This window comes from Lontra canadensis, unplaced genomic scaffold (genome assembly GCF_010015895.1).
Source record: "Lontra canadensis isolate GAN:19392208 unplaced genomic scaffold, GSC_riverotter_1.0 scaffold24, whole genome shotgun sequence".
Lineage (NCBI taxonomy): Eukaryota > Metazoa > Chordata > Mammalia > Carnivora > Mustelidae > Lontra > Lontra canadensis.
In genome coordinates, this window is record NW_022631018.1 from 10,122,915 (window position 1) to 10,250,985 (window position 128,071).

Here is a 128,071-nt window from a genome sequence, read left to right on the forward strand (position 1 = left end):
AAATAATTAGATAAACAGCAAAGTAAATCCAGAGCAAGCAAAAGGAAGGAAATGAAGCTTAGAATAGAAATCAATAAAATGAAATACAGGAAAATGAAACAGAAAATACAGAAAAATCAACAAAACCAGGTTAGTTTTTTCTTTCTTTCTTTCTTTCTAAGAGAGAGAGAAAGAATGAGCAGGGAGAGGGGCAGAGGAAGAAGCAGACTCCCCCCAAGCACGGAGCCTGATGTGGCGCTCTATCCCAGGACCCTGAGACCATGATCTGGGCCAAAGTGAGACACTCACCCGATAGCCAAAGTGAGACACTTAACCAAGTGAGCCACCCAGGCACCCCAACCAAGTTAGTCTTTTGAGAAAATCAACAATATCAAACTTTTAGCTAGACTGACTATTGGATATTCCTGCGCCAAAAGATGAATTTAGACTGTTACTTCAACTGTATACAAAAACTAACCAAAAATGGATCACAGACCTAAATGTAAGAACAAAACTTGTAGAAAAGAACACAGGAGACTTTGGATTAATCTAAGATTTTTTGGATATGACCAAAAAAAAGTACAATTCAAAAAAAAAAATTGATAAATCAGACTTTATCAAAACTAAAATCTTTTGTACTTCAAATGACACCATTAAGAACATAGACAAGCCACACACAGGGAGAAAAATATTTGCAGAACACATATATAATAAAGGATTTGTATCTAGAACATATTCAGGACCCTTACAACTCAATAATAAGACAACCCAACCAAAACTGGACAGATTTTAATACACATTTCACCAAATTATGTGAATATGCACATGAAAACAACATCATCAACATCATCAGCCACTAGGAAATAGAAATTAATACTACAGTGAGATACAACTAAACACATACTAGAACAGCTGTAGTTTAAATTTCACACAATTGGTGAAATTGTATAAGAACCAGAGACTTCATACATTGCTGGGGAATGTAAAACAATACAGTCACTTTAAAGAACAGTTTGGCAGTTCCTTAAAAACATAAATTTATCGGGGCGCCTGGGTGGCTGAGTGGGTTGGGCCTCTGGCTTTGGCTCGGGTCGTGATCCCAGGGTCCTGAGATCGAACCCCACGTCGGGGTCTCTGCTCGGCGGGGAGCCTGCTTCCCCCTCTCTCTCTGCCTGCCTCTCTGCCTACTTGTGATCTCTATCTGTCAAATAAATAAATTTTAAAAATATTAAAAAAAAACCACATAAATTTATCGTTAAGACCCAGCAATTCCACTCCTCAGGACCTACCCAAGAGAAATGAAAACATGTATCTAGTCATAGATTTGTACACAAAAATTTGTTGGCAGCAGTACTGGACAAAGGGCCAAAAAACTGAAAACAATCCAAATGTCCATCATTTTGTCAGTGTATAACAACACACACTATGATCTCTGTGAGAGAACACTATTCAGCAACATAAAGAACAGAATACTGATATACAATGTGATATGGATGAAACTCATATCATTATGCTAAAGGAAAGAAACCGAACAAAAAAACAACATAATGTGTGAGTCCATGTATTTGAAACATCCCACAGAGGCAAATCTATAGACAGAAAACAGGTAGTTACCCAGAGATGGGGGTAGGAAGGGGGTTGCCAACAACCAGACACAGAGAAACTTGTTGAGGTGATAGAAATGTGACAGTTGCACACCTCTATAAATTTACTGAAAGCCACTGAATGGTACATTTACAATTGGTAAATCTTAAAGTATGTCAATAAAACTGTAAAAACATACATACATATATACATACATAACCAGCAAAGAATACACATCGAAATGCATAGATGAAAAAAATTAGGCAATATACTGATAATTTTTTAAGATGAGTAATGAGTAATGGAGGCTCAGTATAGTACTCCTTCTACTCTTATGTATGTTAAAAAAAATCAAATCAGGGGCGCCTGGGTGGCTCAGTGAGTTAAAGCCTCTGCCTTCGGCTCAGGTCATGATCCCAGGGTTTTGGGATCAAGCCCCACGTCGGGCTCTCTGCTCAGCAAGGAGCCTGCTTCCCTTTCTCTGTCTCTCTGCCTGCCTCTCTGCCTACTTGTGATCTCTGCCAAATAAATAAATTAAATCTTAAAAAAAAAAAAAATCAAATCAAGTGGCTAGGTAGCTGTTTGCATATGATATCTATCATCAATGTTTCCCCCAAAACAAAGAAGCACACAAACAAAAAAAACCCAAAACCTATTTAACCTATGATACTGTAGCATACCCTCTGACCCAGCTACTTAACAAACTCCCCTCCATACCTTCATCCACAATGAGAACTAGAAAGCTAGGAGTCACCCACCCAGACTTCTCTGAAGCTAAGGATAGTCCTGTGACCCAGTTCTGGTAAGATATAAGAAGGACTACCTCTAGATAGAATTTCTAGGAAACCTTTTCAAAACCGCATTCATTCATTCATTTATTCACTTATCAGCCCTTTTCCTTTCACATCCCAAACCAGGAACCTAAGGCTTTGATGACATCAGTGAGTTCTGTTCCAACCCTTCCTATCTTCCTCACTCAACTTCTTGTTATATGAGACAAATAAGCCCCTTTCTTATTTAAGCTAATATGGTAAGCTTTTTTGTTCCTTGCTTGCAGCCAAATAACCCTCAAGGATCCTATTTTCTTATCTGTATTTAGAGGCTGACTACTACTATTGTGATATTACCACATCAGTGTCTCTCTCCTGCCCAGCACACTACTTAAGGTATTTCTGCCATATTTTCTAAGATTAACTTGACTTCCCTTAAAGTGCCCAATGTCTTCTTTCTTTTCTTCTATCTCTCGTTTCACAAAGCCTAGAAAGTCTCATTCAGCAGCAGTTACAATCAGGAATTCCCAGGTCCAAAAGAAACAGAATGAACAGGTAACCTACATTTCACTTGTTCAAAGTCAGGGGACACCTGGGTGGCACACTCAGTTAAGCATCTGACTCTTGGTTTGAGCTCAGGTCATGATCTCAGGGTCGTCAGATCAAGCCCCACATCAGGCTCCACACTCCTATGCACAGTCTGCTTAGGACTGTCTCTCCCTCTCCCTCTGTCTCTCCCACCCACCCTGTATGCATGCGTGCACTCTCTCTCAAATAAAGAAAAAAATCAATAAAAATAAGTAAATAAATAAATTGTTTGAAGTCCAACATCTGACTTCTATATGCCTAGACTGATTTTTTTTTTAGCCCTTGGCATGTGTTAATTTGCATGACTGCCTTTCACAATTTCTATTAAAGCCACATCCTTCTTGCTTAATAATGCTGCCCCTTTTTTAAAGATTTATTTGAGAGAGAGCACATGCATGTGTGTGAGCGAGAGTAGGAGGAGGGTCAGAGAGAGAGAGAGAGAATATCTCAAGCAGATTCTCCACTGAGCACAGAGCCCAATGAGCCCACTAAGCTCAATCTTAAAACTCAGAGATCATGATCTGAGCTGAAATCAAGAGTCAGATGCTGAACCAAGTGAGCCACCCAGGTGCTCCTAATGCTGCCCTTTTCTGTAAGCCTAGACCGCTTACCACATAGATAGAGCTGTAAACCAAGAGTAGCAAAGAGCAAATACTGTATCGACTTGATCTGGCCTTTTATCCTAAAGATCTGCAGTATGTCATAAGCAGAGCCATCTTCATCATCTCAGCCTGGTTTACACAGTAATGAATAATTAAGTGATGAAGTCAATTACTAGAAATATTAATGGTACTACTAACTTTTCTATTACTATTTGTATTTCTATTAGTGTAAAGTCATAAGTTTATACTATCTTTCAAAAGATCAACTTTCTTCAGTAAGTTAATGTAGGTCATAAAAAATAATTTCCTTTTGTAGATCCACTGGCATCAGGAAAATTAAAAATCCCAATACTCACATACTAGTCATATACTTCATACGTTCTACCAATTACAGTTATACAGATGAGTAGATGTTTATAGAAAGGAAGAAACAAGTATGGCACAATCACCTAGGTTTTTTCTGGAAGTCTAAAGGCAATAGGAAAATTGTGGTCATTAAAGACACTGATATCAACTAACAACCTGCACAACCTCAATACAAAATAAATTAGAAAATTATTATTTAAAACAGTAAAGCATTCTGGGGCACCTGGGTGGCTGAGTTGGTTAAGTATTCAACTCCTGATTTCAGCTCAGGTCATGATCTCAGGGTCAGGAGTTGGAGCCCTGAGTCAGGCTCCAAGCTGGGTGCGGGGTGGGCTTGTGGGATTCTCTCTCTCTCCCTCTGCTCCCCCCAACCCTGCTGGTACTCTCTCTTTAAATAAATAAATAAATCTTAAAAATAAAATAATATAAAGTGATAAAGAACTCAAAATGAAAACATTATATGTCAAGAAACAGTAAACACTAATATCCAATGATTCTCGTCACGTGATTTGTACTAACCTACCTCTCTAAAATACACAATGACTATTTTTGCTCTATCTCTCACACAAATTAGTACAATTATAACAAAATGAATATGAACTTATAGTGGTTTCTATCCCAAAAAGTCTACCACTGAAAGATACCTCAAAAAGTGAAGGCAACAACTAGAATTTCATGATACTTAAATTTTTTTCTAATGTACCTCAATTCTGATGGAGTCAACAAGATAATCTCTAAGCCTTTTGCATCATTTTTTAAAATCTATGAATCAAAAATCTTATATATTTCTACAGTAAAAACAGAAGATATGTCAAAGACATCGCTGTTTACAACTAACTTCTGCTTATTTTAGTGAATAATGAAATTCAACAGTAAATGCCATTTTCTGTTAAAAAACTTGAATTCCACCTTACTATAAATTAGAAAACAAAAATATTTAATGAAGTACAAAATATTTCAGAAAGACTACCACACCTTGAAAAAATCTTCAAGTTGTTTACTGTTGTAAAGAGCGGGAATATTGGCAGAGAACTGTAGCAAATCTTCAGCACACTGTCTTCTCTCTTCAATAACTGTTTCATCAAATCGTCCTAGAATCAAATAAAAACCAAGACTTAAGGAAGGAAGGAAGGTTTATGAGAGTTTACGTTCACAGCTCAGAAAGAAGCAGCAGGCCTATCGCTGCTTTACTACACAGTCCTCTAGAGTCAAGTCTGTACTATCGGAATCAGCGTACTCTCCCCCAAAATAGACAATAGTGTTTCCAATACAAGAGACAGAGGGGTGAACCGATAAATCAATGGCACAGGCCTACTTGAAGGCCTGTCCATGTAAGAAACTTAACATTTAAGAAGCTGGTCTGAAACTCAAGCTGAAAAGAGATTTCTAAAGAACTCCAATGGTTTTCCACAGTAATTTAATACTGTAATTACTCATATAATTTTCCCTTTCCCACTCTTTTTGATTTATAAAGGAGCTGAAGAGAGGAAATTATGAGAACATCTGTATATTGGTGGGGTCAAAAACCTCAGCTTGAAGCAAAAAAGCTTTGAAGCCAAACTCTATGTGTGCTGCTGTCAGCGTACATGACAGCATGCCTGTGAGTAAAAAGACAGCCCGCACAGCACCGGTGAGCTCTGATTTACAAGGTGATTGAAAGGTGGTTTTCACAGAATTTTTTTTAGTGCTATATACAATTTGAATGCTGATAAGACATTTTAAAATATGATCATTTTGTTCTCCTGTTAGATCAGATTCCTGGTTGGCATTGTCACATGCCACGTAATGCTGACTGCAATCCAGGCTTCAAAAGAGGAGCATCATCATCCCATGAACACTTTAAGCGGCTTTGCAAAATGTTAACAGAAAACTGAGGCACAAAGAGATTCCGAGTTATATAACCCAAGACAAGAATGTGAAGCTGAACCACGAAACACTTTCAGCTCAATGTGTCTTGTGCTTATGGTGAAGTATTTACTTCATAAAATTAAAAGAAATGGTTTTAGAGTTAGACCTGGTATAAATCCTAGCTCTATCATTCACTAGCTATGAAACCTTAGATAATTTCTTCATTTGTAAAATGGAGAAAATGAACAATATACTTAAGACTCCCAGTTCTATGATAGGCACATAGTTAGCACTTAATAAATTAATCACGATGCCTTTGAAAGTTCAAGTGTCATTACAGTGTCTAACATACAGAGCATACTAATTAACTCATACCTAACTGTAAGAATGAATGGTTTAAAAAAAAAAAAAGTCTTAATTGTGGAACATTCTACCTTAGAAAATAGCCATCTTTCATTAATAAAAAGTCTTAAGAGTGGTCCATAAACAACCTACTCAGCTAAATGGATGGTTCCAGAGACAACAGTCCTACCAAATTTCATGCATGTGTCCATAGGTACCTTTTTCTAGGGAATGAGCGTGGAACTTTTATCAGCATCATCAAAGTGCCCAGAGCCCAGTAAAGGTTAACAGGCCAGAGGCAGTCAATTAGAGGAAACCTAACATTCAGGACAGTGCCGCATTGATGCTATATAACAAGCTGCCAGTTGCTAGCCCAGGGTCTGTTTTCACCTTTTTCCCTAGTAAAATAATCCCCAATTTCTAACTATGGACATGGTAACCCAGAGGGAAAAAACAAAACAAAACAAAACACTACATTCCCAGCTTGCCTTACAGTTACATGTGGATATGGACTATATTCTTGCCAAAAACATATAAACAAAAGTTGTATTGTAGCTTCCTAAAAATCTCTTTAAGAAATAGCCTTTTCTGCTTTCTTCTTGGCCCCTTCCAGGAAGGACTGTGACATGGGAGGTTAAAAGTGACAGAGCAACAAGACGGGAGCCTGGATTCCTGATCACTGTGGAAGTGCCCTGCCTGGAGCTACCTTCAGATCTCACACCATGAGAAAGAAATCGACTTTTATTTGGTTTTAAGGTTTATCACAAGAAACCAAATCTAATACCATTAGGCTAGTTGGCGTTTCTGTGTTCTGTTCTTCTATTATTTCCCAGGTCATATATAACAATTCAATTTAACTCAATTCTCCCAATGATAATCTAAAATGATGTGCTAGCTTACCTATCAATAATATTATCTGGAAACAAACTTCCAAGCGCTTGTAGAGCAAATTTTCTGGACAACAATCTAAGTTACTCAGTCTTGGGAAAAATCCACTAGCCAAACAGGTTAAAATGACAACTAATGTCCATTATTCCTTTTCCTGTCTAAATAAGAAATTAAGTATATACTGGTACTTATGATTATAGTCCAATATGTTTATCCTTTAAACACAATTTAATTCCAGTGCCTATGAATTAGTATTAATAATTTTGTGAACATATGTAACCTCAGAACAAAAATCCAGAAAATGCACAAAAAAATCATACTGTGTTTCAACCCACAAAACCACCTGATACTATCTTCAAATGCATTAACTACTTGTCGAGAAATTTTAATGGAAAACTAATATTTAATAACACCCTAAAAAGTCTCATTTAGTAGCTAAAACAAATACATATTAATTTGAGAGCTTCAATCCTAAATGTAATCAGTGATTCACCCCACTTCCCTATTAAGCTAGACTAAAATGCTTAAGCAATGAGTACATCAACTTCTAAAGAGAATAAAACACATCTTTATGCATTTCCATTCTACTAAACTTGGACAAGTGGAGAGGAATTAAAATATTTTTCAGAATGGAGCAAATACAATCAAAAATAAAGGCTTTTGCAGTAAAAGTTTCAATTACACTGAATCCTATCATCAGAACAAACAGATGAAAGAACATGCTCACTTCTTTGTTCCTAAGATATTTCAGAATAACAACAAAAAAAATGGGATTTGTAGCATAAACGAAACAGAAGCAGATGAATTTTAATCCAATAGCTACTAGCCTTAAAGGAGTAAACAAAGCCATCTAATTTTAAATTAAAAAAAAAAATAGTAGCAAGATTCAACAGTCATCCTAATTGTAGTCAACACCCTAGTAGCCACTATTTCTCCAGTTGCTAGGCCTTTAGTAGCACCTAAACCTCACTCGAAAGCAGCAACAATGAGAAATCCTAAACAGGAACTTCTTTATCACTACTTTAAGTTTCCATTCACAGGGTCAATGTTTATTTTCCCATGAACAGAGTAAAAATTATAGCTGACTTACAAAAGAAAATGCAAAACATTTTTCATAAGAAGATTTATTGTGTAGTATTACATAGTATATACTATATTATTTGTATGTGTATATATTATATATAAGCCAGCCCCCACCCTCAGTGACCCAGCAACGCTTTATTAAAAGCTAGGGGAGGGGCGCCTGGGTGGCTCAGTGGGTTAAGCCTCTCTGCCTTCAGCTCAGGCAGGTCATGACATTCTCAGGTCCTGGGATTGAGCCCCACATCGGGCTCTGTGCTCAGCGTAGAGCCTGCTTCCCCCTCTCTCTCTGCCTGCCTCTCTGCCTACTTGTGATCGCTCTGTCAAATAAATAAATAAAAATTAAAAAAAAAAAAAAGCTAGGGGAGAAAAAATTCAAGCATTCTAATTAAGCTGGTAACTCACTCAAAATAAAGGCTCTCTCTCTGATTTATTAAGCCGCCTTTGGGACATTCTTTTCTTTTCTTTTCTTTTCTTTTTTAATGTAGAATACCACCCAGATACCAGAGCTTACAACTTTTTTAAAATGCAAATGTCAATGATCAAAAACTGGCTACATGGAACAAAAAGTTGCCCTTGACCAGTAAGAAACTAGCTAGAAAAGCCTGATGTTGATTCTTAACTGAAGCAAAAATTCATTCAGAGTAAAAACAAAGAGAGGCCGAGGTTTCCGGGTGTGAATTCTTCCCAGTCAACAGCACCAAGAACATCCCTCTAAATTAACAAGTTGGATTTATTGCTCCTTGCAACCAGGCAAAATGTATACTACTGGGCACCCTGGAGCATTTCACTAAGAGGGTGTGAGAATGGACTCACGGGATCTGGGCTTGTGTTAGGTACTTTTGGGAAAGGTTTAAAGAAATGGGGGCTTTGCCCTGGTTCAGATGCTGTTAGGAAGGGGAGATAATTCTATGGGTTCTACAAATTCTATCTAATTCCATGATGCTACAATTTTAATAAATCTTATTATGAGGCAAGATGAATGAAGAGAGGCTAAGGCTCTGATTTACATGAAGAAGCAGCAGTCACTCACAGCTGCTGAGATGAAGATATGCTTGATCATTTTTGTGACTTCAACAACATTCATGTTTTTGTGCTCAGACAGGATTCCAGAGTGGTCTTGTTTTTGTCTTGATCCAAGGACACAGAGTGGCCTTGTCTAATGCTCCTGTTCTGTGCAACTGCTTACCTTCAACAGGAGAACAACACAGCATAGACATGAATGCAAGGCCAAACTCCAAGAAATGCCAAGGTCAAAAGAAAAGGTATGCAAGGCCAGTTCTTTCTTAGCTATCAGGAACTGCTTTTCTCTTTCTCATAGGAAAGCAAAGTCTGATTACAGATCTAACAAAACAAACAAAACAATGATCTAATCCTGAGAAAGCGGACAAAAGGTGGACAAAACTGTCTTATACGTTTAAAAATGTCATTGTCATTAAAGACAAAAAAAAAAATGTGCAAGGAATACTCAAGATTAACCTAGAGGCATGATCCTAGATCCAAAAACAAACAAACAAACCTAAAAAGGATATTTTTAGAACAACTGAGGAAATATGAACATAGACTGCACATTTTATATTATTGTATCAAGGTTAAATTTCTTGAGTGTGATATGGATTATATGAATTATATGTGATATGGATTATAGGGAAAATACAAAGCGCAGGGGTGAAATGTCACAGTATCTGCAACTTATTCTCAAATGGTTCAGAAAGAAAAAGAGAGATACATAGAAAGTCATAAAAAATTCAGCAAATTGTTAATAATCAATGAACTTGGGCCAAAGGTATAAAAGTATTTACCACATTACTCTTCTGTGTTTTTTTCCTGTAAACTTATAAATTTTGCACATTAAAAAAAAAAAAAACTGGGAAAAAATAAGTTAGGTGCTCTACTGGTAAGATATAAAACTGAAGGGGAAAACAATGAACTCAGCCTAAAGAAAACAGAGAAAACCTCCTAGGAGAGGAGACCTCTGAAAAGTCTGCAAGGCTAACAAGAAAGTTCACAGCAGAGCAGGGCAATGCTGAATTCGGAGACACGAGAATATGGTATGTTAGCGGTAACCGAGCAACAGAATGTAGCGGACAGCCCTGGGTATGTGTCAAGCACTGAGCTAGACACACTAGAGTTGTAATCCATAGAACAGGAAGGTATTTTCCCTATCTTACCAATAGGAAAATAGACTCAGATGTTCATTCGTACAAGATCACATTGCTAGTAAATAAATCAAGGATAGAGGATTTGGGCCTAAAGCCGCAGGATTCCAAAAGGCATGTTCTTTTCACTATACCGCTAGACTAGTAACTACATTTTTGCTGATTTTGTCAACTACAATAGGATTCGCTTTTGCTGCTGAGGTTCCCATACTAAAAACGTGAGAGCAGTTAAAAAAGATAGATGCTTAACCAGCAAGTCCCTCCACACAAGGACAGCTGCAGCCTGCAGGGTTCACTGCAGTTATCAAGTATTACAAATGGACTGTACCACTTACTAAGAGAGATAAACTGCTTACTTATCAAGATTAATAAGAAACTTTCACTCCATAATACATAAGGATGTGGAGCAAAGTTGAAGATAATCCATTAGCAAGAGCAGTAATAGCTACAAATCTCAACCAATTTAGAAACCACTCCTTTTCACCCAGTGACAACCTTCCTGTTTAAGAAGCTGGGCTGCGTATCTCTCCATATTAAAGTTAAAGATATATGGAAGCAATTAAGCTCCACAGTACAGACGGTATAAAATAAAAAGTGAAACCATCCCTCCTCCTACATCCTAAGAAGGTACATATATTATTCAAATGTGTGTAGGTATATCTTCACATAATAACATATGTCTGTTCAAACACAGATGTGAGCTTACTAAACATAGTGCTGTAAAACAGTTGTTTTCATGTCTTAAAAATGTAGCTTGGATATCTTACCACACCAGTATATTTCAAAGAGCTAAAGAATTCTATTAATTGGGTAAATTATGGCATATCTGTGCAATCACATAATGAGAAAATTCAGTTTCTGTTCCATTTTCCTCTACTGAAAATGCTGCAAAGAATACCCATGCGTTATGTACATATCTGTGCACACATTTGTGTGTGCATATTTATATGTCGGGCATGGTCCTACATGCTGATGATATAGCCATCGGTAAGAATAAAGCAGTCTCTACTCACACAGTTGTGTTAAGGACTCAGAGAGAAAGGGAGAGAAAAAGTTAAGTATGAGGGAGGTCTCTTATTTTTAGAATATAAAAGAACCCTTTTTGGTGTGCATTTAGAAGGATGATTCTTAAAATTCCTCAGATTGGGGACACCTAGGTGGCTCAGTTCATTAAGCGTCTGCCTTCGACTCAGGTTATGATTTCAGGGTCCTAGGACTGAGTCCCACATCGGGCTCCCCACTCAGCGGAGGTATGCGTCTCACCCTCCCTCTGCTTCTCCCCCCTGCCTCACACATACACTCTCTAATAAAGAAAATCTTAAAACAAAACAAAACAAAAACTGGGGCGCCTGGGTGGCTTAGTGGGTTAAAGCCTCTGCCTTTGGCTCAGGTCATGATCTCACGGTCCTAGGATCCAGCCCATTGTCGGACTCTCTGCTCAGCAGGGAGCCTGCTTCCCCGCCTCTCTCTGCCTGCCTCTCTCCTACTTGTGATCTCTGTCTGTCAAACAAATAAATAAAATCTTAAAATTTAAAAAAAAAAACCAGCTCCTTAGATTGGTGAATTTTAATTATTTGCATCTTCATAATTAAAACAGAATGTCAGGATGCCTGGGTGGCTCAGTTGGTTAAGCCACTGCCTGTGGCTCAGGTCATGATCCCAGGGTCCTAGGATCGAGTCCCACATCAGGCTCCTTGCTCGGCAGGGAGCCTGCTTCTCTCTCTGCCTCTGCCTGTTTGTGCGCGCTCTCTCTGACAAATAAATAAAATCTTTAATAAATAAATAAATAAAATAAAATAGAATGTCACTGGGATTAATATCCCAAAGAGATAAAGAAATCATACAACTCAATACCAAAAAAACACAAACAATCCAATTAAAACGTGGGTAGAGAATCTGAATAAGCGTATTTCCAAGGAAGACATACAGATGGCCAACAGACACATGAAAAGATGCTCAACATCACTATCAGGGAATTGCAAACCAAAACCACAATGAGATATCACCCCGCACCTGTCAAAATGGGTAGGCTCAAAAAGATAAGAAATACCAAGTGTTGGTGAGGACTTGAGACAAGGGAATCCTCCTGCAACTTCTGGTGCAAATGTAAACCGGTGCAGTGACTGTGGAAAAGAGAATGCGGGTTCTCCAAAACATCAAAAACAGAACTACCATAAGATCCAGAAATTCCACTTCTCGGTATTAATCTGAAGAAAATGAAACAACTAATTCAAACAGATATATGCATCCCTATGTTTATTTCAATATTATTTACAATAGCCAAGATATGGAAGCCACCTAAGTGTCTATCAATAGATGAATTGATAAAGACATGGTATATATACATATACACATACACACACACAATGGTATATCATTCAGCCATAAAAAAGAATGAAAATTGGTCATTTGTGACAACACAGATGGACCTAGAGAGTATTATGGTAAGTGAAATAAGTCAGAGAAAGACAAACACAGTACAATCTCACTTATATATGGAATTTAAAACACAAAACAAATGAACAGACAAAACAGAAACAGATTCATAAATACAGAGATCAAAATGGTGGTTGCCAGAGGGGAGGGAGGTTGGGGTGAAGGAGATAAAGAGGTACAAATGTCCAGTTATGAAGTAAGTAAGTCACAGGGATGTGAAGTATAACATAGAGAATACAGTCAATAATATTGTAATAAGTTTGTATGGTGACAGATGGTAACTAGCTTCATTGTATTGATTTCATAATCTACGTAAATGTTTAATCACTATGTTGTATGCCTGAAACTCCTATCATATTATATGTCAACTACACTTCAATTTTTTAAAAAAATCTTAAAAAAAAAAAGTAGAATGCCAAAAAACTTAAAAACTTGACAGTAAGGATGTCACATCCTTAAAGCACTTCCCTTTCAGAAAGTCTAGATCATGATGCTCACTTCAGCTAAGTTTCTCAGAAGACAGAGGCTGAATCATCATACCCACAGTACCTATTTTTAAAATGTTTCTTGAATTAAGCATGCCTATAAAATTTCCAGATGATTATGGCTGGGCTGGTATTAACCAAAGACGACTCTATTAATAGCAGCAGAATCATGATCAGAAAAGGTATGTAGTTCAATGGCAAAAAACAAGTACAACTTTAATCAGAAAAAGTATCAAAGAAAAAAGTAAAGAACCATAGATACTGGGTAATAACAATGAACAGAAGGCACCAGAAATTTGACTAAGATGGAATGTCTGAGTTCAAAGGCCACAGGAGGTAAAGATTTACAAGTGTTTGTGGATCCCTTAATGTTTCATAGGGGAACAAAATGAAGTGATGGTATCTTCAAAACTAATGGTTCTATTGCTACTGACCTGTTGTCCACATCCCTCAACTGCTTCTCACCTAAGGAAATACAAATACTTTCCTTTGTAATTATGAACCAAAGAAACCTCTTGACATTGCGTATATTTCAAGACATCATTATATATCATAAATTGTTAATATTAAGTATTTGTTAAAATTAAAGAATTATAGCAACAAGCTTTTGATGGCCACTTCATTCTGTCATAAATGCCACTGATATTACTATACTATTATGTGTCTGTTTCTTGTCCCCAGATCTCAAGGCGTTGTGAAACATGCCAAATATCCTAAGAAAGGTGTAAAGCTCACAGAGTACAGCCTGAAGAAATCACTGTTCCACATAAACTACAAGCCAGTGGAGGATGGATAATTTCAAATCATCCAAAAATCTTCCTCAATCAAAGAGAGCATCAGTAGGGTTCAGTCCACAGACTAAATCCACATAGTAATTTGAACAAGGAAAGCTCAATATAAAGACTATTAAACAACTCTTAACTTATTAATTCTAAAGAATAACCCCAGGGTAAAAGAAAGTACCAAGGAAGGAACAATCTAGAAGGGGGAACCCCTCCCCAAAAGTTGGGATTGGGATCTTTATGGAGAACTGTTTGTAGCCACTGAATGGGGAGAAGTTAGCTGGGTTCCCTAGGCCAGAGCTGGTCCACGGTTGCCAGGAAAGCAAGAAAGACCCCTCCAGAGTTCACATAGGACAAGACTGGCAAGCGAGCAACAAGAGAGAATCACAGTGCTGGGAGCCCACTCACAAGCAAGGTAACACAGGACTGGGGTACACAACTTTCTGGGGTAAAGGCAGGCCAAAGCTGGCAGAGAGGTATGCAGAAGCAAAGAGGGCATCAGGAGCCTGCTCACCTGTAGAGCAACGAGGTCTGGTATCTACAGTGTCCCCAGAGCACAGGAAACAACCTTCAGGGAGTCAGAGAGTCAGAAGCCCACTCTCCACTAGGTCTGGGGTGCCTTGGTGCACACAGTCAAGAGGCTACCAAACTAGCAGGGGATGTAAACTTGTCAGTGGACTACATTTATGTGTGTAGCTGAGGCAGAGGCCTCTGGCAAAAATGTAGTAGAACCAAAAAGAAAAACAAAATCCATAGCACACTGGAAGGTGGGAGAGAAGCCCCTTACCCTCCTCCAGTGCCTCTCCATCAGCCTCTACTCTGAATAGCATACTCACCGTAAAGGAAAAATATTTAAAGAGTCCAACCCATTAATGCATAACAGAAAATGAAAGAAGAAACTTGAAACTAAGAGGCACTAAATGGATAACTGGTATCATTTCTTAGAATTATCAATGTAAAAGCCCCAAGAATTCCAGGCCTATCCTAAAAGGCAGGAATTTCCCCAGAGTCAATGAGAAATATAGCTAGTATTAGAACATACTCTATAAAGCCATTTTACAAAAATCAACATGGCACAGAAATAGGTATTACTATAAGAATAAATACCATAAAAGAAAAACTTTAAATTAGTGGCAATGCATAAAAAGTTAATGCATAATGAAGATGGTATCAATTTCACTGGGAAAAACATTTATTATTTAATAAATACCTCAGAACAGATGTCTAACCATCTGAAAGACACAAAATGAAGTATCATCTAACATCTCATTCAAATATAAATTCCACGTGGATTTTTTTTCCCACATGGATATTAAAAAGAATTTTTTAAGCTCCAAAAATCATCTTACAAGCAAATGGAGGAATTGGGGAACATTTCTAATCAAGACCAGAAACCCAAAATCTTAGAGGGTGGAGGGGGCAGGAGGAGAACTGAACATACAAAAATTTGTTTGCCAAAAGCTATTACAAACAATTCTAAAATACGTCTCTGTAGTGTGTAGTGTATATAAAAGGATACATCACATACTGATGTATGTATGCAGATGTGTATGCAGATAGAAGAATGTATAATGTACACAATGTACAGAAATGCGTTGTGTTTCCTAACACTAGCTCCTGAAAGAATGTTAGAAACAACTTGTAATGAGCCTACCTGCAGCCCAGATAGTGGTCTCTGTGGCAGCCAGGGTCCAGCCAGAAAATGGAACCCACGTATGAAGAATTGTTAACTGTTTGCATAGGACTAACTGCTCAGAGGTGAGAACAGAGACCTCTAAAAATACCCTATGGCTGAGGGAGAGAAACAGAGGCAATAGTTGGAAGAGGCACCTCCCTCCCAAGACTGCAGTTTACATCTCACTGGAGATACTGTGGCTCCAGCGAACGGAAAATGAGAAGCGAGCACGGTTACCCCAGGGAGAGCTGTTCTATAGTAGGTAGGGCCAAAGCTGACAGACGAGAACCTGAAGGCCGGGACTGACAAGCAGGAAGCTCTCTGCCATGGTGCCAGCACGCCAAGTGTGAGAGGCAGGGAGCTGCAGACAGAACTGGCAACACAGTCTGCTAAAGGGCCATGTACCCCCAAACACCACTGGAGGTACAGAGCAACAGCAGCAGGGTACTAGGAAGCTCCGTGCCTCAGTCTGCTGTTAAATTTTGTGAAGCCATGAATCTAACAGCTGTCATAACATAGCCAGAGCCACCACCCCAAAATATCTGTATCTGGCCTGGCTGGGTGCCTCAAATCATAACCACTTTACCTTATAAGAAAGGTATCAGAAAAAATGCACAAGGGGCGCTTGGGTGGCTCAGTGGGTTAAGCCTCTGCCTTCGGCTCAGGTCATGATCTCAGGGTCCTGGGATCGAGCCCCGCATCAGGCTCTCTGCTCAGCAGGGATCCTGCTTCCCCCTCTCTCTCTGCCTGCCTCTCTCCCTACTTGTGATCTCTCTATCAAATAAATAAACAAAATCTTAAAAAAAAAAAATGGGGAGTTAGGAGAAGGGAGTTGGGAGAAATTGGAAGGGGAGGTGAACAATGAGAGACTATGGACTCTGAAAAACAATCTGAAGGGTTTGAAGAGGTAGGGGGGTGGGAGGTTGGGGCAACCAGGTGGTGGGTATTAGAGAGGGCACGGATTTCGTGGAGCACTGGGTGTGGTACAAAAACAATGAATACTGTTATGCTGAAAATAAATTTTAAAAAATGATTAAAAAAAAGAAAATGGGAAAGAAACCTCAAAAAAAATTAAAATTAAAAAAATATACACCAAGTATAAGCTTTTAAAAATCCCTAAATTTCAGAACTATAAGAATAACTCAATATTATCTCTTTTTATGCTCCTACATGGTTTTGGGGGTTTTTTATTTTGCTTGACTGGCTGGCATTGAAGTTGGTGTGCAGTTGTTTCACAGGAGGGAAGAGTAAATGCATGCAGAGCTAACGAGCCTACACCAGGAACATGAAGAAACAACTTCAAGGGCTTGCTGCCTGACCTGAGCCATCTTAATAAGGGTTTCTGACATCATCGTACAGTATTTCAGGGTTCACTATATACACACAATTAGCCAATCATCACTGTTTAAAATCACAATTTCAAAATAATCACTTACCAAACACTATTCCTTTGGCAAATGGAGGAAACAATTCTGAATGTCGGAATAAGTTTTTGTGAATTTGCCATAGTTCTTTGTGTAGTTTCTTAAAGTCACTGTATCTCTTCCATACGATTATCTAAAGAAAAAGAAAAATCAAATGTGTCTCTCACAGTGAAACTATGTAGGCTCAGATATCTGAACAACAAAAAGTCTTTTCAGGAAAGTGCCCAAAATTGTCATGCAAAGGCAAACAAATATATGTTCTAACCAATCTGGTTAACTGGCTGAGATTAAATAACAGTATTTGATTTATAAAGCAGCAACTCTTTCTCTAGCTTTTCTGCTTTGATTTTTAAATTTCATTTTACACAAGTAGCGTTTTCTTGGAAAAATATTCAACCTGGTACAAAGAGGGTCTGTACCACCTAAAATGTCACTTAACCTCTTCAAAAATCAATTACTATTAGCCAGGAAATGAGCTAGATGTCAAAATACATATACTCTCTCAAAAATAGCATGTTTATAAACACAAAATAGACAACTTTTTTTTTTTATTTTTTTGAGAGAAAAAGAAAGAGTGCACGCACAAGCCCAGGGGTCGGGGGCACACAGAGGGAGGGAGAGGAAGAAAGAGAATCTCAAGCAAGCTCCACGCTCAGCACAGAGCCCAAAGCAGAGCTCAATCTCACAACCCTGAGACCATGACCCAACCTGAAATCAAGAGAATCTGAGGCTTAACCGACTGAGCCATCAAGACACCCCTAATATAGACAATTTTTGGAAAAGATTTATTTATTTAATGAGAGAGAGAGATCATACATGTGGGTTGGGAGTTGCAGGAAGAGGAAGAGAGAGGATGTCAGGCAAACCATGCTGAGCACAGAGCCCAACACGGGATCTGATCTCACAATCCTGAGATCACGACCTGGGCCGAAATCAGGAGTGGGATGCTTAATCCGCTGAGCTACCCAGGTGCCCCTAAACAATTTTTAAACATAAAGTACCTACACAGCCTAAAAGGATAAACTAAGTAACAATGAAGAAGACATGGCTGTGTAGCAAGTAATTAACCTTAACTTTTACATTTCATAAATCTTATTTCACAAACCTCAGTTTAAAGTAGTAATAAGGATTTCCGAAGGCAAGATGAATCCTGAACAGAATACCATTAAAACTAGTATATTTCAAAACACAAAATCAGTCATCTGGATTACATATCACATAAAAGTTTACCTCCATTAATCTGAATTACTGTTTAACCTTATTCAGATTAAATTAGGAAAAGAAAACTTTATAAAGAAAACAGATTTGACATGGCTTTGATATCATTGATTTTCACTGATTCAGTCTCCACTAAATAGGATATAACTGAGTTTTAAATTCCATTACCTAGTATATTAGGGTCTTTGCTTCTTAAAAAAAACAAAAACAAAAAACCTAATTACCTCACACTTCTAACAAACACAACAGAACATAATGCTAATAATAAGCAAATATTAGGCCAAGCAAGTAATCAAGTGAGATTTAAGAGACTCGTGTCAAAAAATTTATTCTCTGGATATAGGAAATTCTTCACTAAACTTTATCATATACTACCAAAAATTCTACCATGATGAGCTTCTTATTTTTACTATAGTTATAATCCTAGAAAACAAGTCAGATGTTTATGAATTATGTTTATGTTTATGAATTAATTTAAACTGCCTCCTTCCAAGGCTTCCTTTTATTCATTCACTCAACAACAAAAATAGTCACCAAAACAAGTATTTTCATGTCCCTACTCTGTGCCAGGCTCTGTGTTAGCACAGAGGATGAAGAAACAAGAAACACAGACCCAGTCTAAGTGGGCAGGACAAGCCAACACAGTAACTGTGTCACAAGACGGTGTGACAAATGTGGACAAGGGAAGCCCAAGAGTGTTAAGAAAGGAGCACCTACGGAAGGTGTTATCTTAAGTAAGTCTACTGAAGGCAAGTAGTGATCAGATCAACAAAAATAGAGAGAGAGAAGGGACTGGGGATGAAGTTTTTAAAAGGAGAGTGAGATGCCAAATATAATCACTAGAATTTGGGCTTTTGCAACTGGATAAATAGTGGTGCCATTCTCTAAGGTGAAGAAAAGGAGACTGGGAACTTTTAAGGTAAGAACAAAGTTCAACTTTAGACATATTTGGCACAGGTTTGGGGTTCAAGAGAGCGAGCTAAGCAAGATGTATTCATTTGGTAACTACCAGCAGAAAGGTGGCAATCACTCGGGAAGGCTTTTCTCAGCATTTATAACAAGATGGGGAGTCTAAGGACAAATTAATGGGGAACCCTAACATTGAGAAATCAGCCAGAAGTAAGGAAGAGGAAACCAAGTGCAAAGTAGGTGTTTAAAAAGCTTGGTTGTGCCATGAGACAGACCACTTGGATGGAAGAAAAGATTTTATTTTAAAATATAAGTGAAAAAAATAAAATAAAATAAAATGTAAGTGAATGAGGCAAAAGGTAATAGTAAAGAACCAACAGTTCCAGTAAAAGAGCAAGAGGAACCAATAACTAGGAGAGCCAAACCAATACCTAAAAAGTAAATGGTCTCAGGACAGTGAGATTACAAGTGATTTTAATTTTCATATTTTTTGCTTCTCTATAATTTCTAATTTTGATGCATGAAAATAATTCTGTCACGGGGAAAAAAAAGTGCTATTTTTATATTTTTAAAATAGATCAAATTGTGGTGGTACCATGCTGCCACAGGCTTAAGGAAGAAATGGGTGATGAGCTTGCGAAAGTAACCTTACATAAATGCCATCCTTAAAGCCATTATGTACTAGAAACGAGAGCTATGCAAAAGACTAGTCCGTGGAAACAAATCTGCAGATAAAATTTCTATTCTAGTTAGGGTCATTTTTAAGTAAGGGCAGAGTTAACTTAAGGGGCAAAACTTAATAACTTAATCACAATAATGATAATAACAACATGGTCTATAAACTAGCATACAGTCTTTCAGAGTAAGAATTAGAGCCTCCAAGGTGAGACTCCTTTTCATCACGCCTAATTTATTCATTCACATCCTCCTTCTCAACACTGGAACTATAGAACCAAAATAACCAAGAGCAAATATAAACCCTCAAGAAATGCAGAAAACCAACACATCACAAAATGTCACCACCTACTGTCTCCTTTTCTTCATATTCCTTTTAACCGTGGACAATTCTAGAAATCTTCAAAATGGAAAAGTGAGCAAAAGCACATTTCCATTACGTTAGCAGTATTGATGTTTATAAATGGACTACACAAAGTCCCAAAAAATGCATGCAAAAATTATTTTCTCTAGTAATTCCTTCCTACTAGAAAAAAAAAAAAACTGTGTAACAACTACTGTTCTATGAACCAACTCCTACAAATATTTCTTAAACTCATTAAAGTTACTTTGCATAAAATTCCTCAATTAAATATTAATTCAGTGATTGTCAGATATATACTATGAATTTAATAAAAGCTTAACTTTCATTAAATACATTCCCTTAAATAATTTTTACACAAAATAAATGTTTACCTTTCAGATAATTTCACTTAATGATAGCAAAAACCTGTAGATCCTATAAACTAAACCACTCAGTTTGTCCTCTCACACAGTATTTTAAAGTTGCCGGATCATCTTTTCTTGCAACCAGCATCACTACCATATTTGCTTTCAGATTTTCTTTCTCCCCTTTCCAAGAGCCTTTTCTTTCCCTTGACACATTTTAAATGTTTTCAAATGGTTTTTATCAAACTATTTCATTTATGAAATGACTTAACAGATTTCTGACGTGATACATAGAAAGTTCTATTTCAGTTCTTCTTCTCCCAAATTTCACCAGTGAAATCTACTACCTATAGAGAAACAGAGGTATGGGTTACGTTTTGAAAAAGGTACGAGAGGAAGGGCACAATATTTCTAGTTCTTTCTTTAACCTTCTGCAGGTGTTCATGCTTTAGAGAAACTACTGAACCAGAGGCCACATTAACAGTTGCTGTCCCTCTCAGAGTTTCCCATGCTGTTCTATTTTTTTTTTTTTAAGATTTTATTTATTTACTTGACAGAGAGAGAGAGAGAGAGAGACAGCACAAGCAGGGGGAGCAGCAGAGGAAGAGAGAGAAGCAGGCTCTCCACTGAGCAGGGAGCCCTATATGGGGCATGATCCCAGGACCCTGAGATCATGACCTGAGCCGAAGTCAGATGCTGAACCGAATGAGCCAACCAGGTGCCCCACCCCATGCTGCTCTTAATAAATAAAAATTTAGAGGGAATTTTTGAAGGGTAAAATTTTGTAAAAGAAATCTATCCTGGATAATTTTAAATTATTTCCTCCATGTGAATAGTTCAGCACTCTTAGAAAGAAAACACGCTACCTGGCAGGATGTGCCAAGGTGTGTGAACACATCTCTAAGAGAAAACCAACAATACATCTCCAGTTTTATAAGGATAGCATATTATTAGCCCTATATTTAGTTAGATTTACAGGACATCTTCTAATCCTCAATAGCTCTTGGAAAGCCTGACTAAATTCTAAAGCAGTACCTACATGAGTCCCTTAATAGGAGAGAAAGTGAAAGGAAAGGAAATGGAAACAAACTCTAGGTAGCAAATTTCTCTCCTAAATGAGAATTCCAACATTTGAAATACATGAGAAGCCAGAATGTTACAATTTCAAGGTTATTTTATATTTCAAGAAGCTGGCAAGACAGAAGACATTTTTAAAAATTTTTATACCATTTCTAACAAAGAACCATGCAATCATCTAACTAAAGGACACTTACAAGAGTTTTCTGATGAATGGCTCACCAACAGTTGTTATTATAAAAGAGTTTTCCCCAAAAAAGGATTAAGGAAATGGCAGAGAGTATGTTCATGGATAAGTTGGTTCAGGATTCTCCCTGGAAAATGGGAACATCAAGCTACAGACTACAGCATAGCAATCAGACAATGTATTCAAAGGAAACACAACCCATCTTTCATTTTAAGAGTTGTAAAATTTCAAAAGCAGAACAGCCTGTACTGACTATTAATTCAACATAATTAGAAGAACTCTAAAGAAAGTCCATACTAGCCAACTGACACTTAAGTAGAGAGAGTACTTAATACAATGGTGCAAATTACTTTCATTTCCATTTTGGAAGGATACAGATATAGAAATACATATATCTTTTTCTTCCCAAATAACTGTATTACAATATCGTCTTCCTGGTTATTGAGAGGGGAAAGTGAGATATCTTAAAACCCCTAAGAAAAACAATATGAAATCTTTTAAAATTGTGTTTTATTGAACTCAAAACAAATACTGGATCGAGTATAGCAAGAAATGCTAATGTATAAAAGTTCAAATATTGTCTAAACCTGATGCTATACACTCAAACCAACCAGTACCAAACAATCCATTTAAATGTACGAATCAAGTCAGGTTTGTTAAGTAAGGAGTAGTGGGGCTTGTTAGAAAATATATACTCCATCTAAAGACATTAAAATTCAAATGGGGGGAAAAAAACTGTTGCAGAATTAAGACTGCCAATTTATAATGTCTTTTTTAAACACTTTAGTAAGAAAAAAAAATCCCCAACATATGTCCTTCTAACACGGTGTAAATGAACAGGGACCAAAATGAAAGTAAATCAAAAACATTAAGCAAGCTATCGTTGTAGCTACCCTTACTGGATAAGGATTCCTAAAGGTATATAACAAACACAAAGTAATTACAAATAAAGAATTCCATAGTTTCAAGCAAAAACACACAAGCTGGTATAATTTTAGAGAGAAAGAGTTGTAGCAAAACAACTACAAATTTAAAAAAGAAACACTATACCCAATATCTATACCCAAAGCAGTTTTCCAAGGTGTCAACATGTCAACTCAATATAAAAGTGAAGGTATGCAGGGCCCCATAATTTATTATGATCTTTAAAATTAATATTAGTTACCAAATGCCCTTTCCTTTTTATTAAAGTTACCATGATTTTGAAATAGATAAGAGCTCTTAATACTAAAATCCTACGAATGTTAGTTATCAGAAACACTATCACATTATTAAATAACACTATAATTCCTTAAATCCTTCCTTGTATAACTTAACACCTATTAAGCTTAACCGGTACTTAACAGATCTGAAAAAGCAACTTCAGCTGCTGTTTTGTGAGCTAAAGATAATCTCCAGGCAAACACATAAATATGAAGACAGACATGCCAACAATTCTGTTTCCTCAACAAAGCATTTAATTAAATTTTTGTCAAATATATAAAATAAAATTTTCATATGTATAAGTGTGTTACCTCCTGGACATCCTCTGGATTTCTTCGTGAAACAACCTAAAACAAAACATACACAGAAATATCTCATCATTACCAAAATTTAAGATTCCACATTTGTATAATTAATTTCAACAGTATCTGACTGAGAAATGGATTTGTTTAAAGGAAAATAAATACTGTATTATATCACTTACAAAGAGTTCAGCTATATAATAACTTCACCAACTGAAACACATGCTAAAAAATTAAGGAAAAGGCAGCTAAAAAAAGAGCTCACACACTAAAGTTCGTGCATTACATTCCTAAGAGAACGCTCTGGCTTCCCTCTTACCTGTCACAATTCTAACAAGCTTGTCTACCCCCTTCCCAGGCTACATGTAAGGTAGAAGAAAAAAAGCAGCTATACCCGAAGTATGCAAGGGATGATTCCATATTATTTCTTACAACTGTACATAAATCTGCAATTCACTCAATAAAAATTCCAATTTAAAAAAAAGCAGCCACAATGCTCAGACACACCAACAACCAACCAAGCCACCCAGGCGCCCCAGAAATAACCGATTTGATTATGATTTGTCATTTACAGGCTCAATGGCTCCCGGAGTTCAATGTGCTGCTGCTACAATGGTGAGTAAGACAAAGCCCCTCCAATCGCACCTTCATGGACCTCACAGTCTAGTGATACGTGTAAGGGGGTAGCGGTTGAGGTGAGGAAGAAATGCAAAGTGGAGGAGGAGGGCTTTATTTCCCAAACTTATTTTAGTATCTCCAAGAACACCAATGTGCTAAGTAATGCGTCAGGAAGCACTTCATACTAGACCTTTCCCTGACACTGGATGCTCACTGTCCAGACCACACTGTCATCCCGAACCCATCAAGAAAGGGGCGCCCAGGGCACCTGGGTGGCTCAGTTGGTTGAGGACTGCCTTCAGCTCAGGTCATGATCCCGGAGTCCCAGGATCGAGTCCTGCATCGGGCTGCCAGCTCGATGGGGAGTCTGCTTCTCCCGCTGACCTTCTCCCCTCTCATGCTCTTTTTCACTGTCTCTCTCTCAAATAAATAAATAAAATCTTGGAAAAAAAACCCAGCTGAGTGATTTAAGACTTTTAATGTTTTCATGATAATAAATTATTCACAGTATAGAAAATACGGAAAACCAAAGTTTAAGTATTTTTTTTAAAGATTTTATTTATTTATTTGACAGACAGAGATCACAAGTAGACGGAGAGGCAGATAGAGAGAGAGAGAGGAGGAAGCAGGCTCCCTGCTGAGCAGAGAGCCCGATGCGGGACTCGGTCCCAGGACCCTGAGATCATGACCTGAGCCGAAGGCAGCGGCTTAACCCACTGAGCCACCCAGGCGCCCCAAAGTTTAAGTATTCTTAAACTACCTAAGCAAAGGTCTTTAAGTTTCCAAGAACTTCTCTTCACCCTCAAATACTTCTCATGTAAAGGACAGAGGATTTTACTCAGGTGGAGTTCAGAAAATTAAATCAAAACCTACTTGCCAAGTATTAACTATCCCTTTCCCCAAGAGCATAAGCAAATCTTAGTGAAAACCATGCCTGGAAAGTATAGGACTACACTTTCCTGACTCTCCTCTTTCCTCCTTGGTTCTTTTGCTTCTCTTCTGCAGGTTCCTCTTCCCCCTTCTATCTCGCAACAATCTGTGAGCATTCCAAGAATCAGTCCTAGACTCAGTTTCTTAGTCTCCTTTTCAGGATTAAGAAAGAAAGTCTATACTGGTGCTAGTACTGTTCAAGGTACTGTGCTAGGCATGGAAGAGAAAAAAGCCTGACTTTGTACATTTATATTTACAAAGCATTTTATTAATGATTCATTTTATCCCCTCAACAACCTATGAGCTAGGCAAGAGTGGTTATTATAAGTCTCCCTTTTACCAATGAGGAAACAAGAGCCAGAGACTTGCATAAGGTCACATGACTCTTCCCCTTTCGATTTGTAATTAGAACTTCGATTTCTTTTTTTTTTTTTTTAAGATTTTTATTTATTTATTTGACAGAGAGAGAGAGATCACAAGTAGAGAGGCAGGCAGAGAGAAAGGGGGAAGCAGGCTCCCCGCTGTGCAGAGAGTCCAATGTGGGGCTCGATCCCAGGATCCTGAATTCATGACCTGAACCAAAGGTAGAGGGTTTAACCCACTGAGCCCCCCAGGCACCCCTAGAACTTGGATTTCTGACTCCTGGCCCAGTGCTCTTTCCAATATACTGTACTGTATCCCTCAAATTATCTGTAATATTTTCAGAAATAATTAAGTTTACTTACTTGCACAAACCCTGCCACCCTCAGGTTTTATTTATTCTTTGACTTACTCATTCAAGAAACAGGTGTGCCTACTCCAATTCTAGATACTGAACTGTAACAGAGAATACACTGGATCGGATTTCTACATCACTATATTATAAAAATATAATCACTTGGCAAATACATTAGCAAGTTCAATCACTTGGCACCCCTCTATAAGAGATTCATTATTCCCAATTATATAATCTTATTTAAATAGTTAAGAACGTGTCCCCTGAGATGGAAATAAAAAAAACACAAGGGTTAGTTAGGATAACACACATTGAGCCCAAATGTCCAACTCTTTCTAACTATGTAATTCTCTTCAGCAGGAATATAAATTGGTGAAAAATAAGAATATCAATCAGAAATCTGAAGAATAGGATCATAATGAAAATGAACAAATTGAGCCCTCAGACCCAGATTTTGATAACTCATAAAGCTTTATTAGCAATTATTTCAACAAGTAACATCAACTCTAGGAAAAAAAAAAAAAAACTAAACTAAATTCTCTCTGATATAGGTTGCTGGCTAGCACTTAGTAACATTTTTTCGGGGTGAATTTCAGTATTTTGTCATAAAACTCATCCAATAAATGCCAGGAAAAAAAAAATGGAACTTAAAGCAGTGCTTTCTTTTGTTTAAATTTCATAAATTTCCACTTATAAGCATTACCTATCACCTATACATGTATAGTATAGCCTCTTGGTATAAAGAATTGTATCACCAGGTCATCTTCAAAATTACTACCCTAAAGCAGTGCTTCACAAACCATGCAGTACGGAATATCAATATTCTTTAAAATCAGTGCTCTCAAAGGAAGGGCTTAATGATCAATTCAGTAGAGATATTTTTTAGAGCAGAATTTCTCAAAGTTTTAATACACTATCATGCATAGCATATCTTCAAAAGGAAAATATGTAATATCTATCCAGTCAACTTTTTATTTTTATCATATGTTATCTATTATTACTTTATTTATCTAATGCAACACCCACTAAATTTGGAATACAGCTGGGTAATGCTGCTGCAATGTTAACATCTGCCCCTGTTAATGCCAACAGCAAATTCTGAATTTACTTAAAACAAATAAGGGCTTACAGTGAAGGTCACTATCTCTTACTGTGCAAAGAAATTAAGTCCTCTACTTCATTTAATCACCACAACAATCCTGCCTGGTAGGATGAGATAACCAAGCCCAAGAGCATAAAGTCACATACTAATAGTACTCATATCATTCAGTTACAGGCGAGACTAGATCTCAGAACTCCATGATTTAAAACAAAGTACTCCTGGGCGCCTGAATGGCTCAGTTGGTTAAGCAACTGCCTTCGGCTGAGGTCATGATCCTGGAGTCCCAAGATCCAGCCCTGCATCAGCCTCCCAGCTCCATGGGGAGTCTGCTTCTCCCTCTGATATTTTCCTCTCTCTCTCTCTCTCTCTCTCTCAAATAAATAAATAAAATATTTAAAAAATAAATAAAACAAAATACCCCTTCCAGGACACAACTAAATCAGCCCTTCTAAAGATTAAAATTCCAAGTATGCAAGTAATATTCCTGTTGCCTGTTAGGTAAACCCATTTTGTCTTTTTTTTTATAATTTTTTTTAAAGATTTAATTTATTTATTTGACAGACAAAGATCACAAGTAGGCAGAGAGGCAGGCAAAGAGAGAGGGGAAGAAGCATGCTCCCTGCTGAGCAGAGAGCCCTATGTGGGACTTGATCCCAGGACCCTGGGATCATGACCTGAGCCGAAGGCAGCGGCTTAACCAACTGAGCCACCCAGGTGCCCACCCATTTTGTCTTTTACAGAGAAATTTAAATTGACCAAAAATAGCAGCTGAAGAAGTGCTTTGGCAGAAGAGAAGAAGCTAAGAAGAAAGAGGTCTGATTACAGGCTCTGGTACTAGCCATGAACTGCTTTTTTGCCAGTTCAATAATAAACCAAAGAGAAAGCAACCTTAAAATGAGTCCGCTTTCCTATCTTTAAAACAAAGACCTGAAGGGGACACCTGGTGGCTCAGTCAGTTAAGTGTCTGCCTTTGGCCCAGGTCTGGATCCCAGGGTCCTGGGACAGAGTCCCGCATCAGGCTCCTCGCTCAGCAGAGATCTGCTTCTCCCTCACCCTGCAGCTCTCCCGGCCTGTGCTTGCTTTCTCTCCCTCTCTGAAAAATAAATAAATAAAATCTTAAAAAAAAAAAAAAAAAAGAAGACCTGAAGTTAGGGCTTGGGCTAGCTCAGGCCCACAATAATCAACAGATCAGGGGGCACCTGGGTGGCTCAGCAGGATAGGCCTCTGCCTTCGGCTCAGGTCATGATCTCAGGGTTCTGGGTTCGAGCCCTGTATCAGGCTCTCTGCACAGCGGGGAGCCTGCTTCCCCCTCTCTCTCTGCCTGCCTCTCTGCCTACTTGTGATCTCTGTCGAATAAATAAATAAAAATCTTTAAAAAAATAATGATAATCAACAGATCATAATAGTCATTAGGTCCTGTAGATCATTTTCAGTTTTATCTTAGTATTACCAACTTTCCTTAAAAATCAAGTCTAAGGGGTGCCTGGGTGGCTCAGTGGGTTAAAGCCTCTGCCTTCAGCTCGGTTCATGATCCCGGGGTCCTGGGATCGAGCCCCGCGTTGGGCTTTCTGCTCAGCAGGGAGCTTGCCTCCCTTCCTCTCTCTCTGACTGTCTCTCTGCCTACTTGTGATCTCTGCCTGACAAATAAATAAATAAAATTTAAAAAAAAAAATCAAGTCTAAAATACTCATTTATCTAATTACCATCATAATTATGATTTGAAATCACCCTCTTAACTCAGATTCACACAAAACAACTGTCTTCTTCAGAAGATTGAAAGATAACTCCTGGAAAACCAGTGAACATTTCCCATTGTGGTGATGTACACAACTGTGATGGTGCACACAATTCTGACTTTCACACATTTGACTTTCATAAAATCTACACTTTCATACAAACATATTTACATCTTTAAACTGCATTTCATGCAAACACACGCACGCACACATGCACGCGCACACACATACACACACACCCCCTCTGATAAGAATAATAGGTGCCTCAAAGTGCCCAGTTCCCGTAGGCAAGTGTCCTCCTAGCAAACTCAACCTCCCTCCTACCCCATCACCTGCATCTCAGTTCCTTTCCCTCTTTTCCCTGCAGAGCTGCAGGGGTCACTGGTTGGCAAGAATATTTGGATTGGTTAGTCAACCGCCAGCCAGGTAGTCTGGACCCAAGAGACAGCACCTGCACACACCATAATTAGATATTTTACAACACTGTTTAGCTCTCTGGAATGAAAGAATTTCCACATAAGACAGATATATCAATGGAAAAATTTTGACATTCCACTTTCTAACAAGTTTTTATAAAAGTAGTATGTTGAAAGGAATGATTGCTTTCTACATCATTAAAATCCCAAAATCTAAAGAGAGAATAAAGAAACTATAACAGCAAGCTACCTTTGGATATTCAGTAAATGTTAAGTTGTACTTCTCACTTCAAATTTACCAACTGTAATGGCACTACTCTAAGGTAAACTGTTTTCCAATCTAATTTCAAGGAAAATCAAAATCATTACTGTTAAAAGTTTGCAGTTTAACACAAAATCTTACTATCTGAACATGTAAGTTGTCAACACACAAAATGAAAACAGAATTGGCTTGAATTTTTTAAAACCTGCTTACTAGGGGCACCTGGGTGGCTCATTCGATTAAGCATCCAACTCTTTGATTTCAGCTCTGGTCATGTCTTCAGGATAATAACATAGAGCCCCACCTAGGGCTCCACTCTCGGTGCAGAGTCCGCTTGAGATTCTCTTTCTCCCTCGCCTGCCACCCCTACCCCTGTTCACATCCTCTCTAAATAAATAAATAAATAAATAAGATCTTAAAAAAAAAAAAAAAAGCCTACTTACTAACATTTTCGCATACAGCAGGATCCCTGCTGAGCAGAGAGACCAATGCGGGGCCCGATCCCAGGATCCTGTGATCATGACCCGAGCCGAAGGCAGAGGCTTTAACCCACTGAGCCACCCAGGCGCCCCGTGAATATCATACTGAAGAGAAAAAGACTGAATGCTTTCCTCTTAAGATCAGAACAAGACAAAGATGTTCACTTTCATCACTCTTGTTCAAGACAGTGTGGTATGAAACAAAACACAGAATCCAGAAACAGATCCACACACCTACTACTGATTGATTTTTGACAGATGCAAAAACAATTAAATAAAAAAAGGGCTAGCCTCTTAAATAAAGTGTTTTGTTGCAATTAAACATCCATATGCATGTTCTACCTAAACCTCACACCTTATACAAAAATAAACTCAAAATGGATCACAGAGCTAAATGTTATATGCAAAACACTAAAGCTTCTCAAATGAAACACTGGGGGGAAATTCTGTGACCTGGGGTTAGTAAGGAATTTTTAGATATAACACTAAAAGCACACTTCATATAAGAAAAAAGAGACTTCACCAAAATTGAAACTTTTTGCTTTGTGAAAGACAGTTAAAATAATGAAAAGATATGCTATACACTAGGAGAAAACAGATACAATCACATATCTGACCAAAAACCTTACATCCAGAACAAATATAAAATCCCCAAATTCAACAGAAAACAATCCAATAAAAAATGGGAAAAGACGATCTCAAAAGGTTAAACACTGGATGATTCTATTCATACAACGTTCTCAGAAAGACAGAGTGGTAGAGAGCGGATCAGTGGTCATCAAGGGGCTTAGAGGCAGGGAGGAGAGTGTGTAAAGGGACAGCATGAGGGAGTGTTTGGGGATGATGGAATTGTTGTTTCCTGATGATGATGGTAGATATTTGAGTCTATTGTGTAAAAATCCACAGAAATATATAACAAGTCACATACTGATTTAAAAAGGAACACTTAAAAAGAAAAATGTTGCCTCTTTCCAGCCTTCTCTCAAATCCCTGCTATCCTCCAGCTCCGTGCTAGGCACCATGAATACAAAGTTAAAAAGGCAGTCTGCCCTCAAAGAAGGAAGCAAACAAGTACATTATGATAAAGGCTTTAACAGAGGAATATATAATACACATGGAGTTCCACAACTAAGAAAGGCTTCCTGGGAAACACAGGGCAGGAGCTGACACTTCAGATGAGTATTGATACCAACGCAGAGACAAGCATTCCAGGGACGCCTGGATGGCTCAGTTGGTTAAGCATCTGTCTTCAGTTGGTTAAGCTCTGGGATCAAGTCCCACATCAGGCTCCCTGATCAGCAGGGAGTCTGCTTCTCCCTCTCCCTCTGCCATTCCCCTTGCTTGTAGTCACTCTCTCTCTCTCAAATAAGTGAATGAAAATGTTTTATTAAAAAAAGTGGACTTACGTATTCTCACAGCTTGAAAAAACACCCAAATTGCTTTAAGTATGCACCAGACTTGCACACTGAAAATTAGAAAACACTGCTTTTTAAAGAGCTAAAAAATGGAAGATCCATGTTCATGGATCAGAAGATTCAAAATTGCTAAGATATCAATGTTGCTAAGACATCTTCTTCTGTAGAAGCTGATCTGTATTCGCAACACAACACCAATCAAAATACGGGTAGGCATGTCTTCAGAATCTGTCAAACTGATTCTAAACTTTATACAAAAATGCAAACAATCTAGAACAGTCAAAACAATTTGGAGAAAGAGAACCTAATTTCCAGATGTTAGTGTAAAGCTACAGTAAACAAGGTTGTGTGTCATCAAGAAAAAAGAAAGCAAATGTCTATACAAAGACTTCTATACAAATGTTCATGATAACTGTATTCATAAGAGCCAAAATCAGAAAAAATCCAAATGCTCATCAACAGAATGGATTAACTGTAGTATAACCATACAATGAAATACTGGTCAACAATAAAAGAGAATAAAAACACACAACAACATAGATGAATTTCAAGTAATCATGCTGAGTTAAAAAGCCAGACCAAAAAGAAAAACAAAATGCATACTGTATGATTCCTTTTATATCAAATTCTAGAAAATACAACCTAATCTATAGTGACAGAAAACTGATCAGTGATTGCCTAGGGATAGAGTAGGGAGAGGGAATTGAATGCAAAGGAGCATAAGGGAACTTCTGCAGTGAGGACTATGGCAGTGGTTACACAACTATACACATCTGTCACAACTCATCAAAATGCTCACTTAAAATTGATGAGCTTAGCTGTAAAGTATGCCTCAATATAAACAAAATGTAGTCACAAGGCAACACTGCCATTTAAAAATTAAAGCGTATCTTTTTCTTTCCAAATTCATGGAAAGAATACAGGCCAAGAATTACCATTCACTTAATGTTGTTGAGAAATCTGTATTACAGGAAGAGTTTTGTAAATGCAGCATGATGAAACAACCAGAAACATCACTAATGGCTTTTACATCTGTGTCTTCTTTAAAGAATCAAAGGAAATCTATAAAAGAATTTTCTAATTCTTAACAGAAATACCTACTCCAGATAAAAAAAATTCAGAAACAACACAGAATTAACTAAGAAATCTGTTAGCAAGCCTGAAATCAGCCATAAGGTAATCCAAGCCTGCTAGGTTCCAGAGAAATGCAAAGGTTTTAAAAGATGAGGGCTCTTATGCTACCTAAAATTTAACAGTGGTATTTCCCATGATTCTACTTCTACTTCTGCATAAAGAATGCTGTAAGGTCCAAGAATATAGGGACTATTCCTTATGACTAGAAGTAATCACTAGTAAGAAACATTAAGAAGACATCCCTAATCTTTACCTCATGAAGTTCTCTCAAGGGAGCACTACTTACTTGGTTAATTCTCCTGAGGAAAGATGTTTTTCTCCTTAAGTTTCAAAAAATAATAAATATTTCACTTGTTTTATAATGTCAATTATAGTTATTTTTTAATAGTATATCTCCATGTGGACCCTCAGCCTTAAAATTGAAAAAACAAACTCTGTAACAAAAACAAAAAAATGAGGAAGCCGCCATTTACAAGGAGAAAAAAGACAACGTAAGCAATTTCCCAGTTCAAATAACCACAGCAGTATGTAGCATGCATATTTTACAGATTTGGTTACTTCTAAGGCAACGTGCTACTTCATATTCTAATTTACATGGTCATAACTGTTGTCATAAAAATTAGTTCACAGCTTAAGAAAAGATATTTGAGACGTAAATTAGGTTAACCTTTCCTTCTATGAAGTAAGACTAAACTAATAATCATACTCAGTCTTGGGGCGCCTGGGTGGCTCAGTGGGTTAAAGCCTCTGCCTTCGGCTCAGGTCATGATCTCAGGGTCCTGGGATCGAGCCCCACATCGGGCTCTCTGCTCAGCAGGGAGCCTGCTTCCCCCTCTCTCTCTGCCTGCCTCTCTGCCTACTTGTGATCTCTGTCTGTCAAATAAAAAATAAAAAATAAAAATAAAATAAAATAAAAATCATACTCAGTGTTTCCTATTCAATCAAGATCCACACACATGCACACCTTCAGGCCTTTATGGGCTCTATTCTTCCCATTCACTCTTCTACCTACGATGCCCTTTTTATCCCACTTGTCTGGCTTGGCCATCTATTCCCTGATCCCACGAGCCAGATCTCTCTCTCGTTATTCTGAAATCCCATAGCTCTTTTCTGTAGTCTCTCACAACATTTAACATTTTCCATCTTGTACCTCGCTTTTTTTTTTTTTTAAGATTTTATTTATTTATTTGAGAGAGAGAGACAGAGAGCATGAGAGGGGAGGTCAGAGGGAGAAGCAGTCTCTCCGTGGAGCCGGGAGCCCAATGGGGGATTCGATCTCCAGACTCCAGGATCATGACCTGATTCAAAGGCAATCGCCTAACCAACTGAGCCACCCAGGCATCCCTTGTACTACACTTCTTTAAGCCCAGTTAACTCTCTTCTACTGTGAACATCCTTGAATGAAAGGTACATGCTTTCTTCAGCCTTGTATTCCTCATAGTACTTAGTGCCTGGAACTAAACATTTATTGGGAATGCTGCCTAGAGTGGGGAGGAAAACATTCAACAATATTTTTTTCAACGCTGTGTGCCATACATTGCCATAGGTGATATAAGAGGAAATAAATACCAATGATAGAGACCTACTATAAATCTACTAAGAGACAAAGACATGTAAACAGATAAATATAGTATAATTGTGGTGTTATCATAAGGAATAAATACGGTGCTGTGAAGGGAACACTATATATGTTGAAAACTGTTCTAATTCCATAAAGAATGTAGGAAACTAAGTCTAGATTTTGAAGGGCCCAATAAGTAGAAAGGTTTCAAGAGTGGTATAATAAGGGTGCCGTAATTTTAATCTGAAAAATTTTCTTAATCTGAAACTAACACGCCCACCTATGTAATAACCTTATTTGCATAGCGGGAGGAGTAACAAATTTCACTCAATTCTCAGTACAACCCTCTGAGAGAACCAGGCTTGGTCTTATCTTTAAATAAATTTGCTCCTCCCATCTTCTCACATTTGTCTGAACTGTGGGCCATTTCCATAAACCATGTACCACTTTCATGCCCCAAACTCTGTTTATCTAACTTTTAAGGTTCTTCTCAAATCCTACTTCCTGAGCGCTCCAACACACAGGAATATACCATCCTCCAAATGTACGTTGAACTATTACTACTATCTGTATCTCTTTTTTAACAACTAATGACAATGATAAAGTTAATTCTTTTTTTTTTTTTTTTTTTAAGATTTTATTTATTTATTTGACAGACAGAGATCACAAGTAGACAGAGAGGCAGGCAGAGAGAGAGAGAGGGAAGCAGGCTCCCCGCCGAGCAGAGAGCCCGATGCGGGACCCGATCCCAGGACCCTGAGATCATGACCTGAGCCGAAGGCAGCGGCTTAACCCACTGAGCCACCCAGGCGCCCGATAAAGTTAATTCTTAACTTTTTATATAACTTGGAGTTATGTAGTACTGGTCTCAAATCCCACATGTGCACCTGCCTTATGATGTAAAGTTGGTCAAGTTATGAAACTTACTTGAACCTCAGTTTCTTCATCATTAAAACTGGGATTCTGGGGGTGCCTGGGTGGCTCAGTGGGTTAATCCTCTGCCTTCAGCTCAGATCATGATCTCAGGGTCCTGGGATTGAGCCCCACATCAGGCTCTCTGCTCAGCAGGGAGCCTGCTTCCCCCCCCTCCCGCCCCCGCCTTCCTCTCTGCCTGCTTGTGATCTCTGTCTGTCAAATAAATAAGTAAAAATCTTAAAATAAATAAATAAAATAAAATAAAATAAAAGTAGGATTCCATTGGATAATATGTAAAACATGCCTAACATACACACACATTCATATATACATACATACGTTACAAACATTCAGACTTATTTTTGTTATTCTTTTCCAAGAAGGGAGATGCAAATTCTTTTTAAAACTCAAGGCAAAAGCAATAAAACATGAACAAAGTAGGTACTAAAAATTGGTTAGTTGATGTAAAGGAGCCTCACACCTTTTAAAAAGGCCCTCAAACAACTCACACAATACACTCCCAGTAGAATTTCTCCTATGTCTCTTACCACTGCCAATCATGAAACTCTCGGGCAAAATGACACAGCCTGACACAGAGGGCCTAGGCTGGTGACCCTAACAGTGACATCCTTCTCAAGAGTCTGTCTGCCTCACTGCAAATCTGACACTGTATGAAAGGTCAAGGGAAGAAATATCTTTTATTACATAAATCAAATAATACATAAATTAGTTTTCCAATCTACACTATCCCGGGGAAGCAAGCAAAACCACTTCTGCTGATTTCAGCCTCAGAAAGAAAGTACTATTGGGCCAGGGTCTGAGTCATCCATTTAAAACCATCAACGCCTGCCCCACCCTGGAAAGAAGACACTACGCAACCCTCTATAGCAGAGTCTCGAGCACCCAATACTCTCAGTCCCTACCCCAGTCTTCCAGAAGTCCCCACCGCCGACGCAAGTCCAGGCACTGGGCGCACCCACTCCCACCTCAGGCTCTACCCAGGGTCAGGTACCCCCAAACCAGGGTCCATACTCTAGTCCCTCATGCCCCAACTCAGGGTTCTACGCCCATCCGACACTGGCACTCACCCGGGCGGTGACCTTATACACCGTGTAGCCCCGTGGATGTCGCTGAGGCTCGGTGACAGTGTAGAACCGGGCCAGGTCGGCACCTCGCTCCCGAGGAGAGGTCATCCTCCCGCCGCCTCTGCCGCCGCCGCTGGCTGGGGACCATCAGGGCAACCCGGCGCCACCGCGGTCCGGGCTCCCCAAACAGCGGCGAAGCGGAGAGGGGGCGGTGGCTCCACGGCGGCTGGTCGCCGCCCGGCTCTGCTTCCGGGTCGGCAGAGAAGCTTCCGGGTCAGGCCGCTTCCGGCGTCCTGTGGGAGGGAAGACTCCACGCTAAAAGCTGACCCCCCAGCTCGGCTTGCGCCTGGCAATGGGACAAGGATCAAGTGGTCGCACCGCCGCTGTCGTCACTGCGGAAGCTGAGACTTCTCCACTAAATCTCTGTGCGTTAGCTCCGACGCCTTCTAGATGTTATGAGCGCTGTTAGAGCCGTACACACAGGTGAGACCGTGGCGCTCCACACCCTCCCCCAGCCCCGCCCCGCCCGTGTACAAACTTAGATGGAGCCCTGAAGGGATGGAGGGATTGCCCAGCCTAGCATCTTCTTTCCTTCTTCGCTCACGGCCTATCATTTTAAATACCCACAGCACCATCTGAACTGCGACAGACATAACCCTTCCTTCTAAAACAAATCCGTCCACCTGCGCACTTGTCTTTCAACCTCCACAACAGCCCTCAACCCTGTATCAATCTTAAAATTCATCCCCTCGGATTCTAAAAGCTGGAAATTGCGTCTAACTGGGGGAAAAACAAACAAACAAACTGGAAATTGCGTCTAACCACACGATCTCTGAAAGCTACTATGAAGAGAGAGTTTCCCGTTCAGTTGGTTGCTATCCAGTGTTTGGCAATGCCTTTACCTTTCTTGATCAGGATTTTCTCATTCCTCTTAACATTCGTTCCAAGTCTTTGCTAATCTCCTCAGTTCTCAGTTCCTCCGAGTGTTTTTCCCGCCTTTCTTGGAGGGGAAGGAGGAAGGAGCCTTTAGTACAAACACTTTAATCTCACATTTCTATTCTGTTAAGAGATGTGAACATATCCCTTCCTCACTTTTTAAGACTAATCACTCTGCCCGTGTGCTGAAACCCATCCCCTTTTGCAGACCTAAAGGCATTGTTCCATCAGTGACATCTAAACTCTGCTTTCAGTACCTTTAATCTCTTCCTCACCACTGACTCCTTCTTCCCAACCTGCATATGCCTCAATCTATCGATCACTCATTTATTAAACCTGAATTCACATACTTTGTGCCAGACATTATGCTAATTAAGCACTGGACTTACAGAGTCCCTGCCGTCAAGTCCTATCTAGTAGGAAAAAACATAATTAAAACATATTGTTGTAAGTACCATGACAAATGAATTTATGGAGTGCTGTAGGCTACATTATATTCAGAATGGAGGGTTTTCTCATAGAGGGGAAACTATGGTTGAATCTTGAAAGAGAAATAGGAATTACTAGGCTGAGATAAGGGTAAAGGACATCACATTTGCATTTTTTCCTCCTCCTTTCTTTCTCCTTCCCCTCATTGTCAAGATTGTCTAAGTTGTTTTTAAAATAATCTGCCTCGGGGGCCTTGGATGACTCAATTGGTTAAGCATTTAACCTCAGCTCAGGTCATGATCTCAGGGTTCTAGGATCAAGCCCTGCATCAGGTTCTGTACTCAGCGGGGAGTCTGCTCGTCCCTCTCCCTTTGCTCCATCCCCTGCTTATGCTCTCTCTTTCAAATAAATATATGAGAAATGTTTTTTAAAGATAAATAATCTGCATCAGTATTCACACATTTATACATTTTATGAAAATCACACATCCATTACCGTACTAACTTCAATCTGCCTTCACTACTATACTCCTACTATGAAACTACTTTGAAAAAAATTTCTAATGACCAATATTTTCAGAATTCGAACATTTCTGGCCATTTCCACCTTTTCAAAACTCTTATGTCCTTAGTATATGAGTCAGCAATCTCCTTGCTTTTTCTTTTACGCTCTGAATCATTCACTCCTTTTTAGTCTCCTTTGCTGATTTCGCCTCCTTTTAGGAAGATTTAGTGTTCCTTCTGTTTGGGATTTTGCCTTTGATCTTTGTTCTTTATTCTCATTGACTTAGAAATCTATATCCATAGGCATATCTCTCTTCTAGGATTTGACGTGTATTACCTACCTCTTTACCTGTATGTCCAGTTACCCTTGAAAACAGAACAGATTAAAATCCAAACTTTTAGTTTTTGCATAAGCCTCTTCCTATCACAATGACTGATTTTATTCTCCACTTAGTTACATTAGCGAAGTATTTGGGAATCATGCTTAGTAACTCTCTCTCCCACTTTTTCCGATTTTGATTCAGCAAATGCCTCTGGTTAAAGCTAAAAGAATGGAACAAGATATCCCATGAGCACTACTCATAAGACTTAACAAGACAGTACCAAAAAAAGAGACAAAACTTAATAATAAAGAGTTCAATTAATCAAGAAGGTATAACAATTTTAAATGTGCATGTGCCTAATAACAACTTAAAAATGTAAAAAACAAAAACCATTGTTCTGTCTGTTCTACAGTAATTAATAAAACAAGTAGACAAATAAATTAGTAAGGATGTAGAAGACCTGAAAAGCTCTATCAACCAACGCCACCTGATCGGTATTTATAGAACACCCCACTCAATAGTGGCAGAACATATTTGTTTCAAGTGCACAAAAGACATTCACAAAATCAGAACATAAGCTGGGCTATAAAATAAATGTTGCAAATGTTAAAGAGCACTATAAATCATATATGCTCTTTGGCCTCTGGAAATTAAATAAAAGTTAATAACAGAAATTACCTGTAAAATTAATGAATTCTTAGAAAGTAAATAACATAATTCTAAAAACCCAAGGGTTAAAACCCATGAAAACAGACCTTTAAAAATATTTGGAATTGAATGAAAATTGGAATATAACATACCAGAAATTTGTGGGACACAGCTAAAACAGTGCTTAGAGGTAAATTTATAGCTTTTAAAGGCCTGTAGTAGAAAAGAAGAAAGGTCATGAATCAATGATCTAAGCTTCCACCTTAAGAAATTTTAAAAAGATGGTTAATGTAACCCCAAAAATAGCATAAGGAAGAAAAAAAATAGAGAAAAAGAACTGTAAAATAGAAAAGAGAAAAGCAATGGAGAACAATCAAAAAACCAAAATCTGATTCTTCAGGGAAAAAGTCTAGAAAATTTATAAACTTCTAGCCAAAGTGCTCAGGAAAAAAGAAAAATGGGTATCTCAGTCGGTTAGGCATCTGCCTTCAGCTTAGGTGATGATTCCCAGGGTGGCATCTAGCCGCACATCAGACTCTCTGCTCAGCGGGGAGCCTGCTTCTCCCTCTCCCTCTTTCCGCAGCTCCCCCTGCTTGTGCGCTCTATCTCTTTCTCTGTCAAATAAGTAAAAATCTTTTAAAAAGAGAAAAGAAAAAACAAATTATAGGTATCAAGAATAAAAAATATATCATAGCATATCCTGTTGTCATTAAAAGGAAAATGATTTCCTTGAACATCTGTATACTAATAAATTTGATGACTTATGTGAAATGAATAAATCTGTTAAAAGACACAAACTACTAAAGTTCATTAAAAAATAAAAAGAGAACTTAACTAGCTGTATCTCTGTCAAAGAACTTGAATTCTTCATTGAATTCTTCAAAACAAAGAAAACTCCAAGCCAGTGGTGAATTCTACTAAGTATTTAAGGAAAAGAGAATATCAGTTCTACCAAAACTCATCCAAAAGTAGAATAGGAAACATTTACCACTTATTTTGTGAAGTCAGCTTTAGCCTGAAACAAAAGCATTTCAAAAAAAAATACTATAGGGGCACCTGGGAGGCTCAGTCGGTTAAGAGTCTGCCTTCAGCTCAGGTAATGATCCCATGGCCCTGGGATCAAGTCCTGCATCAGGCTCCTTGCTTGGCAGGGAGCTTGCTTCTCCCTCTGCCTGCCATTCCCCCTGCTGTGTTCTCTCTCTGACAAATGGATAAATAAAATCTTAAAAAGAAAAAAATTAAGGTATATAGTTTCAAAATGAAGAAATAAATCTGCCTTCATTTACACAGGTCATGATCACTTACATAGAAGATCCTGAGGAATCAACCAAAAAACTAGTAGAACTGAGTAAATTTAACAAAATCACAGGATTCAAAATAAATATAGAAAAAGTCATTTATTTCTCTATTGTAGCAACAAAAATGGAAAACTAGAATTAAAAGCAAAACCTGTGGAGTGCCTGTGAGGGGGGGAACTTAGTCGTTAAAGCATCTGCTTTCGGCTCGGGTCATGGTCCCAGGGTCCTGGTATTGAGCCCCGCATCTGGCTCTCTGCTCAGCAGGGAGCCTGCTTCCTCCTCTCTCTCTGCCTGCCTCTCTCTCTGCTTGTGATCTCTGTCTGTCAAATAAATAAATAAAACCTTTTAAAAAAAAATCATACAGAGGGGCACCTGGGTGGCTCAGTAGATTAAGCCTCTGCCTTCGGCTCAGGTCATGATCTTGGGGTCCTGGGATCAAGCCCCACATTGGGCTCTATGCTCAGCAGAGAGCCTGCTTCCCCCTTTCTCTCTGACTGCCTCTCTGTCTACTTGTGGTCTCTGTCTCTCTCTCTCTCTCCGCCAAATAAATAAATAAAATCTTTTAAAAAAAAGATATACAGAGGACAAATAAGCACATTTGTACTTCATTCTTCTTTAAGGAAATAGCTATTAAAACTACAATGAAGGAGGGATTCCTGGGTGGCTAGTTGGTTAAGCGGCTGCCTTTGGCTCAGATCATGGTCCCAGGGTCCTGGGATTGGTCCCACATTGGGCTCCTTGTTCGACAGGGAGCCTGCTTCTCTCTCTCCCTGCCTGGCACTCTGCCCACTTGTGCTCTTTCTCTGTCAAATAAGTAAATAAAATCTTTTTTTAAAAAAACACACAATGAGGGAAGTGGTGGAGTAAGGAACTCCAAAAGTCGTCTGTTCAATATAAGCAATGAAAAAAGCTAGCAAAAACATTCAGAATCAACTCTTTTGGAACTCTGAAAGCTAACCAAAAGCTTGCAGCAACCCATGGAGCACTTAGCCAAGAAAAACAGCTAAATCTCTAGGAACAGCAAGCTCTCTAAATTTTTTTTTTTTTTTTTTTTTTGTCTATTAAAGTAATCTCTACACCCAGTGTGGGGCTCAAACTCAACAACAAACAACCTAGGTGCCCCAGGCTTCCTAACATTTTAACTTAACCTAGTCCCATCCCCTACTTTTCAACTCAGGGGCATTCTGGAAAATAATAGCCTACTTTCCTAGTACCAGTACCAGGAGCAAAAGAGGCCTGATTCTCACGGAACCATAATTACTTCTTTTGACCCATGTAGTGGCTTCCTGGAGGATGGGCTCAAAAGGCTTGTCTTTATCTCAGTTAATTTGGCCCAGTGTTAAAGCCACTATCCAGGGGGTATTTGTCAAAACATTTACAGACCAGTGTTTTAGTCAGTTGTCACTAGGCAGTTGATAGCAGTTGAGCAAATAATAGACTGCCCAAGAAGTTTGAGAGGAAAGGCTGGAGAATGAGGTTTGAGGAATAGAGCCTTGAAAAGCTCTAGGGGATCTAGAAAATCATGCACATAACTGGGACTGTGCACATGCCCTAGGGAGGCCCTAAAGTCTCATTTCTGGCTGACCTTGCAAAAGCAAAAAAAGAAGGCTAAGACAGAATTGTAAATTGCCTGACTATTGAGGCTGTACCCCAACATAGAAACAGCCCACTGCAAAGACTGGGAGATTTTTTTTTTTCCCAGGCATTTAAGAAAATCTCTGTTAAATCATTAGCTGACCACTAAGCTAATAGAACAGAGACTTCAGTGGCCACACACAACAAATAAACTTAGTACAGTAACTAAACAAACTTAGTACAGTACAAACTATAAACAAACTATACAAACTATAAACTTAGTACAGTAACTAAACAAACAACAACTATAAATTGTAACAGTGAACTCGAGAGAGAAGAGAATCTGATTTCCAGAGTGGTAACATTATAATATTCAAAATGTCCAGTTTTCAACAAAAAATTATAAGGTAACCTAGGGGTGCCTAGCTAGCTCAGGTGGTGAAGTATGCAATTCTTGATCTCAGGATTAGAGGCTCAAGCCCCACACTGGGTGTAGAGATTACTTAAAAATAAAATCTTAAAAATTATAAGGCATCCTAAAAAGAAAGTATGGCCTACACACAGAAGAAAAAAAACAATAAAAATAAAACCATGTCTATGAGGAAGCGCAAGTGTTCTTTGCTAGACAAAGATTTAAATCAGCTATTTTAGGAGCACCTGGATGGCTCATTCAATTAAGCAACTGCCTTTGGCTCAGCTCATGATCCCGGAGTCCTGGGATCAAGCCCCATCACATCAGGCTCCAGTTCCACATTGGGCTCCCTGCTCAGCGGGAATCCTGTTTCTCCATCCCCCTCTGCCCCTTTCCACTCCGCTCATGCTCTCTCTCTCTCTTTCTCTCTCTCTCAAATAAATAAAATCTTTAATAAATCAGCTATTTTAAATATGTTCAATTTGCTAAAGAAAACTTTGTCGAAACTGACCACAGCCAAACCAAAACTGATCGAGAAGAAACAGAAAGTCTGAATAGACCTATAATAAGTAATGATACTGAATCAATATTTTAAAAACTTCAACAAAATAAAAACCCAGGATCAGATGGCTTCACTGGTGAATTCTACCAATGTTTAAAAAAGAATTAAATCTTTCTTAAATTCATTCAAAAAGTAGAAGATGGATGAATACTTACTCATTTTATGAGACCAGTATTATCTGAATATTAAAGCGAAAGCACAAGAAAGAAAAACTGCAGAGCAATATCTCTTATGAACATATACAAACATATTCAACTAAGCGCTAGCAAAGCAAATCCCACAGCATATTAAAAATATTAAATACCATGACCAAATGGGATAAATCCCCAAAATACAAGGTAGGTTTAACATGAAAATAAGTCAATGTGATGGACCATAATAGTGGAACAAAGGGGGAAAATACATCATTATGTCAATACATGGAGAAAAGTATTTGACAAAATCCAACACCCTTTCATGGTAAAAGCACAAAACAAACTCAAAATAGAAGGTAAATTTCTCAACCTGACAAAGGGCATTGATGGAAAATTCATAGCTAACATATTTGTAGTGAAAGACTGAGAACTTTCTTACTAAGGTCAGTAACAAGACAAAAAAGTATACTCTTTCCACATCTGTTCAACATTGTACTGGAATTTCTAACCAGTGCAGTTAGACAGGATAAGAAACTAAAAGCACCCAGATTGTAAAGACAGAAGTAAAGCTCTTTATTTGTAGGAGACATGATCTCATATTTAGAAAATTCCAAAGAATACACACCAAAAAAAACTTATTAGATCTAATAAACAAGTTCAGCAAAATTGCAGTATATAAGATCAACATACAAAACTCAATTTTATTTCTAGACAGTAGTGCTGAATAATCTGAAAATGAGATTAAGAAAAAAATTCTCTATATAACATTAAAAATAAAACATTTGGAGACAAATTTAACCAAGGAAATACAAGGCTTTTACACTTACAACTCTAGAACATTGCTGAGAGAAACTTAGGAAGACCTAAATAAAAAGAAAGTCGTCCCAGGTTCATGGATTGGAATATTGTTAATATGGCAGTACTCCCCAAACTAATCTATAGATTCAATGTAATCACTACTAAAATGGTAACTGCTTTTTTTCCAGAAATAGACAAGCTGATCCTAAAATTCATGTGAAATGCAAAAAGCCTTTGAGTAGCCAAAACAATCTTAAAAAAAAAAAAAAAAACTTGAGGAGGATGCCTAGGTGGCTCAGTCATTGGGCGTCTGCCTTCAGCTCGGGTCATGATTACAGGGTCCTGGTATTGAGCCCCACATTGGGCTCCCTGCTTGGCTCTCTGTCAAATAAATAAATATGATCTTAAAAAAAAAAAAGTGGAAGGACTCACACTTCCTGATTTCAAAACTTACTACAAACCTATAGTTATCAAGGCAGTGGCATAAAGATAAACACATAAATGGCATAAAGAGCCAAGAATTCAGAAATACACCAGTATTGAGGCACCTGGGTGCTCAGTGGGTTAACGCCTCTGCCTTCAGCTCAGGTCATCATCTCAGGGTACTGGGATCGAGCCCCGCATCGGGGCTCTCTGCTTGGCAGGGAGCCTGCTTCCTCCTCTCTCTCTGCCTGCCTCTCTTCCTACTTGTGATCTCTGTCAAATAAATAAATAAAATCCTTAAAAAAAAAAAAAAAGAAAGAAATACACCAGTACATTACAGTCAAATGATTTTCAAAAGATTCTAAAACCATTCAGTGGCTTGGGAGGTGGAGGGGGGATGGGGTAGTGGCAAATAGTCCTTCCAACAAGTGGTGTTGGAAAAGTGATAGCCACATGAAAAAGAATTAATCTGGACTCCTACCTAACATTATATACCAAAATTAACTCAAAATGTATCAAAGAGTTAAATGTAAGAACTGAAACTGTAAAACTCTTGGAAGGACACATAGGTGTATACCTTCGTGACATTGGATTAGGAAATGGTTTCTTAGCTATGACACTAAAGCACAAGCAACCAAACTAAAAATAAATAAATTTTATCAAAATTAGATGTTTTGTACATCAAAGGACACTATGAAGAAAACCCCACAGAGTACCCACAGAATGGGAGGAATTATATGCAAATCATCTATCTGAGAGGGTCTAGTATCCAGAATAATCCAACTCAATAATAAAAAACAAATAACCCCATTTAAAAGTAAACAGAGGATCTGAATACGTATTTCTCCAGATTAGATCTACAAATCACCAATAAGCATATGAAATGATGCATCATTAGTCATTAGGGAATGCATATCAAAACCACAATCAGATAAAACTTCACACCCACTAGAAGGTGATACGAACTGAATTTCCCCCCCCCCCAAATCCATATGTTGAAGTTATAACTACATTTGGAGGAAGGGCCTAAAAATATGGCAATTAAGGTCAAGTGAGATCATGGGTGGATCCTAATTTAATATGACTCATGTTTTTATATGAGGAGATTAAGACCACACAGAGGAGGGGCGCCTTGGTGGTACAGTCAGTTGAGTATCCCACTCTTGGTTTCAGCTCAGGTCGTGATCTCAGGGTCATGGGATTTAGTGCCATGTCAGGCTCTGCACTCAGATAGAGTCTACTTGGGACTTTCAGCCATAAAAAGGAATGAAGTACTGATACTACAATATGGATGGACCTTAAAAACATTACACAATGTCAAAGAAGCCAGACAGATCTAAATATTGCATGATTTCATTTATATAAAGTGTCCAGAATAGAAAAATCTATGAAGACAGGAAATTAGTGTTAACAGGAGATAGAGGGAGAAAAGGGATGAGGAAGCTGGGAGGTATGGGTTTTCTTTTAGGGGTGTTGGAAATGTCCTGGAATCAGTGGTGTTGATTACACAACCTTGCAAATAGTCTAAAAACCACCAAATTACATACGTTAAGTGGGTAAAATGGTGAATTTTATGTTATATGAATTTTATCTTAATTCTTTTAAAAAACTACATTGAGGTATTACCTTACAACTAAAACAATGGCTAAAATTCTTAAGACTGATGCTTCCCAGTGTTGTCAGTGCAGGAGCAATTGAAACTTTCATAGATTGCCAGTGGAATTCAAAATGATACAGAGAAGTTGGAAAACAATTTGGCAGTTTCTTATAAAGTTAAACATACACTTACTATACATATCCCAGCAATCTCACCCCTAGGTATTTTTTTTTAAAGATTGTATTTATTTATTTGAGAGAAAGACAGTGAGAGAGAGCATGAGCTAGGAGAAGGTCAGAGATAGAAGCAGACTCCCCATGGAGCTGGGAGCCCGATGCGGGACTCGGGTCTCCAGGATCATGACCTGAGCCGAAGGCAGTCATCCAACCAACTGAGCCACCCAGGCGTCCATACATATATCCATATGAAGACCTATTATATTTATAGCAGCTTTATTTATATTAGCCCCCAAATGGAAACAACCCAAATGTCCACCTAACAGATGGTTGTCCCAGAATAACTTAAGGTAAAAATACTGATTGATAATAGGTGTTTCATTCCTGGATATATACCCAAGAAAAGTGAGTGGGTATATCCAGTAAAAAAACAAACAAAAAAACCCAAAAAAAACAAAAAACAAACACACACAGAAGTTAAGTTTGTAGATTATTCAGAAGGTCCCAAAATTTGTCAGAACCCAAGTGTTGATTATCGTTAAAAAGAGTAAGTTAAATGTGGTATAAAGTCATAGTATGAAATTTATAAAGTAATTAGAAAGAATGAACTCCTGCTACATGTGTCAACAAGGACAAATGTACACACATAATATTGAGCAAAACAAACCGGACATAAGAGTACATACCCTATGATTCCATTCATATAAAACCCAAGAACAACTAAAACTATGCTATGGTGACGGAAGTCAGAATAGTGGCTATTCACAGAGGGTGAAGTTGGGGGGATGAAAGATAATGAGTATTCCTGAGAAGCACATGAAAGACTCTTCTGGGACACTGGAAATTTCATGATCTGGTTAGCAGTTACATAAGTGTTTACATGAAAACATTTATCAAGCTGAATATTTAAGCGTTAAGTACTTTGTGTGTATGTTGTGCCCAGTTAGTAAGTTTCTTTAATCTTCAAAGAAATAAAAACTACCCTGGTTTTCCTACCTCCCTCCAATTCATCCTTCGTAGTCCCATTAAAATTATCCATTTTAAAAGAATATTTCATTATGTCATTCATCTATAAAACCTCAGTGCATCTTATTTTTTTTTTAAGATTTTATTTATTTGTCAGAGAGAGAGAGTACACACAAGCAGGCAGAGAGGCAGGCAGAGAGAGAGGAGGAAGCAGGCTCCCTGCCGAGCAAGGAGCCTGATGCGGGACTCGATCCCAGAACCCCAGGATCATGACCTGAGCCGAAGGCAGCGGCTTAACCAACTGAGCCACCCAGGCGTCCCCTCAGTGCATCTTATTACCATGATTTTTCTGTCATGATTTTTGGATCCATCATGTCCGGTCCCTGCTCACCTGTTGTCTCATTTCTCTGGGTTTCAGCCAAACCCTTTGCAATTTCATACCTCCAGATCTTCCAACCAGCTCTTTCTGTTTGAAACTCCCACCTCCTACTACCTCCAACCAACCTTCAGGAATCAGCTCAAACGAGGACTAATTTCTCCCTGAAGCCCTCTTTCAAAGCCCCCATTTCCTTTTCAAGGAGAATTAGGTGCTCTTTCCTCTCTGCTACCACATCTCTATTCCCCATCTCTACTACCACACCTATTACAGAGTAGTGATATGTCGTTTAGGCTAATTTAAGGCTGGCATGTTTTTATTCCACTACGCTGTGAGCTCCGTAAAGGCAGCAGCTCTTCTTCTTTCGTATTTGTGTCTTGAGTATCTATTGCAGTGCCTGAAAGATTAAGAGGTATTTGCTAAATGCATGAACTCCAAAGCTCTAAAGATTTTTTTCCCTGCCTAGCCAATTAAAATATGTTAAGTTTCAATTATTTGGTTTTCTTCTTTGCCAGAGTCATAAACAAATAACTACTGATCTGAGCTTCTGAGTGGATGAAAGAACAAATAAATTTATCCATATTAAGCTCCGTCAAAAGCAAAGAAACTTGAGGATTTGGTACTTTTACTTCCCTGTCACAGAATTTTCTTCAATTTTGAGGAGATTTTTCAAAATATTGTAATAACTCAAAGATTCCCTTAAATCTTTTTTTGACATCCATGATCTCAGATTTCCCAGTCTTTTTTTTTTTTTTTTAAAGATTATTTATTTATTTATTTGTCAGAGAGAGAGAGAGAGAGAGAGCGAGCACAGGCAGACAGAATGGCAGGCAGAGGCAGAGGGAGAAGCAGGCTCCCCGCCAAGCAAGGAGCCTGATCTGGGACTCGATCCCAGGACGCTGGGATCATGACCTGAGCTGAAGGCAGCTGCTTAACCAACTGAGCCACCCAGGCGTCCCTCAGATTTCCCAGTCTTAAGGTAACTGCTTATGAACTAAAAATGCATTAAAGAAAGTTAATACCTACCTTACACTCTGATGTTAGCCTTCACGAAAGACTCCTCTTAACCAAATGTCTGGTTTTGCCATGGGCGGAGTCAAAATACTTGGTAAAGGCATCACCGAATAGCCATTGATTTGTTCATTGTTTAGACAAACAAAAAACATGGTTCATCTCCCCAAATAGGTATCAAACAACCACAGAATGCATTTTTACTCTTTCCTATGTGCAGCCTTCTCATGCTCTCCTCTAACGCTCCATTGCTCAGTCCCTTCATTTTCCTCTGTGTCCAGGGATCCCCAGCTGAGGTCTGCTCTTACTCCTTAATACCTTCCCAGAAAGACAATTCTAGGGGCTCTAAAACCAACTAAACCAGGCATCAAGATCAGTTGTCAGAGACAAGCTCGATTCCATAACATCCACAAATATCTGCACTATAGGGACTCACAAATCTATAAAACCCCCATTCGGAACTGAGAAATGGGAATAAGAAAGGGTTTGGGGTAGAGAGGAGAGAAAGGCTAACCTGAATTTCATATCCTGACTACCAAATTCCTATAACTGTACCTCTGTTTTAAAATCCTGGACATCAAGAGTCTTTAATTTCATCAGCTGGTACATTAGGAAAGAAACAAGTTCTAGCAAGGGCTGGGTCTGTAATGTTTTCATCAAAGACTATTGCAGAACATACACTCAGGGAGGATTCCATCAGCTTTCCAGACTAATTTTCTTATTATAAGACCATTATTTAAATCTTCCCTATTTCAATTAAATCTTAAGTTTACCACCACTCTACCACCACTCTAACAGTAGGTTGGAAAAATAAGAAACAGTATGAAAAAAAAGAAAGGAAACATTCCACAACCATAAAGAACTAAGAAACCACTGCACCAGACTACAAGGTTCTGCAGGGGAAAGAACTCTATCACCATGACAACCTGGGATATTTTTATTGAGAGAGCTGATAGGCTATACAGAAACATTTTTTCAGAATTTGGAGGTTGAGAATGATGTATAAGAACATGTGTGGGAGTTGAAAGACCTTTCAAATTTAGATTTTTATCATTTTTTTAGTTTTTCCTTGCAAATCCACATGTTGACAATTCTTGTTTTTTAAGGGCAAATAGGTAAAAGTCCTTTTTATAACCCATATTTATATATAAATGTTATATACCTGTATGTATATGTAACTTCACTAGTTAGGAAGTTTTCGTTAACGAAGGATACAAACTTTCTTAACAAGCAGGAGAAATTTACATCAATTAATACCTCAAAATAGATTATTTTACATTAGCATACCCATCCTCGGCTTAAAAATCTGAAGTATCAGGTGGATATTTCTCTTTTTTTTTAGGGATTTATTTATTTATTTGAGAGGGGGGAGTGCACCCATGTATGCAGACAACCTGGGGAATGGGGAGAGAAAGAGAGAAACCTCAAGCAGACTCTTGCTGAGCACAGAGCCTGACTCAGGGCTCAATCCCAGGACCCAGGGATCATGATCTGAACTAAAATCAAGAGTTGGATGGGCCATCCGGGTGTCCCTCAGATGGATATTTCTATTACATTTTAAATCACACTATGTACTTTTCATTTGACTTTATAACATTTTTATCTTCGACTTTATAACATTTTTATCTTCTATTTTTAATTTCCTTCATACTATTTCCCAAAAGGTCTGTATAAAGTTCCATTATATGTGTATTATTTACTCAGTATATGCTAGTTTACTTAACCAAGTTTGTTAGTTCAAGTTTATTTTGCCTACAAAGTTGATGTAAAAGGAAAAAAAAAATTTCTATCTCTCTTATAACAGATACTTCACAGCTACCATTTTATTTAAGCTTCACAATATTTCATAGGCATTATTATCCCCATTTCAGAAGGGAAATAACTGTTATCAAGGAGATAATATATTTGGTCATTCCACAGCTGGGAGGTGTCAGGGTCTGTGTTAAAACCCAGATCTATTTGACTCTTTGAGAGTCTTCCCATTTCCTATGTATTTACTGAGGCACAGACTTTGCACTTATAAACACATTGTTTCTGGACCATGATGCAATATATAATGCAATATATTTGTATATCTAGCTAAGATACCTTCCAGGTTCTTGCACTGAAGACATCCTCTGCTCCAAAGACATAAAATATAAAAAGAGAAATTAAGAAACAAACAAAAAACCATGATCATGCTCAGAACCAATATAAACCTCTCTGAGGCCCAGAACACCAAAGCTGAAGGCTGCTGGCCTCCCAACCTGAAATTTTGTCCTAGTGGGAACAGGGATCAAAAGTCCTCACAAGGAAGGGAAGAGATAGTTTCAGGTTCATTGCTAAAACTAGGGGCCTCTTTAACCATGAAAAAGGTTGAAAAAGGCTGCAGGGACTGCTTCCAGAGCCATTGCTTAGAGAGGCAGGAGAAAGGTGCCACAGAGCCACATCTAAGACTTGGGCCAAGCTGTCCACTAGTTCAGCGACTGGATCTGCAATATCTCTTAGCAGCATAGCCAGACAAGACTAAGCCAGCAATAAAAGACCTGATTCTAGTCTGGAAGTCTCTTGGGGGGAAATGGAGGCAACTAAGAGTTAACAAAGGGCAAGAAAGGAAAAACAAATTTCCTAATCAGGTTATCTGCATGTCAAAAGTCCAAAACACGCGAAGAAATTCATATTCAGAAGAGTAATCAATGAGATTAAGAGAAAGGAGATAAATTCATTCCAGATGAAATGGACATATGAGAATGATCTGAAAATGAGTTTTAAATAAGCATGTTCAGTATTCTCTGAGAAAGTTAAAAGAAAAAAATACAAAGAATTATAAAAGCAAGGAGAAATCAAAAAGATTGATGTGGAAAAGCATGTACTAGAAATCCTGGAAATAACAAAATATAGTCATTGAAATAAATACCCAACAGACAAAATACATTCTTGAGTGGTCTCAGTTGAAGAAAAAATTTAGTAAATTAATAGAACTGAGGATTCACCCAGATTTCAGCATAGAGAGAAATGATGAAAAGAAGAAGAGAAGGAGGCAGACAGGAGGAGTGGTTAAGTGTAGTCGGAAGACAAAAGAATTAAAGAGGGTTTATTAGTGATCTATAGGAATTCCAGAAAAAGATAATAGAGGAAATTCACAGAGGTAATGGGGTCAGCATTTCTGAATCAAACAAAGAAATTAATATTCAGAATGAAAAGTACAGAGAGAACACCAATCAGAAAAAAAAAAAAAAATTCCATATATAGAAAGTAGATCTTTTTAGGGGAACCTGGGTGGCTCAGTTGGTTAAGCCACTGCCTTTGGCTCAGGTTGTGATCCCAGAGTGCTTGGATCAAGTCCGGGATCCAGTCCCACATCAGGCTCCCAGCTCCGCAGGGAGTCTGCTTCTCTCTCTGACCTTCTCCCCTCTCATACTCTCAAATAAATAAATAAAATCTTTTTTTTAAAAAGTAGATCTTTTTAAAAAGCTTTTTAATTTAAATTCTATTTAATTAACAAATACTATATTATTAGTTTCAGAGGTAGAATTTAGTGGTTCATCAGTTGGGTACAACACCCAGTGCTCATTACTTCCAGTGCCCTCTATAATCCCCATGGGGATGTTGATTCTCCCTGTCCTCTGGAAACTAGTTGAAGGCCTTCTCTAGATGCGTCAAAGTAAAATGGATCTGTTTCAGTCTGTTCTAGACTTTTCTTCCGTCTCCTGGCTCTGCCTTGTTGGCTGATTGAATCTGGATGTCCCGGAACAGACACTGAAATGGTCACTTTCCTGCCCAAGGATTTGAAAAACAATTTTCAAATAATTCTAAGTCTCTCTGCTATTCAAAATGTGTACTTGTAGTATTTTCTCTTCTGCCACATTTCTATAGCTCTAGTCATCTCCATTTCTAGCTGCACAATCCTTCATCACTTCAGGAGCTTCACTGTACCTCTGTTGTACTCTGAAAAGTGCCTCCACCAGTGGCTTACTCCTTGGGAGAGACACTCTATGACTTCATGCCACTGATTCTCTCCGTTCTTTCTGCTCCAAATTCAGCCTTGGCAGTTTCAGTGGCAGAGAGAAGCAGTCTTTTTTTTTTTTTTTAAAGATTTTATTTATTTATTTGACAGAGACACAGCGAGAGAGGGAACACAAGCAGGGGGAGTGGAAGAGGGAGAAGCAGGCTTCCTGCCGAGCAGGAAGCAGGATGTGGGGCTCCATGCCCTGAGCCAAAGGCAGAAGCCTAAGGACTGAGCCACCCAGGTGCCCCAAGAGAGAGGCAGTCTTACCCACTTTAGTTTTGGGTAGGAAGAACAAGATCAAGAGTAAATACAGAAACACAAAAACTCACCAGTCTGGATATTAAAGAGTTGTGCCCTTTCCCACAGAGAATGCTTGAGAGTTCCCATATCATAGAAATGTGGGATTTCAAGCACTTCCAGTATCTTTTAAACATCAGTCCCTGTGGATGAGGTTTATTAACTCACAATTTTTGCCGTATTTGCTATTCTGATCCCAGCCCACTCAATTCAAGATCCTGAGCTCTTAAGCAGTCCCCTGAGTAGCAAATGAATATCTATCTATATGCTTGTCCGAAAAATTTGGTTTGTCTTTAGTAGAGACCTTGGACCCTGAGTTTTTCTTGACTATCCTTCTTCACTGCCTCAGTCCCTGGTTATCTGTGCAATTATGATGAGATCGTATTTTGAAACATCAATCAGTGTCTACCCATATCTTGTTATCATTAAACTATTTCAAGGAAGAAATCACCTGCTCATTAGAGACTGACCTTAATTGTGTGAATTTTGATTCTTAAAACATTTCTGATTAGCTTCTATAAGAATAATATATTATTTTAAGTGCATCACAATTAAAGTATTTCTAATTCTTCTTTTTCCAGGTAATTTTAGGAATTAAATTTATAGAAGTGCTGGGGCGACTGGCTGGCTCAATTGGTGGAGCATGAAACTCTTGATCTTGGGGTTGTGGGTTTGAGCCCCACATTGAATGTAGAAGATTACTTAAAAATAAAATCTTTTAAAAAATTTATAGAAGTGCTAATATATCATTATAAGCCACTCAGAACACAGCTCCTTTAATAAAACCAACTTCATAATTTAACTTATTAATGTCTTCCATAAGTAGGATATCTCATACATAATGAGAGATAAAGCTTTCCATGAATAACAGACACATAGACACACAGACATATGAGCTTATGGCTTTGATTCTACAATTTCAACCATGGGACAAGAGTCATCACGGAAGCACAAAAACTCACTAGTCCAGATACCAAAGAGCTCTTCTTCCCAGTGGGCACAGAATTCTTGAGTTCATAATATACAAACAGAAAGAAAATAGAAATAGATCTCTCACTCAAGAGAAAACAGATCTCTAGAAATCACTAATCCTTTTACAAAGATCACCAAATGGTCAGACCATATTACCAAGTTGCTGATTACTGCTGCCACTAGAGGAACATAATCTATTGTCAATATACAAACCAAAATACAAAACTGGTGGAGAACAAAATTAAAATTAGGAAAACAGAGATTTAAAAAAATTCTCTTGAGGGGCGCCTGGGTGGCTCAGTGGGTTAAAGCCTCTGCCTTCTGCTCAGGTCACGATCCCAGGGTCCTGGAATCGAATCCCGTGTCGGGCTCTCTGCTCAGCAGGGAGCCTGCTTCCTCCTCTCTCTCTGCCTACCTCTCTGCCTACTTGTGATCTCTGTCTGTCAAATAAATAAAATAAAATCTTTAAAAAAAAAATTCTGTTGAGGGGTGCCTGGGTGACTCAGTTGGTTGAGCGTCCATCATCTCCTGATCTCAGCTTGGGTCTTCTTTCTTTTTTTTAAGATTTTATTTATTTGAGAGTGAGTGAGAGAGAGCGAGATCACGAGCAGGGGGTAGGGGCAAAGGGAGAAGCAGAATCCCCACTGAGCAGGGAGCTCAGCACAGGACTTGATGCCAGGACCCCAGGATCATGACCTGAGCTGAAGCCAGACACTCAACCAACTGAGCCACCTAGGCGTCAGCTTGGGTCTTGATCTCAGGGTTGTGAGTTAGAGCCCCATGTTGGGCTCTGCACTGGGCACAGATCCTACTTAAAAAAAAATAATAATAATTAATAAAAAAAATTCTGTTATGCTTCAGATTCACCTCTGGAAGCAAGAAAACAAATGCCTGGACTTGACAATCCATGAGGCACACCTCTTTGGTCATAAGTTCATCTGATTCTGTCAGATGAATACATTGGGCATCTTGATGAGAACTGCAAAACTGTTACAGGATAATTCTAAAAAGAAAAAAGAAAAAGTAAAGTCATACAAAATGATTTTATTTAACTTTTTGAATAAGGGATCCAGAGAGATGTTGCAGTCTGTTCCAGAAGAATCCAAAAAGCAGATGCTTTACAAATCAATAACATTGACCTTCCAAATGGATGCAAAACTGGATTTTCTACAGAGGAGGAGAGCTCTCCCCCCATTGAGAATAATTTACTCACATGTTTATAGATAATAATCATTTGAATTATCATCACTTCTTAACAAGTTAACATTAATCACTACAGAATTCAAAAATAGTCATTCAAGATAAAGGTGAGTATCTTTTAGGATCAAACAATCCTCCAAACAAATCCTCCAGCAATGTAACACCCATTAATCTCTTAATTATTTCAAAGTGCTACATTTCTCTTTACACATCACAAACCAGAGGATATAGGATGTACTAGAGGGGGAAGTTTCTGTTCATTCACAGATCTGCTCTAATTCTGGTCCTGTGTTAACCATTCGTTCAAAAATATCTTATCTACAATCTATTGTATACTTAGCACAGCACTAGGTAGGGTAGATTTTGAAAATAATGAGTCATCATCCTTGCTCATAAGATACTTACAATCTTATTACAGAGCTAAGACCTATGAGATACCAATCAATACATTTAATAAACCAGAAATTAGGGCTATATTGAATAGAAATACATCTGCCCAGCACTATTCATTTTTTATGTAGTTGTGAATTTTGCCTATCTACTAAAATGTACATGTAACTCCAAATCAATACTTGCAAGTGCTGGGTTTTTTTGTTGTTTTTGTTTTTGTTGTTTTGTTGTTTTGGGGGGGTTTTTTTTGAGAGAGAGAGAGAGAGAGAATCTTAAGCAGTCTCCACACTCAGCATGGAGGCCCACCGGGGGCTCAATTTTACAAACTGAGATTGTGACCTGAGCCCAAATCAAGAGTCTGATGCTTAAGGGACTGAGCCAACGCAGAGTGGTGAAAAATTGTTGTCCAACCTGCATGTTCCCAGGTAAGGTTGAAGGAAACAAAGCTTGCCTTCTTGTTTCAGCTCTCACACTATAAAAAGTGTTCTCTTCACAGTCTATTTTAGTACCATGTTTTTCACATTTTTGTGCTTTTTGTTGATTCTGCTATCTAAAATGGCCCCCCAAGGGTGCCTGGGTGGCTCATTCTTTAAGCCTCTCTGCCTTGGACTCAGGTCATGATCCCAGGGTACTGGGATGAGCCCAGCATTGGGCTCTCTGCTCAGCCGGAAACCTGCTTCCCCCTCTCCCTTTCCCACTCCCCCTGCTTGTGTTCCCTCTCTGGTAGTGTCTCTCTCTCTCTCTCTCTGTCAAATAAATAGATAAAATCCTTAAAAATAATAACAATAAATTGGCCCCCAAGTGCAGTTCCGAAGTGCTGCCTGTTGTCGCTGAGCACGGGACGTCTGTGATGTGCCTTGCAGAGAAAATGCATGGGTTAGATAAGCTTCACTCATGCCTGAGTTATAGTGCAGCGTTATGTTATGTACCGATTAGGTGACTAAAATGTGACCAGAGGCTCAGGGGAACCCCCATATTTCCACCTGAGGCAATGGTTCAGTATTTGCTAATTCTGTATTGGCAGTAACTTTAGAGAACATAACTACCGCAAATGATGGCAATCAACTCTATACTGAGCGAAAATGTTTTTCAAATGCATTAGATTTCCTCATTAACATAGAACTATAAACGCCTTCCTGATAAATTACTCCACTGCTCTCCCAAAGAGGCTGCAAAAGCAGTGATTCCGCCTCCCAGTACCCTTTCCCCATTTCCCCAGTTGATTCCTCCTTCTTTAGTTTCCTAAGCGGAAGTCTCCGCGTAAATAATGCTTTCCAATAATCTAGAGTTCTATACTAAATTTGAGAAAAGACACACACACACAGACACTTAAAAGTGACCCCTGGGGATGTGCTCCCACAAAATTAAGTGCAAAAATCCCTGGTACCACAGTTCTACGGTAACACAGAGAAGGGTATTTCTCCACCTCGGGCATCCGCCTTTCGAGTCTCCCAAGATCATCATAAACATACGTTAAAACATATATATATTTTTTTTCTTCTTTGCTCTCACGCAACCACCCCATACCCTCCCGCAGGCCTTCACAAAGCTGTTCAGCCCTTAGGTTAGCTCTTGTTCCTTTAAGACAGAGGTCGGCTGTTTGCCCTATTCTGAAATGGCTGCGCAGGTTTCCCCACCCTCTGCGCATGCTACTTGAATCCAACTCGGGATTGAAGCAATTCGGAGGCTTTCGCGGCGCAAGATGGGGACTTGGCGGCGGGCGAGGCTGAACCTCCCAGCATGCCTTGCAGCCGGCCCGGACTCCCGACGTCTAGTGATGGGGAAGCCCTGGTGCTTTCGGCCGCCCGATCGGGTGTAGAGGTTGAGGTTGAGCCCCGGGCACGGGAATTGGACGCCCGCAGAGGGGAAGATGGAAGCGTGGCGCTGTGTGAGGAGGGGCTACGGCCGCTGTGTGGTGGGGAGAGGCCGGTCAGTAGGGCTGGGAGGGAGGAGCGGAGGCGGGCGGCCCGGGTTAACCCGGGGCGGGGCGGGCTGGGGGAGGAAGGAGGAGGAAGAGGGTCCGGGCGGCGGTGCCGCCGGGACGAGCCTCCGGAGACCCCGAGGGATAGGTAAACCCGACGCGCAGCCGGCGGGGCGCTCGGCGGACGGGGGCCGGGCCGGGCCGGGTTCGGGGCGGTCGATCGCCGGCAGAGCTCGTGCCTTTCCGTCCCGGCTGGGCCTTGGAGCCTCGGCCCACTTCCCCTGCACTGCCTCGACCCAGCCTGAGCCCCCGGGTCGCGGGCCTTCTGCCAGGCCTCAGCACCCGCCGGGATCCGAGCGTCTGCGGGGAGGGTAGGTCCCCGGGCGGCCTGACCCCGAGGGCGGCGCGCGCGTCGCACTCACACCCGGGGGTTTGTTGTTTGTGGTGTCAGTGTGTCTCACACTTCATTTGTATACCAGCCTTTACGGTTTATTACCAGATTCTCCTTCCACACCTGTGTGTACTACATTTTTTTCTTGAAATTGACTTTTCTTTTTTTTTTTTTTTTAAAGCATTTCAATAATGCTGCCTGTATTAGCGTCGCCCTAAGCAGTATCCACGGAATCTTGGGTTTGACGTACTCATTATGGGCTTTTTCTAATAAATACTTAGATGTGAAAAGTCAAAAAGTTTTATTGTGTACCATGCGAAATGGACTGGTGTACCTCACCTGGGAAACACAACACTGTATTAATTATTATATAAGTCATGGGGATCTGGTTTTAATCTCCTACAGTCGGGGGCTTGATCACAATTCAGCTCAGCAGTGTTTTCCTGAGTACCAGCTGTGTGCCAGGCACTGTGCTAGGCACTTAAGGAGAGACCAGAATTAAAATGAATAAGAAGGCTCTGGTCTTGAAGGAGCTCATCATCTTGAGAAAAAGACATCTATATAAGTTACTGTGAATATAGACAATAAGTTTTGTGGCACGAGTATTGTATTTCAATATCATGGCCTGTTAGAATAGAAAAAGTGTGGAGCGAGCACCTAAATCTCTATGCCTTTCAGAGTTGTCACAAAGCAGAATAGTCTGCCCATGTCATGCTTTTTAAAGATTTACAGTTAAGTTGAATTTAGAGAACAATTTGAGAATGCATAAACAAAAATATATCATAAAAATTAAAATGCCTTTAAAATGAATATATAAAAGTCAAATAACGGTAAATACAGTTTAAGCAAAATTTCTTCATTGGTAAAAGTGGACATTATTAACACTGTCTTGGAATTGTACCTTTAATAAGTTCTAGGAAAGGACAGAAGTCCTCTGAATCCAAGATTTTGCCAGAATAGTATGGTAAGAAGATGGTGCTTAAGGTGCATTGTTTCTTAAGAGAGCCCGAGAGCAACACATTTATTCAAGTTAGTGGTAACACTACTTTGGATATATTTTGGATGATCAGTAAATTGGTGCTGTTGGGTTTGAAGTACTGGTGAATTATTAATAAGTAATCGCTATCCCATTTCATTTCCTTCAAGGAGAAGCATGCCTTTAAAAAAAAATGAAGGTCGAAAAAATAAATTACCCACCTACTGATTAGCAAGAGAGGTCATTTTGTGAAGTTGGGATAGGTTTTTGTTTTCTTAGCTCTGCAGATATTTGGAAAATGGAATCTTGCTATAAAAAGCTGTTCAGAAGCATGTTTCTGTCTACTCCAAACCCAAGTTGCAGGAGAGATGCACTTTCCTTGTACTCAGCTTAAGTGTTCTACATTGAATCAAGTATTACATTTGCTGTGGATTTTATTTATCCATACAGTTATTAGATACTAGAAAGCTACTCTGAAAACCATTCTGATGGTTGGTTAATCTCTCAGGTGAACTGACGACTTTTTGAAGCGTGTTTGGTATTTTGGGAGGCTGGTAGATTCTGTTAAGTATTTTGAATGCCATTCATAGGTGCTGAGGGAGAGTTTTGAGATGTTGCTACTAATAATTAAATCATAGCTGCCCCCCCCATCCTTCATGATTTAGAAGTCAGATTTTAAATATTAGACATTATCTTCCCTTGAGGAAACACATTTGGATTTTGGGTGCTATAGCGTGAACAAATAGTGGTGCCTCAAGGAGTGTATTTATTTCTTTTAGATACCCCATGTTACCCCATCACCAGAAGAGTCTGGCCAGAGATTGGACGACACCGTGGGAAAATCTGCAAAGGTGTTGCTGGAACAGGCATATTTCTAGTTGTATGAGGTGGCCTGGACATTATTCTCGTGCTCCTTACCCCTACTTCAGTAGTAGGCATTTTTCACTAAATTGGAGACCACCTTGTTTATTTGAGTCTAGAACTCCGTTTCAGTACTGGAACTGGAGACCTGACAACCTGAGCCAGACCTCTTTGATTCATCTCTCTAATTACATCATGAACTCTGAGGGAGATGAGCCTTCATCAAAACGAAGAAAACACCAAGGTAAAGGTGACATTTATCTTGGTGCAGAAATAGAAGCCATAGAATTATTAAAACTTTACTTTCTAATAATCCTTAAAACCTCCTCCAGATTTTGTAGGGGTTTAGTATTTATTTTCAGCCAGTAGTTTTCTGTTAGGAAAAAGGCAATGATTTTTTAAAATTAAGTCTTTATTTATATCTATTTTTATCTTTTATTATGTATTTCTGGCAGTAAATATAGAAGAAACTATATAGAGAGAGAATAAGACTGGGAAGGAATATAGGACTAAACTAAAACATTAATTTAAGAATAATAAATCCATTGTTTTTAAAACAGAGGTCCTTAGACTTCTTAGAAATTGGTATATGTTTTTGGGAGTCCACATATCTATTTTAAAAAATTAAATTTAAGCGTTTTTTAAATTTATTTTTTTTGACAGTTTTATTTGTAAGTAATCACACCCAACATGGGACTCTAACAACCCCAAGGTCAAGAATTACATGCTCTTGGGGCACCTGGGTGGCTCAGTGGGTTAAGCCTCTGCCTTTGGCTCAGGTCATGATCTCAGGGTCCTGGGATCGAGTCCCGCATCGGGCTCTCTGCTCAGCAGAGAACTTGCTTCCTCCTCTATCTCTCTCTCTGCCTGCCTCTGTGCCTACTTGTGATCTCTCTCTGTGAAATAAATAAATAAAATCTTTAAAAAAAAAAAAAAAAGAATTACATGCTCTACCAACTGAGCCAGCCAGTTTAATGCTAACTTTTTTGTGTAAGACAAAAAGATATTCTTAAATAGACACAATCATAAATGAAAGATATTTTCTTACAGAATAAGATTTTAGCTTATTCAGTATATTTCTCATAATGGGTTCTATTGCTATAATCTTGAGACACTATGGGAAGTTTTATCTTTTATTTATTTATTTTTTTAAGATTTTATTTATTTATTTGACAGAAAGAGAGAGATCACAAGTAGGCAGAGAGGCAGGCAGAGAGAGAGGAGGAAGCAGGCTCCCCGCTGAGCAGGAAGCCCAATGTGGCTGGATCCCAGGACCCTGAGATCATGACCTGAGCCGAAGGCAGAGGCTTAACCCACTGAGCCACCCAGGTGTCCCAAGTTTTATCTTTTAATAAGGGAACAACTTTTTAATCAACTTTAAGAAATAATTGTTTTCTAAACATGTTGATCATTTCTAGTTTTGTCATATTCTTTTCACTCCAAACAATTCACGAGACTCCTTTTATGCTGCCAGCCCTGCTCCTCCCCCAAAGTGTATATGAATCATCTTGGTAGAATTTTGAGTTGTCGTTCTTACTGAGCTACGGTTTTCAGTGAAGATAATTCCTCTGAAGGTATTTGGAAATAGACTGTGTAGGTGTTCATGTGTAGGGAGCTCACGTAAGTTTGTCAAAGGAAAATGCTCAACGTGAGTCTCACTTGGAGGTCAGAGCTAGGTTAGCTCGAAGATTACTTAGGTCTCTTTTTTTTTTTTTTTAAAGATTTTATTTATTTATTTGACAGACAGAGATCACAAGTAGGCAGAGAGGCAGGCAGAGAGAGAGGAGGAAGCAGGCTTCCCGCTGAGCAGAGCCCAATGCGGGGCTCGATCCCAGGACACTGGGATCATGACCTGAGCTGAAGGCAGAGGCTTTAACCCACTGAGCCACCCAGGCGCCCCTACTTAGGTCTCTTTTAAGTAGAAATTCTGCTACACATTTGAGTAGAAATTTTAAGCACCGAAAGTGAAAATCTATTTGTATAATACTTGAGCACAACATGTGTTCATCAACAGATGTTCATTTGAATGAATGAAAGGTGTTAGAGACATTACAATTAGGTTCCTAGGGACAATCAACTCTATAACCTATAAATCTAGGGCTGTATGAAGTCGTGAGATTACTGTTCCTTCCGTAGTCGTTGTTCATCAGGTCCATGCACTACTCTCTGGTTTAGCCTTTGGTACATCTGCTGTGCTGTCAGGTGGAGCTGTGGCATGCTGACAAAAGCCCGGGCTCTGGAACCACTCCCTGCTCTCATTCTGCTCCACCACTAATGGTGTGAACTTGGCCAGGTCATGGGACCTCTCTGCTCCTTGGTTTCCTAGTGTGAAATAATGCCTACTTTGAAAGCCTGTTGAGGATGAAATGAGACCTGTCGAAGTGCCTAATACACTGTCGGCTTCATAGTAGGTACTCAGAAAATCGTGATGGTGTTGTTTTCCCTTTAACACTTGGGGAATTACAATTTACATACTGATAAACTTTGATTGCGACCTGACTCTTTATATGTCCGTTCTTCCTAGGTATTGTGAATAAGGAAAATGCTCTTCGTTAAGCCATATTTGTGACTTCCGATAATTCACTAACACTTGTCCATCAAGAGAACAGCCTTCTAACTTGCCTGTCACTTTAAAGTGGCATTTGAAGGATTTGTGTGACACAATTATGACTTTTTAATTAGGCACCCTAAAAACCTGATCAGGCCTATTGCTTACTTTCTTTGATTCATCTGTCTTCTCTGCTGTGATCACCTTGTTCCTCCTGACATGGAAGGTATATAAGCTTTTGTAGTGTGAATTTATGTTGTGAAGTATATGAAGGCCAAAGACTGTCATCTCTATCAGTCGTCTTCAGATTGTCTTCCATGGAACCCTAGCATTCAAACACATATGTGTATGTTTATTAAAAACAAATGTGGTCAGGAGAAAATATGTATTTACCCCCATCATCCCAGCCCCAGTGTACCAGGATCTGATGGTCATGACATGTTTCAAAATGTAACTGCAGAAAGAGTTGGCTTACAAACACTTGTCAGGACAATACAATCTCAATGCATTTTTGTGCCCTTCCATACACATATTTCACAAGAAAATATGCACAACTTTTCTGGACCTTCATCTTTCATACTTTAATGTGGTGGTGACACCAGGGTAGGGCTGTAACTGTGATGGTCGCTTGCATTGTGTTTGCATGACTAGAGCCCTTTGCATCTCGTATACGTATAAAGACTATGATTTGGGGCTAAAACCATCAGAGACAGTCCCCAGTTTATGAATGAATTGTGTTCTGGGTAATACAGTTCTTGAGAATCAGTTGCTGACCATCTGTTTCCGTTTTCCCCATGGAAACTGTTACAAATCTCCAGGTAGTCCTACGGAGTCAGTGCAGTTAGCTGTAGTTCCGGGCCTTTTCAGTAGGATTCTCCATATTCAGTGAAGGATGCAGAAGGGGATAGTTTCCATCCCTTTCCTGGGTATAGGACAAGCTCCAGGCTAAGTTCTTTAATCCCGGATGGCTTTGGTTTGGTTTAGTTTTCTTTCCGTCCATCTTTTTTTCTTAACCCTTCTCCTCAGGCTCTTAGTACCTTCATGGTATCGTAAGTCTCCAGCACCCCTGATCCACCCAGACCTCAGTATTCATAAAAATAATCTTCCTCTTCTAGCCTCTGGTCAAAATGTCTATTTCTTCCATGCAGCTGCTTTCAGCATTTAGATATTGAGAAAATCAATCTTATTAAACTCATTTACCAGAGGGTATTATAAAATTTCACTTTTGGTCTTTTTTCCCCGTATGTATAGAATTATTTTTCCTCAATTTAATTTTTAATTGGTAGAATCTTAGGCACTGTAATCCAGTAAAGTGAAAACCTGCATGCAGGAAAAGGGAGATATTCTAGGGCTGAGGTTTTTCCTGCTTGAAAACCGATCTCCAAATCTGTTTTCCCAAGTTCTTCTCATGTCTTGTTTTCCCCTTCTGTTGAGCTCCTAGAATCTCTAAAAGTTCCACATGTTTCTTCATGCCTTCCATGGCAGTGAGAGTATCCTCCTTCATGGTGGGGTGAGGAAGATAAGATCAAAGGGGCGTGTGTGTGTGTGTGTGTGTGTGTGTGTGTTTGTAGGTCATTTCTAAGTCGAGGACTGCCTGTAATTGCAAAATCTCATGCTTTTTGATTCTCTTTTTTCATCACTGGGCCCAAGTACATGTGTCTTTGCAGAATGTAAACCATTTCTGGATGCTGCATGCTGGGTTCTTCGACCAGCCCTTGTCATTGACTAGCGTCCTACAACTACGTTATCTTCAACATTTGCTTTGGTGTGCGTTAAAAAGATTTCTTCTGTTCATTTTGTCTGCATTGTTCCACTAAATACACTTCCATATATTGCCGTCATACATCCTTCAGTCATGTCTAAACCGGAATTCTGAGATGAGTTATTTCTAGAGCTTAATCATTTGATAATCTTATCTTACTAATAGGAAATAAACTACGGTGTGAAATCATCTTATTGAAAACCCAACTGTGACATACAAATACAGTTGACCCTTGAACAAGAGTCGAACCGCGTGGCTCTCTGCGTAGGCAGAGAGGCAGGCAGAGAGACAGGGGGAAGCAGGCTCCCTGTTGAGCAGAGAGCCAGATGCTGGGCTCGATCCCGGGACCCTGAGACCATGACCTGAGCCAAAGGCACAGGCTTAACCCATTGAGCCACCCAGGCACCCCTTTCTTTATGATTTTAATAAATTTATAAATAAATTTATAATAATATAAATATAATAAACATAATTTACAATATAAATATAATAAAGTAAATTTATAATTTATAAATAAATTCATAAATAAAAAGAAAATAATATTTTCTTCAGCTTACTTTATTGTAAAATACAGTATAAAATACATATAACATACAAGTTATGTGTTAATCGACTCTTTGTTATTGGTAAGGCTTCCAGTCAACAATAGACTATTAGTAGTTAAGTTTTGAAGGCGTCAAAAGTTTTATGTGGATTTTCAACTGCACAGTGCCCTTAACCCTCCCCTCCACCCCCGCATTGTTCAATGGTCAACTGTACGTTATCATGGTTATGAAGTTGCTGAGCATGTCTGGCAGAGCCACTTCTTAACCGTAAGTAAGTGAGAAGCTATATTGTCTTAACTTTATTAACACTCTCTCAATCTCCAAAATGACCTGCTAACTCCTTTTAATCTTGTTTTATACCTGTTGGTCAGTCATTGTATCATTTTACTGCCTTCGTAATTAATTTGATGACAGCTTCCAGTTTCATAGCGCTATGTTGCCATTTCCTAGGGGAAAACATTCTGTTCATTGCCTGTGGGAATTTTTAAAAGGCAAGAAAAACCTCATGCCGGAAAGTATTTGGTCATTTTTCATTAATTCTTTATATTTTGTTCAATATATTTTAACAGGCACAATACAACGACATTGGGAATATATATGTAACCATAATAAAGACAAGACGAAGATCCTAGGAGACAAAAATGTTGACCCCAAATGTGAAGACAGTGATGACAAGTTTGACTTTTCAGTGATGTCCTATAATATACTTTCACAAGATTTATTGGAAGACAATTCACATCTCTATAGACACTGCCGGCGGCCAGTTTTACACTGGAGTTTTAGGTTCCCCAATATCCTGAAAGAAATTAAACACTTTGATGCAGATGTAAGTGCAGAATATCATCAAAATTCTTCGCATAAGAAAAGTTCATTTGTGAACTAAATGGGTTTTACCCCTTTTGTCTGTGGGTTAAGAAGGGAAGATGGTTTTAAATATAGTGATGGGACAGTTTTTAACAATGTATCGTGACTTCCAAAGCATCATTTGCGAATGGTTGTTGGTGTAAATAATCATTAAATTTTCAAAAAAGATCCAAAAATTTCTGCTTGCCAGTCAGTTTTGAAAACAGAGACTGGCAGTGTATTAAATATTCAGTAAGTACTTCCATTGATTTAAAATGTAAGTCATTCCTCTAAAAATCTAGATACATTCAAAGAAATCACCTTGAGAAAGGACTAGAAGGATTTAGTACTAAAGAACTTTGTAATTCAGGAAAAAGAATTCCAACATGTAAATTTAAAATACTTCTTTTGGGAAATACCAGTTTTGGATGGTAAGAGAGAGAGTTCCATGTAATTAAAGGCCAGGTTTTGGGGGACTGATCAAATTTGGAATATCAATTTGATAGTTTCAAGAAAAAAGACTTAAGTCTTTTTATTTCAACTTTCATTAGGTTTTTAGAATTTTAGCAGCCTATTTTTAAAGATGAAAGCATCAGAAAATTCATATTTGCTCTCTGTTTTAATTCAAGCCATTTTTTCCTTCCAAGGTACTATGTTTGCAAGAAGTTCAAGAAGATCATTATGGAGCAGAGATCAGGCCAAGTTTGGAATCTTTGGGTACAATGTAACTTTATTTTAGCCAGATTTACTTTGAAAGATTTGTGTGTTGTTAAACTATAACATGCTAACAATGATGTATAGTGTATTTAGGCAAAGAAAAAAGTCTTAATTTTGAAAAAACTTAGTACCCATTTCAAAAGGTCAGGAAAAGATTGAGGTATTTTTTTTTTAATTTTATTTTTTATAAACATATAAGATTGAGGTATTTTAAGTGGGAATTTTGGGGTTGATATATAATTTATTTATTTATTTATTTTTAAGATTTATTTCTTTTGGGGGTGAGGGGCAGAGGGAGAGAGACTCTTATGCAGGTTCCGTGCTGAGCCTGCTATGGGGCTTGATCCCACAAGCCTGAGATCACGACATGAGCCAAAACCAAGAGTCAGATGCTGACTGACTACCACCCAGGCACCTCTTGATAGATAATTTTAATTCAAACAGAAAAGTATGTAAGAATCTCTTAATTAGATTCCTTTCCAGGAGTTGCTGTACCCACCACTAGACCCCCAAGTTTCCGAGTTCCTTATCAGGGACCATTGTGTCTGGTTCATCATTATAACATCAGTGTCTACCAGTAACAAACGAGTAGAAGCTAAAAACCTGTTTGATGACTGAACACTTCGAGAAACAGTTCATCTATTTAAGAAATGCTGCCTACTTTGCATTCATTCTTCGCAAATATTTTTTGAACGCCTGCTGTATCCTGTGTACTGTTCTAGGCTGCGGTGATCTAGCAGTGAGCCACATAGATAAGTCTCTGTCCTTCCAGACTATGGAAATAGCAAAGCAGAGACCCTGGGATAGAAGTGCCTTAAGGCAGGTGGTGAAATGTGTGGGGAGTTGAGCAAGAAGGGAAGAGGCAGAGGCAGAAAGGTCAGAGATGGGCTGTCGGGGGGCTGGGCAGTGTAGATGATTATAAGGCCTTACTGTCTTTGTCACAACTTTGACTGGGATGGGAATGAGACCATGATCATGCACGTTTTAGCCTATTTAAGACTGGAGTCAGCGAGGAAAGAGACCGAGTCTTAGGACCTAGACCCTATCTCAAACTTAACATCCTGCATTATTAATGCTTGGGAGAAGACACTTTGATAAATATTGTTCAGAGGTATTAGGAGAGTTATGTTTTGCCATATATGCTTATATGGCAGACCCTGTGTTAAATTTCTTTCTTCCTTGTAGGTTATCACTGTGAATACAAGATGCGGACAGGAAGGAAACCTGATGGCTGTGCCATATGCTTCAAACATTCCAAGTTTTCACTCTTATCGGTGAACCCAGTGGAATTCTACCGCCGTGATGTTCCTCTGTTGGATAGAGACAATGTTGGATTAGTGTTACTTTTGCAGCCCAAAATTCCGAGTGCTGCCTCTCCTGTGATCTGTGTAGCTAACACACATCTGTTGTATAACCCAAGGCGAGGTGATATTAAGCTGACCCAATTGGCAATGCTTCTGGCAGAGATTTCCAGTGTCGCCCATCAGAAAGATGGCAGCTTCTGCCCTATCGTTATGTGTGGTGACTTTAATTCTGTTCCTGGTTCTCCGCTCTATAGTTTTATAAAGGAAGGAAAATTGAATTATGAAGGACTTGCCATTGGCAAGGTAAGTGCTTGCTTCGTCATCATTAGGAGGCGGACTTAGTCCCTCTGTTCATCGTAGTGCGAGGATAGTCCTCACTGGCTGTTTGAAAACCTTGGGTTCCCAGTACCCTTGCTTTACCAAGCTATGATGATGTTCCCCAACTACTAATAAGTAATGATGCTCAGTTGGTTGAATTTCATCTTTTCCATCTGTTTATGGCAGCATTCTGCTTAGAGGAGTTGGCAGGTAGCAAAAAATCCAAAGTGGGGGAGAAGCAGAAAAATAAAAGCATTGATAGACATTAATACTTTGTAAATAAGGAACTACTCATAAGGGGGCGTGTAACAGAATTTTGAATGCTGGATGTGGGCAATATAGTTGGCAAAATAGTCATTTAGTATTTCTTTATTTACATTTTCCTTTTCATAATGCTAAATATTTTAATTTCTTAGCTGACTATATCCCATGTTTTATCTTCATTGTGCTTTTTTTTTTTTTAAAGATTTTATTTATTTATTTGACAGAGATCACAAGTAGACAGAGAGGCAGGCAGTGAGAGAGAGAGGGAAGCAGGCTCCCTGCTGAGCAGAGAGCCCTGTGCGGGACTCGATCCCCGGACCCTGAGATCATGACCTGAGCCGAAGGCAGCAGCTTAACCCACTGAGCCACCCAGGCGCCCCTTCATTGTGCTTTCTGTTGCTTACTTCACATCATTCAGTCTTCAGGATTTTAACCAAAATAAACTCTCCACCACTGAGGTTTGAGTGATAGTTCTAAAATTTTTTAAGAGTTGATCTCCCTTAGTATTTTAAATAATAGTTATATAAAATATGTAAGATTTTACATTAATATAATTGCAAGAAAGGAAGGGCAGTATTAGTACAAAGTTATAGACCATATAGATGTCCCAATTAGAGTGACAGGAAAGGAAAATATTGCCATTTTTATGTCAGTAGTAACTGCTTTCTGAATTGTATTTGAACAAGATTTCATAAGCACAAATAATCACTTACTATGATGAATAATGGGTAGTGCCATTCTTGGATTTCCTCTTATTTAAGACATAAACTTTTCAATACAGAAACTATTTAAAATCTATTCACTTAAGATACCTGTTGAAATTTTGTTTAGGTATCTGGCCAGGAACAGTCTTCACGGGGACAAAGAATTTTATCTATTCCCATTTGGCCCCCAAACCTAGGTATCTCACAGAACTGTGTGTATGAGGTACAGCAGTTACCAAAAGTAGAAAAGACAGGTAAGTGTTCGTAGTACATTTTGGCAGTCTCCTTGATAATAGTGTTCCCTTTGAAGACATAAAACTAAATTTTTCAAGGGATAACATCTCAGGGATGAATTATAAAAAACATAATACTTACTTGCTTAGTCCTTTTCTTAATGAACTCTAAATTTACCATTCTTAAGTTGACCTTCCAAAATTATCTGCATGAATTACTTGCATGTTGCTTTGGATATGTTTGCATTTCAGTTTTGCTAATTATGGAGGCCATCAAAACATAAAGGTTCCCTGATGGAACATTTAACTAGGCATCTATCTAAACTAAACATGTCTTGAATATCATTCCTAGAGTAAGAGGACTATTCTATGGAAAACTAGAACAAAACAATATATTGAAAGTTTAATATATTTCTCTTTGTTCCAATAGACAGTGATCTGACACAGACAGAGCTGGACAAAACAGAGGTCCTAGTGACAGCTGAAAAGTGAGTTCTGGAAAATAACAGTAGACATTCACTGACTTAAGTTGGATAAAAAATTTATTTCTCAAAAACCACTTGGATAAAAAATGAGAAGGATGTTTTCCCATGCTGGTGAAGAATGCTGGCTCCTCAGTCAAGCTGGCTCCTCAGTCAAACAGACCTGAGTTCCTAACTATGCTACATTTTGGATGTGTGATTCTGAGCAAGAAGCTTAACATTTCTGAGATTCAGTTTCCTTGTCTTTACTTCGGGTACTTGGGAGGACTGCATGAGACAAAGCATGAAAAGCTTGGTGTTCGGTTCATAGTAAGGGCTTAAGCAGTGTTATTTATAGCAAAGAGCCTGTCCGTGGACCTGGACTAGCTAGTACTGTGAAATACATTGCTATTACATATATTTTTTTAAAGATTTTATTTATTTATTTGACAGATAGAGATCACAGGTAGGCAGAGAGGCAGGCAGATAGAGGGGGAAGCAGGCTCCCTGCTGAGCAGAGCGCCCAGTGTGGGGCTTGATCCCAGGACCCTGGGATCATGACCTGAGCCGAAGGCAGAGGCTTAACCCACTGAGCCATCCGGGCACCCCTGCTATTACATATTTAAACAAAGGTCAGGATCACAGAAAAATACCTTTCAGATTTCAAGAGGATGCTTAGCCTCCTTTGACTTACTACGTCTCAAAATAATCTGCAGGAGAATTGATCCAAAAAAGAATATGCCAGTATAAATATTTATATTTAAATTATATAGTTTACATAAGTATTTATAACTCTTGAACTACAGGGAAAAGTTACCAAAGGTGGAAGGGTGAAGATGCCTGGATTCCTTATTATTAGTAAAGAAGCATGAATATTTGGGGCTATGGTTGAAAAATAGATGTATGTGAATACAGCAGGATAGAGATTTAAATCTTGTCTCTGGGAGATTCTTAAAATGTTTTGATTTTATATTGTGGCTCTTTTATTAATTTTAATTTTTGTTTTAACATTTGCATTTAGGGACCAATTAGAATCCTCTCTTATTCATTTTATCTGCTTCTCCGTCTTGTTTTTATTTTGTATACTATGTGTTGAGAAAATATTATCTCATGTAAAAACCTAGTAAGATAGGAAGCAACAGTTTTTGGATTTTTTAAAAAAGAATATTTAAAACTTCATGATTAAACCTTTCAAATACAGTAGAAACTTCCCTAAGATTTTTAAAGATTTTATTTATTTATTTGACAGACAGAGATCACAAGTAGGCAGAGAGGCAGGCAGAGAGAGAGGAGGAAGCAGGCTCCCTGCTGAGCAGAGAGCCTGATGCCGGGCTCGATCCCAGGATCCAGAAATCATGACCCGAGCTGAAAGGCAGATGCTTAACTGAGCCACCCAGGCGCCCTCCCTGAGTAAGATTAATAAAAAGACAAATCTAACAAATACTTGGTTTTGACTAATTCTAAAATCTTTTTATAACAAAATGAGGTATAAGATACCTTTAAGTATCTGTATATACATGTAGTGTGCTTATATGCAGAGCTTATTATCTATAAACCAAAAAATTGATAGTAAGAGAACAGTTTGAGAAAAACCTACTTTACATTTAATAAGATTGTAAATATAAATCCTTAGACATAAAACATTGCTAAAACTGGAAAGTAAGGTTATTTGGAAAGAATAACCTTTGTTCTTTGACATTGAGCTCTTTAAAAACTCTCTTTATATGTGTATATTAAGTACCTAAGATAGTGCCTGAAACTTAGTAGGTATTAGTTAAATGTTGAATTTTAAAAAGTTAAAAAAAATTTTTTTCACAATATAAAAGATCTTTAAACTTTTAAGATGTATTTATCGGAAATGATTTTTAAATTCTTCATTACAGCACATGTATTTGTAACGTGACATAAATAGAAACCATTATAGAAGCTGTTTAGGATGCAGTACAAAATTATCTGATATGTCATAGCAAGAATAATCATAGAAAAATATGGCCTGTCTGACATCAAAAGTCTGATGGGTTTTATGTGACACTCATAAAGACCACTTTTTTTCTTAAAAATACAACAAATAACTTATAAATTGTTATAGAGTGCATATTTATTAGGAAATGCAGGCTCTCAAATTTTTTTTTTTTTAAGATTTTATTTATTTATTTGACAGAGGTCACAAGTAGGCAGGGAGACAGTCAGAGAGAGAGGAGGAAGCAGGCTCTCTGCAGAGCAGAGAGCCCAATGCGGGGCTCGATCCCAGAACCTTGGGATCACGACCTGAGCCGAAGGCAGAGGCTTTAACCCACTGAGCTACCCAGGCGCCCAATAATTGAGTTTTTACCCCACGTATCACAGCCTTGATAATGGGTTTTGGGTATCACCACATGAATGAACAGAATGCCAAATTGTGGTGTGGTCTGTCTAAATAACGCTTGTCTGAATGTCTGGCTTTGTCTGGAAATTAAATGAGAAAGTGCTTTAAACAGGAAGGATTCTAAAAATCAAGAAAAACTTGATGGATGCTAAGCAATTTTTCTTTTCAATTTAGATTATCTTCAAATTTACAGCACCATTTCAGCTTGTCATCTGTTTATTCACATTATTTTCCTGACACTGGAATTCCAGAAGTGACCACTTGTCATTCCCGAAGTGCCATAACTGTGGATTATATTTTCTATTCTGCTGAAAAGGAAGATGTTGCCAGGCAGCCAGGTAAAGAATACACGTAATCTTACACTGTGCTTGAGAAGAGAGTAAGTCCAACCCCAGGGCTGAGTTTGAGAAAGTTAGCTAAACGTCTAGGTGATGTTCTAAATTTAAAAGTTAAAAAGATTTTTTTGGTAATGTATTTGAGTAAATCAGTTAATCACTTGTAAAACATGGAAGCATGAAGGACCTCAAAGCAAATTATCGCCTAAGAATTATATCCTTAGCTCCCCCTTCCAGTGCCAGTCAGCTTCCGAGTTACGGGTCTCTCATAATTGCCCTTTAGTTTTGCTTGCCGTAAATTTACTGGGTTTCTTTTTTATGTGTGTGACAGCAACATCAGGTAGTTTTGTACTTAAATTTTACTAACGCATACTGCCTTCATGGGAGGACCTTGTTGTATTGCCAGCAATGGACAGTTTTGTCATGTTGACTCTGGATCTTTCTGGAAAGAGAAGTCCATTATATGAATATGTGGTTTCAAAAAGCAGAGGTGATAAGACAGTTTTCCTTGTACGATTCAGTGAAAGTAAGGTTTTAAATATTAACCAAAGGATTTAATGTGGAGAACAGAATTTAGTTTAAAATGACTGGAAGTCAGAGAATATCATTCAGAAAACTTCACAAGTCCAAAATGTGGGCAGCTGTTCTGTCTTTTCTGATTTCCCTCCCCCCCCCCTTTTTTTGGTGCTACTTTTCTTTTCTCCTTTTTTCTTCTGCTTGTTTTCTCCTTCCTACTGAGGATAACCTTGTTAGTAATACTCTGGATGGCTTACTCCTCCCCAACTAAGATCAAGTCTATGAAATAGGCTTGCTGCTTTGAATTTGTAGTCAGGGTCTGGGAGTTGTCATGCTCTAAGTGTTCACTAGGTGGCAGGAGTGTGCCATGGACCGGCATATTATATGGTGCGGTTAACAGCAGGTCCTCTGACTCTACTGTGGGCACTGACTCTGGAACCCGTGCATACTAATTTAATCTCCAGGCACCCTGTAAACTTCCTACTCAGCTGTGGCTGGGTCTGTCTGGTTTATACAGCTATGGGATAGTTGATTAATTTCTTATGTAGTCATCAATCTCACATTACTTTTTTAAGATTTATTTCTTTTAGAGAGAGAGCGAGAGAGCATGTGTGTGAGCATGGGGGGAGGGGGAGTGGCAGAGAGAGAGATCCTAACCAGACTCTGCATTGAGCTTGGATCCCGTCGTGGAGCTGAATCCACAATCCTGAGACCACCATCTGAGCCCAAACCAAGAGTCGGAGGCTTAACTGACCAGACTGTCCAGACGCCCCTCAAATTACTTCATTTTTTAATTTTTATTATTTTTTAAGGATTTTATTCGGGACAGAGAGCATGCACAAGTTGGGGCAGAGGGAGAGGAATAGGGGCAAGCAAGCTCCCCGCTGAGAGTGGAGCCCCAGTGGGGGTTTCATTCTCAGCCCTGAGATCATGACCTAAGCCGAAGTCAGATGCTTAACTGAACTGAGCCACCCAGGTGCCCTTCAAATTACCTTTAACGTACTTATGTGTTGCACTGATATTTTCTTCTAAAGATTATTTGCAGAACTCAAAACAAATTTGAACCAGGAAAAAAAAACCCAAACATCTGAAATTGCTCTGCCTAAGAACTATAATTAGCTTATAACTCAATATGACATGTAATCATATTCTAAAAGCTGTTTCCCATTAGATTATAGAAGGTTCTGAAGAAGGACTTGTATGATTAATTTACAATACTTGTTGACACAGTTTCTCTAAACATGTGTTTCCTTAATGTAGGAGCTGAGGTTGCTCTGGTTGGTGGCTTGAAACTTCTGGCCAGACTATCACTCCTTACGGAACAAGACTTATGGACTGTTAATGGACTTCCAAATGAAAATAATTCTTCAGATCATCTACCTTTATTGGCTAAATTCAGACTTGAGCTGTGACTCTTCTTTGATTGTGTGTGTATATATACACACACACACACACACACACACACTTTCCGATTTATATTCTTTTTCAAAAAATGTAAAATATTTCTTGAGAGTTTGCATGTTTATTTTTATGCTGTGGAGTTTCTGAAGAGGTCGTGTTAACTGCTTGAAGCAGATACCAGAAGAAACAAGTTTACAACAATTTTCTTTGTAATACCGAAAAAATATTTTCCTGACAAGTGAGATCTAAACGTTTACTCCTTATTGTAAAAGAGTTGTAAATATTTTTTATTCTAAATCCCAGTAAAGTTGACAGTGATTTTTAAACATAGTGCATCCTCTTTAGTTAGTAAAGAATTTCATTTGATGTTTTTGGCAAGCTTTATGGTGGATCCAAAGTATCTTTGAGTTCGTGCAAACCACAACTCATTTCCCTTCCAGAAGGCCTGATTTCATTGTGAGGACCATCTGTTTGTTGGTCCTAATTAGTTCATCTCAGAAATCGCTCACAAGTGTCCAACCAACCATTTTAGTTTGGTTTTGAGGGGGCTTGATAATGCTTCTTAGAATTGTACAGATTGCTTAATCCGTCTTACTCCTCTCCTGAGCTGTGGACGATGTCTGCATTTTGTTGGGAGATGGAGGTCACTGTAACTAAGAGTTGAAGTGCTTTACAGACGCCCTCTTTCCATCCTGTGACAGGCAGACCATTCCAGCACGCCTGAGAGAGGCAGAGAATGGGTTAGAATGCCTTTGTTTGCCTAGCAGTTTGTGGGGGGGTTTTGTTTTTTTGTTTGTTTGTCTTTTTCTCTTCAGTTTCAAGAAGAGATCCCCGGGTCGGAGGAGAAACTTTATTTTTCTGAACCAGTTCTGTGGAAATTTATTTTATTAGGAAACTTGTCTTTAGAACAAAGTGGCAGCTATAAGATTCTTTTGGTTTCGCTCAGATATTTAGGAAGCCCATAGAACTAGTGGGGAGATACCAACTTGGAGACCTAATACTCCTAACTAGTAATTTTAACTGTCTTAGTGGTTTTGTTTCTAAGATGTTACTTTGTTTTCTTTCCTAATGAGGCAGCAGCATGATGTGGTGCTGACATTTTTTGGTAAAGTGGTCAAGAGCAAGCCTAGTGAGTCCCACAGTTGGCGCTCTGTGTTTGGTTCAAACATTTTAAAACAAAAAAGTTAACGTGTCCTCTTTTTTAGACATAAGGATCAGAAAATGATGCACATTTTTACTAAGTAGTAATTTTATATTCAATTATACTGAATTATAGAAGTTTTTACAACGGGTGTTCTTCATAGAATGCCTTTTCTGAAATTAGAAAGTAGTATTTACTCCGGGTCCTGGACTTTAAAGGTTTTTGTACTAAAGTATATTTACTACAGTTATTTTTTGAGAAAAGAAATCAAATGACTACCTGAACAAGGCGTGTAGGTTATGAGGATTTACCTATGAAAAATGATAATAAGCAAGTATTTTTAAATGTTTAATTTCTCACATTTTTGGGTTTTTACTTACAGTATTAATTGTAGTTCTAAGACTTTCCACGTTTTCTAGTAACAGTTTGCAGAATATTGTGTGCTCTAATTAACAGATATTGTCCTCATCAAATAATAGTATAATTAATCCCTTTTACTACTGGGGGAAGAAAAATGAAAATGCATTAATTACTGCTTTGTGTTATGTGAGTTTATTAACAGATCACTTTGTGTATAGGTCATTGTTGCTAAACTAGCATCTCTGAAAACCTCTGTGAAAATTTAATTTTTTATGTCCTGATCAATATATTAATTTTAGGCCCTTTTCATGTGCTTCACTTTGTAGAATAAATCCATAAAAATGCTTTCCACTTGAGCATATAGGATGTAGTATTTTGTGAACTGGAGGCCAAAGGGTCAGTGCAACCTTCTCACAGGTTTTTGAAGCTCTGCTAAAATGAACTGTCCACTTGTCTTTACTTTTTTTGGTCAGAATTGGTAACTCTGTTGGAGCCTTGTATTTACCTGCCAAAAAGCATTTAAATCTGGTTAATTGCTGAAGCCAAATCACCCCCAGGTGGAAGTGCTGTACTGGCCAAGTTTTAAAATGGAGAGAGATACTGTGGAGTAAGAAATGTTGGTTTTACGATAGCTTTTGATATCAAGATAATATGCATGTTTGAAATCTTGTCTTTTTTTTTTTTTTTTGGAATTTAGCAACTGTCGGCTTTTAACCCTTTGCTTTCCTAAAAAACCAAGTTAGAGACCCAGAGAGTTCAAGGGTTTGGGGAAACAGAGAAGTCATTTGCACTTCGTCTCTATGAATCACCTAATAAATTATTACTCTAGTGCATCTGTGCCTGGAGGTTTTGTGATAGGTGTGCTAAGTGTGTCCACTGGACTGTTGTCCCTTCTAAACTATTTCATTACCCTAAAGCCTGTATTACTTAGAGTGATGCTAACATGTAAGTGAATTCAGATGTGGCAAAACAGAATAGTGTTGAATACAGAGTCTGAAAATTGTGGAAGAAGATAAGGGTGAGGGAGTGATAAATGAGTTTACTAGGACAAGGATGTAGTAAAAGGACAAGAAAAAAATAAATCACACCCTCTTACATACATTTTGGGAAGAAAAACAATCCTTAAGTTTCCAGGATGGTTTTATTAAAGTCCCATGCTGTGTATAAACATATAAGTGATGAGAAAAACATTAACTTGAAACATGCACTTATCTGGCATTCTCTAAAATACCATTATACAACTTTCCCTTTACTTAGAAAAATACCCACCAAAACAATCACAGTTTTCCTTAAAGATTTAAAAAAAAATGTATTGGCCAGAACAAAGTCCAAGAGAATAAACAAGATTCTGAATTGTGTGTCAAAAAAACTGTACAAGGTTGTACATAAAACTATAGCTTACAAAAGCCTTGGGTGTAGTAAGAATACAGAATTAAGATTTCCAAAGTTCTATTTACCAATATCTATTAATAAAATCCTTATGAAATAATTGACTTAGAAAAAGTGAAATGCTCATGATTTCAAAGTGTATAGAAAATACTAAATATCACTTTCTGAAATAAAGTGTACTCAAAACAGCACATGGAGTCTGAAATCAAGATTTCTGTCATCCATTTAAACTTTGCATATATCACAATGGCTTAAGTGTAAAATTTCTCTAGCACTAATAACTTTAAAAACTAGATTCAAATCATCTCATAGTTTTATATTTTATTTTTTGAATAATAGCCAGTTTTAAAATTAATTTTGGGGGGAATAAATCATGTCATGGTTTTTTGGTTTTGTTTCTGCCTAAATATCATCTTAATCAAATTCCTGCGCTAGAATGGAAGAGTTCAGTACCTTTCTCAGATCTTTTAGAAATCAACATAATTCCACAGGCAATAAAGCTAGAATGAAAACTAAGAGCATTTTAAATTACTTTTCATGTTTCTGTGACTAACCCTTGCTCTGGGGGACTGAATCTTACCATCGAGAAGGGAGTGGAAAAAGAAAATCAGGTTAGTAACTGAATCACCAAACCAGCGGTTGTTTTAAGGCTTGTACGTCAGCGTCTTAGAATAGTTTGTGTTCCTATTCTTTACCCTTTTTTTGTGGGAAAAAAAGGGGCTCTGCAGCTAATGACATTCTGTATTTTGGATGGGACAGTACTTAAGTAAAACTTGGAAAATCCTAGTCTAAGCTCTTAGAAAGATCACCGTGGTATAAATGGTGAACTATTAGCAATAATAAAATTTCAGATTGGCAAACATAAGATACACATATCTTATTTTTCACAGAGAGAGCTAAGTCAGTATTGTTTTAGAACAACTCAAATATTTCAGTAGACGTGGTCATGAGGCTGCAAATGAGTTTGCCTTATGAAGAGATACAAAGATAGCTCATCTTAACTCAAACTGATACTATTTTTTTTTCAAACTGATACTATTCTTAGAGTGATTTTAGTTCAGAATTTTTAACTTCTCTCTTTTAATGTAATTGAAATGTCCACTTACTGGTCCTTTTCCCGTAAAGGATGCTAAACTTCCTCCTTTTTCAAGAAAATAATCACTTTCCATTAATGCCACTGAGTTTTAGCGTAAAGGGAGCGCACGTGCACGTGGCTGAGGGATGAGGTCACCTTCAGTGGTTTTACTGGTACAGAATCTCAGTGAGCAGATTATTTTTCTACTCCCGTTTCTAAAATCGCCTTCAGGCAAAGAAAGCCAGAGAGGAAGTCCTGGCAACTGAAATAACACTTGTGTTGACTAGCAGACTTCACGTACATCTGCGAGTTGGCCTCCTGTGTTGGCATGGCCGCCGAGCTACAACAGATGAAACAGAAGCACACTCTTGATGGTGACAACATACACACCTGCCGGGTAGAGCTCCTCCACGGCCTGCAGTCCGAAGTTAACACAGACACACTGTCCTTCACAGACTCCATCACGCTCGAAGGTAGAACCCTCTACCTGAAGATTTTTCCATTTAAAAGAATTTTCTGCTTCTCTTAATTCATCGCATTTTCCAATACCAGTTCCTAAGTCATGAAGTGGTACTTCAAAGAGAGGGACTGGAAAGGGATCACACCGTGCCACCTTTGGTCTTAATATAAGACATCAGGACCCCTCCCTGACAACAGTGAGTCCTCGGAACCAATGCCTGACTCAGAGTCTAAAACGCGGGTGGGACGTGAACAGAAAGGTTATCTGGTTCTCAAGACTGCCGATTCACTCCTGGTCTCTGCCTCTCTGAGTGTGTGGTTGCCGGAGGTCCTTGCAATACTGCTAAATGTGTGTCACAGTGCCGTGACCTCTTGTGCTTTTTTTGCTGGAGTTTGCAAAGTTTAAATGTTAGTGACAGAACACAGACTACCTTCGGATCGTGCTTTTTGTTTTGAAAGAACAAAAACCACTGTCAGTGAATGCTTTAAGAAAGATTAAGAAAGAAGTAACTCCAAGGTCCTGAAAAGAGTTTCCCGTATTGCCAGAAGAATTTCAGTGCTTTTTAGTAAAACACTTGGTATAATACCTTAATCCCATTGTATGTGTGCACCAGGAAAAAATTCCAAACTTTCTGGAGATCCCCATTGGAAGTACTGGGGAAATAATACAAATAGAATATAAAAAAACAAAACACCATTAAGTTTGCATATCTGATGTCAAGATGCTGAGGTAATATTGACTCCTTAAAAAAAAAAATCCCACCATTTTTTGCCTCTGTTATTGCTGAAAAAAGACATTAATACTGGCTGAGTTACCTTACTATATCAAAAGTGGGAGAGAGGGTTTCAGGAACATTTACTACTGGTGAGGAGGCATCATGTCCAAAAGCAAGTAAATAAAAGTAGGTCAATGGGAAGATAGAAAACTACAGTTACATATGACCCTTTCTATCTGTAATGAGGGGGACAGTCCAACCCCAGTGGGGTTTCTTCAGCCTTTTCATGGTGGCCCCTTGGTGACTTTCAACGTTAATTGTTACCACCCACTCCGAATCCATGTCCAAGTGAATCCTTAAAAATAAAATCCACAGGTTCTCAATAAATAGTTGCAGTTCCTCCTGAAGATGCTGGGGTAAAGTGCAGAGAGAAGCACCACGGAAGCCCTCTTGCTGGCTGATATGGCTTGCCTAAATTCGGATTTGGTAGCCCACCTCATTCAGCGTGCTGAGGTCAGCCACCTTCTCAGGCAGTGCGGGCCTACGGGTCAAAGGCAGGTGGGGGAGAGGGAGGGGATGGAGAAAGATCACTTAGTATTTGATTCGGACAACTTGACTTTGTTCTTGACTTTGTTCTCCCGACCCTTCAGGTGCTTGCCCCCAGCCCGCCCCGCTGTACTCCACCCCTCCCCAGATTGGTTCCCAGCTTGACCTCGTGTTCTCAAGTCCACTCTGATGGGATGTAGAGAACATTTTCACAGGCTTTTCAAGGTAGAGCTGAAAAAAACCTGATAGGTTGCCAGATGAGTCTGTCCAGCTTGAAGCCTGCCTTCGGTCACACTCTAACTTCTGAAACCCAGTATCTGTGAACCTTGCAAGGATCTAAAAACAAATCACATGTAGTCCAGTAGAACTAAAAACCTCAGCCAGACTCTCCTTGAAACCTGGGCTTCCTGATGCTTACGCCCTGGGGGAAACCCAGCAACTACAAGACCTCTCAGGTGCCAGGTTCGCACGGAGAGGTGCTCGGCTCTCTCTGACGGAGGATTACTCTTCCAGGCCCCAGTGCATAAAATCGGGGCAAATCCTTTACAACTCATCTGAAAAAGCATGTCAGTGTGGAAAATCATTCCATGACAAATCCTCTGTTCTCCCTCAATACATTTTCCTAAGTACGAATAAGCATTTAGGTGAGATCATGTCAGAAAGTACTTCAGGCTGAAAAAAGAAAATCAGTAAGCACATCACCTGTCTTCATTAAAGACATTTCCTCAATGATTTCCCAATACAAAAGTACACCTACGCATTCTCCCGACTTCACTCACAGTTTTTCCACTTCTTAGCCTCCTACCTTCTCTGATAAGAGAGAACTGAGCTTCTAAACCTAATTAAGCAAGTTCAGTATGGCTAGGGAGTTCAAATTCAAAAGTTGCGTGTTCAGCCATTTTTATCAGAAGACTAAAGGTACTTTTAGGCTACCCATGAACCTTAAGTGTTTGAAGAAGAGAGACCAGAATGAAAATATAACAGTTTCTTGGTTTATCCTCTGAAGGGTTTCCTCATAGCAAATAGCTTTCCCCTGGCAGGAAAGCGCTCCAACTCATGTGGTGTTGACGGAGCCAGAAATCAATAGCTAATATCGAGGGGCCACTTAAGGACACGAGGCTCAAATTTTGGCAAAAGTTCTACTGCCCTACATATTCGCATTCTGTCCCTCTCTCTCTGCCTGCCTTCATCTCCTTTCCCTCCCTTCCCCTTCACCCCTCCCTCCCTGCCCACCTTCATCTCCTCCCTTCCCCTTCACCCCTCCCTCCCTTTCTTGCAACAGCCTATGAACATCCCCTCTGAACCTGATGATTCGAAGTGGTCTAGAAACCTTCCCTAACTTGTTCCTTGGCGTTGCTAAGGAACTTGTGAACCTACCCATCTTTGTGTTGCATGAAGCTGATTTCTCAGAGTGACCACGTGCCTTGCTTTACTGGTGAGGAATCATGCCTCTCGTTTCTTTCTGTCTCTGGTCGTGGTCCGAGGGTGCCCAGATGATGCTGACAAATACGGCTGGCAGAGGATAGAAGTCCCCAGACTTCCTTACGTGAAAATCCCTGCTCACTGTACCAGAGAGCTCAAGCCTTCCGACCTTCGGGCTGATGGTGTCCTCCAGCCATACGTGCCCTAGAGATCAGTCATTCTGTAGCGAAAGAGCCACTGGCAGAGTGGACCCTAGGGGCCACTGTGAGGACCATTCTTGAACTGGCAGCTAAAGGGAGCACGCTTCAGTCTGAGGGTTCAAACTTAAGTTTATATCTCTGTCCTCACCCTCAGCCCTCTGACGGGGAAAGAACTAGGGCTCTTGTGGATAAGTCTGGTTCAGAGCCCATTTGTATCCAGTTCATTTTTTCTTTTTTTCTTTTAATTATTATTTTTTTAAAAATTTATTTATTTGACAGAGAGAACACAAGTAGAGGGCGCAGCAGGCTCCTGCTGAGAAGGGAACCCAACGCAGGGCTCAATCCCAGGACCCCAGGATCATCACCTAAGCCAAAGGCTTAACCGAATGGGCCACCCAGGGGCCCCTCTAGTTCATTTTTTCAAAAAGCCTGAGATAGAGTCTCTGTTTTGCTTCCTTGCGTGAGGTGTGTCATCTTTTCAAACGGCTAATATGGGACTTCCTTCTTCAGGGAGACTCCCCATTAAATCTACTTCTCCCCTCCCTCCATGGGCCACACTTTCAGAAAATTCAGCAATCAAAAAAAAATTCACTTGGTGAAGGGTAAATTTGAAGCATCCCCATTCCTCACTTGACGATAGGATTAAATAGGGGGGACATTTCCTAGAGCGATTAAAATATAATTTCCAGGGCGCCTGGGTGGCTCAGTGGGTTAAGCCTCTGCCTTCAGCTCAGGTCGATCTCAGGATCTTGGGATCAAGTCCCGCATCAGGCTCTCTGCTCGGCTGGGAGCCTGCTTCCTCCTCTCTGCCTACCTCTATCTACTCGTGATCTCTCTGTCAAATAAATAAATCTTAAAAAAAAAAAAAAAAGAAAGAAAGAAAAAAAGAAAAAATATATAGTTTCCACACTACCTTTCCTGGTGGTGGAGCTGCATGACCATATATATACTCCTTATCCAAACATAAATTAAATTCGTAGTGAATGGTTTTTTCCTTTATCTGATGTTTTTAATGATCTCTGTGGGGCATTCTGTTACGTGGCCCTCCACATCCACTCTCCCCTTCTGCCTTAGTAAAAACCCGATTTTCAGCTGGGCCCAGAGCTATCAAGAACACAAACCATGTCTCCCAGCCTCTCTGAAGCCCACCAGGCATCAGACTAAATTATAACCACCGAGATTGGAGGTTTACCAGACAGCTCTTCCAAAGACAACGAGCATGTGCCCTTCCTGGGTTCTCCTGCTCTCTCTTCTGTCTTGTGGAAGTGATGGTTGGACCGTGGCCCCCAAGATGGGACACTGAAGAGGCCGAGCAGTAAGACGCCCCGTACCGTCTCTTTTGAGCCACTTTCCCATCCTGGTGAGTCCCAGCCAAGTCCTAGCCTCCCCGCCAACCTTACCCTCCACCAAACCTGATCCTGACCGGGATCACGTCCGTCTGTTAACTCACTAATACAACGCCAACTCCGATGCCAGTCATGGTGGGTATTGAGTGGGCCTGAGGGAGCTTCGCCTGGGGAGTGAGCACGCGTTCCTAGAAGTTCTCTAGATTCCACTTAGGAGAAGTAGCCACACCCTACCCCAAATCCGAAGACTCACTTATGAGAGTCTCTCTTCTTCCCCCGGGGCCCTGCACCCCCTGTGGGGCCAACGCCATGGCGGCTCTTCACACCTCCCCTTGTCTGTCAAGAGTAAGCCACTCCTGGACGGTGGCTCCCCATTCCAGCGTCCTCCGCAGCACGCACCCGTGAGCTCACCCCAGTTCCTGCACCTTCCTTCCCGACCTGGCCTGTCTCTCAACAGAGTCACACCTCTCCTTCTCCGAAACTCTATTAGTCACTGTGCTGCCCTCCCTCTGTGAGAACAGCGCTAGTAAGACACGAGCCCAGCATGGTTTCCCGGGTGGTGGAGTAGGTCCGCGCTGACCTATTTTCTCTCCCTCAGTCCCGGGCTGGGAGGTCAGCGGCAGGACGGGCTGCAGCGTCCAGGAGCTGGACAGGAAGACAAACCCTAGTTGCTAGGCCCTGGGATGTGTTCTCCACAGAAGCCATTTTTTGCCCACTCACCTGAGCCCCTCACTTTGGAGCCCATCAGCTCGGAGGAAACAGAATTTTCACCACATTCTTCAAAGTGTGTGTTCCTAAAACTTCACCCTTTACCTTTACCCTTGGTCTGCTACTGGCTCCCTTGAAAACAGATGGACTTTAACTTGTGGGGGGGGGTCTCTGAACTCCTTTTTTCTAAACCTTTCCTTAGCACCTCCACCAGTCACTCCCCTTGCCCACCCTGGCAGGAATCTTCTAGGTGCTGAGAAATCACCATTATAAGTACCTTTCATTTAGCTGGCCCTTACGAGGCACCAGGCATCGCTCTGAGAGGTTTACAGGGATTAACTGAGTCTCACCGTAACCTGACAGGGCTGATACTCTTCCTACCCATTTTAGAGAGGAAGAAATCGAGGCACTGAAAGGGAACTTGCTTAAAGCAAAACTGCATGTTTAGCAAGTGGGGGAGCCAGAACTCATCCCCAGAATCCAGAGCCCATGCCCTTAACCAGGAAGCAAAGGGACCCCATCCTCCCACTGCCCGCACAAAGCATCCCTCCAGCATCGAAGGATGACCCCACAACCACTCCAGCCTCTGCGCCATGCCATGGAATGCCCAACCCCCTGTCTTGTCATCCCTCCACGGTCCGACCCAAACGCCACTTCTCCCACGAAGTATCCGACTTCCTTCCCTCAAAATGCGTGACTCCTCACCCCCATAGGCCGGGACATTTTCTCTGGCACACCTGCTGAAGTCTCCTGCAGGCTCCTATCCTTACGCCTGCCTCTGACACTAGCAGGGATCAAGTCCGTTCAGCTATGAATCCCTCCTGCTGAATCGCTGGTACTTCTCGGGTAAACTTGGGTCAAGTTCTCATTAACATGTAAGCGGCGGATAGGGCTTCATTGCGTTACCTTCATCATGGGGTATTTTTAACAATGTCCTAAGCCAGGAATTCAAGTCACCATGATGACATTTTCATTTTTGTTCCTGTACAGAGAGACTTTATCTCACCTCTGAAAGCGCCCCGGGGAACCTGCCTGCTTGAAAAGCTGAAGAGGGTCCGCAAGCAGGGGCTGGAGGGCTTCCAAAGGAAAAGGAGTAGATTGTCCCCTTCCTCTGTAGCCCACCCGCCCTGCCCCCCAGGTATCCGGAACCCAGGGAAGAACAAAAGGCAGAAAAAGGAGTTCGACCGAGATCTCCCCCAACCCCGGTGAACTGCCTGAAAGAGGAAACCCTTTTCTCTCCCAGCGATGCCGGCTGCAGTCTCCTGGCCTGGCGAGGGGCAGAAGTGGGTTATCTGCTGGCCACCTGCCTGCGGGCCCAGCCAGAAATACTGCTCCGTCCTGGCCAGCAGCTCGCTCAGGGCCAGAGCTGGGCGAGCCTGTGCGTGGAGAGACCTCTTCCAAGGGCTCCCCTGGGCTATACTTAGGATTCCACAAAGGGATTTATTTTTAAGAAACACAAGCGCCGGAATGGTGATTCAGCCGGATCTGCACTTGCCCAGAACTTCTCATCAGATGCACGGTTATTATTTTAGATGGAACACGCTCTTTCTCCAAACCCCTCCCCAGTCCACGCAAGGGAAAGAGCTCCGAGGATTTTCCCACTGAGGGCTCTGGGCCAGCCTTCTGTTTGAGAAGCAGCAGGGAAGGGGACTTTAAGTTTCCGTGAGAGCTGCTTCCCTCAGCACACAAATGGATAATCCCAGCCTCATCTGTTGTCATGTAAATGTATCTGGGGTGATTTAGGGGGACGGCTTGATGGCCTGGCCCCAGGTGTCCCCTCCACCCCTACCTCAGGCCTGCATTCCTGGAGCCAGCTCCAGCAAGGGCTGTTCAGGGGGGAGGTAGGCTGAGGAGGACAGGATGGTGGTTCCATAGATAAGTTTTCTGTCGCAGAGAAGCCTGAGTTTTCCATCCTTGTGACGCATGGTGGAAATTCACACTCTGGGTTTTTTGTTTGTTTGTTTGTTTGTTTAAGTAAACTCTACAATGTGGGGCTTGAACTCACGACCCTGAGATCCAGAGTTGCACACTATACCGACTGAGCCAGCCAGGGGCCCCCACACTCTATATTTTCAATGTGATCTTTTGTCCCGGGTAGCTGGGAGTAGATATGGGACTTCCAATTTTCCAGGGTGTCTCAATCTTATATCTCAATCTCAATATAAGATTGAGACACCCTGGAAAATTGGCTTGTGGTTCATTGCCTTGATCCAAATCTATACATAAAATATGAGTAGTATTCACCACTGTCTCCTAAACCACAACAGTCCAGGGACAGTGAGCCGTCTCTTAGGCGGGCAGAGTGGCCCCTCGAGACTCGCACACAGCCTGAGGCAGCCTCCGTGTCCAGGAAGAGCTTGGCGCGATTCTGTGTTGGTGTCGTGAAGCCGCAAAGAGCCTCAGAACAGGAAAGTTCACGGCAGCATGTTGGGGACCAAGTGGGGACATCACGTCCTAGGGCTGAACGTATCAGCTGGTGTGTGTCTGTGTGAGATCGGGTTTAAGAAAAGAAACAGTGACGCGGAAGGAGAGCCTGCAGGGCTTCCCCCAAGCCCGCCATCCCTTTTCTGTCCCTCTGACTAAGGCCCCAGTTTGGGGCATCTCCTCCCCTCACTTCTTAACCCCGGCCCCCTCTCCCCTCAGCAGCTGCTGGGGAGCAGAGGTTAGGGATCCTGGCTGGCAGCCGGGAGGGGAGAAAAAGTCTCCTGCAACTTGCTGGGGACTTACTCAACCACAAGAATTTACTAAGTAACACTGTGCCAAGTACCTTGGAGGTCTCAGGGTTACAGCAGGACAAACAGCAGCTCCTGCTCCCACTGGACCCAAAGTCCATTCCCTTTCTTCTGATGGAAATTTGCCTCTCGTTTCTCCCATTTGAGTAGGATACACTTCCGGGGTGTGGCCCATCTATGACCACTTCGGGGCTGCCTGATCGGGAAGCACAGACCACCTGTCCTGTTCCCACTTCTTACTCCTGTCTCCCCTGAGGTCGCAGCCCCAGAGGGTGGGCAGTGTCATCGCCCTCGGCTTCACTCACTCACCCTCACACACAGACACACCCATGAAGACCAGGTCAGCTCTAGTCCCTGTGGACTCGGGATTCTAGAAAGGAATATTCAGGAAGGGAGCAACTCTCACATGGACCTCTTGGTCCTCCGTGTTAAGGGTATGGAACAGATTAAGGCAGGGATGGCGCTGGCCCAGCATTTACAAGTTCAAGCAGAGAGAGACCTCAAGCCCTCCTCTCTCGTCTGGTCTGGCAGGGATCAGGTCAGGCTGGGCACCGGTTTAGGACTTATGACCTGTCTGGGTAGGCCTCTACTGGAGGGCCACGGGAGGGCAGACTGGTTCCTTCCCACTTGTCACCCTCATTCCAAGCCCGTCCTGCTCCTTGCTCACATTCCTTGGTTCCTAGGACGGTAGATATCCTGCTGGCGGGTGCTGGGCGGACGGGCGCCCACCCAAGAGATTCCGCTCAGCAGGGACTCTCCCAGCCCTGCCCCTTCTTTCAAGGCCTCCCAACGTAGGAGGCTCTGGCCAGAGACCAAGAGCCACAGGCTACTGTTGGAGATTCCAGGGCACAGCCTCCTCTCCTTACCGTGACAGAGAACCCATCGGGGATCCCAAAGGTGTCTAAACCCAAGAGGCTGTTCGCTCATTCAGGTCAGGAGGTCTTTGCTCATAGAGCTCATCACCTATCCTGCTTCTCCAAGTGTCTCTGGTGACCTCAGACCCTATGAAATCCCAGGAGAACTAAGCTGGGCAGTCCTTTGGGCTCCTAGAAGGAAACTCCACATCACCCAGGATCCTGGCTTAGTTCTCCCTCTCCTTCCACAACCATTCTACTTTTCCCTCACTTTTTTTTTTTCCTCCCCTCTACTTTGCTTGCTAAGCAAACTATCTCCTTTCCACCTTTGGGGACATTTTCTTATGCAGGTGGAAGGAGAATAGAATGACTTCTCGGCCTCGCTCAGAGTATCTTCAATATCATTAGCCCACGGAATCACACTGATTTTCTAGGACTTCATTATCACTTCACAGCCTCACTTGGGCAATCGCCTGGAGGCGTCCTACGACACTTCATAAATAACCATAAATAACGGAGCAGGAACTCGCTTGTCCCCCTTGGGGCCAGCTGTGAAAGGAGACCTGATCTTGAGATGGGGCTTAGTAACCTCTGTGACCCTGAGGGTCTCCAGCAGGGTGGGCCAAGCCCCCTAGAGCCACACACAGACTGCCACAGAGACAGATGACCAAGAAGGGAAATCAAAGAGGGAGGAAAAGGGAGGAAGAGAATCATAGCAAAGAAGAGCAGAGGAGGGACAGAGGTGGAAAAGAGGAGCCAGAGAGCGGAGAGAGAACAAAGCCACTCTCAGAGGTCCTTAGGGACTCTTGCCCCACTTGGGAAGAACGTCCCACGTGGTCACTCCAATTGGCACGAGCCCCTTTCATGTCGACACGGGCAGCCTAGCCAGAAGACGGTCCGCTCAGCCCTATGCTCCCAGGTTGCAGGACTGTCAGAGACAGAAAGGACCCCAGGGAGCATTTGTGGTTCCTCGGGGAACTGCTGGCATTTTAAGTGGAAAGGTTCTCAGTGGGGGAGGATGAGCTTTGCAGGAGGTTTACCATCCTTGCCCCGGCCCCTCCCCAGGATCTATCATTATAACAACTTCTCCTCCCACCTCATTTCTAACCCTTGTTCCTGCGAGGGTGAGGGGCAGGCATCCTGGCTGCTGCTGCTAAGAGAGGCCTGGCGTTGGGAAGCGTAGGTAGACGTTCACAGCAGGCCTTTAAAACGTGGAGCTCAACCTCCATCTCCCTGCCTCTCTTAGAACCACAGGAAACAATTTGCTCTGTGTGGATGGCGCTTTAAACACTCCTAGGGGAGCAGAGGCTGACAAAGGATTCATGGGGTGGAGGGTGGGGGGTGTCCCTGTCTCCCTCTTGACACCCAGCCCTGAGCTGACACCTAGTGCAGCCTTTGCTGTTTGCCCTCCCACCCAGCTGACTCTTCTGTCAACCCAGTGACACTGATCGTCCTTTCCAGAAGGATTAGTCAGACGAGTGCAAAAACGGAGAGGAATGCAGGGCTGAAGTAGCTGCAGCTGTAGGGATGAGGTCGGCCGGGATACAAAGCCACTAAAATTATCCCAGCACAGAAAGGGGCCGGGACCCCACAGCGGATGGGCCTCTTGCCTGTTATGGTAATATTCCACGCTCTGGGCCACTCCCAAACTTCATTATGGCACCCGACACATTTAGAAATGATTTGATGGCCTTATGTAATGCTGAAAAAAATAACACAGTGACAGAGCCACGAAGCCCTCCCTAGTCCTGGCCATTCCACTGCAGGAGGCCCAGAATTTTGGTGGAGTTATTGGGTCAGTAGCAAATGGGTCCCTTTCTCATTTCCTCACCAAATCACGATTACCTGGAGAAAAGCCTGCTTGCTGAAGGACAGGGGTAGAAGCTGAGAAGCTGTTCTCCTCCAGATACACCTCTAGGAACCAGGGTGTCCTGGGCTCTAGTCTGTGGCAATGGCGGAAGCTGGGATCTGGAGAGGGAGGGAAGGGCTTGGTTCTTCCATCCTTCTTGTCCTCCCTGGGTCACACAGCCTTTCATTTTCCTTTCAACCCTTGCTTCTCTGTCCCCTCGAGCCCCTGTGATCCCCGACCCAGCCCTGCAACTCAGAAAGCAGGGTTTAAGGAGGAATTAGTAATACCTTGGAACACCTCAATCTACTTGAAACCTCAGCCAAGATATTTGCCCTCGAGAATCCCCTCCTGACCTCTAAACTGGGAAAAGAACTGACAGGGGCTTCGGCTACTAAGGGTGGCCACGGTCTTCCTGGATTTGCTCACACCAGATGGTCCACAGGAACCCACAAGCCACCTAGGCTCCCTTGATGGTCAAACTCTTCCAAAGCCACCCTGCCCTGGCTGTGAAAAAGAAAATCCCTAAGACCTGACCCACTAGGGAGAGTCGATGGAGGGAGACTCCTGGGAACCAGTGCCATGCCCGGGAGAAAGGGCTGAGGGCTTCCCGGGCTGGTCGCAGCCACTCTTCGCCATTTTGGAAAAGTTTATGTTTTCACTGAACCATGAGCCATCGCCTCTGTGCAGCCAGGGCCTGCCTGCCAGGGCTGGGCTCGACTTCAGGGCGTGGAGGGAAGCGGGTGGTGGAGCGGAAGCCCCATCTTCCTGCAGGTCTTCCTTCCTGACCCCACTGAGGACTGCTGCCCTCTCCCTACTGCCTTTCTCCCCATCCCCGGGCCCACTTCCTGCTTCCAACCGACAGGAGGGGTGAGGGTGAGGGGGGCCCCGACACTGGAAGGTGCTTTGCACTCACAACTGCGGCAGTCTAAGAGCTGTCCTCTGCGGGCACAGGCGTGGTCGCTTGCCTCGGCTGTGTGACAAAGTCCAGAGATTAGGGTACAGGCATGGCTCGGGGGTGACCGAACACCAGTTCCCTACCTGGCCCCTAGGAGAATGACCAGCCGGGCTCTGCCCAGCATGTCTTCAGCAGAGCCCAACATGGGGGTCAGGCCGGGGTCTCACCCTCCAACGGCACCTCAGCACCTCAGGCTCCAGAGGCCCAGGCAGGACCAGGTGGAGCTGAGCCACAGAATCACACAGACCCAGTGCCTGCACCTTGACATGCCGTTGTTTTTTTAAAGTCAACCCCCAAATCAGAACCAACCGCGGTTCTCCAAGAGTGGTCCCTGGACCAGCGGCATCAGCATCACCTGGGAACTTGCCAGAACAGCAGATCCTCGGGCCCCATCCAGATCTGCTGAATCACAAACACCGGGGGAGGGGCCCCCATCTGTTTTAACAAGCCCTCCGGGGATTCTGGTCTTGCTGGAGTTTGCAAACCGGGTGCAGGATCCTTCTGTCCCTCCTCAGCTGGGCCCTGTGCTGCTGCAGCCGCTTCACCCCGTCCTGTGCCCATAACCCACCCGCTCCTCCTCGCTCCCACCCAGTGACGCACCTCCCTCACCAGTGGGATAAAAGCCACTGAACGCGCACAGTCTGTCCGCTTCTCCGTCCTCATCTCCCTGACCTTAAACTCTCCCTCATCCCCCGCCTCCCTTTGCTCCTCCGACCTTCACAGCTGGCTCCTGCAGGTGCGGACTGGCTCCTGCAGTGCGGACTGGCCCCTTCGCAGGTGCGGACTGGCCCCTTCGCAGGTGCGGACTGGCTCCTGCAGGTGCGGACTGGCCCCTTCGCTCTCCTGACTCGCCCGCTCTGCTGTTCCTTCCCCATCTCCTGCTCTGGCCCTGCATCCCCTGGGCCACTTGGAGCCTGCCAGCACGTCCCTCCCTCCTCACCAACTCCTCCAACTATCGCTTCAACTGTCGCTTCTAAGCAGATGGCTCTGCTGTCACGGTCTCTATTCCTCAAGCTCCAGATCGGCATGCTCAGGGGCTTCTAGAATGCTCCCCCAGGGTGCCCAAGCAGCAGCTCAAATCCCACAGTCCAGGCCCCAATGCACCTTCTTCCCATACTGTTCTCAGACCACCGGCACCTGGCACGTCCTCGGACTTCTGTCTCCACAGCCAGCGTCTGAGATCTTGCTGGCTTTCCCATCCCAGGGCACTCATGGGAACTTTTTCTGGTAAAAAAAAAAAACCTAACATGCCTTGGACTGCAAATTTCCTGTGGATGCAAGTAAAACGGATGCGACAGGAATGGTCCGAAAACTCCATCCTGCCGTCCCGTGCATCAGCCCGTCAGGGGCACACTCAGGACTTCCGGGTTTAGAGGGCAGAGTGGGGCTTTCTGGACTGCTCAGTGTCTGCTGCAGACTGGGAGCTCCTGCTAAGGGGAGACTTAGCCCTCCTGGGATAGCAAAGCTAACAAGGCAGAGCAAAGCGCCCCTCCCCGCTCCTTGAGTAACCAGATTGCTACTTCTGGGTCCCGGGCTCCATGCTCCGTGCCCTCTAGAAAGGGTTTACACATGCACAGTCCTCTGAGACAACTGCTACTTTGTTCAGAGTCACCAGTGAATGGATGGCTGCATGGGAGAGGGGGAGAGAGAGGGTTGTGGTGAAGGTCAGGGTCAAGAGGCAAGCGTAGTGGTCAGCATCAGAGGCAGGATTAAGGTCAGAGGCTTGTGCCAAAGCTCTGAAGCCATCCTGCTCCCCAAAAGGTCAGAGCCATGCTGAAGCCCCACGTTCTCCAGCTTCTCTTGCTGCAGGAACCCCCCCTTTCCACCTCCTCCGTCAAAGCCTGGACCCCAGCCGTCTTAGCCAATACCCTCGGGCTGTGGATTCTGCACCAGGGTTCGGCAGCAGGAGGTAGAATGGGGACAAACAGGGAACTTTCCTCAGAACTGAAACCACTTCATCCTGACAGAACCAACACTGCCATCCCCCTCCCCCATCCCAGAGCCAGGGAACCCGGGTTCCAGCCCCAGTGCCATCACTGACCAGCTACAAGACAGCACAAGATAACAAACCGGGTTTGCGTTCTGGTTTCTCCCTTTGACAGTGAAAACTAAAACTCTGCCTTCTTACTCCACAGGACTGATGTGACAATAATGACACGTCTGCGTTAAAAGCTGCTCACCATGGACAAACCGCTCTCCCTACGTCTTCTAAGTGGGTCCCACGACTCCTTGAGAAGGAGGCAGGGAAAGTGTTTTTATCGTCTTGGACGGATGAGCAAAGAAGGCTCCTGAGAGGTCTGCCTAGGCCGCAGGGCTAAGGGGCTGCTGAGCGGGGGCTCGCTCCGGACCTCTGTGCACTGCACCACACTGTCCCAGGCTCGGTGGGAGCGGCTCGTGACCAGCATGCGCTGGTATTACAATGACAGTGGTATTTTCTCCCCTGTCTAATTACGGCCCAAATATCAGCCCGTGGATTCTCACCGGGTACTTCTCCAATCTGTCATTTCCCAAGGGAGTCATTTTGACCTCAGAAGTAGGTGTGGAATCAGTGGCCTCGGGGATAAGATGGGGGAAGACAGGGTCAGCAAGGGAGAAAGAATGACCTAAAGATGCCATGACCTAAAGAACGATCATGATTTCTCCTGGGCACAGAGGGCTACGGGGTTTTAGGAAAGTTTCATCAGTTCTAACAATTCCATCTTCCGGCTAAGGGAACTTAAGTGGAGGAAGGTTCCATGGCCGGCCTCAAGTTGTGTGGCTCACAAGGGGCTGAGCTGGCCCCAGACCCAGGCTTCCTAATCCTACATCCACCGTTCCCCCCACGCTGCCGGGATCTCAGGATCTCCTTCATCTCTGGCAGTCTGGAGCTTGTCCCTTCATCTGAGTCTACAACTGACAGGCAGTAGCATCAGAGCAATGGGGGTGACGTGCGCAGTGGACCCTTCTCCACAAGGGATGCCCCCTGATGGAGGGCCGGTCCTCCTGGAGATCTCAGTCTGGTTCAGATGCCACGCCCAGGACACAGCTTTGTCCCCACGGGCCAGGACAACCCCATGGATGTGTGTGCCGGCCCCTGAGCCAGTGAAGAGGAAATAGTACTCACGACTTGTCTCTCCTGCCGAGCCGTCTCGGGGGGCTCGCCTGTCTCCTTCGGGGGGACAGGGATTTCCCCCGGCTTCTCACTTGGGTTGGAGAATGGGCACTTGCAGGTTTCAGGATCTGAAGGAGATGTGAGGAGTTACCACGCTGGCTCCGGAAGGAAACCACCCTCCTGTCTTCCCGCAGCCTCCCTGCCCCCACCGTGAGTGCGAGGCCTAGGAGCTACCGAGCCGGAAGACCTTCAAGGGGAGTCCTGACAGATGTTCCTTGCTCAGTCTACATTGGTGAGGAGCAGAGGACCCCTTCCCCAGAGGCTGAAATGATTACACTGTGCCCCCTTTTCCACAGCATAAGAGCAAAGCCCTATGCCTCAGCCTCTTGGGGCTGTTTCCAGGAGCTGTGTGCTGTCTCGTGAGGGCAAAGTCCCATCTCCATTGCCCCAGAAACCAGCTTGTTCTTCCTCTGACTCTCCCACCCCATACACAGGCACCGAGTGGTTTCATTTTATCAAGAATCTCCGTCCCAGGTCCCTTAGGGTGAAGATGACAAGTCCCCAGGCACTAAACAGCCTGAGGTCAGCAAAATATTTTCCCTGTGGTCCTCTGTGTCCACACAGGCTTTCTCTCAGTGACTCCACAAGCCCTGGAGGGACACAGACAAGCAGGCACAATGTTTCCAGGGAAGTGACATGGGAGAAGGAAGAAGCGCTTATGAGTGTAGTTTCTGTGAAACCAGCACAGTGAATGCTTCTTTGGTATTGAGACACCAGGCCAGAATTATATGCCAAAATGTGTTGCAATTTATAAAGCAAAGCAGAGACAGAATGTGACTCTGCAAAAGATTATAAAGCAGGGTGACCCGCTCTCCTTGTGTGCCCAGGACCTTCCTGGTTTTATGTACTAAAAATGTCATGTCCCAGGACACCCCCCAGTTTCAGGCAAACTGGAATGATGAGTCACCCTATCATAAAAACCAAAACAACAAAACAAAACAAAACGAGAGCTTTAATCTAAAATGACTTTAACATTTTGGATTTGATTTCACAGAAGGAAATACGGCCAAGACACTGATTTAACTGTAACATCTCAACTGACTTCAGCTCGTTTTGAAGTAGCCTATACAAAGAGAAACTTTAATCGTCCATGTCAAACAGCAAATGATTTGTACTTTTTGTTTTGATAGGATGGTTATTAAGATAACCTCAAGAAGCTTCTGACCATCCCAGAAACATGGGGCAAGAGGCAAGAGACAGACAGACAGAGGACGGGGATAGAAAACTCTACCATCACTCATTCGCCTTCCCAGCACCTACCTTCATTCTCATGTCCCTGGCGTATTTCTCCAGCTCCTTCCTTATGTCAGCCCTTAACATCTTGGAGACATTGAGGACCAGCTGCTTCCATTCAATGGGCTGGAAGCTATGAGGCTCATGGGGGACATACAGCCCAATCTTGACCTTCTTGACTGTGTGCAGGTACTTCTTGTAGGAGTCTTCAAAGTCAAAGATGAGGTCACTCAGAGTTCGAAAGGTCAACGGCTTGTCCATCAGCTCAGCCCTCCGGCTCATGCCCAGTGAGCCGTAGCGGCCATTGCAATAAATCCCCAGCACAACATGGTGAAAATAGTTTCCTGAGAAGTAGGTTTTAAAGCTGATGGGGAATCGCTCGATGGAAGGCTGTCCATTGGTTAAGTATCTTAGACCATCTGAGTCAAGGAAGAGAAGGGAGGCCTTGAGAATTAAGAGCTTGGACTCCCAGGAGGGAACGTGATCTGTATGGCAAATTAAGTGTCCATCTCTCTGCCTCTGAGCAGATCCACATCTAACCTTTCCACGTTAATCCTTTTAGAAAAGATTCACTCAATCTCTTTGAGTACCTATTAGATGATGCATACCGAAGCCAAATTAAAATGGGACCATGAGAAAAACTTGCCCTCTACTTTAGTAATTAAATAAATGTGCAAAACAAAATCATGGACTTTCCCCCTCCCACGTTTTCTTCAGGACGTGATGAGTATTAAAGGCTTTTTAAAATGTAATGAGAATGACGTTCTCAGACATTACTTCTGGCCGGAGTATGTGGGACAGAGCAGGAATTGAAGACCTCTGCAATGTTCCAGGAGAAAAGTGAAAAACAGAATCAAGGCAAGGCAGTGAGATGGAAAACAAACTGACTGGGTACCTGGGTGGCACCTGGGTTAAGCACCTGCCTTTGGCTTTGTCAGATCCCAGGGTCCTGGAATCGAGTCCCACATCGGGCTCCCTGCTCAGCGGGGAGTCTTCTTCTCTTCTACCCCTCCCCCCCATCACGATCTCTCTCTCTCTCTTTCTCTCTCTCTCTGTCATGCCCTCTCTTTCTCTCAAATAAATAAGTAAAATCTTTAAAAAGAAGAAAAAAAAGAAGAAGAAAGAAAAGAAACAGACTGGTCGATTACCTGGACAGGAAGGCATCAGAACAGGCCACAGCTGCCCCTCATCTGCTCCTCTCATGGGCCCCAGTACACTCATGCCAACAGCCTTGAGTACCATAGAAAGGTGCCTCCAGCACCCGAACCTCAGGTTCCCCTCATTCCCCAGCACACCTGGCATCACAGATTGGCTTTCTCCACTTATCAGCCCATTTGGATCAAGCAAATCAGCAAAACTGATACCGTTGTATCAATTTGGGACCAGTAACCCCATAGGGGCAGCGCCGCGTAACTAACTACCCCACTGACTCCACACGACAAGTACCACCACAGCCTCAAGCCCATCTCAAAAATCCCAGGATAACCTTGGCAAGGACCCAGTATTTATGGAGAGGGATGTTGAAAACTCATGGCATCACTTTTCTGCTGAAAACCTGTGGTGACTCCAGGGTGATTCTGAGGTAAATAATAATCCAGGTGCTCTCCATGGCGGCCTGTGCCTGGTAAGTGCCCAGTCAGTGGATACGGTTCTCTACACTGAGAATCTGTCTTTACCATTTCTTGCCCCCACTCCAATGGACTTTCCACCCAGAGGCTAGAATGTTCTACTCAAGCCAAAATTTGGTATGTGTCAACTCTTCTGCTTCAGTTTTCACTCTCTCTCGTCTTCCCCAGACTTGGTCCAAATCCCTTACCAAAGTCCTGCCACAATTCAGCCCCTGCTCATAATTCCTTTGTCCAGTTTCATTCCCCCCTACACCCTGGACCAGCACACGGGCCCACGGTCGACCGAGACATTTTTGAAGGATATGCCAAGACCATAAAGAATCCACACCCATGCCCTTGGCCAATATATTCCCTCATAATGGGAAGTCATATAAAACTGAAAGTCTTGAATTACTTTTAAATGACATTGACATTACAAAGCTATGAGACCAATTGAATAAAATGGCCCTAAACATACCCTGTAGCATGTGATGCTCCCTATCGAAGTAGAACTTCCTTTATGGCCTCCCTCACACAGCAGCCCTCTAGGGCAGGGGCTTGCAACCAGGCAGAGATTTTCGGGGTCTCGTAAGAATCACGAGTGAGAAGGATGCTGTGGGCTTACTCTCTTTACACACGCGGCATCCCGAATGGAACAGCGGCACTGCTCTCCCCTCACTCCTTCCCCCTTTCCCCAACCTTCCTCAGTATGAGTTAAGTACCCCGCCCCACCGCCCAACTCAAGAACTGCCACAGCTAATAGCACTGGCTGCTTAATCGCCCAGTGTTATAACTGGGTGTCTCTTTGCATCTTGTAGGGACGGGAGTTGTGTTTCGCAGGCTGGTGTCTGTCCCTGGGCATAGCACAGGCCTGGCACAGAGACGTGCTCTGTCAGTGCTTGCTGCAAGGATGACCCTCCATTGCGAGACACCTTCCTTGGACTTAAAAAGACTGCCTCAGTGAGGGCCAGTCCAGATACCCTTAAAAGAAAGAAGCTACCTGAAGCCAACCCTGAGGGCTGACCCGAGGACGGGGCCTCAGTTTAAGCACAGATGTTTCCTCTCTCTAAAGTTAGCTGTTTTCTTGTCACTTCCTCTTGCGACATGAACTGGCAGGGAGGGAGTGAAATCCCAACCTTCCGATGCCCCTGACGTCCACTCCTGCTTGTTTTCCGGGGTGAGTTCTCTGGGGCTGGAATAAGAGCTTTCTCAGTCGTTTTTAGTGATAACGAACCCTCACTGGGCGCATGTCTCCTGTGCCCGACAGGCTGCGGGTAGGCTGTGGAGCCAGAGAGCAAGAGCACAGCCCTCTTCTGGAAGCCTATCGGGGACACAGACTCAAAATGGACACGACACGACCAGGATGGCAGTTCCTCAAAAAAGAAGAAGAAGAAGAAGAGAAAAAGAAGAAGGAGGAGGAGGAGGAGGAAAAGGAGAAGGAAGAGGAGGAAAAGGAGAAGGAGGAGGAGGAGGAGGAGGAAAGAAAGAAAGAAAAAAAGAAAGAGTTGCCATATGATCCAGCAGCTCCTGGATGTGTACCCACAAGAACTAAAAGCGGAGATATGGACAGGGACTTGCACACCCATGTTCACAGCAGCGGAAAGGGTGTATACAATGGAATATCATTCCGCCTCAAAAAGTCAGGAAATTATGACTCGTGCTACAATTTGGATGAACCTTGAGGACATTAGGCTTAGAAATAAGCCAGTCAGAAAAGGACAAATACTGTATGATTCCCCTTTCTGAGGTATCTGGAGTAGTCACATTCATAGAGATGAAAGTAGACAGGTGGTTGTTGGGGGCGGGGATGAAAATGGGGAGTTAGTGCTCCATGGGCATGGCATTTCAGTTGGGGAAGATGAAGTTCTAGAGACGGCTGGTGCCCATGCTTGCGTGACAACAGGAGTGTTCTCAGTGCCACTCAACTGTACACTTAGAGTTAAAATGCTAATTTTACGGCATGACTATTTTACAACAATGAAAAAAAACACATTCACAATATATGTATGTCAAGCCATTATGCTGTTCATCTTAAACTTGAACAGTGCTGTACGTCAATGGGGTCTCAATGACACTGAAAAGAACCACCCCAGTGTGATGTGTGCTGTGAGAGAGGCAAGCCCAGCGGCCTCTGGGAGAACAGAGAAGAGATCATGGGGTGACCACACCGAAATTAGTCTGTGGGACAAGTAGAGTCAACCACGTGGAGAAGAGGTGGGGAGGCAGGGGATGGGAGAGACCACCAGTCCATTCTGTCACAAGTTGCCATCGCTAGGATTTCTTCCATCGTTATGGCTATCGGGAAGCCTTGGGACCTGGAGTAAGGGAAGGGGATGAGGAAGTGTGGATGAAGGCAGGGAAGTGGCCTGAGCTTTTCTAGGGATGAGGGAGTAGCCATGTCCAAGCTCCTAGAGATCTACCCAGCATCTAACCCGCACCATGATTAAGCCCCTTCATGGTCAGCGAGGCCCCCCCCAAATCATTGCCAGTATTTGGAAGATGAATTGAAGTTCTTTTTCTCCTGCAGGCCTGTGAAAGTGTGTGCATGAGCAAAAGTAGGGGCTCTTCCTGAATGAATCCTAACTCCAGACTAGCGTCAAACGGGAGAAAACAAGGAAGGACAAGACAGGGGACACAGGCTTCCAAGCAGCAGCCAAGCTGACCTGTTTCAAGGTTGTTGAGGTGCTATTTGTTTCCCAGGACCTGCAGAGGGGCCTGTGGGAGACACAGACAGATGACCTAAGTCATGTCCTTCACTGTGCTCGAGAGAAAAACAGGCCATAGGGATGCTGACAAAGAGCAAAGAGAAAAGACAAAGACGTAACTTTTGGAATTTAGGTCTGTGTTTCTTGTCTGTATCCAAGAGTCAAATTTCCCTGAGTTCAGCAGTGTGGGCCCTGTTCCTCTTCCGGGCCCTTCTCTGTAATGTCACACTGGTAAGAATAAAGGAAAACCAAGACCACACTGTCCTCTGATTTGGACAGGCCCAGAGGCCAGTCACAAGTGTTTCCCTTATGACCCAAAAGAACTGATGAATCCCAGGAAACCTGAAGTCGTGCTTGGGTTTACACCACTGCGCAGGGACATGGCAACCGTATAAAGCAAGATGGCCTCCGCCCAGAGGCACCCAGACCTCCATCAGCAGAGTCTGAAGGTAGCTGGCCTGCCCAGGGAAGGGCCTGTGCTCTGGCTCTCCTTCACTAACTCCCCCAGCAAGCCCCCAACAGTTGTTCACCCCCATCAAACTCACAGGAGGCTCAGCCCAACAGCTGTGACTGACTCCTGCCTCAGAAAGGCCCCTGGAGCCATCTGCGGCTCCACCCTGTTCTGCCCTCCAGCCGGACTCCCCAGGCACATGTCTCCTCTCCTTTGTGAGGAGCAGGGAGGATGTAGGATGGAACTGTGGGGGAAGGGCCACAATAAGGCTCAAGTTCCCATTTTTCAAAGGTCAGCCTGGGCACCTGTAGACCATCTTTTTCAGACGTGGCCTGCCAGTGCCCTGCACATTGCAGAGGGCCAGACACTGCCGTTCCCATGAACGTGTCCAGGAGACCAAGCCCACAGACTGCCCCTGTCCTACTGTCCCTGGTCTGATTCTGAGCCACCAGTCCTTCCATTGATGTCACACTTGCTTCTTTCCATCCTGGGCTTCCTTCTAGCTCTCTAACTTTCCTTCGTCTCTGTCACGGGCTCACCATGTCCATCTAAACCACAAAAGGGTGGGATCTCTTCCTTGATCTTTCTCTCTTCCTGCTCCTTGAACAGCAGCTACCATTCCTTAAACACGTGCAGCTCCCCACTTCCTATTTCTGGTGCCGAGCCCCCTCGTGAGCATCACACTCTCCATAGCCACCCCAAATCTGACCCCTGCCCACATCTCAAATTGAACATACTCAAATCTAAACTCCCCTCCCCATAAATCTGACTCTCCCCACAAGTCCCTCCTTGGGCGGCAGCACACCTACCGATCACCCAGTTTTCCAAGCCAGAAATGTGGGCTCGTTGCCTCTGACTCCTCTAACTCTTACAGCTAATCAGCCCACAGGTGGGCTCCTCCCTCCACCCTCACGGCATCTGGGCCAAAGAATCTCACCTCTCCGTCACCCTCATCCCTTCTGCCCATCCTCCACAAACTACCGCCCAATCCATTGGTTGACTCCCTCCTCCTCAACTCCAGCACTCAGTTGGCCTCTGAGTCCTGGAAATTCTATCTCCTTGATGTCCCCTCACCTCTGTTCCCCTGGCCAGGACCATAGTTCAAGCATCACCATTTCCCTCAGGGAGCAGCTCCTAACAAGCTATGCAGATCCAGCTTCTTCTCCAGTCTGCCCTTCAATCTGCCCAAAGAACCACCTCTCTAACACGCATGCCCGGTCGTGTCGTGCCGAGCTTTCTCGGGGGCTGCCCTAGCCTTTGGGAGGAAGGTCACACTTCTCAGCATAGCACTCAAGGACCCAACTGGTCTTTCTTGGGACCACCTCCCAAGTTCATGTCTTGCTGCATTCCCTTGGTCCCTGTCCCTTCCAGCCAGCCACCCCAAGGGACTACAAGTTTCTTTGCTCTTCTGTCAGATCATGTTCTACTTCCATCATAGCTTTTTGTACCATATTCCCCTCGGGCTAAGGAGCCAGGGTCTGGCGGAAAATGGAACAGAAAGTATGGCAGAGCCCAGACCCTCGTTTCAACTCTACATTCTGCGGAGTCAAGACTCTACGCCATTGCTTGGTCTCGTCCATAACCCACTCTTAGAATTTTCCCCAGAGATGCCTTTGGATAACCCCATTTCCTCTTGAGTGTCTATCCTGTTGCAATGCCAGAAAAATGCAAAAAATAATGATACATGCTCTCTCTGTAGTCCCTCTAAGTTGGAATTCCCCTCGTAACTAGTGGATCTGGCTGAGAGCTGGGCCTGGGGCAGGCTGCAGCGAACATCGACCGACAATGAGCCAAGGAGCCAGGCTCTGATCTGGTTCAACACCAGAAGGTCAAAGTTAAAGAGAAGCACCAGGGAGAGCTTGACACTTTGTCCCAACCAGACATAATTTCTGTGAGTCTGGAACAATGAAGGCACAATGGGCCCCACAGGGAGGCCACCATCTATGAAGTAAACTTGAGCAAACGTCACTTCAAGGATACATCCCCAGGATGACAGCTTCAAGGCATTTGATAGGCAAGGACTCCCGAGTCATTTCTTTCGCTGTTTCCATTAACCTGTAGGGTAGAGCACAGCAAAGCGTCTCAGGACTCATTTAATTATGCAGTCTGTCTGTCAATCCATCAGCATGCCAGTCTCCACACCAGGTGACATGCAGGATTATAGAGGGAAAGGGGACAGCTTGCTGTGCAAGACAGAGCCAAAGCACATCTGGACCTGGCAGAACTAAATTCCTAAATTCTCCACTCCTCTCTCCAAGAGTTGGTTCCTGGAGTTAGTGCCTGTATGCGTGGTGTACTCTCACGGCCCCAGGACGAGCGGCATTACAAAGAGCAACGAAAGGAGGTCCCATAAACAAACTTCAGGGGCGTCTGGGCGGCTCAGTTGATTGTGTCCGACTCTTGATCTCAGCTCAGGTCTTGATCTCAGGGTTGTGAGTTCAAGCGCTGCACTGGGCTCCGCATTGGGCATGGAGCCTACTTAAAAAAAAAAAAATGGGGGCGCCTGGGTGGCTCAGTGGGTTAAAGCCTCTGCCTTCGGCTCGGGTCATGATCCCAGGGTCCTAGGATCGAGCCCCACATCGGGCTCTCTGCTCAGCGGGGAGCCTGCTTCCTCCTCTCTCTCTGCCTGCCTCTCTGCCTCCTTGTGATTTCTGTCTGTCAAATAAATAAATAAAGCTTTAAAAAAAAAAAATGATATACTCTGACACTGCATTGCCAAAAAGAAGCCTGAAACTGTGACACTGGGTGTGGAGCTTACTCAAAAAACCAAAAACCAACGCTCAGGCCTCCTGTACCTCTGTAAGAGTTAGTATCTCCCACAGAGCTTAGCTGTCTTGGAGAGACCCAGCCCCTAGCCCCACCACCAGCCTGGCCCTGGGTCACCTCCCCTCCCCCACCCCTGACAGACCAGGATGTCACAGCAGGGGATACAGGGATAAAGGGTGGGAGAGGGAGTTGACAGCTTTCAAGTGGGAGAGTGGTCCCTTGGCCCACGGATCATGCACCACTTACCCACTCAGCGGTCTCATTTTCCTAATTTCAAAGAACTGGGTCCCTGTGTGATTGTATCTGGGTGAAGTATGTAAAGGGAAAGTGATAGAAAACTCCAAAGATCCCAGTGACTCAGAAGGGAAGCCATGCATTGATTTCTCAAAGGGATGAGGAATGAGGAGTGAGGGGCTTTCCAGAAAGTGTCCAGTAGCCACAAGGTTGCCAAGAGCCTCTTAATCCTTGCTGTCCTTCCCTGAAAATCTGATTTCTAACTTCAGCTTCAAAACACCTTGAACCTTTATAATAGCTATTTTCAGTCTGCTCTGTATTCTGTTTGTTGAATATATGTCTTAATTCACTTACCAGACTACAAGGTTCTTAGGACCACTTATTTATTATCTTTATATTCCCCACAAAGCCTGGCACAAGTCCAACATATTCCAGTTAGCAAATGTTAAATGAATAGATGGGTGAACAGATGGATGGACAAATGGGTAGGTTGGCGGAAGGGTGGACGGGATGAAGGGAAGGAAAGAAGGATGGATGGAATTGATGGGATGGAAAGGTGGGTGGATGGATGTATAGATGGATGGATGGTGGGTAGATGGCAAGAATGAATAGAATGGAAGGGTGATGGATTGACAGGTGGATGGATGGATGGATGGAGGCGTAGAGGTGGATGGATGGACAGATGTATGGATGGAAGGGAAGGATGATGGATAGAAGGGTGGGTGGATGGATGGATGGATGGATGGAATGGATGAAACAGAAGGGTGGATGGATAGATGGATGGGATGGGTAGGCAGGTGGGTGGCTGGATGGACAGATGGATGGATGGAAGGGAAGGATGATGGATAGAAGGGTGGGTGGATGGCAGTAGGTTTCTCAATAGTGTCCAGTCTCTGCAGCAAAGCTTACTGCAGAGACATCACCATCATTTCACTGGACTGCTACTAGACAATGGTTACTAAGTCTGAGAAGAGGACACTATTACCCACAACTTGGGATTTAGCTGGATGGCCAGAAAGCGTAAGGGACTGGCAAGCCTGTGCCAGGTCATTCTGAAGGAGACCAAAGTTTTCCTGATGCCATGCTCTCACAGACTAGATCTTTTTTTCAGAGCCTAAAGAAAAGTTGCTTTACACTTTTCTCTTCCCTGCTTCAAGCAAAATCCTATAGAAAAAAAGCATATGGTGGGAAGGTGCTCATGAATGGAGACCTTGTAACATTGGGGGGGGTAGGAGAGTAGATGGTGTGATCCTATGGTGGTACAGGCAGTGGCAGTAGGGGGCGCTGAGCACCCTCCCAAGGAGGGTTAGGATCCCTTCCCGGCACAGGGATGCCTTGACACTCAGACACAAGCTCGCATAACAACTGCGGGGTGTGGGGGGGTGTCATTATAAATAGACCCTGGGCCCCACCTCTGGAGACTCCAACTTCAGGCCATGGTCCTAACCCTCGATGTCATTAAGAGTCACCCTACCCTGCCTTGGACTGCTGTGTTGGAGGTTCCAGGGTGACAGCTGGAAGATGATTTTAACAAGCTCACCAGGCTGGAAATGATCAGCTTGGGCCATAAGAAGAGCCCATAACCGTATATAGGCTTGCCCAGCTTTTGAAAAATACAATATAAAAAATCTTCGAGGGAAAAGAGAAAAATGAGGGACTACGTATCCTCATGGTAAAACGATTTTTTTTTTACTTGAGCAAAGATTTCATTCCAACCATGAGATTCTTGGTATATTTAAAGTAGAATTCAGTGGGCCAAAATTCTACCTGAATGCATAACTTTCTCCCTGTTCATAGATCTAGTCTGTACACCTAGTGTGTAAGGTGAGACAAATCCATAATAAAATAACAAAATATTGCCTGGCCTTGCTTTCTCAGTTCCTTACAGTTATGAGCCCAGAAAGTGAGTTGGGGGAGTGGAGGGAAGCCTCTTGTAAACGTTGCCTTCAGAGTGAGGGACTTACTGAGCCCGAGCTGACCCTCAGAAGGCCTCTCCTCACGCAGCAGAGATCAGGGGGCATCTGTCTTTCCAGAAGCCCATGCTTCTGGGCCAACAACCTGGTTATTCTGGATAACGTTATGGGGTAGCATCAGCATAACTTTCCCATGCGCTGGGAAACCAAAGAATTCATTGGACTCGTTTTATGGTCGTATTTGCTCTCTTGCCATAGTCTGGAACAGAACCTGCAAGGTCTCGGAGGTGTGCCCGTGAAGGTCTGCTCAGAAGACAAGGAGGTCACGCTCTGTCTTCTTTGTGCAGTGGCTCTGCCGGCCAGGGGACCAAAGGGCACGATCCCAGCAGCCTGCGGCATTTTCCCTTTTCCGGCCCTCTCTGTGGTCAGTGATCTAGGTCAGTGACCATCGTTATGGGTCAGAGAAGAAAAGGAAAATGCAGGTCCTTCAGGCAAACTGTGAGAAGTTGGCTGAGAATGTGCTGCAGGGTTTCCAGGCAAATGAACGAAGGTAGTGCACGTGCACATTAGCCCCTATCAGGGAATCCCCATCATTCCCTTTCCTCTCTGGCTGCCTGATCCTTGTGAAAATCACGTCCTAGACAGAAGTGGGGAGCTGTTGTAATTTCCGTCCCCTTCTAGAATGTTCTGTGAGAAGTCAGTCACACCCAGGAAGGCTTGGCTCTTGGGGCCCAGGGCTATCCTGGCGGAAGTTTATACTATGTTCCCCAGGGGTCCCAGTTTGGGGGTCAGCACCAATAGCTGATAGCCTGCTCAGGGTCAGGGTCAAGCTGTTGGCTTCAGCCCTGAAGGCTGGTGCCACCTCGCCCTCTACTATGGCTTCAGGATTCCACTGGGAAGATGCCATGCAAGGGAGACGATTGCCTGTGAAGTGAGAACTGAGAGGCTATTGACGTAACCTGCCTATCCAAATCAGTAGCGATTGGTGTTACTCCCCTCTGGTATGCCCCTCCCTTCAGTGAGGACACAAAAATCCACGGGAAAGATCCCTGCATATAGCACAGAGAGGAAGGGCCTCTTCTGGGGCACGCGGGACAAGTGTGCAGTGCCCCCATGAAATCCTTTCTGCTGAATTCTATGTCTTTGGGGACAAAGGACAGAGGTCAGCAGAGAACTGACTTCTCGGACAACGTGCTGGGGGTTAGGGTGCCAAGAGCGGCCTCTGTAGGGCATCTGATGCTGGCTTAGTGCTGAGATGTTCACGGACGCATGAAAAACGGTCTGTCCCTCTCACAGACACCTCTGACAGCCCAGCTCACGTTCCTAGCCTGAAAAATTCCTAGCCCTGAAAACAATACCCGCAGTAGCCTATGAACCAGCCACCCCTGCTCCTTTGTTCTTATAGTGTTGCTGGTGCGGGGCCACAGAACAGATCTAACTAACCCCGGCTACAAGCAAGCCAAGGCCACAGGCAGAGAGAAGGACCAGAGTCAGACTGGTCTGAATTCAGCCTGCCCCTGCAGGGCTCCTCTGTACTTCTCCAAGTTCACATAAGGGGAGAGGACCCCCATCCCAGGGCTCCATTTCTTCCTGCAGACGGGAGCAAGGCTGCTGGTCTGGGGCTCTTGAGGAGCCAAAGGCAAGGAATGCCAGGTGGGTCTCCTACAGACCATGAGCAGTCACGCTGGAGGCAGAAAAGTCAGAAAGGAAAGAAAAAGAGCAGAAAAAAGGCCAGAAGGGAAGAGGGAGAAGACGGACAGTAGAGGAAGAGAGGCAGAGGGAAACAAAGACGATGAAGGAAGGGAGAGGGGAGGGGGAGGAAGGAAGAGGGACTCCGGGCAGCCACTGCTGCCTCAGTGTGCCTTGCCCTCCCAGCCCGCACCTGCCTAACAGGGTAAAAGTCTGATCATGGCAAGTACATTCCCCATAATCATGCCTTGCAGACTCACACGGGGGCACCCCTCTATGTCCGGCCTCACCAACCTTAGGGAGCATTTGCTGACCAGCCAGGGACAGACCTGCCACAAGGCTCGAGGTCACCACGCCCGTCCCCGTGGGGTCCGCCCAGACCCTGGTTGGAAGGATACTGTAGTGTCTTCATGTAGGTCTGGATTGCCTGGAGCCAGTCTGGGATCGTCATCGACAGCCTGTAGTTCGGAACCTGCGGCACTGAAGGCTGCAAAGCAGTAGAGAGAGAAGTCTTTATCGAGGAGATGCAGCGGGTGCAGCCTCTGCGGGCAGCCACGGGGCGGGAAGCACAGCAGGCGGCCGCCCGCACAAGGTCTCCCCAGACCATGGGGTCCCTCGCCGGAGCTCCGCTCTGCATACACTCTGCCCTGGGGCACCACGGCTCTCTACGGCCCTCTGTGTTTTGTGAGTGTGAACGCAGCCTGCCTCCCCACAGGGGCCTCAGCGTCGTCTCCTCGAAGCCAAGGATGCTGTCTGTAGTGTCCCCCACTCAGCCTGGCCCAGGGTGTTCACAGGCGCGCCCCAGTCACCCTCACATTTTTACTGCATGGCTGGACCTTTTGCTGCATGGCTACTCTGACCCATTATACTCCGGGACACCACCGAATGCAAGACCTACGGTGCCCTGCACTTGATCTTAGCCAAAAGGCGGAGAAGCGATGAGACCTATGGTGCCCTGAAGAAATGCAACCTGGCGCCACACGTGCCTTCGGTCCTCAACACCACGCCCATCGCAGCCCCTCCCCGAGTCTGGCCCAGTGGATTAGCAAAGACCCCCCTCTGGCCGTGACTCTCCCCAGGTAAGGGCAGCCCATCTGACTCACGAGCCATCTTACCCTTTTACCCCTCACAGCTGCCCAGGCACCTCTTTTCCTCGCCTGCCCCTTGGTCAGCACCCACCGAGTGTCTATGACTGAGCGCACGAAGCTCTAACCACCACCGGGAAGAGAAGAGAACAGCAGGTGACACTGGGGTGGTGGGGGAGGGAATTGCCTCTTCCCAGGAGTTTAGAGCTAAGACGCCGGCTCTGAGACACCAGGCAGCTCTGAGCACTGCGGCCAACGAGGCCAAGAGGGAGCACAAGCAGGGGCTTCTCACCCAGCCCGTCTCTTCCTGGGAAGCAAGGGATGCGTGTGCTTTCCTCCCCCTGTGTGCGTCTCAGTCCCCGAAGCTTAGCCTCTGGCGGGGCGGGGCTGGGGGTGACAGAGACACTCTGTCCCCATGAGCCTGGGGCTCTAGGAGAGCTGCTGCCCCGAAGGAAAGGGGAGGCTTCTCCAGGCATAAGCCACTTAGGGAGGAGCAGAAGGGCCACAGGGCCGATTAGTTCATCCTCGAGAAAACAGAGAAAGGGAGGCCCTGGGGATTTAGTGCTTAGCTGACCGACGGTGAAGCTGCTGGTGGAGAGACTTGGGGACAGTGCTGGGCCGCCTGGCTGGGCCCCAGGGACAGACACCGTCAAAGGGCGTGCTCTGGCTCTCTCCCTGCTCTCCAGGCTCGGGTCCCGCAGCGACGTGGGAGGGTGCGCTGCCCTGGGGCCTGTGGCGGGCCCCTTCCCTACTTCTACACCTTCCACACCTTCCACAAGTTTAGCTGCATTTACTAAAAATGCTACCTGACATTCGCCTCCTCTCAGTGCTTCTCTTTTCTCTTGGCTTTGCAACTTTCTACTTCACAGTAACTGCCCCTTTAGCAGAAAGGAAACGAATCACACACCCTACTTCACAGCCAAGGTGCTGAGTGTGTGTGTGTCTGTGTGTGAATGTGAGGGTGTGTGTGTACACACACACACACACACACACACACACACACAGCTGTTCTGCAAACTCCATTTTGTTTACAACATATCCACTCAAATCACATTTCTGTCTTGGAGAGTAATTTTGGGGAGCAAAAGGTTCCAATGGGACCATTCGCTCACGTGACCCTGCCCCGTGCGCAGGTGTGTGTGCACACTGAGGAAATGTATTATGTATTATGAAATATTTCCTTGTACGGCTGCCCTTACAAACACTAGAAGCATCAATCTTGTCCTTGCTTTTGCAGTAACATCCACGGATCTACCCATACCTGGAATTCTGCGTAAGGACGTGCCAGAGACGCCACGGAGAAGTGAGGAGAGAAGGGGAGATGTGACAAAACATGTTCCAAGCTCTAGGCCAGGGATGAGGGAACACAGAGATGGAGGAAGGACGGAGGGGAATGAGACAGCATTTCTGCACAGAAAAGTGCTGTTTGATTCTATTTAATACAAAAGATGGTAAAAGCATGCGGAAATAACCCCAAAGAATCACCAATCACCTAACGGATCCTCAGAGGGGTGTCCCTTGGCCAGAGCCCTGCCATAGCCAAGGGACTTGGTTCAGGGGTGGCTGTGGGGACCAACCACCAAATTATTTCAACTCCCCCCAAGCCCAACAGAGCCCACAAGACCCAGATGGTGGGGTGGGAAACAGGCAGCAGCTGGTCCTCAGAAGAGCAGCCTGGTGGCGCCCAGAGGCTTTTAAAAACAGCTGCCCGGTTACCTCAGACCCGGCTGAGCGCGTGCGGGAGCTGTGGTCACATTCCACCAGCCCCAGCTGGGGAGCAGGGCTGCGAGGGGGAGAGGAGCTGAGACAGCTGAGGGGCTGATGTCATCAGGCTACAACTCACCCTGCTGTCTGGGACGGCTGGCTGGGGCTCAGGCTGGCGGCCAGCTCCCAACCAGCACCTCAGGCCGCCAATGCCCCCACAGGACAATGCACTGTACAAACCAGGCGGGCTCCTTGGCTGCTAATTATGAGACAGACACCAGATCCGAGTCCCTGGTCTATCACCTACTCGCTGCGGACCCTGTCGAGCTCCATGACCTCTCTAAGCCCACTTCTTTCTTGATAAAATAGGAAACTATCACCTACTTCAAACCATCCGGGCGGGTTGTGAGGATTGTAGGACCTAATGTACAGAGCTGGCAACTTGGCATTGGCGCTTGGTACTCTGGAAGGGCTGGCTATGTTAGTCTTCATTACTGATGTGTTTTCCGGATCTAGCCTGGGGAAGCCTGGACGGTCTGCACTTTCCTGGAACTAGAAGACAGAGTCAGCAGGGCCTGAGTCTCTGCACACTCGACGTGGAACATCGCAAAGATGCCTTCTCACCCAAGTGGAAGAGGAGAACACGGTCACCTCCCCCTGCAGACATGTCTTGACCAGGAGCTAATATCCTTCATTCATGAAGAGTTCATTCAAAGTTTTAAGAAAACTCTTCAGGAGCCCCTGACTGGCTCATCAGTACAGCATGCAACTCTTGATCTCGTGATCATGAGTTCAAGCCCCACATGGAATGTAGAGATTACTTAAAATAATAAAAAAGAAAACTCTTTGGTCTTTAATGAAAAAAAAAAAAATGTCCCGAAAGGTAGAAGAAACCCAGATGTCCTTCGACAGGTGAATGGATAAACAAAATGTGGTATAGGGGCACCTGGCCGGCTCAGTCAGTAGAGCATGTGACTCTTGATCTCGAGGGTCAAGAGTTTGAGCCCCATGTTGGGCATAGCTTATTTTTTAAAATATGGTATATACATACAATGGAATATTATTTGGCATTAAGAAAGGACATTTTGAGGGACGCCTGGGTGGCTCAGTTGGTTAAGCCGCTGCCTTCAGCTCAGGTCATGATCCCAGAGTCCTGGGATCGAGTCCCGCATCGGGCTCCTTGCTTGGCAGGGAGCCTGCTTCTCTCGCTGCCTCTGCCTGCCATTTACCCTGCTTGTGTGTACTCTCTCTCTCTCTTTCTGACAAATAAATAAAATCTACAAAAAAATAAAATAAAATAAAAATAAAATTTTAAAAAGGACATTTTGACACAAGCTACATGATGAACCTTGACACAAGCTACAACGTGATAAACCTTGAGGACATACTAAGTGAAATAAGCAAAACACAGAAGGACAAATACTATATGATACCTCTTACACCGTCATCCCCCTTTACCCGCGGGGCATACACTCTGAGGCCCCCCCACAGATGCCTGAATTTGCAGATAGTGCCAAGCCCTAAATATATTGTTTTTCTCCCCATGCATACATATACCTATGATAAAGTTTCATTTATAAATTAGGCCTGGTAAGGAGATTAAAACAATCAGTAAAATAGGACAAATATAACAACATACTCTAATAAAAATTATGTGAATATGATCGTTTTCAAAATCTCTAATTATAGTATATTCACCCTTCTTGACATAGGAGGTGATGAAATGCCTACATAATGAGACAAACCGAGGGGAATGACGTAAGGCATCGTGACCTGGCGTTAGGTTACTGTTGACCTTCTGACCAAAGGTCAGAAAGAGGATCGCCTGCTTCCAGAGGGCAGGGAACCATGGACCACAGAAACCGTAGAAAGCGGAAGAGTGGAAAAGAGGGGCCAACTGTCGGAGGCTCCCACAGCAATCAAATTCATACAGACAGAAAGCCCAAGGGTGGTTGCCAGGGACTGAGGGGTGGGAGGAAGACGGAGTTAACGTTGAATAGGTACAAAGTTTCAGCCAGGGAAGAAGGAAAACTTCTGGAGATGGAACACAACAGTGAGAATTACTTAATGCACAGAACTGTACACTTAAAGGTGGTTAAAATGGTAAAATTAGGTTATGGATATTTTACCATAATTTTAAAAAGTCATGAAAAGACAATTCACAAAAAAAGTGAATATTCAAAAAAGAATTTCAAGCTCACTAATAATTTAAGAAATGCAAAGTAAAGGGGTGCCTGAGTGGTTCAGTGGGTTCAGTGTCTGCCTTCGGCTCAGGTCATGATCCCAGGGTCCTGGGACGGAGTCCTGCATCGGGCTCCCTGCTCAGGGGAGAGCCTGCTTCTCCCTCTCCCTCTGCCTGCTGCTCCCCCTGCTTGTCCTCTCTCTCTCTCTCTCTCTGACAAATAAATAAATAAAAGCTTAAAAGAAAGAAATGCAAAGTAAATCCACTGCAACATGTCATCTTCACCTCCAATCAGTAGAGCTATTCTGAAATGTGGACACCTAATGTTGACGGGGATGCTCTTAAAAGGCACAATGGGAACATAAATTGCTATAACCTTTTTATAAAATGTGCTTGGCACACTCTTTTTTTATCTTCTCCTCCTTGACAGACCCTAAGAGTCCCCCCTCATGTTATTTTCCCCTGTTTCACCTGAAACCCCAGCCTAGATTTTCCACAGCCCTTCCCCTCAAGGTTCCTGCTGCCTGCCGCCTGCCACCGGCCACCAGCCCCTCAAGTCACAGCCCAGCTGATGAAGGCAGAATCCAGAGGGAAGAGGTCAAAACCAGCCTCTCTACACAGGCCTGTGGTCTGGGGCCCTGCGGGGTGGGGGGCAGGAGGAAGGAATGGGCTGGATAGGAAGGTAATTGTTCAAGAATACTGAAAGGAACCACGGGCAAGGCTTCTGTGGTCAGGCTCCTTCTCATCCCATTCTCGGCAAACAGAACCACCTGTCCAAAGAATGCAGGGAGAAATGATGTCAGTGGACACAGGTGTGCAAATGGCATCCCCATAAGCAAGAGCAGCAGAAAGGCAGAAAAGGAAGCAAGGAGGCAAGCCAGAACACCGGGCACCAGGAATCTTTAACCAGAAAGAATGAGAAGAAAGCAAAGACTTTTGTTGTCCCTGCTCTGGAAGAAACAGGTACCTGTGCAGACACACCAGGCAACTCGGAGAAGCAGCACAGAACATCCCTCACTGGCCCAGAATGGAGCCCGGGCCTCTGCGTCAAGGGCAGCAAGGACCCTGTTGAGGGTGACCTGGTATGGAGCTCTGGGGGGTCTCAACCTTGGGCCAAGCAGGAAGGACAGACCATGGTTCCAGAGGCAGGAGTGTGCTGCCTGTGTGAGCTAGCAGGGGACAGAAGGGGGCCCTGACTGCAAACTCTCCCCACACAGTCTCACACCTCTCTGCTCAGGCAAAGCTGAGTCCTCGAAAAGTGAATTCTTTCCCAATTTAGAACCGACATGAGAATGAGGCACGAAAACATGGGGTCTTTAAGAAACTGTTTCCTGCTGAATCCATTCTGGCTGCCCCTTGATAGGGTCAGCTCAGCCGGAAGAGAAGCAGGAGGAGCGGTTTCCTAGCACACCTTGCTGTCTTTTCTGGGCCAGCCACTCGCTCTGCCTCTCCCTTCTCGTCCTTTATCATCCTCCAACTGACTCCGCTGCTTTTTCGTACTTTCTGTGAAAAGCCCCCGCCTCACCTAGTCAGCTGCTGACTTGGACCCAGTAACCACCAAGGGCGAGGCCTGCAGTCACACATTTAAAAGGAGGCTTGCAGAAGGGGTGAGCCCCCAGACTGCTGAGCCCCTCACCTCCCACTCCTGCCCCCGCCTACGTAGAGGGACCTGGACCTGTGGGCAGAACTTCCCATGGCTGTTTACAAAATGTCCTGCAAAGAAGTATCATTCCGTCCTCCTATTAAAGCTCTGGTACCTTCCCCTGTCCTCCTTTGCTTCTTAGTCTATATCCAATTGCCAGAAAAGGTTAGCCTCCCTGAAACTCTCCAACCCTCTACCACTGCCCCACCACTCCTCTTTTTTTTTTTTAATTTTATTTATTTATTTGACAGAGAGAGAGAGAGATCACAAGTAGGCAGAGAGGCAGGCAGAGAGGGAGGGGGAAGCAGGCTCCCTGTTGAGCAGAGAGCCTGATTCGGGGCTCGATCCCAGGACCCTGAGATCATGACCTGAGCCGAAGGCAGAGGCTTTAACCCACTGACCCACCTAGGCGCCCCCACCACTCCTCTTCTATACAAAGTCCTCAGCAAGACACTTGCTAAAGGAGAAAAGGACACAGACCCAAAGAAAAAAATCTGTCCAGCTGAGAGCAAGAACAGCCCTTGGACTGTTCAAAGAAGTGGTCCCTGGAACCAAAAGCTGTTTTGAAGCTGTTTCCCGTCTCAGGACCTAGGTAGGAGTCAGGGGTTGGGGAAGGTCAGGACCTGGGAGAAGGGGATACGGAGATGGAGTCAGAGAACACGCTATTATGATGCAACGTAAGAGAGAGAAATATTAAGTTCAGGTTCAAAAAGCCAAGGTCCGCATTTGACCTGTGGTTTTTCCGGCTTGGCGGGAGTTCTGCTGTGACTTCAGGTTGCTGTGAAAAGATAAGACGGTGTGGTTGCTATGTAAAAAAGGGAACTTTTTTTTTTTTTTTTAAGAACACATCATTCAGCCACAATAATGGAAACATCAGGTACGGGTCTCAGGGGAAAGTAATCTGTGTTTTAAACCACTCAGACAACATTGAGAATATTGTGTTTCGTAGGTGCTTATTTTAGAGGACTGACTGCTGACAAACTAGCAAATGTCCTAGAAAGAGGGTGAGGAGAGTGCTTTGATCTGGGAACTGTGACACTAAGACACAGTGAAAGGAGCTACGTGAGGACAAAGAACTAAAGGAAGATGCAGAATGACGGAAGGTCACGGTCCTGAGGACTTGTTCTAAGTCAACTCTGTTATCACACAGCTCAGCATTGGAGATATGGAGACACGTGGGTCATATCATCAAGGGACTGAAGAGCTGGAAGGAACTTGATATGAAATCTTGTCGATTCCCATTTTACAGATGAGAAAACTAAGGCCAGAGTTTTGTGTTTTGTTTTGTTTTTTTTAAGTGAGTGAGGCCACAAAGCCAGAGGCAGCACAACCAGGACTAGAATTCAGTCCCTTGATTTTTACTCCAAGAAGGCTGTGTTGTAATATTCTAGGGAGCTATGAATAGCGAAGGAGGTAGGGGTGTGCTGCTCTGATTCAAAGGGCAACCCAACAATTAGTGGTCACATGGGGCTGAAGGTGAAAAAGGAGAATTTCTGTGCCACTGAAGACAAGAGTTTCCCAACCACTAACACCCAAATCTGGCCAGGCCCTGGGCGAGCTGCCCTGTGAGGTGATGAGCTCCCCAACCCCACGAGGTCTCTGGGAAGAAGGGATTCTGCTGAGAAAGGAGAGAGCAGTCTCCACCAAAACAAACACTTCCTGATTCCTAGGGAGAAAAGGGGTCTGCACACACAAGGCCAGGAGAAAGACAAAGCCACAGTTAGCAGAAGGGTCAGCGGTCGGGAGCTGAATTAGATTTGCAGCATGGGACAGCAGGAACAGGCCTCGGTCCCCTGTGGCCACCTCTCTTCCAGGGCTAAAGGGCTCCCAGGTCCTCCTTAAGTAAAGCAAGCCTCAGTCAAGTAAGGACAAAAATCTGAAGTCAGAACTGCCAGCCAAGACCTGCGTTGTTCTCCTGCTCAAGGAAAGCCCAGCAGGGGTAAATCACAGCTAGCAACAAAGCAAGAAAGGTCCTCATTGGGCATAGTGAAGGGCTCCTTGACCTGCTGCAATAAAGCACTAACTGACTGCAACAGGAAGCTTCTGGGCCCTGTCACTCCCCCCAAGGGCACACGCAGCTCTCTGGCCTGCAGGGCTCAGATGCTCAGGTCACCAGATGCTCCAGGTTGGGGACTCAGCCAGATGGCCTTTCAGGTCTCAGGTCTGGCATTCCTAGACCAGTCCAGAAATCTTCTCAGCCACACCAGTGTCCCCAGGGGGCAATGAAAACCATCTGCCATGCCATCACCCCCAGGCTCTGCAGCATTTCTCCGCAGCTTGCTTTCTGAGGTCCCATAGAGTGACCACCACACATCTCCCTCCCTCCGTCTTACTAACTATATCCTTGGCCACCAGACTCAGTCTGCTTGCTGGCTTCTTTCCAAGGTAGAAAGAGTTTTGCTCCTGAGCCCCCATCTCTATCCAGGGAGACTAATGCATCATGTGCACTGGAAAGTCCCTTTTAAGCGATAGCCAAAACTCTTCTTTTTTTTTTTTTTTTCTTGGAGCTCAGATAAGCTGAGAAAAGAGACAGTTCACTGCTTTGCAAGTTTCAGAGGTGAAAGTCACTGTCATGAAAAAAAGAATTGGCAAAAAGTCTAGAAATGATTCACGCTGAGAAATCTGACTGGTTAATTGCAAAATTCATTCACAGCCTGATAAATCATTTGCAAGGGCGAGACAGGGAAGGACTTAGAGTCTCCAAAGAGGAAAAGTAGGGTGGGATCCCTGGGGGGTGGGGGCGGGCGGTGAGCATTCTTGGCAACACTGGTGTTACCTGGTGGCTACCAGGTGGCTTATAGCTTTTGCTAGAGGAGGTGATGGGGGTAGCTAACAGGGTTTGGCTGGAGATTCAAAGAACCCTGGGCACCACCAGACCACACAGTCCCAGGACAGCAAGCCCTCAATCTCTCCCTCCCCCATTTCTAAGGCTTCCAAGACAAACCTCTCAATTAAGCAAAGGGGGTGGGAACCGGCCCGGAAGAATGGGGGAGCATAAGGGGGTCCAGAACCGGACCAGGAAAATGGACATCGCCTCTACTTGCTATGCAGATTGAAGTGTTCCCATCATTGCCCACCCCACCCTGTCCATCGAAGCCTCTGACCTTTGCCAAGAAGGTGGCGTTCCTGATGGCGCCCACCATTTCTCCCCCCTTGGGGTGCACCTTGGCCACGTGCATCCACATGCGCTCCCAGGTGTGGCTGTCGATGGGGAAGCCGCTCTTGTTAACGTGAAACAGCACCCCGCCGTCTTTGTCCTCCTCCTCCGAGCCCCCACTGGTGGCGAGGCTCACGGGCCGCGCGTGGCTGCTCCGGGACCGGGTGCCTTTGGCGCCTTTGGGGTGGGGGCAGCGGTGAGTGTCCGCGGCGGAGCCGGTCATGGTGGGGCCGGGGCGGGGCGGGGGTGCGGGGCGCGCGCGGCGGCGGCGGCGGCGGGGGGCGTGTGCGCGCGGGCGCTGCACGGGGATCAGCGCCCCGCGGGGACGGCCTTCTCCATGCCTCTGGCTGCCGCAGGACGCGCGAGCTGGAGCTCCGCTTACGGGCTGAGCCTGAAATCAGTGGAGACACAGCACACACCACGGGTAAGTGGACACCAGAGGTGGGGCGCACTGTGTCCAACGGCGGTGGGGCCTCGGAGTGGCCCCGCGTCACTCCCCTCTCCCCCCCGCGCGCCGACAGACCCCTCCGGCAATTGCCCACGAGCTTGCAGCCCTGCAATTCCCGAGGAAGGCGACTCGAATTTTGCCCCCAAGCTTCACACCCGCCCCCAGACACCCGGAGGGGGATCCACGGAGCGTGGAGGGTGCGGAGTGGACGGGTTGGGAGAAGAAAGACGGCTCGTGCTGCGTGAAGGCGCAGGAGGTCCCCGCAAGGCTCCACGCATTCCTTGGTGCCAGATGTGGCAGAGCGCCAGTCGCGCCCAGAACGTACCCGCACGTGAGCGCCCGGGCTGCCGCGAGGGCGCAGCAGCAGCCTCGGCTTGCAAAGGCGGCCGCGTTTCGGCCCGGAGGCCCTCCCGGAGCCGGTGGGCGAGGACCTGCTGCGGCCCCCAGGCGCCCGTGCAAGTGGCGCCGCCCCCACCCCTCCCCGAGTTCCAGCGCCAGGCACCCGGGGGACTGGCTGCGGGCGGGGCGCGAGGCGGGCGCGCCGCAGCCCCCCGACCCTACCTCGGGCCGGCCAGGGGCCTCATGGCCGCGGAGCTTCTCCGGGCGGCGGGGGCGGCTGCGGGTGCTGGGCCTGGGCCTGGGGCTGCTGGGGCTGCTGCGGCTGCCGGGGCTGCTGCAGCCGTCGCCTCATTCCATGTCCCATTCTCGAATGTTATTCTGTGACATATAACCGAGTCACCCGGGCGGCCGCCGATGTTCTGAACGCGTCCATTGGCCACCGCAACAAAGAGGGGCGGGTCCCGGGCTCGGGACTCTACAACCAGGAGCTCCGCGACGCTCTGATTGGCTCCGGGGATTCCCGGGCAGGAGAGGAGAGGAGCAGGGGGAGCTGGGCGGCCAAGCGAAATCCAATCGCAGTCTTGTCCTGGGAGTCCCGCGGGGCTGGAGCGTTTGTCCGTGGGACTTAAGACCGAGTTTCCCCAGGGATGGTGGCCCTGCGAAGGTGTGCAACTGTGGGAAGCAGAGGAGAAACAAAGCCACCCAAGCAGTGACCCCAAGGTGTGGGAGGGCTTGTCCTTAGAACTTCGTTCCCTGAGGAAGGCAGGACAGTCACCTGCCCCTGGCAGGGAGTGATGGACGGTTTAGGCAAGGGCTGTCACACGAAGGCACAAAATTAAATCTTTTTTTTTTTTTTTTAATCTCACATTACAGATTTTCCAAATCCAACAAGGGGGCTCACACAGCATGTACCTTCTGACATTAGTCTTGATCAATAAATTCCTTTTGGACCCATGCTGACATGCGCTGGGCCCAGGAGGTCAGCCAGGCCTCAACTATTCTCTCACAGTTTGAGTTAGAACAGGGGCTGGAGAGTTACTTGAAAACCATGGAGAAGTGGGAGCCTTTGCACACTCTCCACAAAATATTTTTGCCTTAAAGACGCCTTTTTCTCTCTCTCCCCTTTAAAAAAAAAAAAAACAACTTTATTTTATTTACTTTTGAAGGGGCGGGGAAGGAGAAGAGGGAGAGGGGCAAGCAGACTCCACACTGAGCAGGGAGCCAGATGTGTGGGGCTTAATTACCCAACAGGGAGATCATGACCTGAGCTGAAATCAGGAGTCCATCGCTCAACTGTCTGAGCCACCCAGGTGCCACCCCTCTCCCATTTTTTTTTTCCCTTAAGAGAAAGTAAAAAACAAACAAACAAACAAACAAACAAAACAGATAGGAAGAGCACCATACTGGACGCCAAAAGTCCAGGTTTGTCAATTGGCTAAGCTGTGTGACCCAGGACAAGCCACTTGCCTGTTCTATGCCTTAACTTCTCTTTCTGAAAAGAGGGCAGTAGGATGCCGCTCCCCCAAATACATACACACACACACACACACACACACACACACACTGGAGGTCTATTCGGCTCTAAGGTTCTCTGATTCTCTGGTTTCCTCTCTCAGGGACACTTAAGAAAGTGGCCATAATATCTTTTCTCTTTAAATTCTGTGCCTGTTTTGGGAGGGTAAGCAGTTGTGATAGCAATGCTAAGTTAACCTGGAATTAAGAACATGGTCATCGAAGAGCCACTGGTGGTGGAGGGCACAGTGAGTGGCCGGCACCCGCAGAAGCCCTGGAGTACAGCTGTGAGCCAGGGCCTGGGCCAGGAGACCTGGTTCTGAGCAATGAGAACAATAATGTAGGTCCATTCAGACTACAAGAAGTGAGCCAATTCAGAAAACTGTCTGAATGATGCAAATGAAACAGCACCTTTGAAAAAAAAATCAGGAAACTGAAAGAAAATTATCCTCTCACCATATAATTGCTTCAGGTTTCATTTTTCCATTGAAAGAACACGCGCCTCAGGGAGTGATCTGCTCTCATCTTGAACATCCTTCCCCTGCTCCCTCCCCTCTCCAGTCCACCCCCTCTCCTCACTTCCTCTGAGTTTCTAGTCTCCAAGGCGACATGAAGATGAGGACCTTGTGCCCAGGATGTGAATTTGGCCTCATAGTCCCACAGGAGAAAATGGAGCTCTCAAAGCCCAAGTGATCAGTTGGCAAAAATCGAAGAACGTCTGGCAAGTTTCACCTTCCTTGGCATCAATTCCCAGTGTCCCACTCAGGCCAAGTCCAAACAAGTACAATCACCTGTTATACCAGGGCCTGGATCCTGCTGTACCTGAATCAAATCCTATGGACCAGAGAGGTTTATCAGTTCTTGTTCCTGCTCCAGGCACCCCGGAACTCCCTGACAGTTGGGAGGAAAGCATTTGTTGTTCATCTCCCAAATTCCAGCTGTCCGTTCTCTTCTTCCCTGGGGCGGGGTGCCATAGGGACCCAAGTGACATGGCGTATGAAGAGAGCTAGGAGATTTGGCTACTTTTCCTGAAAGGTGATAAGAAGGCTTCTGAACCGAACTGTGCCGTCCCAGTGAAGGACTGAGAGACAGAGGGCCCTTTTTTTGAGAAATGTTTTGCATTACAGAACTGTGCTCATTGCATGGACCAGCCAGCTCTAGTCTTCATTTCCTTGTGTACTTAGTGTTACATAACACTGAACCCAGGCCAGACAGATGATGGGTTTTGAAAGTTCAAGCAGTAAGGGTGGTGTGGCCATATAGACACACACAGTGGGACCCAGAGCCAACTTGTGATTTGAACAGGGACACATGGTGACTAGATGCTCAGCCTCTGAGAGCATGGTCATTGCCGTCTGAGGGCATAATGACCGGACTAGCAGACATGTGTAGTGGAAGGTTTGGAGCAAGAAAAGCAGGTCAATAGTGTCTCCTTTTTCAAGTGCCAGCTGCTGGGGTCTCAGAGGTATTTCAGACAAAATCCCACCTGAGGGTCTGTATATCTAGCTCCAGCACTTGTTGATGTTAATAGCCTGGTTAATAGCACGGATTGAACACACCTTGGCTAGAGTCGCCTTTCTCCGGGCTCCACAGCTGCCTCCACAGGCAGCCCGATCGGTTCAGTCATCTGGAAGGGACCAGTCACCTGTCCCAGGCAGGACCCTCTTGGTGGCTGCTGCACAGACAGGCTGGCCAGCCCCACGTGCGGATGGACTTCTAGACTCAGAAGGGGCTGGATGATGCCTCTGAAGGAATCAATTCCTTTCGATCGGTGAAAAACAGCAGGTGAGAGACAGCTGGGCTGGTAAGTTCATTCTTCGTCCTCCCTTTCTGTGGACAGCTCCGAGGCGTGCTTTTCCGGCAGAGCCTGTCTGGAGATGTCCCCCTCGGCTGAGCACACATCCCTACCGAGTGACCAGCCTCGGCTCCCGGCAGCCGGCCGTGACGCAGCCACCAGTGTGAGAACGTCCCACCTTCCACTGCTGCTCATCCTTTCCTCTCCTGGTTCCCTCTCGTGCTCACTCTGGCTGTGTTCTCTGGCAGATTTGCGTGTTGCTTCAGATTCAGCTTTTCCAGGAAACCGAGCTAAAACAATGGGTTCCACAAGTGGTTCTAGAAAGCAAGTGCTCAGGATGGATTTCGGGGTTATCTGGCCTCCCCGTCTGAAATCGGTAGAACCCTTCGCTGGTGATAAGAGGGAAGGCTAGAGCTCTGATATGCGGGATCTCCGCACATTTCACATGTGTTTAATCGGAGTGAATTGGGGGGAGAGCAAGACATTAGGAGATCGAGTAGCTGTGGCAAGTCCATCGGTTTGGAAACAATGATAATTATAAGGTATGAGAGACCTTGAACAGAAAATGACAGGCTCGGTGCCATTAATTACTTGTTCATGGAATGCTCTGAAAGCCAGAGAGCCTCCTCGGCAAGTTTAAGAGTCTTACTTCCTGCTGCATAAAATCAAACCCAGGACCTGATCACACAGGAGCAGAACTGCAAAGGATCCTAAATACATGGCCTTCGCAGGCTTCCGTGTCAGGGTCAGAGGCCTGATAGGGAAAGAGTGGGACCCGGGGTCCTGGAATAGGGCTGTCTCAGTGGATTAAAGTTCTGGACCCTTCGAATCCCTTGTGAATGCTCCTGCCCAGAGAAAACCTCCTTCTCAGCTTGTTCTCCTCAAGACCACCTGTTGCCTCCACCAATAGCCAGGGCAAGTGCTAGCACAGGCCACACTGGAAAGAAGTCCCCCTCCAGGGAGAAACGGGGTCCTAGCCAAAGATGTTATAGGGCTTGGCTAATGGGCACTGGCAGGAACCGTGGAAACGCGTGTGCGTCCTGAATATGTTATAGTCCAGGGGCGGGCGTGGAGGGGGAAGCAGAAAGCTCCGTGGGGAGAAGTCACTGATGTGGGGATACTCCTACAGAAATCAGCATTTAGTTTTAGCAAGAACGTCTGGAGCTTGTCCCAATCCCCTTGTTTGTTTGGATGGGTCTTTGAAGCCTCGTCTCAACGATAAGCAAAGTGGAAAAAGCAGACTTCCTTGTGTAGCAGAGAGGAGGTGTCAGAAGAGTCAGGAAAAAGGGAATATTACAGAGTTTTATTAGGGCACCTGGGTGGCTCAGATCATGATCCTGGAGTCCCGGGATTGAGTCCTGTATCAGGCTCCCGGCTCAGTGGGGAGTCTGCTTCTGCCTTTGATCTTCCTCTCCCCACCCCCTCTCATATGCTCTCTCTTCCTCAAATAAATAAATCAAACCTTAAAAATAAATAAATAAATAAATAAAACCTTAAAAATAAAATAATTAATATTAATGTATTAATATTAATAATAATGAATAAAATAATAAAATAAACGAAGCCTTCAAAAAAAGAAGGTTTTATTAAGTAATTAAGTTCTTTATTAAGAACCAATCACCTGACTGGTTCTGTGGGCCAGACCCGAGGACACTCACTTCACTCACTTTCCATTACAGGACGAGAAAGGTTACACGAGTAGGAAGGCAGTTGGTAGTGGTACAAGGACTATCCTTGAGTCTAGGGGTGATGTAGGGGGAAAGACGCTGTATAAGTGGGCTGCCTTAGCAAAGATGACCCAAATCCCCGAATTGCAGAGGCGAGGTGGGAGCACTTCATCATCGAGGACAAGGTGAACATTTCACAAGAGACAACAAGATAGAAGGGCGATCAGGGTCACCTTCTCTGCATGGACTCATGCCGCTAATAGATCATGGCGTTCCTAAGGGACGGGTATTCGTATAATTTATTTTCCACATTGAGCTCCTTTTAAGAGAGAAAAGGTGTGCTGGTAATGATTACATGGGGACAGGTGGTATACCCCAGGACCATCCCAGTCAAACTGATACCTATGGTTCCCCTCCCGAGGGTGGGATAGAGGAACAGCCACCCAGGCTATTGCTTGGTTTGCATAATCAGAAAAAAATAGCTGGTGAGCAGCAGGTTGGCTCTGGTCCCCATAATGGAAGATTATAGATCCTCACCTAATTTCTAAATCTAAGCCAAATCTGGCCCAAAGCTATTGCTGTTGCCAGGTGAGCCCAACTGGCCACCGGCAGGGACTGATACCAAGAGCCCAGTCTCACAACAACATTGTTCGGATAGCCATCCGGGAGCAGGTAAGTTTACACGGACCTTCTACCTCGGAGGGTGCCGAGAGCTGACTTGACCACGACCAATGTAAACAACATCTGTGGGTTTGCCTCCCCTGCCCACAGGGCTTCAAGGAGTACCACCATCTGAGAGGTTCCAGAACACATATCCATTGACGTGCCAGCTTAGACAACATTTCCTCAGAACTAGAGACCCATCTGATGGTGAAAGATGGGCCAGCAAGAGGCTCATGACCGTGGTCTACCATTCTCAGCCTGAATCCCACGCCCAGAAATAGCTGACCCGATAATGTAGTGAACAAGCCTTTTGGAACTCAGTTCAGGCAAAGCGAGGGTACAACACTTTGCAGAGTTGTGGTACCATCCTCCATGTTGTACTATGCTTTGAGCTAATGACCTCTGTATGGCACTTAATCCTTAACAGCTAGAAAGAATGAACCCCAGAACCAAGTGACGGAAAGGTGGCACCTTTTACAATTACAGCCCATGACCCACTTAAGGAATTTGTGCTTTTTGTCCCGGAAGCTTTGGACTGTGTTAGGTAAGAGGTTCTGGTTTCCAGAAAGATCGCTCTGGCAGGGTGCACTGTAAGATTCCACTGACTTGGAGCTGTGACTGCCACCTGGCTGTTTTGGCCACTTTGGACCAGAGGGCAAAGAAAGGAGTTAAAGTATAGTGATTCTAATTACCTCGAGGGGCCTGGATGGGAGGGTACCCAAGGGACTCACTGGGATTGCTCCTGGGAAAGCAATAATTTGGCAGCGATAGCAATTAAACTCAGTAAAGGCAGTTTAATTAAGAACATTGACCTTCTCCTGCCTATGAAGATGACCCAGTCAGGCAGCCCATCCGGGTCAAGCAGCTGAGGTGTTGGACGAGAGTGAGGGAAGTCTAGGAGAGGTCACGGAGAAGGGAGACCATGAGTATTACTCACAGCCTTGGGACTAGTTCTAGTAGCTAGAATCAAGCTGGCTGTAGCCTCCACTCGCTCTCTCTCCCCTTCGATCTTCTAGGAGATCTGAACTCGCCACAACCTTGAAGGGAATTTCATAGCTGAAGGGATTTGTACTTGTCTTGGAAAAGGGATAAATCTTCAAATCCGGACTATTCACCACCCTCCCCAGTAAAATGGACGTTTCGTGTAGAGCCTCTGTCCTCCCCTGTCTTGATGGGAAACAGTATTTCACGTTGGTTGAACATGGTGGATGTGACTAGTGGAACTCAGGTCACCTCTTTTGTGCCCTACTGGCAAAGAAAATTGGAGAGGGAGTTTTCCAGATTTCATCTTAGAGAAAGAAGAGTCACATGGTGGGAAATCCCTCCAGACATCACCAGTGTGTTCAAAAGAGACTGCACGATTCTGAAACCATTGGAGATGTCCGATAGCATTAAGCAAAGGAGTCTGTTCTCGGGTAGTTTTGGGAGACAGTGCTCTCACACGGACTAGGGAACGTACTGATGGGGGATGGGGAGAGACAAAGGAGGACCGGACCCTGTGGCATGAACGGGAGTTAGAAGTACTGATGGGAACTCAGTCTTTCTAAAACCATAGCATGAATCTCATCATGAACAAGCCTCAGACTTATCCAAAATAAGGAACGTTCTGTTTTTAAAACTGTATGTTTTAACTGTCAAGGTACTAAAGGACAAAAAAATCTGTGGAAATGTTCCATATTAATGAAAACCAAAGAGACAAGGCAACTAAGTGTGACCCTGATTGATCAAAAACCTGCAGTTTTGATCTTGACCTGCAGGGACCAAATGATGTGAGTGATATTCTCAGACCAAGTGACAATACAGGAACATAGATGTTCAAGCAGATAAAAGTATTGTGTCTATATGAAGGGGCACATGGGTGAGCATGTGACTTTGGCTCAGGTCATGAGTACCTGAGTACCATCTCAAGGTACTGGGATTAAGCCCCGCATCTGTCTGTCTGTCTGTCAGGGTCCCTGCTCAGCGGGGAGTCTGCTTCTCCTTTTTCCTCTGCCCCTCCCTCCTCTTGGGCTCTCTCTCTTGAATAAATAAATAAAATCTTTAAAAAAAGTGTTGTGTCTTGGGTGCCTGGGTGGCTCAGTGGGTTAAGCCGCTGCCTTCAGCTCAGGTCATGATCTCAGGGTCCTGGGATCGAGTCCCGCATCGGGCTCTCTGCTCAGCAGGGAGCCTGCTTCCCTCTCTCTCTCTCTGCCTGCCTCTCTGTCTACTTGTGATCTCTGTCTGTCAAATAAATAAATAAAATCTTTTAAAAAATAAATAAATAAATAAAGTGTTGTGTCTATATTAACTTTATGGAAGTTGATAAACTCTACATAGTGATATCCAGGGACTATCCTGATTCTTATTCTTGGGAAATAACATACCAAGGTATAGAGGGGGAAGGGCCACTGACTCCCAAGTGGTTCAGGAAAAAAAAACAACAAACCACTGTATGTGTGTGCACACAGGGATGTGTGTGCGTGTGTGTGTGTATGTACAGAGAGGAAGAGAGGAAATAAGACAAAATATTAACAGTAGATGAATCTGGGTAAAGGGCACATGGACATTCTTTTCACTCTTCTTATACTTACCACTTTTCTGTAAGTTCGAAGTTACTTCCAAGTAAAACGTTTTAAAAAAAGAGGGGGCATGAATAACCCCTGGGAACAGAGTGAATGTCTACTATATTAAGTCTGTGAGATAGGTGGTATCGTTTCCATTTTACAAAGGAAGCAGCTGAGGTTTTAGAAGGTTAGGGAACTTGCACAAGATGCTATAATTAGTAAGTGTCAGAACTGGGAATTACACTTACACCCTCCTGAGCCAGTGCGTTTCTTTTTCCTTTCTTTTCACTTTTTTTTTTTTTTTAATAGGAAGAACATGGGCTTAAAGGGTAATCACAGACAATTCCCAGATGTCCTTATGACCAAAAAGTTGAACTATCCTGATGCTTCAGATTTTTTCCCTCACAGGGAGTCCCTTGAATTTTGGGCTTATTCGTTTCTCTGAAGAGGGGGTACCAGAGGGTGGGGAGCTTGCAGAAGAGTGAGAAACAGGATGAACAAGACCAGGGGAGCTGCCAGGGAAGGGACTGCGCCGGCAGCAGCCAGGGCCCTGGACAATGGTCCTTCCGACCAGGTGTAGGGTCCTTTGAGGTCATTTGGCCCAAGGGAACAGAAAGTTAAGACTTTCTTGGATTACAGCTATTTTTCACTCAGAGAATAGGAGAATCATCTGCTGTAAAATTACTGCCTTCTGTCACAATGGCAGCTTTCAGAGGAGAGACATGTTGTCCCCCTCTGGACAGCACACTTGAAGGCCCTGTGCCTACCCCTTAAAAAAAAAAATACCATAGACTACATTTCTTTTCAGCAACTAATGTTCATTTCTCTCAGTTCCAGATTCTGGGAAGTCCAGCATCAAGACTCTGGCAGATTCAACGTGACGGTGAGGATCCACTTCCTGGTTCACAGACAGCCATCTTCTCCCTGAGTCCTCACATGGCAGAAGTGACGAGGGAGCTTTTATACGGCTGCTGGTCCCATCCATGAGGGCTCCACACTTATGACCTCCTCACCTCCTAAAGGCCCCATCTCTTAATGTCATCCCATCAGGGATTAGTATTTCATGAATGAATTTCAGAGGGACACAGACTCTGTAGCAGCAACCATCTTGCAAACACTTGGATTTGGCCTCGGTGGGATTTTCCTGAGATCTACCCAGAGAGGAGAAACTGCTCAGATACCACAGGAGGGTTAGGCTATGGTGAGAACGCTCTCCTTTTGATTCTGGGGTACTTTAGGAAGGTGAAAATGAAGTAAGCTGAGCAATATAGCCTCTGTGTCCCAAAGGAACCTGGGAACACACTGACCCAGGCCTATGATCATACAGGAGCTACACTGGGGAGTTTCTGACGGTCCAGGAACATTCTGTGATATGAAGGGGACACCACCCCTTTTGAAGGGTCTGTCGGCAGAGGCACTGACAAGATGGGGGAACCATCAAGGACGACGCGGAACCCGGAGCTGTTCTCTGCCCTGGGCCTGAAGGAGTCCAGGGAGAGCAGGAGACAGAAGTGCCATCCACCGAGGGCAGCCTCCTGGGGAGATAGCCGAGCAGAGAGTGGGTTGGGGTGGACAGAGATGATTACTGACCTCGATCTTCAGGACCCAGGCAGAGGCCCCCGTCCCTTCTAGGGAAACTCACACAAGGGCAGGTAAGGGGTAACAAGAACATCGCACATGTGGGAAAACAAGGCATTCGTGTATCCAGATCATAGACAAGCAGTTCAGAGGCTGAACATCTTCCTGGGGGAGCCAAAGAAAGAATGTGAGCCCAGTGCTGTGCGGGGAGGTTGTTGGACGTTCCCTGAGGAGAGCACCCAGGTGTCTCCCATTGGCCATCTCCCTTGGTGCTCCCTGAGGAGCAAGGAACCTCAAGGAGAACCTCAAGAAAGGGTTCTGCATTAGGAATGTGCCAACATGTCTTCCTTTCTTAATTGTAACACTCTCCTTGGCTTTGCGGAAGACGACAGCTATTGGGGAGCAGAGTGGGTGCTCACGATGATGTAGCTTTTGGCAGACAACGCAAGAGGAAGCCCACACCCTCAATAGTATCATCAGATATTATTGCTAATATTCACTGAAAATGTGCTACATGCCAGATGCCGTTTTGAGTGCTCTTCAAGCATGGAGTCATTCCACCCTCACACAACAACCCTAGGAAGTGGGTGTTGTTATTATGGACTGAATGTTTTTGTTGCCCTGAAGTTGTATGTTGAAGCCCTAACCTCCCCCAGTGTGGCTTTATTTGGAGATAGGGCCTTAATTATCACCATAAGTAATTATGGTGAAATTAAAGATCACCATAAGTAATTATGGTGAAATGAGCTTCTAAAGGTGGTCCCTGATCTGCCAGGGGTTGTATCCTCGTGAGGAGAGACGCCAGAGGGCTTGCCCCTTCCCCCTAGTGCTCACACTGAGGAAAGGCTATGTGAGGACACAGCAAGAAGCACGCGGTCTACAAGACCAGGAAGGGAACTTTCACCAGAAACCATATCTGCTGGCCCCCTGATTATTCCAGGGTCCAGAACCGTGAGAAAATGAACGTCTGTTGTTTAAGCCCCTCAGTCCGGGGTATGTTGTTATGGTGGCCTGAGCTGACTGAGACGGGCACTACCAACACTATTCCCATTGTATAGGGGAAATTGCAGCAGAGGGAACTAAGTGGTCTTCTTAAGGTCACCCCGTTTGCCTTTGCCTTTGGTCTCTTCACTTCTTGCGGTCCTGCCTTTCCTGTAGGAAGTGGGGAGGTGGAAACAGTTCAGGGGCCATAAACTCAAATGTCAACAGGAGTCGGACAGATAACAGAAGCTGAAGAGGTCAGGTCCCTTTTGGGGGGCTCCTGCCTGTCAGCTTCAACATTAGTTGAATGGCTGGCATGCTCAGATCTGCAGTTTTTCAAGACAGACTTGGACGTCTGGATCTTTTTTAGAAAATATGATTTCTCCAACATTCCATCATGAAACAGTGTGCAGGCTTATGACGACCTATTTATGGGCCAAGTTTGGCGTACAATGTCCAGCAAGGCCCCCTCGGGACTAGATGATTTTTCGACACATTTGTCTGCTTCTGCCTCTTCACTTGGCCGCGACTCTGCCTTCAGCAAAATTCCCTCCCGTGCGCGGCCTCTAAGCCCCCTGCCTTGAGGAAAATGAGTGACCACCATGACCCAGAAAACGTTAAGGTCCAGTCAGAACAGAGAGCCCCTGTGTTGACTTGGTTGGGCCACGTGACTCTGAGCCCATTTCCTCTTCTGAAAACGGGTCCAATTGCACCCACCTCACAGGGGTTCTGGAAGGCTGAGGTACGACTGGGCGTGAGGAGGCAGAGGGCAGGGAGTGAAGGAGCCATGGGGGGAGCCCCTGCTGGGGCCCAGACGGCGTGTGAGCGCCTCCCATCCTTCGTCAGGCGCCTCAGTGTTTGGTGTTTGAGCTGCTTACATTAAGCAGACTTGGGCTTCCGTAGCTGTGACAGGCTTGAAATAGAAACGAAGGCAGCAGGGGATGATCAGGAGAGGCCTGGGCCATGGCCGGGAGGTGGAGGAGGGATTGTCAGGGATGAGCACCGCAGAGGCTCCAGCCCCGGGAACCAGGAACAAAACGGCCTCCTGGCCCCTTGAGCCGGATCGAGGCATAATTAGTCAGAGTGTTTGTAATAATGCACCAGAAGTTCTACTCAGGCTTAGTAGCTGCCTGTAAAAATCCCAGGAAGTCCATTTTTAGATGGGGCGAATGAGGGCTGAGAACCCTCCAGACTGCCCACAGTACTCTCCGTGAGGTCCCCCAGGAGAGGGCTGTTTACTGCACCACTGGTTCGGGAACAGTTTATCTACTCGGGATCATCTTTCACCAAAGCCCTTATCAGTGTTTTTTTGGCTACTGGTTTCTTTCTTTCTTTCTTTTTTTTTTTTTTTAAACAAACGAGAGCAGATTATGTGTGTTCCAAGGCTGTGACTCAGGTTAGCTGTCTGCCAGCGGGGAGCAGGGTCCTCCGGGGCCAGCCCTTGCCTTGCAAGGGCTGTGTGTGTGTGTGTGTGTGTGTGTGTGTGTGTGTGTGTGTGGTGGGGTGGGGGGCTTGCCAATGAGAAGGATGAAATGGAAGGAGGCAGAACTCCCTTTCTTCCAGGGCCTGCTGGGGAGCAGCTTAGTCGGGGTGCGATGCTCTGGGGGAGGAATTTGGCCGGCAAAGGAATGAGTGGGTTCAAGGCAGCCGAGAGGGAAGAACTGTCCAGGGGAGGGGAAGGAGAGCCGCTCCAGGGGAGGGGTGCTGGAGACTCCCAGAGAAGCTGAGGGAACAGAGGCAGGCGGCTGTGGAGGGAGGGCAGCACGGGGCAGGAAGGAGGATAGGGTGAAGCTGTGTTCTGGGCTCCCCTGAAACTTGGGTTAAATCTAAGTCCATTCTGATCAAGAAGAGGCTTAAGCGGTGTGACCTTAGGGGCTGCCTGGGAGGCTGAGTTGGTGAAGTGTCCGGTTCTTGGTTTTGGCTCAGATCATGAGCTCATGGGTCGTGAGATGGAGCCCCGGGTGGGGCTCGGGCTCCTTGCACAGCTCGGAGTCTGCTTGGGATCCTCTACCTCTCCCACTCCTGCTCCCCCTCCCCACTCACACACACACACTCTCTCTCTCTCAAATAAATAAATCTTAAAAAAGAAAGAAAAAGAAAGAAAGAAAGAAAGAAAGAAAGAAAGAAAGAAAGAAAGAAA

General features: G+C 43.5%; 3 protein-coding genes across 27 annotated transcripts in view; 1 reads left to right on the forward strand and 2 right to left on the reverse strand.

Annotated features, from left to right (window-relative positions):
* RPS6KC1 (ribosomal protein S6 kinase C1) overlaps window positions 1-35,928 on the reverse strand; it is a 178,037-nt gene extending 142,109 nt beyond the window's left edge. For 5 of the 10 annotated variants that reach the window (XR_004383284.1, XR_004383283.1, XM_032862754.1 and 2 more), the window contains exons 1-4: window positions 35,659-35,926; window positions 23,297-23,332; window positions 17,021-17,141; window positions 4,865-4,980 (exon numbers count right to left, since the gene is read on the reverse strand). Coding sequence is in view for 5 of the 10 variants with exons in the window: in XM_032862754.1 (XP_032718645.1) it covers window positions 4,865-4,980; window positions 17,021-17,141; window positions 23,297-23,332; window positions 35,659-35,763 (378 nt within the window). In the remaining 5 variants the exon portion in view is untranslated. Of the gene's footprint in view, window positions 1-4,864; window positions 4,981-17,020; window positions 17,142-23,296; window positions 23,333-35,658 lie in introns of those variants that run through there. The other 5 variants (XR_004383285.1, XM_032862752.1, XM_032862751.1 and 2 more) reach the window with 5 other exon arrangements.
* Window positions 35,929-54,929: 19,001 nt separating this feature from the next.
* ANGEL2 (angel homolog 2) lies at window positions 54,930-73,154 on the forward strand. 9 transcript variants are annotated; one of them, XM_032862757.1, is made up of 9 exons: window positions 56,428-56,598; window positions 58,737-59,062; window positions 64,243-64,499; window positions 65,164-65,233; window positions 66,419-66,840; window positions 67,951-68,077; window positions 68,487-68,544; window positions 71,057-71,220; window positions 72,994-73,154. In XM_032862757.1, exons 1-9 carry the CDS (start codon window positions 56,540-56,542, stop codon window positions 73,143-73,145), a joined length of 1,635 nt encoding a protein of 544 aa, XP_032718648.1. In that variant the 5' UTR covers window positions 56,428-56,539; the 3' UTR covers window positions 73,146-73,154. The 9 variants fall into 9 exon arrangements, with proteins under 9 accessions (XP_032718653.1, XP_032718652.1, XP_032718648.1 ...); XM_032862760.1 differs by having other exon boundaries at window positions 56,485-56,557; XM_032862763.1 differs by lacking the exon at window positions 58,737-59,062 and adding an exon at window positions 61,343-61,592 and having other exon boundaries at window positions 56,489-56,598.
* Window positions 73,155-77,930: 4,776 nt separating this feature from the next.
* VASH2 (vasohibin 2) lies at window positions 77,931-115,469 on the reverse strand. 8 transcript variants are annotated; one of them, XM_032862773.1, is made up of 10 exons: window positions 114,353-114,769; window positions 107,809-107,976; window positions 105,034-105,122; window positions 101,046-101,102; window positions 100,014-100,088; window positions 93,298-93,679; window positions 91,990-92,105; window positions 88,845-88,901; window positions 87,928-88,176; window positions 77,931-78,815 (listed from the first exon to the last, which is right to left on the reverse strand). In XM_032862773.1, exons 1-10 carry the CDS (start codon window positions 114,626-114,628, stop codon window positions 78,746-78,748), a joined length of 1,539 nt encoding a protein of 512 aa, XP_032718664.1. In that variant the 5' UTR covers window positions 114,629-114,769; the 3' UTR covers window positions 77,931-78,745. The 8 variants fall into 8 exon arrangements, with proteins under 8 accessions (XP_032718664.1, XP_032718658.1, XP_032718666.1 ...); XM_032862767.1 differs by having other exon boundaries at window positions 87,928-88,050; window positions 114,353-114,660; XM_032862775.1 differs by lacking the exons at window positions 107,809-107,976; window positions 114,353-114,769 and adding an exon at window positions 115,415-115,469.
* Window positions 115,470-128,071: the final 12,602 nt, after the last annotated feature.

Coding starts and splice junctions, on each gene's coding strand:
- ANGEL2 (XM_032862757.1), top strand. CDS start 56,540: ATGGAAGCGTGGCGCTGTGTGAGGAGGGGCTACGGCCGCTGTGTGGTG. Junction 59,063..64,242: donor AAAACGAAGAAAACACCAAG/GTAAAGGTGACA, acceptor ATATTTTAACAG/GCACAATACAACGACATTGG. Junction 66,841..67,950: donor AAGGACTTGCCATTGGCAAG/GTAAGTGCTTGC, acceptor AATTTTGTTTAG/GTATCTGGCCAGGAACAGTC.
- VASH2 (XM_032862773.1), bottom strand. CDS start 114,628: ATGACCGGCTCCGCCGCGGACACTCACCGCTGCCCCCACCCCAAAGGC. Junction 107,977..114,352: donor ACGCCACCTTCTTGGCAAAG/GTCAGAGGCTTC, acceptor TCTGTCTTCTAG/TTCCAGGAAAGTGCAGACCG. Junction 100,089..101,045: donor AAAATGAGACCGCTGAGTGG/GTAAGTGGTGCA, acceptor TCTACCCTACAG/GTTAATGGAAACAGCGAAAG.